Source organism: Apaloderma vittatum, unplaced genomic scaffold (genome assembly GCF_000703405.1).
Source record: "Apaloderma vittatum isolate BGI_N311 unplaced genomic scaffold, ASM70340v1 scaffold1624, whole genome shotgun sequence".
Taxonomy (NCBI): domain Eukaryota; kingdom Metazoa; phylum Chordata; class Aves; order Trogoniformes; family Trogonidae; genus Apaloderma; species Apaloderma vittatum.
Window position 1 is genome coordinate 61 of NW_009711921.1, and position 144,179 is coordinate 144,239.

At 38.9% G+C, this 144,179-nt stretch overlaps 1 protein-coding gene across 1 annotated transcript; it reads left to right on the top strand.

The window, feature by feature from the left end:
• Positions 1-358: 358 nt before the first annotated feature.
• On the top strand, positions 359-100,520 carry LOC104272707 (potassium voltage-gated channel subfamily C member 2-like). The gene is made up of 6 exons (XM_009867777.1): positions 359-431; positions 1,013-1,050; positions 3,333-3,554; positions 90,463-91,393; positions 93,789-93,956; positions 99,839-100,520. The coding sequence occupies exons 1-6, from the start codon at positions 359-361 to the stop codon at positions 99,946-99,948; spliced, it is 1,542 nt and encodes a 513-aa protein (XP_009866079.1). The 3' UTR covers positions 99,949-100,520.
• Positions 100,521-144,179: the final 43,659 nt, after the last annotated feature.

Genomic DNA, 144,179 nt, shown 5'->3' on the forward strand with positions numbered 1-144,179 from the left:
TGGTGGGCCTGATGTCGATCCTGGTGGGGCGGTGGCGCACGTCCCCTCAGTGTCTGCAGGCGTTGGCAGGCAGAGAGGGGGTCACGCTGTGACAGCCTGCCCCCTGTGGGAGCGCATGGGGGGGAGCCGTGCCCCAAAGAAGCCTGCGAGGGAGCCACACTCGCACCCCTGGCCTGGGTGGGGGCATGGAGGGGCGCTCGCTGAGGGACCCTTTTGTGTGAGTGTGGGCAGGAACAGCTCCAAGGTGCCCTCGTCCTACCTGTACACTGGCATGGAGGTGTGTTTGGGGCCCACCGGCAGTCACCATCACTCCCCCAGCTGCTGGAGGTCTTGGGTTTGGGGTAAAGTGGTGACAGCAATGAGGAAGAGCGATGTGAGCCCTTTCCCAGCTTTGCTCTGTCTGTGCTGGGTGATGATCCGAGTTCGACAAAGTAAGTGTGACAGGGGGGCACCCTGGCTCTTCCTCCATTGATTTCTCAGGGTGACCCTCGCTAGCTCTGTGACTGAGGGTATGGGTACAAGGCAGTAAACGATCACACTAGATTTCCATTCTTTAGGTGGGTATTTTAGATTTTGATGCTGAATACTTTCTACTTTGTTGATTTGGATTTTAGTTCTGTCTATTAGTTGCTGTTGTCAGTGGCCATGAAGCTTCCCTTTCTCACCCAGGGCTTTGGAGCAAAGAAATGGTTGTAATTCCGTTGAGAGAAATATACAGCACTGCCTCAAATTTAAAAATAAGAAAAGTAGCCACAGCAAAACCTCACTGCAATACGAGAGAAAGAATTTGCAATTGGAAACATTTGATTATAAACCAGTAGTAAGTGTTTTGCAGCATATATACCAGGATTCCCATGAAGTATTCAGAGCTAAGCCTCATCCTGCAGAAAGTGCAGTTACGGTGGATGTCATCTCCCCATCTTTACCACTGATTTCACTGGCAGTCTCATAGATGTGACCACAAGTGTGTGGTTAAGTGATGTCCTGATTTTTCACCTATGGCCTGATGCAGTTTCTGTGAAAGTTAGCAACTCCTACGAGCTTAGTGAGGTAAGTTAAACAGACAGTGGAAGTCCTCGTAGTTATTGCTGTCACTTGCTGAGTGACAGTGTTGTTTATGTTTTTGAAGGTTGCCCACCAATACATTTTCCCTTGACAGCTGGCTCCAGGTGATGCTTGAAATATGTTTTTTAATAAAGGATCAGTTCTGAAGAAAAACTACCGGAAGTGTCTATCTTTGCTCATCAATGACATACCCACGCTGCTCTCATCATAGCTGTCTGAATCCTGAAGGAAATTTGGCTGTCAGTTACCTGACAAAACAGTAGTGCGCGCGGTGATCGTGCTGCAGGTTGTCTTTCACCAAGTGCTTTCTGGAAAGTTGCTGACAGCATCGAATCTGCAGCTTTTACGATAAGGAGTCTTTCCACTCAACTTTGCTGGAGGACTGAGGAGTACGGAGTAAATGTTAAATGGAAGGTACCTAGAGAAATAGGAGGGTAGACATGCTGATTGCAGTTGTGCTCTGGAGTTGCAGCTGTCAGCTGGGTTTTCAGTCCATTTCCGTCCACTCTTGGACACAACCTGTAGGTACTTGCTTTCTAAATTTTCCATCTGTACTAGACCATCTTGAACCATCAGTGGCTTGGGTAAAGATATTCTGAGTCTGCAAAATGAATGCTGTAGTTAACACAATGATAGAAAATTGTGACACAGTGGTATTCATCTCTTAGAAGGTTAGGTGTTTAAAAATTTTTAAACATTATATTCTGATTTCAACCCCAAGCAGCTGGAGTAAAGCAGTGTCAGAGCCATAACAACAGTGTCTAAATCAGTGTTTTCATATTCTTTAAGTCTCCTGTTCTGTATCTTGATCTTTCAGGTAGGGAGACAACTTTGAAAATTGCTGTCGTGTTTTAAAACTTTAAGCAAATTTGCATTTTAGGACTAGCATACGCTTAGTAAGCACAGTTGAACACATTAATTTAGGATTATGGCAACCGTACTTTGCAACTGAGACTTTACTGTCAATTCAACATTTTCCCACACCTGAGACGAAGACATTATTTTCTGATTATTGTGGCAAATACATTTTTGTTTTGTGTCAGCTGAAATGATGACTAACTCTAAAAACATTTGAGTGAAATCCAGGTCTTACTGAAATCAAGACAAAACTGTGAACATCAGTCTTAGCCTCAGAATGCTAGCTACTGACTCATACATCATTTAGGTTATGGTGAGGGTGCCTAGTGGTAAACTTTCTTAATAACTGTGGTAATTATTTTTTTTACCATTACTGCCTGATTTAACTTCAGCAATGTCTTTTCTGGGAAGTATAATGATGTTAAAAATGGGTTATTTTCTATTAATGAAATGGTACTTAATATTTGTCATTTTCTTTATCCTAAACTGTGATCTCTAAAAATAGAAATTTATAGAAATTCAAATATAAGTTGCCATGGTAACCTATTGGGGGATAGTGCACGCACAAGATTATTCTAGCAAGACCATCCAGTGATGTTATATAAATAGTGGAAGTAGTTTGTTGACAAGAAGGTTTATTTTATTTGAGATTCTAAAAAAAAATAATCTCAACTTTTAGTGAATCCAGTTTGATATTCAGATAGCGACACCTACTAAACATGGCTTTTGCAAATGTAGAATATAATCCATATACATACAATTGCTTTGAAGCCTGCAACACTTTTCATTGTTTCTCAGGTCCAAGAGTTACATCTGAATATTACTTCATTTTTTGTTTTATCATTTTGGATTTCATAGACTGGGAAATGGAATTGAAGGGTACAGCCGTACTCTCTTTTCATTCCAGGCTTAACAGAGCAATCATTCACAAAATGCAGTTTGACAGAATGCTCTTACATAGATATGGGAAGCTACTGATTTAAGATGCTGTCATAGGAGGAGAAGCATTGGGCAACTAAATCTCTCCGTGTGTTGGTTTAAGCATCTCTTAAACAGGCACTTACCTGATTCTTATCTGAATCAAAAGTGTGTGTTATGAGTTTTGCTAGTTAATACCTGTAAATGATTTTGGTATCCTTCGATGGCTCATAAGGACAAAGTGCTCGCTATACATTACTAAAGTGCAAAGACAAGTCTAAGTTGTTTGTAAGAAAGTAGAAGAGGTGTTATTAGGCACCGAGTTTAAGAGAGCATCTCTAGATGCCCAACAAGACCTAGAATGTCAGTGCTAGTCTTGTATACCGTATTTCACAGTAATTAAGCTTTTAAGGCCTTTTACTTTTGAATAATAGTCGAAACACAATGCTGTTTAAAGAAGTAATTAGTATTTGTCATTGATTTTTCCTAAGGATTATGGATTACTCATGTACTTAGTGCAGGAAATCAAAAACAGCCCCGGGATTCACAAAGTTCATAGCCACATATCCTTCACTTTCCGAGAAGATGTAAATCTGTTCATGGGAAGGGGGACGGCGCCTGTGAAGTTGGGTACCTCAGCAGCGCGGGAGTCAGTGTGGCCCCAGGGCGCTCGAGCAGGTGCTGCTTGCGACACCCGATTCCAGAAACTGAAGGCAAGTCACACAACCTCCTTGCAGACGACCTTTATCTACAGGAAGAATCATAATTACCCAGTTTACAAGGGAAGGATGAAAACCAATTAGCAAATATTTGTAAAGTTTGCTGTAAGTGTGTTTTCTCTGAAATGCAAATAAAACCGGTGAAAGCCTTGCAGTCTAGGCATCAAGATGCTTACACTTTGCAAGTGTTCTTAAAAATCTTATGCTGCTTCTTTGTGACACGAGGAGCTGGATTTGAACAGCGCGCAGTACTGTTGGATAGAAACAAGAAGCTCATGTTTACCGCTTTACGTGAAGTTACATTGTCAGAGGCTCCTTTCAGTGTCCCATAACATCTGCACCAGCTTTGAACATTTGGTGGGGTTCGTTGTAGAAAAAATCTGGTGAAATGAGTGGGATGAGAGATGGAGAAAATAGGATTTTACAGTTCCCCTCAGAAGGCAAAGACTACAGAAATCATTCTGGAGGGCACTCTTATCGAAGACAACTTAGGTCTTTGCTTTGTGGCTTGCTTGCATTTTCTCCAAGTACCTTGTTGCCTGTCATGTACTATGGTTATATGTTTAGGTCTTTGGCTGTTTGTAATACAAAGCAGTTTTTAATTTTGGTGGAAGCAATGCTGCTGGGATAGTCTGAGATATCATGAATGGAGTGGGGAAGATACAATAATCTCAGTATATTTGTAGTTTAGTATTGAATAGCAAAGATAATTTTCTTTCTTAAAAAATAGAAAGGCCCTTAAATTTATAAGCTGAAATCTTTACTCTCTTTTATTCAAAATGAAAAGCAAGTACACTTTACATTTTATGATTTAATAATTTTTGAGTTCTGCAGACATGTTCTAACTGAAGATGATACAAAGAAAATAATGAAGACTACTAAAGAAACTGCAAAGGGGGTATTCCTTTTGCCATGTTGGTAATCAAAGAGCTGAATTTATTTTTAAGTGGAAAAAGAATCCATTAGGTTAAATTGGAGAAAACCAGTCATTTAGCCCATGGGAGCTGTGTTTTTAAAGAAGCAGCAAGATTTGTTCCTAATGACAAAAATCATAGTGCAGCGCTGTTACAAACATTCACACACTCTGCAGCATCATGTATACATGGGGTGACTAAATCACATTGTAAGTATTTTTTTATTGATTTACTTCTGGCGTGCTGGCTTTTAAAAGTCTTAATTGGAAACGGTACCTTGATACATGACGTATTCAACATAAACTAGTTTGATCTACCTTAAATATGGATGGTCTCTGATGGTACTGACATATCGGTGAGGTAAAATCAGCAAGATTTCTGCCTCACGAACTTCTGCCTTTTCCTCTACAGCTGTTCTGCCTGATGCTGCTAGTGTTTCCATGGAAACAAGCCAGCTCTTGGCTTCCCCTTTCCATTGAAAACAGCCTTCTTGCTGTCACTTATTCATCTGGGAAAAGCATTTTGTCATGGCTCTGACACAAATGCCACAGAGATGATCAGCCCTATCATTTCAGAAGTAGGTGCCGTTATGTATGTGCACATGCACGCAGCCAGATACGTCTTCCAATGACTTTAAAATAATTTGGTTAATGGACTTAGGCTGAATTCACTTGGGTGTAACTGGAAGTGGAAATTAACTTAACGTACAGAGTCCAAGATAAAAATAATGGCATGAGAAGTGTTTTTCGTTGAGAAATCTAGCACACCACATTCCCTTCTTTTGTGTAGTTAATATGCGGTGTGCCATCTGTCACGTTTGTTTACACTGGTAAAATTCCCAGGTGGTTTACCTGGGGGATGAGGACTTATTTCAAACTGATGAAGATGGCTGTGGAAGGAGTAGCTCACAACTGGTGAATATTCCCTAGATCTCACTGCTGCTGTCAGATGAGGTGTCACGTTATCATGCCTTCATCACTTCATGCAGTCAGGATATGAGGGAAGTGACCTAAGAAACCCAATATCTTTAAGGTCGATGTATTCTCTAAAGTGTCCGATACTTTATCCAAGGTCAATGTATCAGTGGACACGCTGTGAAGAAGTCATCATTTTTGTTTGCTTTGGTGAATTTGCATTGAGTAGTAGTCAAAAAAGTTCCGAATTTGGACTAATCACAAAGCCTTGGTTAGCTTCCTGCGGTATAGGAACTTGAAGATATTTTAAGGAAAGTTTGTGTAGACCTTGCCCATCCTTTTCTCTCTCAGTGAACACTGGCAGAAAGTGACTGCTCTCTTCCTCTGAAGTTACCTTGCAATTGGGGTAGAAGGATCAGAGGAGAAGAAAGGCATCCTTGTATAAATGTTTAATATTTTAATAATCTCTTAGGAAGTGCTGTCCAATAGTTTTAAGATGGAAGAAACAAGTTCTTTTCATTATCAAGTGCTCTTTCAGCTCTGTTCATTTCTCCAGAGATGACTCCTGCTTGTCCTGTGCTTCAGACTCTTGACTCATCTTGGGGAAACACAGTTTCCTTCAACCACAGCTGGAAAGAAAGGGTTTATGCTCTATATTTAGCACCCGGTGGGGATAATATGTTCCCTTTTAATTCACTTTACTAAACAGTTCTCTAGACCTCACTTCCGGCAATGTGATTTACATAAGCTTATTGGTTCAGTGCAGTTTTTTTGTTTTGTTTGTTTGTTTGTTTGTTTTATTTTGTTTTGATGTTTTCTTTTACTGTGAGTAAAGTAGTTAGGCTACTAAATTAGAGATATGGTAATATTTGGAATATCGAACTATCGTTCTGCTTAGTATATTTCTTGCAGCGATACAGTTCCTTTACACATGCTCATTCTTTGACACACACACACACACACACACACACACACACTCCCTTTCCGGTACAAATTAGTAATTGCAGAGGAATAAAAATTTGTTTTTAAAGCAATGCTAAGCAAGGCTATTGAAGAATTTCATGTGGTGTGCAAATAGGGGAGCAACGTCCACTCTTACTTATGTGTTATTTCCAAAGAGGATGTCTGCTGGTCAAAGGCTGAAACATGAGGATATTTCACACAGCAGAAATAATTTTATGTGGTGAACACAATGTACGGTTGTGGAAATGCGTATGAACATACTAACACAAAGCATTGGCAATATTTATCAACATGCTAAAAGAGATTCAAGCTGTGGCCATGACTTGGTACATTTTCTTCCCTATCCTGACATATATACATGTATCTTGATATAACTGAATCGTAATTTTGTCAGAGTTGTAGAAATAGCTGTAGAGAACAAACATGAAATGACACCTTTCTTTTTTTTTTTGTTCTACAAATGTGTTTAACATCTTTGTTGGTACTTTATGATGACTCAAGCACTTTTGAAGGAAAAACTCCACTTCCATCTGTTAATCAGTAGTGTTAAAAATAGAATGCCATCTAATCACATGAAACACAATTTCTTGTGATTTGTGATTTGCTTTACAGAATTTTTGACTGAAGTGATGACTTGAAGTTAAAAACCAAATTATCCAATTATGTACTATAACCATGTGTTGTTTCTTCCCCCTGCCTTTAAGTTGAAAATTCTGAGGTGTTGATGTGGTTTTGGTCTTTTTGCCAATAGATTAATTATTCCAGGGGTGTATTAATTCAGTCCTTTCTAATAACAGACAGCCTTTTGTAGTTTCTTGGTGTTTCTAGATGAACCTTAGATACTGGGTCTTTGATATGCTCCTGCAAAATGCTGTAAACAGAACAGTCTGTCACCCCAGTGCTGAATAATGTGGTAAAATTCATTAATATGCATTAAATATACCACACAATATCATCTAGTTTTAGTCTGGAAGAAGTATAGTTTCTTAAGTGTTTACATTTGCATTAGTGTGCAGCGTACAAAATTGCATTTTTTTACTGTGCCTAGTCTTTGCAAGAAAGGAAGCTTGAAGTTTGCGGGTTTGGTTTTGTGGGTTTGGTTTTGTTAACTTGTAGTATACTAACTTTATAGCTGTAATCTTATTTTTAACTGTTTAATCTTTATAGTGAGAGAAATATCTATTCTTTAGGCATATCTTCCACCACACAGAAATGCTTGCTTTGATAAAAGCTGCTCCAGTACTATGGGTCTGTCTGATAGTACGTGGAGTTTACAGAGCAACAGAAATCAACCACCGACAATTAATGGTTGAGAAAATTCTTTTTCAGTGAATTGCATCGAAGCCGATGAAGTTCAGGAGAGTGAGAAAGAGAACTGCAGAATGGTGCTGTGGATGGTGGCGAGCACATTTTTAATAGAATCATAGAATCATCGAATCATCGAATCGTAGAATCGTAGAATCATAGAATCATAGAATCGCAGAATGTTGAGATTTGGAAGGGACCTCGAAAGATCACCTAGTCCAGCCCCCCTGCAGGATCCCCTAGGGCAGCCACACAGGAGTGTGCCCAGGCGGGTTTTGAAAGTCTCCAGAGAAGGAGACTCCACAACCTCTCTGGGCAGCCTGTGCCAGTGCTCTGTTGCCCTCACAGTAAAGAAATTTTTCCTCATGTTGAGGTGGAACTTCCTATGTTCTAACTCAAACCCATTATTCCTTGTTCTATTACTGGGCACCACTGAGAAGAGATCGTCTCCTTCCTCTTGACACCCACTCCTCAGATATTTATATACATTAAAAAGGTCCCCTCTCAGCCGTCTCCTTGCAAGGCTAAACAGCCCCAGTTCTCTCAGTCTCTCTTCATAGGACAGATGTTCAGGATGTTGTGAGGATGAGGAGCACAGGCCGAGCTCCCGACGGTTTTGCAAGGGGGCTGCGTCGGCGCCTGCTGCAGCACCAAGAGAGAGGCCTCAGCCATCCCTGATGGCATCCTGCTGGCTGGTGCTCTTAAGTAGAGGGAAGAATAATGTCTTCTAATCCTATTTCTGTTGGCCTACTTAATTTCTCAGATCATAAATGTTCACAAAATGTATTAGGCTTTTATATGCTGTCTGCTATGAGATTGAGGATAATCAAGTATGTAGTAATTAGTATTTCATATAAAGCCTGTACAAAACCAGATATGTTTTTTTTTAAAAGTAGTGATAAAAATTATCACAGGACAATATAAAGGATGCTTTTAAAGTTTAAAAATGGGTGAGTACAAACTTTCTTTTGTTCTTAGACAATATCAAAGGAGGTGTCCTCGTTAGTCCTTATTTTTACATGGGTTTTCAAAAATTCTCTCTAGTTTTCAAGCGAGCTGTATTATCTTCTTTGGTGGCACATGGTAATCCTTTACCCATATGAATAGCAATTATTTTTAATAATTGGTTTCAGGAGTATCTTAATTTTCAAAGGATAGTGATTGTTAGGAGCTGAAAAAGTTAACTTTGATTTTTTTATGTCATCCCAAGTGTTATGCAGTTTTTTTCGGACACGATTTTTTCAGTATTCTAAATTTAGTCCAGAAATGGTTTGGAGAAGAACCTTATTTGTCTTCCTAGTTTCTGATCGTATTTGGGAAAGGAATTTATTGCATTTTCAATTCTAGGTTTGATACCTACTTTCAGTTTTCCATTTAAATTTTAAAATATAATTGATGTGCAAGCACATCTGGATTTCATCCTGCATTGATCCGGGAAATTATTTAAACAAATTATAAAAAACTCAGTAGGAGCTGAGTTTTGTCTCTCTACAGCCTTCTGAGGAGGTGGAGAGGGAGGTGCCGATCTCTTCTCCCTGGCATCCTGTGACAGGACGTGTGGGAATGGCTCAAAGCTGCGTCAGAGGAGGTTTAGACTGGAAATTAGGAAGCATTGCTTTACTGAGAGGGTGGTCAGATGCTTCCCAGAGGGGTGGTCAATGCCCCAAGCCTGTCAGAGTTTAAAAGGCATTTGGACAATGCTCTTAATAACATGCTTTATCTTTTGGTCAGCTCTGAATTGGCCAGGCCGTTGGTAGGTCCCTGCCCACTGAAATTCCCCTTTTCCTTTTCCTTTTCCTTTTCCTTTTCCTTTTCCTTTGCCTTTGCCTTTGCCTTTGCCTTTGCCTTTGCCTTTGCCTTTGCCTTCGCCTTTGCCTGGTATTCCAACCTTCTTTTCCCTTACAATGCAAAAGAAGGTCCTTTTACTCAATTAAAATGTTTCATATTTTCATAGCTTAAAAAATAAAGTGCATATAGTAAATGGTGTGTAAAAAATGATATCGACAGCTGGTTTTGGATAGAAATCAACCAGGGCAGGGTCTCCGTGCAGGTATTGAACATCAGCTCTGCTGTATAGCTTACTGTCTGTTCATGGTCTGCTAGTACTTTATGTTAAGCAAATTGATTTAAACACCTTAGGCATCTTCATCCTTTGGCCAGTAAATTTTATTACTGGCTATATTTAAGGCTATTTTAATACAGTTTCAAATTTGAAGATTTACAGCAGGCTGGAGTTATTTTCCTGCTTGCCTAGGTGATACACCTGTGCAGCTTGTAGAAAGAAATAGTCATGTTTGTCATTTGTCTCCAAAACAGGCATGTGAAGCTGATGTTGCGGTGACCCGTGAATGGTCAACAACATTGCTTTGATGCATTGCAGCTACAGGGTCTCCTTGGTTAGTCATTGTGTGGTTTAAATTTGTGCTTGGATAGCAGAACTAATGAGCTGGGGGAATTAAAAAGGAGAAAATATTTGATAAAAGGCAAAAATTACATCTAGGTGAAAAATGAGCCCTTATGGACTGAAGTAAAGAATGTATTGTCATTATTTTGGTTTATCACAGTCTAGCCAGCCAAACCTTAAAATTGGCAAAGGCATTTTGTTTTGCGTGTGCGGGGTTTTTTGAGTGATGTTCATTGCTTTAAGGATGGAAGATGCTGTTTTTCTTTAAAATACAGGTTTTTCTATTTATACTGCTTGTTGCAGTTGCCACTTCCTTAATCTTGAAGTGAGAAGGGAGCTTTGATCATGCCAAAATGACTTCCCTAATGACTAGATTTATGGCATTTTAGAAACAGCCACTGTAGGTGGGTACAGTCTTGCAGCTGTTCTCCACCTCAGTCCAGGAGTGGTGACAGCTGGAAGTGTTTCCCAAAGCGGTCCCTAGAGGCTCCTGGAGTTGGTTCTTAAGTTAGCTGTTTCCTCACTCTTCAGCCCCACTGCACTACATTTAGTGTCTTGCACTGTCACCAAGGCAATGACTGGCTATGTAATACTTCTGAATCAGTGCCTTTTTCAACATTTTTTTTGTAATAAAATTAACTGTTCTGCTACAGTTTGGAGTGCAATGATGGCTAGAGATACCTCCCCACTCTTAATACTACCTTTGGCAGCTGTGTTAGCAGCTTTTTTCTGAAAGCGTGATGGCCTGCATCACTTATGGACACGAAAACCCAGCAATGTGTCAATGATTTTGTATTCCCAACAATTTAAGGAAATTTCAGTTGGTATTTGGTAGCAGAAATGTACCCATTAGCCTCTAGAGAAGTGCAGACGTAGTTCATGTTGGGTTTGTATTTCTTTAGAGCAACCTACCTTGCACTGCAGTCCTGACAGATTCATGAGACGAAGGCAATCCTCTTTGAAATAATGCCTGCTTTTGTTCAGACATCAACAGCTAACTCTAAAATAGCATGCGGAAAATTATTAAACTCCTCTCTTGTGCTGCTCCTGTTTGTGTACTCCTTGAAAATACAGATCAGGAGGGCTGTATTAGTAATTGTAATGAACGAACTTTGCGAATCCTGTTTGTTTACTGGGAGTGCGATTTTAAAACCGTGAGGTAATTGTTACAGTCTGCTAATCATACTGTGAGTAGAATGCTGCTTCCAGAAACCAAAGCCTTGTCTCTTGGTTGGAAAGTGTGGGCAATAGTGGAGGCTACAGGAAAATGTGTGACCTAAATTTTTCATTGCAGTTCTACTGCTCAGACAAGTACAGTGTGACAACTGTATGCACTGCAGAAACAGGGGTGAAGTGTGAGTCTGAGACAAGAGAGGAGAGCATTTGTGGCCCCAGTGCTTTCAAACTTCAGGTGGAGTTTTTATCCACAAATATAAATCTATATGCAAATATTTTTTGCGTTTGTGTGTATATGTGTATGCTTGTATATGTACACACAGACATACATTTCTAAACACATGTGTATATTGGTGTTTCTAACCTGTAATTATGATATTCAGGAAATTTTTCTCCCCTATTTGTCCTTGAAGATTTTAATGAAGAAGGCTGCATCCCAGATCGCATGACTTAATTCAGTGTTTACGCTTTTACTTGTTTAATTCATCCGTTAAAGAATTTTCTCTACCCTAGGTTTCCTGTAGCAATCTTAGACATTGAATCTTATAAAAATAATTTATTCAGATGGTACAGCGGAAAAAAATCTAGCTTGAGCTTGATGATTCTGGAGAGGGACCCCGAAAAAAGAAATCACTGGTCTTCCTATTAATGCTATGCAATGGATTCTCTCTGAGCTACCACAACACATCTCCCAGCTGTAAGGTCAAGTAGAGTTTTATGGACTGTCTAAATATGTTGGTTTATTGGGACGTAATAGATCTGTCTTACTGGATATATATATTTTTAACTATATTGGCTTATGAGATTGTGTTAATCATGTTTGAAGGTTTGTATCTCTCTGTTTAACTGGGCCCCTTATTTTCACAATCCTGTAAGGATTTAATTGTTTTTAAAAATCTCTAGAGTTCTTAGGTGAGGAATTGATAAGTCTTTTACTTTGAAAAAATAACCAACAAAACAACAAAAAAAACCAAAATAAAGTGAAGTTGCTTTTTTTCACTTGGAATTCCTGACAACTTAGGATGTATATTTTCAAGGAAGTACTTAGATTTACATTTGCTGCTTCAGGAAGCCCAACTCTGTTGAAGTAACTGGAGCTCAGGAACGGGTTAAAACAGCAGAGGCTGAAGGACTGTTGTGACTGGGAGGGGGTTTGGCTAATGTAAGGACTCCTTCCACACTTAAGAGCTCTGCCTTTTGTGTGACAAATACTGAATCAAGCTGGAATTTGTTTTACAGCGTTTTGTGCGATCACTGCTGCACTATGACATGCATTATGTCATTTAAAAATACTTAATTATTCCAAAGCAAACAAATATTTTATGGTGTTCATTTTATGGGAAGCACCTGTAAAATGTAATCAAGGAGACTATTCATTCTACAACTTTATTTCAGATATCCTAGTAGAAGTAATTACATTGCTTTTATATATATGTATTTTTATAGAAGTAATTATTTAACTATATTACTTCTACAGAATTACACAGAATGGCTCAAAAATATATACAATTCAAGATCTTCTGGTAAATTATCCAATATTGCTCTAGACCCCTACTGATTTTTATATGATAAAAACTATACGTTCTTCTCATTATTTTATAAGACATTCTTATATCATTTTGTGAGACATTTTAAGAAAATAATGTCTCTCAGGGATACAGATTTTCCTTCTTCAGCTTTTGGTAAGGATATATATTAAACACAATCAGATTTGGCAGTAATTTTCAACAGGTTATGTTGATAACACACACCATGATTTTTCACCTTTAAAGCGCTGCGACCTGTTTTATTCATTTCTCTGAATTTTTTCATTTAGTGTTTTTAGAAGGAAGAGAGGATTGGTTCAAGTCAAGTTCATACATCTCTGCTTCTTGTGAGGAATGCTGAATAAAGAGAAGCATAAATCCATGAAGCCAACCTTTAAGATGTAAAAAAGTTGTAGTACAGTGAAAGCTGTGAATAGTGTAGGGATTCAGACTAGTAGGGACACAAAGGGTGAAGAGGACTCAGTGGCTGAAGTGCTCGCAGGGATTTCTGTCTTTCCTAGGCTGTAGCGTGATCTGTGATTCACCACACCGCTGTGGTTCACCCTGTCTGCAAATTGGGAAGCTACAAATGTTCATTTACCTTAGAAAATAATAATAAAAAAATAACTTGAAAATATTACGCAGTGTTCAAATAACGCAGTAAAAAAGAACTATACTTTAGTTGGTGGATGTCAAATATAGTTCTAAGGAGAGCTTACATACTTTATGAAGGAGGTTGAGGGTTGTTTGCTGGGTTTCTGTGCCTGGAGACTTAAGAATACATAATTGTCCCATGATCTTTTTTATTTATCTGTCTATCTAATCTATCTGTCTATCTAATCTATCTATCTGTCTATCTATCTATCATTCAGTGAATCTATGGTGGGAGTAAACTGGGACTGTGTAGTCATTTGGATATATGCAGTAATTAGTTTAAGAGGAAATCCTAATAATAAATTGGTAATTTTGTTTGCAGAACAGAGTTGGAAGTGTGCATTCAGAAAAGGAGCCATATATCCCACACCTGAACGATATGGAAATAAAACCCACCTTTGAATTCAGAAAGGAAACATTGTCCATTTTGTGAACTGACTGAGACAAGGTCTACATGGGAGAAGGCTCTTCAGGCACGTTAGTAAAAATTGCTTTGTAGGATGTGAACACGAGGAGACTGAATTAAGGTGGGATTTGGCATAGATGGTTTGTCAGGGTTTTTCCCCCAAAACTTATGTTAACATTTCAGAAATTAAAGGTCTCCAGAATTTAATACACTCCAAACCAATGTAATTCTCCATCTTTCTCACAGATTGCTGAATGTTTGCAAAGACATTTGGCATTCAGCCTGTGCAGTTAAATTCTGGCACAACAGAATAGAGAGTCTTAAAATGAGAAATATTGGCCAATCTTTACAGCTGGCTCTGCTACCAATTAAATCTGCAGCGTATTAGAAAGATTGTTAAATATTTTCAGTGATCGCATGTTGATTCTTGGTTGTGTTTTGTAGCAGATTTTGAAATGTAGATTGATGGTGATCCTTAGCCACCAGATATGACGGGAATGGTTGAGCTTCCAGGGCATGCATTTTATCCAACTTGGGGGGGAAAAAGAAAAAAAAAGGAAAAAAGATCCCAAAGGAATGTCCATACTTATGCAAAGGAATGCAAAACTTATGGTAGCACTTAATTTCAGGAGCATTTGCATTGGTTAGTGAAAGCTGGTTGCTATTCTTCGCTGCTTTTAAGATGTTAATTAGTTGTGCTCATCTATATAGAGGATCAGTATTGGCTAAGCACACGGCAGTGTTGTAATTGAGTTACTATAAATTTTGGTAAGAGATGTTTTCATGGGAATAGTTAATACCTGCTCCTTTATTCTGGAGTAATACCACTATATGTGCCCTGCTTCTCATGTACAAGAACTCTCCGTATGGAGATGTATGAATTCTTCCTCTGTAGGTTAATGCATTTTCATAAGATGTTTAGCAGTTTATTGTGAAACAAGGGAAAACATTTTGCTAACTTCATCAGAAACCTGAATTGTTCAGTAAGGTGGAAGCCATGGAGAGCAAGAGCATTGCTGTCAAAATTGTTAAAGTGTTTTGAAGATTTGCCTGAGGCACCAATGATGTTAGTTTGATTTTTCCCTCTTTCCCCCCAAACACCCCTCCCCAGTTCAGCAATACATTACTTTTACACATCAGGGAAGCCATACTGAATTATTACAGGATACTAATATTAATACTTTGACTGCTCTGTTTCTATGCTGGAAAAAACCCCAACATACTACCTAGCTACATCTGGCCAAGATTTGAGGATGTGATTGAAGCATGTGACAATGTTATCTGAATTAATTCCAAAAGATGATGGTTGACAAGTGTTAAGAGTGCTGTGATCGTGGACAGGAAAGTAATTTCTTCATTCAGTTAATTGCTTTGGAACAAGATACAGGATAAACAGTTGAGCCCACTTTCCTTTTCTACCTGAAATGATCATTGCCCATAGAAAGCTGTGTTTTAGGCATTTCTGCTGAGGCTTTTGAGGCTTGAAAAGTTCTTCTGTGATGTGTTGTTAATAGCTCAATAAGGCAGGGCTGGATTTTGGCATGATTCCTTACATGGAGTAACTTCCGAAACAGTGTACAAGATATTGCTTAGAACTGAATGCACATCCACAAGCAATAAACCAACTGTAAAGTATTTAGCCAAAGAAAATTTGTAGAATTGTAGCTTTCTGAGTCGACCACATATGCTTTTGTTCTGCACATGCACCATGCTGATGTTGTGCGAGGTTTTGAATTTGGCAAAGCTGGTTCTGAGCCAGGAGTGTAGGACAGATCATATTTCACCTTGACCACGTAACTTTAAACACCAAATCTTCCAGTGCAGGAGTTGAATATGGAAAAAATAGTTCCTTGTATTCCTAGTGGTAATTGCAAATTGTTGGCATGGGTGACTAGTTTTGCCCTGAAAACACCACGAGCTGGTCACCATAACGAGCTGCAGTGCTCTTTGAAGTGATTCTAGCACTAGATGTTACGAAGGTCATTCTTCACTGCTGTGATATTTATTAGAGTGAAAACCCTAATATCTTAAAATATTTTCAAAACTTATCAAGCTAAACACGTTGATTTTTAAGATTGGAGTTCATTGAACTGTTCTTTCGAATAAAGGGTATTTGTGTTTAAAAGGACAGTGATTAGTCTGGCAATCTCTAAATCAGGAGAGGATTTCCTGGAATATGCAGGGAATCCTGGACAAACAGCATTGTCAAATTGATAAGCTAAGTGTGCTAGAGGATTTGAGTGCTCCTATAAATAGGAAACAATTCTGAAAAAAATACAGTAAGACCTTGAGGAAAAAGGATATTAAAGGAAAAATCTAATCAGGAGATGCTGAAGAAAAATAAAACATTCAAAATGGCAATTAAATAAAAAGAAAGACTAGGGAGGCCTGTGGGGCTGGTGGTTTTTTTTGTTTGTTTTTTTGAAGACTATAAAGTAAGTAAGGCTTGGGAAATTAGGGGCTGGTGTTGCCCTGAAATGTGGGTTGTATTGGTTATAGTTGCTTCTGGATTTGTCTTATTCAGCTGTCTAGGGAAGAAAAAATACATGTTAACAGTTTTGTAGGGTGAAAATATATGCATTTATCATAGCCCTTGGGAATTCTTCAGCTGGTTAGAATAAAGTATTGACAGGTGGAAGGGAAAGAATGACAGAGCTACACAGTCTTCTTACACATAATTATACACTTGCTATTGAAAAAAAACATATAAAATTGTTCAGTTTGCCATGAATCTCTGAAGCTGTATCTGAATGGCAAAAATTCAGTGTACCTCTGTAAGCTTCAGCATGTGATTCTATACATGCATTTACTTTTTATTTTCCCAGAGAGTCAATAGTATACAATCCTGACACCGTGCTTGTGCATAATATCTCTATCAAAAGCAGTGCTTGTTACAGTAAATGCCTGGAAATATTTGACATATTACTGAGGTGTAACTGTGTTAGACAAAATACTTAGAATTAAGTATGTACCCGTATGCATCAATATTATGAGTGTTCTAATAAGGTAATTTTCAAGAAAACTGAGCACTATTTTTTTTTCCAGTTCTTAGGAAAGTGAAAAATAGGTCATGTTAAAGAGAAAAGACTAGTAAAGATAAATATTTAATATTTGAAATTCAGGAAAACCACTAAGTAGCATAGAGAATTTTTTTTTCCTTTTATTTCTAGCTCATTGGTCTTTTACAAAATAACCTTGAATAAAATTATCCTAAGGGAGGCTCTGCTATCCATTCTGACCTGACATACTCAAATCAAGTTTCTTTTTCCATCTCAAAACCTTCATTAAGACTGTGGTTGGAAGAACACGAACTGCAACAGTAAGAAAGTATCCTAATAAAACTTTGAGGAACCTCAAATACCAGGTGATTCTTCTACTTTTTTAAACAAAGAGCATTTTAAAGTAATTGGAGGCTAAGGAAAATATCTGAGTTGTAGTCCATTGTGGGGTACTCTCCTGCAAAAGTTAGATTTATGTGATACCAGCTGCTAGTGGTTGCAGTTCTTTTGGGAGAGAACCACAGAATATAGTGACAAGAATGGCTAGCATCTTGCTTTGCAGAGGAAATGTGAAGACAGCTGGAAATGATGGAGTGAAACTTTTAAAAGATGATGTAAATTTTTTCAAAATTTCCCAATGCAGAGCTTCCCTGTCCTTTAGTAAAGGAAAGTATGAACGAACTAAAAGCTTAATAAACATGCTTTCTAAGCCCTTATTCCTCCTTTGATCTTACCTTGTGCTTTTCTTTGTTTGAAAGTCTATACAAAATTGTTTGATAGACCTCTCTTTTTAAAAGTTTTCTTTGTAGAATGAAGAAGACTGATTTTTCTCTCAGCTCTTGTTTAGAATAGAGGAATGGGATGGTCTCTGCAGTCCTAGGCTTGAGCTGATTCCTGATTTTTAGTGTCGTAAAAGCTACTCAAAGCTTTGTAGTAGAGCCCTTTTTATTAGTTGTTTTTTTTTCTTTTGGGGGCTAAATTTATATTATAGCAATTAAAATGTTTTTGCATATGTAGTGTTTCTGGTTTATAATGTATTTTATGCTCACAGCAATGAAGAATATGTGATTTGCTTCATCATTCACTTAATGTACCTCTCTGTGATTCTAATACTGGTTAAAGAAGTTATGCCTGCAAGTAATCTAGAATTGGAAATCCTTTGCCTATCTGTAGGAATCTTACATTATTTTCAAGGGGAATTTCACAGTCAACCATTCATGCTATGAATTAATACCATAAAAAGTGGAATCCTTGTCCTTGACTGTGTCTTCAATTTTCTGTCTTTAAAGATAGCACTGGTAATGCTATTAGCAAATGTTACTTTGATATGAAGAATGAGAGACAAAAATGAGCAGAAGAACAAGTGACTTGAAACCACATAAAATGCTATGTTGCTTGACCTCTAGGATACATTTTTATTACTGGATTTAGGAGACTTATTTTGTATCCATAAATTCAAGATGAAGCCTCAGAAAGGCTGAGGAAGAGCAGTAGAATTTGAAAATGAAGCTTGGAGATTTGTGATACTCTTTTCCTGAATTATAAATGATGGAAATTAAAGTGTCCGACAGTCTTTATAAACTGACTTGTCTGTGTTCATAATCACACCACTTTATGAAGTTTGCAGTTATTTTGGAACAAATGGGAAGAAGTGGAACAACCAAACATGAAAATCGTTATGTGTGAATGATGATTTTATGACACCTTTTATGAGGTTCGTTTTGGAATGTCTGATTGAAAATTGTGTGGAAAGGAAAACTATGCCTGGATAAGCACTGGCGGAGACAGTTCTGCACTAAATTTAGATTTTTTGTACCTTTTTATTCAAATACATGAATCATCAGCATCCTTATTTCATAAATTTATTAATTTGATGGCAAACTAATTTTCTTTTGACTATTTCCTATTTTGCTAAATTCACTTGTCTTTCCTGTTTATTTTTTTCCGCTCTATATTTTCTTATCACTTGATGACTTTCTAAATTTAAGTAGTGCATTGTTCCTCTGTAGAAAATTTGATCAGTAAGGCTCCATTCCATAAGTGTGTTTCTTTACATCTGTAGAGCTAGTGGTACATCTCATAACCTTACATATCTGATCCTGCAAAACAGAATACGTGAGCCGAGTCCACATCCTTTTTTCCCTCCTTTTAGTGGGTAATGTAAAAAAAAATAAATCTCTATAAACTCACAGCTCAGCAACAAAATAAACAATATTCCTCTATTTTTCAAACGTGGTTAGACTTACAAACTTAAATTGCAAGGACAACTACCTCTACTTCTTTATACTATTTGCAGATCCATTATATGTCTAGTACAGAATCCTTTATACAATTTCTGCTTGAACAATTCTCAGATCTTGTGGTATATAATTTTTCAGCTGAGCAACCAGGAGGTACAATACAGAGCACCTAAAATTAGGAATCTGAAAGTTCCTCATCTTCTTGATAGAGATATTGGCTTAGATGATTAAAAATAGTAAAGAGAAGATGCATGTGTTTGGATGGAGTAAACTCCCCTTTTGAGTGTTTTAAATGTAATTGTGCTGCATGTGCGACTGGAAGAGGTATTTGTGCTATTTCATTGTGATATATTTGTTTTCACATAAGCTGTACTACTGAGAAATAAGCCATGTGAAAAGTGGGAAAAGAGTAATTTGTACTTGTGGCCTAAATAAAGAATTGACAGTGATTTAACTGAATTGTTTGCTAAAGCTGATTTACCTAAATCAGTGTAAAAGCTTATATGACCATAGTTCAATCAGGTTAAGAGTGCCCAGTACTCATTTAGCTTAGTTTGGTTTCCAAATTCATTTCCCCACACTTAACAGAATGCACCAGAGGCTAACGCTAATGTAAATAAGTCACTCTGCAAACCAGTTTAGCTAAATTGGTGCAATTTCTGTGTGATATCTGTATAGGCCACTTGTGGTATTAAGGTATTCAGGCTCTCCTGAGGTATTCTAGGAAACTACTGTTGTACTTCTAGAGCTATGAGTTGCTCCTCAATAACTGATATATTTGAAATATCCTTGCTTTCAGTATATAATACTTTCTTGAAATGAAAGTATCTGAGTGAAATCAGATTGAACCGAGATTCAGCTACACAGATACTTGCTTCCAAGCCACTCACTGCCTGTATTTAGTGCTTTTCTGCTCCTGCTCCTTGCCCTTGGTCTCTTCCAGCTGTAAATTCCATGTAAGCACAGCCTGTTTCCCTATGTGCCCATGTTAAATTTGTGCACATTTTGGATTGTACAGCAAGAGCTCTGGTATCGATTAGGGGCTTCCCTAGTTGGTAGTGAAAGAGATAGTAATGAGTTACCAGTGCAATTTGCTGTTATGTTTGTGACCTCATAAAAATCAAATGTAGTTTTAGAGAGCTTGGATGTTCTTTTAGGAAGTCCATAAAATCATCTTAATTCCGTTCTACTGTTTTGTTAACCTTAATGAGGAAAAACTGCTGCCAGCTGCCAGCATTACCTTATTGCAATCTATAACATCATGTAACCATCAAGTGATGTTTATTTCATTCTTCACATTTGTGGTGAATTCCCTACTTGCTTGCCATGGCCCTCCAACACACAACAGAACTACCCCATGCTCTTGGGAGACACTGTGGCTGCATGAATCTTGTTGAGGCAGACGTCTAAATCCATTCCTTCAAGACTGGTGATTTCTGTTCCCTGTAGCTTCTGCTCTTCCATACTGGGGAGCACAGACTGAGATGAGTGCCTCACACAGAATCACAGAATCATAGAATGGCGTAGGCTGGAAGGGACCTTAGAGATCATCTAATCCAACCTCCCTGTCATAGGCAGGGACGCTTCTCAACTAGATCAGGCTACTCAAGGCTCCATCCAACTTGACCTTGAACACCTCCAGGGAGGGGGCAGCCTCAACATCTCTGGGTAATTTATTCCAGTCTTGTCACCCTCGTACGGAAGGATGTGTTCAGAATCAGCAGAGAGATTCTTGCAGCAAATAGCAGGCTTGTGTTTTTGCCGTGGGTCTCCTGCAGGAGGATCAGAGGGTGAGATCTGTTTTTCCTCTGCCGTTTGAGGAGGTGGGAGCCGCATGGAGAGATGCCTGGATGGACCTGTAGAGGTCTGTGCAGGTGCAGCCTTGTTTTTATCTTTCAGACATTTTTTGGTGTCAGAATAAAACATACACCAGAGCACCCCCGACGTTAAAAGCTGTTTCTCTACATGAAAAAAGATACAGCAATCACAATCAAAACAGAGGCCAGCATTTTAAAAGGTGTGTAAATAGTCTCTCTTCAAAGGGAGAGTAAAGTCAGGGCTCAGCAGGAAGCCTCAGATTAGGCTGGAGTAGGCGGTGCTGAAGTGATGTTGAAGTGGAAAGCACCAGGTGCCTATGCAGAATCACAGTAACTCTGTTTCTTTTTAGTTTATGAAGATGGAAGGATTCCATAACTGTAAATTCTGTTTTAATTTTTGATGTAGGAAGAATCTATTGTGACTGAATTTTGCTCGTTCTCCTCTTCATGAAATATCTCCTTTCTGCTGCTATGCACCCCAGTTCATTATGAATGCAGCCCTCTGTCTTGGGTGTGGTAGGAGGTTATGCAGTTGCAGCTTTTATATACTTTACTCAGTCTGTGTCAGGGGAACAGAAACCCCAAACCTTCTCAAGATCTTTTTGTCGTCGCAGATAATGGACCCATGCTTTCTTGTATGGCAAATACTTTCATACATGATATATAGACTTTAAATGCAGAAATTACAGTAAAAGATATCTATTAAAATTGTACAGTTAGCACCCTGAATTAGGGAATACTAAAATTCAGCATTTACCAGTAACATCATCCTTATGTGTATATTTAAGATGCAAGATTGTGGTGCTGGGTGATACTGTTCACCTAGTCAATGAGGATTGCTTCTATCTCCACAGGTTGTTCACCAAACTCCATGGCATGACATAGACGTGCTGATAGGTAGCTGTTAGTTTGTCATGTCCTTATAGTTCCTTGAAAACTTTGTAATGAATTCAGTATCTAGAGATCAGGCAATCTCGTGCAGTCAAAAGCAAGGATCCCTGTGTGGGCTGTGAATTGCTTTCATTCACCACTACTGCGTTTTCTTTTCTGCTAAGGTTTCCCTTTCTTTGGATTATACCTATTATACCTCTTTCGGAAGTGAAAATATTCTTGTAACTTTGAAAGTCATTGAGAAGGGTGTTATTTTTATAAGGTGTGTTTGAAATAAACAGATGCAGAGATTAAATGAAGGATAACATGCTGATGCTGTCAAGACCACCTTGGCTTCCTCACTGCATGCTAAACTACCTTCCTGATGCTGCCGTGGGCATCACTGTGACTTGTGAGCATCCAGGATGACTTTTTGTTCAGGATGACTAATGTATGCACTGGTTTGATTGCACAGTTCACTGCTGCCTAGTGTAGGCTGGAGATCAAACAGAGACTTTCTGTCAAAGACCAATGACTGCCCTCCAAATATTGCCATGATAAACGAAGCAGTATGGAAAAACTGCTTGTGAAGGACAGCTGCCCATTGCTCCCTGGTTTTTCCAGAAGCCAGCTTCATTTGCTCAACTGCAGTAATGGTTTTTCCCATTTCAGAGGAAGCTGCCTTGTCGTGCACTAGAGATTGATTGTTTGACTAAATGTCATTGGAAATGTCATAAATAGGAAAAAAACTCTTGCTTTAAATTTCAAAGCAGCAGGTCTTGCCGTTGGGACTCTAACCCGCTCATGCAATGTGTGGCTGCTCAGGATCACTTTGAGGTATTTTGTTCCAATTTTTCTCATTTCTACCAAATGAGAAAAATTGTGAGAACCAGAAGTTTTGCTGCTTTACTGGCTGGCGGATACTTATGTGGTGTGTTACCTCATACTGATGGATTTCTTTAAGTTTGATCCTAAATCTAGTAGGATTTATTATATTTTCAAATGTTTGTAACCACTGTAGGATCTGACTTCGCAGAGAAATGAGTCTTTCATGATTTTGATCTCTGAGGACATACGAACTTTCAAGGTTTGGCTGTTGCAGAGCTTAGGTTTGTTTCTGCATCCAAAGTAACGTTTGCTTTAGTCTGGAGCCAGGCAAAGTAAACAATAATGTGAAGAGGCATAAACTTTCTCATTTCCCTCAGTGGGTGCTGAAACCAGGTTCTGACCATATGAGTGCCAACGTTTTTAACCCTTTAACTGTTGAATATATTTTTTTTTTTTGGTTATTTATGTAATCTTTTAAAAAAATGTGGAGCCGTTAAGCAGTTATATGCCTTTTGTGTTTTGGTTTGTAAGATTTTGTCATATTTCTTTAAAACACGGTCTTACTCTTAATTAATAAATATTTCCACATGACTCCCTTTCAACAACACCTGACACACAAAAAAAGTAAAATAAAAATGACCTGTTCATATTAGCCTGGGCCCTAAACACATTGCAATGTTCCTCCCTCCTGAGTTTCTCTGAACCTCTGGCCCTTAAGCTTTACCAGTGCACTTCTGAGGTAGCGGCAGTCATCCAGGAGCAGGGATGACAGGTGATGCTGCTTTTCTCTTGGCAGGAACTAGTATGAAAGAGAATTGTCAAGTCAGGCAACGTAGACTGCATCTATTTCGTGTTCATATTTAAATCACTGTGTAACAATAGTAATAATAAAGAGAACAGTAGTCCACCAGGAAGAGTTGGTTGAGAAGCTGGAATATTTCTGCTCTATAACCTCTATTTGCAGTCATGAATTTTGGCTTCACAGTTTCTAGTCATTAAGCAAACTTTAGGTTTTTTATTTACAAGTAGACTCTGAAAGGTGGTCAACGAGATTCCAGATCCTGTTGTTTTGGTCGCATCAAATCCACAGTCATCATTTACGATTTCTGCCATACAGATCAAGATTTTAAAGCGTCTTGTAAAGCTGGAGCATAGGAGGTTACACAAAAACATTAGGAAAACCTTTTTCACTGTGAGGGTGACAGAGCACTGGAACAGGCTGCCCAGGGAGATTGTGGAGTCTCCTTCTCTGGAGATATTCAAAACCCGCCTGGACGCTTTCCCGTGTGACCTACTGTAGGTGATTCTGCTCTGGCAGGGGGGCTGGACTAGATGATCTTTTGAGGTCCCTTCCAACCCCTGACATTCTGTCATTCTGTGATAAGAGGTCAGCCAATTTGTACCTCTGTATCCACACTCCATATGAAAGACTTATACTAGTTTATAAATAATCCAGTCAGGTATATAAATAAATGTAGGGAGAACAGAAACATTTATAGTGTGTGCTTGTGCCCAGAATACTTCATCTTTATTGATAGACCTCTTTTTCTCAAGGAAAATTGTAGCAAGATTTTTATCTGAAATGAGATTTGAAATTCAATTTTGAAAAACTTCAAAATAATGACAATAAACTTCTGGAGTTTTGTTATGCTCTATGATGCTTTCCATTTTGTGCTTATGCAGAGAAGTGCCTATTTAATGTGCTTACATGGTTTTCTGAGTCAGGCCTGTAATATATTCCTGTAGTGTGTGTGGTGTGTGTTTCATACATGGAAGTCCGTCCAAATGCATGAAAAGCAGCTGAAATGCTGGGCAATATTTATTACTTGGTTAGTATTAAATTTGTCCAAACTGCAGCTAGAGGAGATAGAAACTATTCATAAATTTTCTTATTGTTGTTGTTAGATAATTTAGATACGAGGAAGGAGAAATAATGGAAAGGGGCAACATTTTTAAGGTGCTTAATTCTTCTATTAGCTGTTAATTCTGAAACGTCATTTTCAGTAGAAATCTTGTTAAAAATAAAAAATAGGATAAGATAGGTTTTACTATTTAAATGTTGAGAAAAAGAATCCCCAGAAAAAAAAATAATGGAAAGATGTCTGTTATGGACTGTTGTATTAACATTTGGTATTTCACTGTCTTCCTCAAACTGAGAAGTCCATTATTTTTATTGCTCAAGTGACTTGTCCCTGGTTAGACACTTAAGGCTTTTTGGGGAAGCGAAAAGAAAACAGCCAGAATTTAGAGTGCTCTGGAGGAGTCTTACAATAGCCGCACTAAAGGGCGAAACACCCTGGATGTCAAAGACTCAAAGCAAAACTGATGGACTGCTCAGGTCCAAGAAGACAGTGTCATGTGCTCAGGCTGCCTGAAACATGTATTGGTACAGCCCAGCCGTGACAGCAGTAGTCTGGAGAAGGTTCATTAATTTCAGAATTATAGTTGTCCTCAGAGAAGGAAGAATGGAAGTCATGGCTCAGCGTTTCAGCGGAAGCAAGAGAAGTGCAAGGAGTTAAAAAAGAAACAAAAAACCTGGTATGCTTGGTGATCTTGATGTGTTTGTTAAACCTCAGGCTCAAGTAGAGGCAAACTAGAAAAATGTAGTGGATGAGATTTCTTATATAAACATGAATATCTTCTGTTAAAAGCCTATGTAGATAGACATGGTGAGTCTTTCTGAACATTTGCTGGCTTTTTAACAGAGTTCATTATGCAGAATTTCTGCATATCTTTTCTGCTCATTTTAAAGTTTGGACATTAGACTCAATTGATTCATAAGAAGGTGACAAGGGTAATAGGCTGTTATTAATGTGCATAACTTACTAAGGTGAGCTTTGTTCTACTGAAATAAGTGAATTATAACAGAAATGGCCCAATTACCAGCAGAAATGGAAAGAATTTCTTTTAGACAAGTATAAATAAATATTGCCAATTTAGATTACTTTTAAATTTTATTGAAAAAAAAAGCAAGTGGATAAGAATGATAGAAGTTTCAGTGAGAGAAATCACAGTAGTTAACTAATCCATAACAGCACCTGTTCTGATCTAATGGAGTATGACTGCATGCAGACAATAGAAGGACTTTTCTCTTAAAGGAAGAAAGAAGTATCATCCTTATGTGCAGCACTGGAAAAAAACAAAAAAGAATTTAAAAGGCATCTCTGTGAGAGAAATCAGTTACTTTTGCTCTGTGATTTGGAATGCCTACTAAAAAATTTCTTCTTACGTGTTCCTGTAATTTGTGCTATGATGCATCTTCTCTACACTGCAAGTAAGGTGTACTTCTAAATGCTATTGTCCAGGTGTCACTGAGCTGTTATACATGTAGGCTTGTCCCTGGCCCTGTGAATGTCAGCTGTCCTGTGGATGCCGAGAGATCTAGTGCCAGCAGTGTGAGATTCTGCTGAGAGACCCACCTGGCTGGTGAGATGACAACTTGCAGACCTGTATGAGTCTTTCCCCTCCTCTAGAGAACATTGTAGACCTTCTTGTGAGTATAGAGGGCCTTTCCCATACATAGGAGAATTGGAAACTACATGCTCTCTCTCTGCGTGCAACGCCAAGTCTTTTGCACAGCGCTCAGTTTTGACTTGGTTCTGTTGATAAAGCTAATCAATCCCAATCCCATGTGCGAGGCTTAAATGACCATTTCCCTTTGAAATCTCAAATAAGGAAAAATACTTTTTTCAGTTAAATGGTAATTGCTAGTTTCAAACTAGTCAGAAATTTAGACCAGAGCTGTTTTTTGCAAAAGTAGTTTCTAGTTGCAGGAAAATAATTTTTTGAGGAGGAAAAGAGTGTGTGCAGCTTGCTGGCAGCCTTATACAAGAGGAGTGTGCTGCTGCTGTGCATGTTCCCTGCAAATGTATGAGAAGCCCTTTTGCATAATTATGACATAAAGGGTGTGTTGTGTGAAGGGAGAGCCACCAAAAAGATCGTTAATTATGTTATAGTTTTGTTGTAGTATTAGCATAAATTATTTTGCAGTCCTTATGCATGCTATGCTCAGTGCTGTTTCCTGGTCACTGTAGTATGAGTTGAAATAAGAATTTATTCAGTTCAGGAGTTTGTTTGATGTGATAATGAAGATCGACAGAGTTTGAGATGAAGACCTTTTGTATGGGAATGTCAGCAGACATATATGCCCATAGCACAGGCTGGTTTTCCTATTAATGGTTTTATTCACAAACTGTCAAGGTTAACTGTCTCCAGCAGATGTTTTACCAGGAGAGCTAAGGTCCTGATGCCACTGGAAGGTTTTCATCTGAGAGATTTAGCAGTGTGTTTCTCTGGAACTCACAATGTTACAGAACAATTTTCTTTCAGAGCAACGCTGCTAGAGAAAGAAATGCTAAAATGATGAAAATATGTATATTGAATATTTGGGCGTAAAAAGTTCTTTAAATGATCAAAGCAGCAAATAATTCCATCAAAAAAGAGGAGAAAAAACCTCTGAAAATACCAAACCCACCATGGTAATTATGTCACTGGATATGCTGATTTCTCAAATCAGCCCAGAGTCTGAGCAGTGCCAAGATTATTTTGGCAGCTATGCAGAAATGGGCACCATGGCTTCAGTTTTATCATTCAGCTCGTGATCTTCTGCCTAGGGCTTTGAAATATGATCTTTATGTCCTCTTCACTGATTTCTCTGCCTTAAAAATTAATAATTGCTCAGGTAAATCTGGACACTGAATCCATTTGAAGGTACAGTAGTGAGGGAGGTGAGGAGTGACCCACAAAAGAACCTTTTGAACTTACTTTCCTGGAATGTGCATCATGGGAGGCAAAATGAACCTCATTATTGTATTCTGTGTTAAGGAGATGTATTTCTTCTATGGAGGAATATCTCCCTTCTGTCTGTCCCAGGAGTACCAAGGAGTTCCAGACAGGTTTGTTAGGAGTCTGGATCTGCTTTACAGCATTTCTAATGTGGTGATGAACTAGCTCTCTTTTTTGAAGAATCTAATTTTGCATCAGTGAATAACTGCTGTGGGTGCTTTTAGACAATATTTTTTTTATTTTTTGTTTCCTGTAGCAAACATGGTGTTTTGCTCTATATGTAATTTCAGCATGTGTCCAAGGTAGCCATACTTTTGGTTGTGATCTACTGGCATTACAACTATTTAAAGCATACCAAGCAGTCTAATGGGCAAGTGGGAGAAGCACTAGAGAGATCTTCCAATCCCAGGGAAACCAGGGTGATCATAACGGGAAATGGTTATTTGAAGAAGTCTGCCAAGGTAAAGGCATTTGTAGCTTATCTAACTCTTTCTAATAGAAAACAAAACTTCAAAGCATTTTTTTTTGGAATGCCCATCTCTCCTACTTAAAACTCTACTTGTTGTAAAACAATGGAAAATAGAATAAACTTTTAATTTTTCTTAACATCTGTTTTATTTGGGACAGATAGAATAAGGTGAAGAAAACAAAATAAGATGCAAAAATACTTTTTTTAAAAAAAATTCACTCTATGTTTATCTCTATTTGTCTCGCTATAAATAAAATGTTTGTATGAATAACTGTTTTCTTACCCAGACTTTCAGTGACTTCAAAACAACTAATAATGCAAATAGAATTTGGCAAATGACTACCCCAACTCAGCAATAACATTTGTTAAATCTGTCTTCCTTTTCTTTTTTGCTATAATATAAGCTAGTAATCTGAATATATTTTCTCTTCAATGGAGAGTGATAACTACTATAATTATTAATGTAATGCCAGTCACTTAAACATGTGGTATGAATAATATGAATAGTATGAATAATAGTCTTTCTTTTGAAACAATTTTCACTCCTACAGTAATAACTTCATTACTTACTTCATGTCATGTTATTATTAAATAGAGTATACCTAAATGCTCTTCAGAAAAGATATTGCTGACACTTTGAAATTAGTTTTAGGTCTAATTAAACTTCTACCATAACAGATCAGGCATTTGGGGATTTCCAAATTACTAATTTTTTTAAATAGCAGATGAAGTGCCAGAAAGATATAGAAGTGCAGGTTGCTGTGGCGTGCTGTATTTGATCATTCACACATAGCCTTTTGTCCTTGTGGGAGATGTTAAATGCAGAGTGCCCAAGTATCTCAGGACACAACTGAAAATTAAAACTGCAACATTTGGATGTGTTGCTAGTCAGATGGGATGCTGCAGAGCTCAGATGATGTGCTGAAGCTGAGGGGTGTATTGGAATGGATAAAAGAGTAGCAGAAACAGTTTTCATAAATTTGTGATATTAATCGCTGCCTTCAAGCCCAGAGCCTGTTAAGTTTCTATTAGCAGGCAAGTAGTATGATTCTGTGATTCTATTTCTGTGATTCTGTGATTAGGTCCAAACACAGTAGTGGGTGCCTTCTGTTATGTAGAGGTGAATGGTATGGTCTTCCTGATGTACGCTTTAAAATAAGACTTAGGCCTATGAAATGTGCAAAAAAATACCTCCTTTAGTGAAATTGCAGAGGGGAGGCACATTATAATTTGCATGTTTAAATTGCTTGTGTTCTGACTGCAGCATGACTTACAGTTGCATTTTTTAGCTCTGGATCACATGTATACACTTGGAACAAATCTGCTTTTCTTCAGCACTAAAATATTTGAGAAGGAAACATTTAGGGAGTGAAACTGGGGATCTAGATGAATCTACAGCTCTGGAAGCAGTATCAACTGATTGTCTTTATCTACATGCAATCAATAAAACTGCTATGACACGAGACTTCCTTTTTCCAAAAGAAGAATTAAATGATATTCTGGCTTTTTGCTGAAGTTATCCATGGCTTAGAGTTGTGGTTTTCAAAGGAGAATAACTATCTGCCAGATTGTATTGCATGCCAATAATGTTTCAACTCATTAAACTGCTTTGTGATTCCTGGTTGACAGATGTCAATAATCATATATATCACCCATCTTGTAAATTATTGTAAACTGATTTTAATGAATACTGGTTTATCTCAGTGGAACAACTCTCATTTATACCACAACAGAAGTTCTTTTTTTTTTTTTTCTTTTCTGAATGCATCAGAAAGCTATTATTACTGTTTCTTGATTTATTTTTATCTTTTTTTTTTCTTCTCAGTACCACTCTCCTTTGTTAAGTAGGAAAAAAGTCTCAGTCTTCTATAGGAGGATTTCACGGCTTTACTTTTAATAATTTTCACATCCTTAGTTTTCTGCTTGTGGATCAGACATTGAAAACTATTTTCTTCTTTTGACTATTCAGTTGAAAATTGGCTTGGAAGAATACTTTGATTTTGTGAGAGAAGAAAAAATTATTAGTTTATATTCCACAAAAAAAAAGGGGCATAAAACACAGTTGCTTAAGACTTTGGCATGAGGTACTGCTGGGCATATCTGGAAAGCTATAGAAATTAATTTTATGTGGGACAGAAGCCAAAATCTAGTCCTGTTTATGGGACCGTGAACAATTCTAGGTTTAGTGTCAAGTTCCTGTTAAATGTCACAGTCACAAGTGATGGAAGCAGACCTGATTAGAATTTCATGCTTCCTTCTTATCTTGATAGTTCCTTGTATAATTTGATGATACGGTAAGTCTTTTCCCATGGTATTATTTTTTTTTGTCCTAACTTGTAGTTAGAAGTCAAAGCCACATTTCTTTTAATTTCCCTCATGTAACACATTCCCATTTACAGCTCTGGCCCAGTCAAGAACATGAAGGTGCTTCTAAGTCAGAGTCAAGCCAAAAGGCTTGTTTATTTGCTTCATTATTTAGGCTATAAGAGGAGCTGAGGTGATGACATACGTAGATAATAAATACTAGGTCATCAATGATCCCAGGAAATTCTATTAAAATCACAGAGTGGTTGAGGTAGGAAAGGACTTCTGGAGATCACAGAATCACAGAATTGCCTAGATTGGAAAAGACCTTTAAGATCATCAAGTCCAGTCATTTACCTGACACTGACAAGTCCTTGACTAAGCCATATCCCTAAGCACTATGTCTACACAACTCTTAAATACCTTGAGGGCACCAGACTCCAATACTGCCCTGGGCAACCCGTTCCACTGCCTAATAACCCGTTCGGTAAAGAAATTCTTCCTAATATCCCATCTAAACTTCCCTTGGTGCAACTTGAGGCCATTTCCTCTTGTCCTGTCTCTTGTTACTTGGTTGAAGAGACTGATCTCCACCTCTGTACAACCTCCTTTAAAGTAGTTGAAGAGAGCAATAAGGTTTCCCCTCACTCTCCTTTTCTCCAGGCTAAACCACCCCTGTTTCCTCAGGCACTCCTCAGAAGACATGCTCTAGACCCTTCACCAGCTTCACTGCCCTGTAGTCTAGTCCAACACCCTCCTCAAGCAGGACTGCCTAGAGCTGGTGGCTCAGAACCGTGTCCAGTGGTGGTCTGAGTACCTGCAAGGATGAAGACTCCACAACCTGTACCAGTGCTTGTCCATCCTTGCTGTAAAATGCATTTTTCCTGCATTTAAACAGCATTACCTGTATTTGGATTTGTGCCAGTACCTCTTGTCCTGTCTCTGAGAAGAGCCTGTCTTCTTCTTGCATTCTTGCTGGTCCATGGCTGAGCTGGGTCAGTGCTAAACTTGGGTTGAATCATCATGATGTACCTGCATCAAATTGTTCTCGTAGAGAGGCTTAAAGCATTAGGATACAGCTCTTCTACATTTTTCTAAGACCATATGGGAAGACGGTATTCTTAGTATTTCATTTGATGTAGTTTATTAGTGTTGCATTTTTATGAGTTTTCAGTATTTCAAATTACTATTGCTTATTTGATTAAAAAAGGAAACAAATATTGACTATACTAGAAGAAAAGTAAATTTGTGTTTTGGGGGAAACAGCACCTTCTTATTGCACTTAAGCTCTTCTGGTGTCTTTTAGGAGGTCTTTAACTCAACAAATGAAACTAATACACATTTATGAAACAATGTACTTCTACAGTGTCATTTCTGTTGGCAGAAAAAAAATGATAGCACAAAATGGGCCCTTTATAACAAAGGTCTAAATAATTGCATTGTCATTTACAGATTAATTTACTGTTAAAAATGTACAAGACAAGCAGTTGGTTTTATTTTTCAGCCAGTGGGAGAGAAAGGTATTTTGCTTTTGAGCAGGGAAGAAATACAGCACAGAAAAGAATAAGTCCAGATGTTTACTTCACAACATGGGGAAGACTCTTATTAAGCTTGCCTGCCATGCCAAAGGGTGAGACCATTTTTCTCTGTTAAAACTTATGTAGCCTTCGTGGCTTCAGAACTGGCTACTCGCTGAGCAATGCATGGGAAATCTTCTGTTGCGCAGCAGCAAATGTTTCTGTAAATCCCCACGAACTATGAGCATGGCACACTAGTGTTAGAAACCCAGGCTGGATTACTAACAAGTGTTTGTGTTTGTACTTACTTCACTGCTGAGACATTTCCCTGCAATGTAGAAAATTGTAGCTATCTGAAGTGGGCTGGACTCAGAGTCTGAAAGTGGTTGTTGCCGAAGCTCATGTCGCTTGACGTCTTATGTTTGGCATCTTCTGTGACCTTCAGAAAATCATAATGGCTGGTCAGATTTTTTTGGTGTGGCTCGGTCCCCATGTGTTGCCTGGTCTAGTCGAGACCATGACAGGGAGGTTGGACTAGATGATCTCTAAGGTCCCTTCCAGCCTAGGCCATTCTATGATTCTATGATTATTAACTCTACCACTACTCCGCACCATTGCTCCTAAACTAATAAAACGGGCTGAAAGCTCATTTAGCTATCACAGGGTGACTTGTGGCCTCAAATGATTCAGGATATGTCAGCACTTCCATTGTAAGTCATGGTTTTCAGAATGTAACTGTGCTAAATATGTTCTTTCTGCTCTGAAATGTGATTGACGAGGAATGTTAGCAGCAAATTTAATTTTAATTAATTTGTTTTAACAAGAAGCTCTTCAGAGTGAGAGAGATTGGCTTTGGCTTGAGTTCAAAGCCTGCATGCTTCCCATGAATTGCTGTGTAGCCTGGCCCCAGCTTTCCCAGCATCATCTCTCCTCTGGAAGGCTTTTCGTTATAGTGAAAGGATAAAAAGCTGCTATAAGGGTTTTTCTGCTCTGCATGCTTAAGTTAAGAGCAGCAGCCTTAGTTTTGTCCATACTAAATATCAAATTTGAACCCAGTTTTGTGGAAAATTAACAGTTTTGTCATTAAGACATTTAAAGACAAGGTTTTCTGAATTGACCAGGTCATGTTCTTCACTATAAGAAAAATACTTGTTCACAAAATGGCTCTTCTATCACTCCAGCAGCATTATGAATAAAATTCATGTACTTTTTTCAGAAAAGTAGAAATCGTGGCTTGATTATTACTTCAAGAGGAAAATGGAGAATTAGGTAGAAGATTAGTTTCCAGTATCATGGTCTGATCATTTTAAGCCTGCAGATTTCTGCATGAGCCTTTGTAGAAATAATTTTTTGCTGCCCTAATGGAACATACCTGCCTTGAGGAGGTTACTTCTTGGGAAGAACATGTAGACTCAAGCTTTCAAAGAGTTAAGGTAACAGGAGTTTATCTTCTTCAGTTGTTGTCCTGCAAGAAGTCTGCAGACTTTGCCTGTGGAGGATAATTGCAGTTCTTCTGAGAAGTAAAAATCCCCTCTCTTCAGCAGCTGCAGAATATATGATTAGGTGTCATGGAGCATTGCCTTGGATTATAACTAGTCTGATGGCTGAGCCCGAAAATCTGGTCCTTTAAACTGCCTGCTGTTTGATTTTGCCTCTCTGTCAGAATTTGGGATTACAGCAAATGGCCTCAAAGAGCAGAGATATGAGAAGCAGATTGAAAGCTGCCCTTAAACTTCAAGATGTACTCACCCATGTTCAGTCAGGACTGCATATGCATGTGCGTACGTGCTGAGGGGAGAATGAAAATTTTCTGTTCACAAATAAATGTAAACAAAACTAGGCATTCCATGAGTATCTGCTCATCTGGAGTAGTCGGGGATCTTTCATGAAGAGGACAGCCATGGGTGGGAGTGCTTAAGGGAGTAATACTCAGGAGGCGTGAGTGCGAGGAGAAACTGTATATTCTTTTCTTCCTTTGTTTGAGCACTATTTTTATGCATTTCAGATTTTTCATGGACCCTAATGGTAAAATCAATGTAGATGTGGGCTAGCTGAGGCTTTGCTGGAACTAAGAGAACTCATGCTATCCAACAACAAAGATGAAAAACTCATTTAGAGCTTGGAAATTAAGGGAATTGAGTGACAAGGAGATGCAGTTGGCATTGACAGTGTTCATTTGTACCCTTTTTGTATAAATCACACAGTTTACTGAGATTATCCTGAGCTTCCATTGTATATCTTGTCTTCTTAGGGATTTTTCTTTTTTTTGTTGTTTATTCTTTTTGAAGCATATGAGAGTCGCTGCAAGTAGGTAGGTAGGTAGGAGAAACTGGTGGGATCTGCTGATGCTGTGAGAAGAACTGGTGTGTCATCAAACTCTGGGTGGTTTGTCGTGTTCACATGCTCAGACTTGTCACCAATTTTAAAACTAAAGGGAGGATTCTCATGCAGGTTTGGAGTGGGATGGTTGGTTATCATTTTAATTCCATTGCAAAATGTGCTACTTTCTTGGAGCTTTAGGTCTCTTCTATGACAGAAATATAATTTTTTTTTTTTAGTTTGGGAAGGGGTTTGTTTTGTTTTAAATAGAATGTTGTAAAATGCTTATTATCAGCAACATGGGGTCACTTCCTTAAAAGATAAACTAAAATCTCCTGTTGACTTGCTTTCAATAGTAATACTTGCCTCCTTGGTCTGCGAGGGCTTAAGCTTGATGATGGTGGGTAACGTGTTCTGTTCCTGTAAGTGGGGGCTGAGCAAGTGAATCTGGCATTTCTAGCTTCTGGGTCTTTGATTTTTATGACCTAGTTAGGAATTTTAGCGAACTTCCTTTTATGAGTGCGGTATGTAATACAGAATATTGTTTTATGCAGCTTATTTTCTGAAAGATACCAAATAGAAGAATAGAAAAATTCTTTTCAGTTATAAAAAAAGCAATTCTCACAGGTGAGAAGTATCTACAAAGATGATACAAAAGGTACTTTTTCTATGAGTGTGGAATATTTGTATTTTGACTTGTGTATTTCACCTTTTTATATCAGTGTATTTATCAAGCAGTATTAACTTAGAAAGATGAAGCATTTATCTTACATCTTACAGTTAAAGAAAACAAAATATAAAAGCAATAGGCATCACTTGTTCCATTCGTTATATTCCAGTCCTTCATGAAAAAAGTGCTTCATGAAGAAAATGTTTCAAAAAATGTTTTTAGTCCCAAGGTGGATCTCTCCCTCAGAAAAGGTAAATCTCCATAAATTAAATTGATTTAATATTCAGTCCTTTTTGAACATTTGTCAATTTACTTTGTGCTGAGGTAGTGCACAAATATCTCACCTTTTCAGTCAATAGGCCTTTAACCAAACATATTAACAGATTTCTGTGTTTAATGAGAAATTTTGAACTTCTGTTATGAAGAGTTGACCAATGATTGCTCTTTCAGGTACATTAGCAAAGGAATTGTTTACCCAAATGTCATTTATCAATTGTTTGTAAGCAATGTTTTTTATCACATAACACATTTTCTCTTCTCAAAAGACATGAAAAACTGCTTCAAAATTTTCTGAATGGAGCATTGGTCCAGCTTGTGTTTGGAAATAAAGCTGCTGCCTTTAGAAAGTTTGGAACATTCCCTAATTAATTACTATACTGTCTAACTTCTAACTATAAACTCCTGGACACTAAGTACTTTCACACTGTCAGAGGTGCAGGAGGCAGCATCACAGTAACTCTTGGGCTGGAAAAAAAAAAAGTGCTGTGATCTGACCTGACTTTGTGTGGGTTGTACACACAAATGTCGCGGGAAGGGTCTTGAGGCTAGTTCTTCCCTGGAGCGCAGTGTGGAGGTGGACAGGATGATCAGTGTATTGGAAATACGTATTGTGGTCTTTAGGGTATGGATAGATATAGAGTGTAAAGTGGGAAGCACAGCTTTCTCCTGTATTTCTTTTACAACTGAAAGTCTTATCAGAAGTAAGATGAAGGTGTTTAATTCTCTAAGTTTTGCAAACTAAAGTGTTGCTAAACTTTTCAGCTTATGTTTCCTCCCTTGATTTTTATTTTTTACTTCCCAGTGTTTATTCTCTTTTAAAGAGATGTTTTCTTTACTTGCATTTTGCTCTGCTGTCTGACACGAATTCTGCCTTTTTTTAGCACTGTTTCTGCCTGAATTGGAAAAAAAGAGAAAATTCTCCAACCTTCTTTGCCTGTTTTCCATGTGATATAATGCCCTTTGTGAGAGGCATTGGCAAGGAACTGAAGTGCAGGAAACTGTGAAATACATGAAAATCCTAAAAGCATCATATAAAAAATTGAATGTCTAAATGTATAAAGCTCACACAGCATATCATCCTACTACATATTTAACAGTTTTTCCTGAGCGGTAGGAAGCTAATGTTGGAAAGTTCATGAATATTTTATTCCGTGAGATGAAAAGTAACTGTGTAGCAAACATACAAGACCTACATTTTTGATTTTGTTTATTCCTTTTTTTGTTTTTTTGTTTTCATGTGGGTGAATCAGCCTTTCATCTCCCACAAGCCTTCTAAAATTATTCCCATCGACTTAGTAGTACTCATTTCTGAGGGCACACCTCATCAGCTGGAGGTTCCCTAAGTGAAGAATTGAGCTAAGCAACAGATTGTGACTGTTTCTTTAGTCTTGGGGCAGTTTATGAAGAGTAAAAAAAGAAAAAAAAAGGGAATTCTAAAATGACAATGCTGAATGTCAAAATTAAAATTTAATTTGAACCCTTTCTGCTGCTGGTAACTGTAATGTTCTGTAACCTTCTGAACAGAAGACAGAAGCAGAAACCTGGGATGTTGGCAAGTGGGCTTTTTGACAGAGCAACTAGCTAAAGCCAGACATCCTATCCTGTTGTAGTTTTGCTGAAGAAGGAAGAGAAATATGATATACAGGTAGAAATAATGCCTTTTCTAAGATAAGAGGCATATATGGAAGAAATAGGGAAGGTTTTGACTGCATAAGCCCTTTGTTCAGATGAGAAACAGAAAAAACAGAGATAGTACAGGCTGAGGACAGACCCTGTGAATTTAATTATGTAGAGCACCTAGACAACTCAGAGCAAAGGATGCTTTCTACCTGTGGTGCAGAGTGCACTGTTGTGATGGATCATATTGTGAGGAGGCGAGCCTTAGGCTGGTAAAAATTGCTGACATATGAATTTTCCTTCAAGTCTACAGGTATGTTAAGGAGAATGCATGATCATTTCTGTCTGGGCAATTACTTTGTTGCCATGCTGGAATTTCTTTACTGCTTGTTGACAGGCATCTGTTCAAATTGTTATAATGCAGTTTGAAAATATTGTTTTATGGCTTTTTTTTTTTGACCCTGAGGACTCTTGTGAGCTTCTGTTGCCTTCTGCCCCCCTCATTTGTTGGATTTTTTTAAGCTTTTTCTTCCTCCCTCCCTCCGTTCCTTAATCTGCTTAGTTTACATCTCATTTTTCTGTGTTAATCAGAGAGTTCTCTTTTCCATGGCAAGATGTCAGGAAAGTTAACTGAACATGCCAGTGCAACTTCCCCAGATGTCATATCACATGTGTGGTATCTAGAACAGAAGTAAAGAAATGATCTGTATGCATTGTCACTGGAGACGGCAGAAAGGAAAGCCTTCAGCAGCTGCCAACATTTATTTAGTGCAGATGCTGAAACCAGGCAATCATTCTGCAGCTGCAGTTCTGAGGTGGCCAGGAGATCTTCTGTAAAGGGACAGCAACTGAATAACTGTCTTTTTTCAAAATTGGAAATGCTAGTAATGGGTGAAAAATTCCAAAATGGTTTCTTGGAGCAGAACAGAGATGGAGTAGGACAGCCAAGGGCACCTGAGCAATTAGTGACTGATGGAAGGCGGGGGCAGAAAGTAATGGAAAAGAGACAGTTTACACCAGCTGAAGATTTGTCATAAGCCTGTGGTTATTTCTGTCAATTCTGAAATGTATAATAGTATTCTAAGTGTGTTATCCCTGTAAATCAGAAGAAGATGTAAGGAAAAACACCCAGAAAACACGTACAATATCCATAGCTCCTTATCTGAACCTGTGGATTTAAAACACTGTTTACTTAAGAACACTGTATACTTAAGAAAAGTTCAGGATAGTTTGTGACTTCTATGTAATAAAATGTGTATGTCTACATATACAGCAGTCAGAGAAGAGAAGTCTTTGTCACAGCCTGTTGAAGAGATAATATATTGTTGAACTATATTGAGATCAGGAAACACATTGAGCCTGTTGCCTTTCTTCCAGTTCACGTGGTCTAAAAATAGATTGTACAAATTCATCTGGGCTTACCTCCCTTGAAGGGACTTCTATTTCACAGGTCTATCAAAAAAGATAAGCACTGCACTTAAGAAAGATTTAAAGTTCCTACATATTCCCATTTGCACACTTCCGTTGTTTGGTTGGTTGGTTGGGTTTTTTTTGTGTCCATACCTTTCTTGCAAGCATGATCATGGGGATTAAGTGTTGTGGCATAGTATTACAAGATGTGCTGGAGGTCCCTGAGTCCTTCAGTTTTTCAAGTCCTGATTGCTTTTCTTTTTTGCACTTAAGCTTGAAACTATTGCCAATCTTTCAAGCCTGTAGGCTTTTCTCTCAGCATATGTTTACACCAATAGAGTACGACTATTACTTCATTACATTCATGCCCCCTAATCAACAGTGACTCTAAAGGTAAACCAGATGGAATTTGTTTGCTTATGAATTATACAAAATTGTAGTTTATTAAGCTCCTGCATTTTAATGGACAAATGAGCTAATGGCTCATGTGGGTGGGCTGGGTACTACACAGTGTGTGGCTGCGTAGATGGACTACAATTACTTCAATTCGCTAACTGTGCTTTCAAGTACACCTGTTCTCCATTGTGGTTTTCAGCTGGAAAATCTGCCATCTGGAATCAGATCAGGTTTTGAACAACAAAAAAAAATGAATGGCTATAAATTTAGGTCAAAACACTTTTCTCGGCTAAAAGAATGCACTTTTTCATGGAACTTGATAACAGAAAAAACTATTTGTTGAGAAATATACAGATAATTAGAAAGTAAAGAGTTTCATATTGCATTCTAATAGATGATGAAAGCTGATAATGAGAGAAATATGTGAAGCGTATTGGCACTACTTTAAATCTTGCAGATTGCATTTAATCAGAATTTGATTTGGCTTGAAATGGCTGTTTGTTGAAATTCCATTTTTTATGTTCTGAGAGACAGAATATAAATCTCCAATGACTTTTTTGATTTAAAGGAAATGAACTGGAAAAGATAAGAAGCAGCAGATGACAAGTACATTGTTTTGAGATTGCCTAACTTTATTTACGTTATTCATAGATGGAAGGGGTTTTTTTATAGCTGGACAAAGCTTGATGGAAGATTCTGTAAAAAATCAAGAAAGATTGAAAGGTTTTGAAAGCCACTGCACCAACCCAGTTTCATAAAACTAGCTCAAAAGCACAAGAACCTATATTGCACAGTATGTGGTAGTCTAGAAAAAGGCAATAATTAAGGTGGGAGAATTAATCTTTTACATTGCTTGGAGTTTTCTTGTAAGCATGAAGAGTTTGTGGCCATGTAGGCAACTTACTAGAAAGAATCATAGAATTGTAGAATCATAGAATGGCTTGAGTTGTAAGGGACCTTAAAGCTCATCTAGTCCTAACCCCTGTGCCCAGGGCAGGGTCACTTCCCACTAGGCAAGGTTGCTCAAAGTCTCATCCAGCCTGGCCTTGAACACTTCCAGAGATGAGGCATCCACAGCTTCTCTGGGCAACCTGTTCCAGTGCCTCACCGCTCTCATAGTAAAGAACTTCTTAATGTCTAATCTAAATCTACCCTGCTCTAGTTTTAAACCATTGCCCCTTGTCCTCTCACCCCATGCCCTTGTAAACTGTCCCTACTCAGCTTTCCTGTAGGCCCCCTTCAGGTACCGGAAGGCTGCTATGAGGTCTCTCCAGAGCCTTCTCTTCTCCAGGCTGAACAGATCCAGCTACCTCAGCCTGTCCTCATAGGAGACGTTGTCCAGCCCTTTGATCATTTTTGCGGCCCTCCTTTGGACCTGTTCCAACAGAACCATGTCCTTCTGAACACATTACTCTGGGTAGTGTCTCACCAGAACAGAGTAGAGGGGCAGAATCACCTCCTTTGACCTGCTGGCCCTGCTTCCTTAGATGCAGCCCAGGGCACGGCTGGCTTTTTGGGGTGCCAGCACACACTGCCTGCTCATGTTAAGCGCTTCAACTAATATGTAAAGAGAGATGGGAATAGTACATACTAGCAAGTTAATATTGATCAGTTTTGCAGTTCCTCTTCTATTTTGTGTGGAAGAATCTAAAACTGAAATGATGAGCCAAAGTGTGCCTTTATATACACTAGTGACAGTGCGTTGACCTCGGTGTGCAGAGCTGTAGCAAACACTGAAATGTGGCTTTTAAGAGAGAGCCTGAATGACAAACAGTTCCCTCCTCTGCTAAGGGCAAATGCAGATCCCCTTTCCTGCAGATATCAAAGACGACATTGCAGCTACCTGTGTCTTATCACCAGGATGGAGGTTATTATGACCAAATGATACTAGCCACCAGGAAGAATTATTTATCCATTTATCATCCAGACTGCTTCAGAAAGGTATTTAGCACTAAGATGAAATGCTTTTCTTTGAAATGAAATAAGGATGCCTGCACATTATTTTTTTCCTATGGGACTGGTAAGCTATCGGAGAGGACAAGTAAGCAGCCTCTTGGGGAAAAAAAACTCTGGTAGCTTCCAAAATAGTCAAGGATATCTCTAACACTGCAGTCACTACTTTGTGGTGATTACTGTTTCATTTTGCTATTTTTATGCCAGGTAGAATGATTTTAGGTGTTGATTTTGGTGGTTTGAAAACATATTTCTTTTCCCCCCTTTCAAAAGAGGAGTGTTTGACCGCCGATACTGCGTGATGCATAAATGATGAGCACTGATGACAGCTGCTTACTCACATTTGTCATCATTATGTAAACCACTGTCTGTCAGAAGTGGACTGAATAAAAGGAGCTCTGCTGAGTATCAACCTCAAGGCTAGACTGAGCTATGGTGGGGCTGGAAAGATTGTCTGGATGTAGACTCAACTTCTTTCTTTTGTCTTTTTTGCAGTGATTGGCTTTCAGATAGAATAGATATGGTACCATGCTCCCAAATAAATAAATGAAGAACTAAGCTAATGATGCAATGTTTTTCAAACATTGCCACTGACCACTGTGGCTTTTCTGTCACTTTCACTGCAAACGACAGTGCTGTATTTCGGGGAAAAGTTGGACTGCCTGATTATTTCTTTTCCAACAACAGAGATCTAAAATCCTGTAACCAACAGACTTGGAAATAACTGATGAAAGACTACTATGGCTGGAATAGAAGGAAAAGAGTAATAACTAATCTGAAGCAGGACATCAGAACTGTTTCTTGCTTTACAGCATAGCATAATTTAGAAACATTTTTCTGAAGATACAGTATATTTGTCCAGTTAGTAAGACATAGTGTTTGAGAAAATTCTTGTCAAATATATAAAAAAATCCCAATGATAGGTACAAATTTCTGTACAACCTCTTAGCTGTTCAATACTTTTTTGCAAGTTTATCTTCTTATTTTTATGTTACAGCTAAGTTAGCACTAGTCTGAACCCAGCAAAGTAATATTCCACATTGACCAGTATACATTAATACTGTAGTGATCTCCAGCTGAGACAGCTCCTACGCCAGGCCTGTTCATAGGCTTTACATTGCTATAATGTTCAAAATTTTCAGTCAGAATTACTGATAGACTGTGAGTCTTGATTAAAGAAATAATCTTGTAACTTCCATTTCTTTTTAATTTTCCTTAAGTCCTGTAAATCAGAGAGTCATCACAGAATGATGACGCCTGCCTCAATTATGTAGTGCCATGCATGAACAGGGCAGGAGACAAGTGATGGTGAAGTTTTGAGTACTCTGGATGTTTGCCTCTCTGTGTTGGCAGTGATGCAATGTGATACATCCTGCTCTTGATCATAGGCCATTTAAAATATGATTAGTACATTTAGTCAAAACTTAAATATAAATAGAAAATAACCGTCCATATAAAAATATTTGTTGTGTGTGATTTTTCCCCTGGAGTAATAAATTAGATAGTAAGAGGTTTCATGCAGTTTTGTGATGTTTATTAGCTGCTGTGGCACACTGTACTTTAGAAAAAAATTAACTCTGTTCAATTTTATGAGGCAATAGAAGAACCTTTATTTGAACAATTTATGGCCAGGTGTCCCAGATGACAGGTGCAGGAAGCAGAAATTTTAATTTTTAATGTGTCTTTAGCCCTACTTCATCAAATACTCAACAGATTGGAATGAGAAATATTTTTCATTGCAGTGTAGGCTTGATCTCAGTTATCTGAGGCTGCAGATTTTTCATTAAGGAGTTTGTAAGTACAAGAACAGCAGTGTGGGCTCTGTAGAGTTGTCCCTCTGGAGGAGAACTGAATGAGTGTTTTGTTATGGTGCCCACGATCAGGTAGTTCCCAGTACAAACACACAGCACTTCAGTCTGTACACTGTGGTCAGTTCTGTCCCACACACCACAAAACAGCTATAGTTCCCCCCACCCCGCTTGGACTCCTCCTTAACTTTCACTCCATTTTTAACAGCGACATAAAGTCTTCCCTGTTGACTCCTATTTATGTTTTGCTGCCAGGCCCTTCTTCTCATTCTCCTTAATCCACCTAGAAAATCTAATTTTTCTATATTTTGCCTTTGCTTTGAGGCAGAAGGCTAGAAGTCAGCTATGTTTTCTTTTACTATACTTTCTACAAACTTCTTTTACCTCTTTCCAAACTCAGGAAGCCAGCTTCAAGTGCAAAGGCTGCCTGTATTTTTGTCTGTCGGTGACTTGACACTGACATTAACTGATCTACACCATCATAGTGGGTGCAATGCATTTTTAAGTTTTCTGTGGCTATTGTGTTTATATTGTAATGCCTGTACTTTGTAGTCTTTTTGGATGTGTTCCTTTGAGACTTAAGTTCAAGCTCAAATTCTGTCCTGTGTTTGCTTATTTAGTTTGTTTCAAGGGATGTACTTCTCTTATCTTGAGATGAGAAAAGAGCCAAACTCCTGGTGGTTTTCCCTGGTTGGCACTGTGTTTGTCTGCTTCATGGAGAACCTTCAGCCAAAACATAAGCATGACGATTCAGACCTTTTAAGATCTTCATAAAGTGTCCAGAGTATTTCTAGCCTGCTCAAACCCTTTTTCCTTTTTTCCTTTTAAGATAAAAAGGTGGAAGAAACACTGAGAGAGATGTGTGAACCATTTGTGGTCTGCTAATGTAGTTAGCTGTCCTTGTGTGTCAAATATGCAGCTGATTTTTGTCCCATTTATAATTGGGAAAAACATATTTCCTGTACTTTTCCAGTATTTAAAATCAGCCAATAGTGTTTGTTCTGTTCCAAGACTTACACTGGAACAGCTTCTTCTTTTATGTTGAGTTTGTTTTCTTCTTATTCTTTTCCCGCTTGATTTTCACCTGTGTACTGATTGATAGGGTTCGTTAAATCTTTTGTAACATGCCACATTTGGTCTGATTCTAAGAAATTCTTAATCGTGCATTTGCTGCTGAGATAAAATAAGCAAGGGGAAAAATGGAAAACCGCTTTGTGGAAATGAACCTTATTACAGCTTTGAGGAAATGACACTGTAATTAGTGCTGAGGCAGATATTTTATTCAAATCCCTTCTCTTCAGCTGTGCATAGCATATTGAAAATAATGTTGTGGTAATTTATTATATTTAAACTCTTTAATGGACAGTGTGTGGAGAGAATTTGTACTTACTTAAGAAAGAGAAAATAGGGTATTTCTGCTTCATATATTCAGATTTCTATGGACTTTCGCACAAAGTAACTTGGAAACTGTCTTTAAGCTTCAATTTTGTGTCAAATTCTATATTTACTATTTCCATGGATGTTCCTGTATAGTGGAATTCAGAAAATTGAAGTTTGGATTCTGACATTAGTACGTATGATGTTCTCTAATGGTTAATAGTTTTCTTTTGCAAGTGGAAAGGGAGCAAAAAAAGAACATAAGTAAATATGAGCATACTTGCTCTCCTTTCCCTCCATCTCAGCCATGATATGTATTACTGACCTGGAAAAGTCAAGAGATCGGACATTTTTATTTAGTTTGCCAGCATGGGAATACTTGGAAGTAAGAGTTGCTGTCATCTTTCTTTCCTTTGCAATTCAGTTCCAAGAAGACAATTATGTGTCAGTTTTCATTCTCACAGCTTCTGCATCCCTCTCTTAAAACCAGCAATACATATTTTTCAATTAGGAAAAAAAAAAGTGGAATAGACAGACAAAATCTAGGAGATTTGAAGACTGACCCAGACATGTTCCATAATTACCTCATTACCTTGCTCTGGTTGACAATACCTCGATTTTTTCAGTCTTTTCTTGTTGCAGCCTTTTTTAAGGACTTCTTTTCATTCACCACCAAAGATGATAGGTACTCTGAACACAGAGAATCAGTTAAGTTTCTCTGACCACAGGGAGAATCAAAGAAAACCATAGCTGTAACCTGCAGTTATATTGCCTGTTGTTTTTCATTACAAATCCCTTTTTTTTCAGTTGCTTCTATTTTTATCAAAATCACTGCATATCAGTATGTACTAAACTTATTTACAGTGCACAGAAGGGGAAGTTTATCAAGCAGATCCCTTTCCCTAGCAAAGTAGAACTGTATTGTAAAAGGTTTGCTTAAACGAAGAGGAAGTTATATGCATGAAATACAACAAATTTCATGTATACACACAAAAGTTACACAATATTTGTAAAGATGCAAATATAAACCTTTGAAGAATCTATTTTTTTTGTAAGAAGTGTGAATTTTGTGATGGTATGTAAGAAGTTGTTATATTTAGACAGGAAAAGTAATGAATATTATTTTCAATGTCCTTTGTTGGTGTAGGATCAGGGTTCCAGCTATGGAAAGCATATAACTAGTGATGTGAAACCCTCTTTAAAGTGGCTTGTAAAAGCTGCCTAAGCAGATAAGTGATATCTCCTATTAAGTCTGAAATCCTTTGATACAAGCCACGTAACCAAAATTCTTTCAGGTGAGAAGGGTGACTTTCTGCCTTGTCTCCTGAATCCATACAAAGAGTTCAACCATGATTGTTCAGCTGTGAAAATTCATGGTATAATATCAAGTAGTGTAGGTACAATAGGGAAACAACCTTTTCTTCCTATGACAAACTTTTATTTTTTCTAATGTATTTTTGTTAACAGCAGGAAAAACAGTGAAACAAACCTTAAAATACTACACAACTAAAGATAACAACTATGAGGAACACGTTCCTAACAAATCTACACTCTGCTTCAGCTTTAATTCCCTCTTGCAAGAAATATTTTCACAGATGTTTTTCAAGGAGAGCTTCCCCAGTATGGGTGGTGAGCTGGAGACAAAGGCTGATCACATACCTAAGTGGCAACTCTTAACAAGCTCAGATTAGTGAGTGGGTGAGCTCTAGTCATCATCTCGATCTGTAAAATGAAATTTGTTGGAGCTCAACAGGTTGCTCTAAAAAAGGCTATGCAGAGCAGCAGATAACTTCTTTTCAATTTTCAGTGTTGGAGATGCACTGAGATTTCTCAGATCATTCAGAGATAACTATTAATAGCACTGTGCGCACAGAAGGTCTATGGTGCTTCAAAGGGATGCGCGAAGCCTAGAGGGATGCTCAGGCTTACTGCTGTGTGTGATTGCAGAAGAAAGTTATGAGGCTTGCACACTTCAAAAGTCAGGGCATGCGAAAGTTCAGGCAGACCACGCAAATTCACCTCCCCCCTTCTGCTTTTTCATTACAGAGCATATAATTGCTCACTCAGTTTCATTTCTTCAGGGCATTTCCTTTAGCTGTTAAGAGATGTAATGATGTAAGTATGAATGAAGTTCTTAAATCCTATTTATTAGTATTGAGCTTTTTAGCCAAATAAAAGTGCAAGCTTTTTGTTTTATTGCTGCTGCTTTACTTTTACAATCCGTGCCCTTTTTGACCATGACCTTCTCTACTAAAGATCTGTCTTGTCTATCAAAGCAAGCCTCTGTTCTGAAATACCTATGTGGATCATAACTTACTGTGTTTTGGTCTACGGGGTAGAATTTTTACACACTGCTGTAGCTGATGGGAAAATTACACATGAATAGTACCCTGTCTGCCTGTATTTAAATATAATCTATTAAAAAATTTATTTCTATACAGAAAAGAAATGTATTTCTTTGAAAACATAGGGCTGAGTTTTAGGGATGGAGTCTTATCTTCACGTGTCATGGTCCTCCAGTGCAACAAAATGACTCTGGCATGATGCAGACACTTGTGGGATTAAACTCAGCATAGCTGAAGCCCTCTCTGGAGTGTATGAGGTGAGGTGAAAATATACTGATCAGGACTGTTACAGGTTTAAGTTCATGACTATCAGCTTTCTCATTGTGTTACGGAGGCTGAGGTACATGTAGCAGTTAGAGCAGCTGTGTTCTGCAATGGCTGATGTAATATGCCCTTTAATTGGTATAGGGTTCTAGCAAGGCTGCAGTGAAGCCTTTGCCTTGATAGTATTGTTGTTGTTCTTCTTAATAGATAATAACCTGGTTTCTGTGTTTTCAGAGAGAACAACCAGCCTTATTTAGTATAAGCACTAATCTTTGCCTTTGGTTTCAGTGGTGCCAGTCCACATGTAAAAGCCTTCTGGATTTGAAGACTGAGGTGTCTTTTCTCTAACCAGATAAAATTAATCCATTATTAAATGTGACCTCACAAAGAGGGAATGTGCTGCACTTCCTATATTAATATAGAGTCAAGCTTCAAATAAGTGCTTTTGGATATTTACACTTCTTGCAGAGTACTTTATATAAAGGGAAAGGCAATGAAATGATAAAAAATATTAGTGTAAAGAATTTTTATGATAAGGTGAAATAGTTTAAACAAATTTAGTGAAATGAATAGATTTTAGACACAAGTGGCAGGTGAAATTTCATAGATTTGACATATGCTAATTGTCTCCAAAACTAGCTATTGCTGACTAACCAGTTAGTAAAGACATCTAGTAGTGTCAAATCCGCAAATATGAGCTATATTAAAATACTTCAATTTATGTTCATTACGTATTCTTTTCCTCTGCACATTGAGTCAATTTACCTCCAATGTCTTTATCACTGAACTATCAGGTTTTGATGACACTACTGCACTGTCAGGCTCATTTTTTTTTCATCAGATAGTTGTGTTGGTTTTTTTCCTGTCTCCCAAACCAGAGAAATACTAAAGCAAGTGATGAACTGGAATATTAACAGTGAATAAGGCAGAGCATTTTGAAAATGATGGAATTTTATTTTGTGAAAATATTTTAGAGGAGAAAGGAAAAGGCTCATAATTAAAGCAAAGAAATAAGAGTTAGGCATGGTTTTTATTTCTAACTATGGCAGAAGCTTTAGGAAATCATGTAACTTTTTTGCATGTCTTTTTTTTCATGTCTGTAAAATGACATGATAAAGGTATACAGGAAAGCTAAGCTCATTCAGGGCTGCAAAGTGCTTAGAGACGTGGATGTGTAAGATGGAAACAACTGCAACTTATTTCAATATGAGAATTTACCTTATTAAAATTAACTTGATTACTATGCTAATTAATTTTTAAATCTAGGGCATAAAGCACACTATTGAGTAGCTCATGTGCATCAGAGTAATAACTTATGAAAGAGGGAGAAGAGCTAGAAATTAATCTCTTTTTCATGTCATACAACAGAGATTACTTTGATAATCTTTGTTTAGTTTATTCCAACTCTCAAATTATTTTGAATTTCTGTTAGGAATATGCAACAACAATAATTCTCAGGCATTGTCTAAAGAAAAGATCATACATTTTCAAATAAAGCAAAATCTGGAAACCCTGATTACTCAAATTCAAAAAGATTATCAGAAAACTTGCACAGGATTTTGATGGATAGTCTGTCCTGTCCCTTCCTGGCCATCCTTCTTATTTGATACATTGAATGCTTTTGGAGTTCTCCAGAGGTCCTGATGTTTGGGGATCTGAAGTTCTTTAGAGGTACTTTGGTTGAGATGGTTGAAACAAAGTGTTTGGCTTTGAAATTCGAATTATTTTCACATTACAGTGTGAGATGGAAAGTAAATATTCTTCAAAAGAACTGTCTTCAACCAAATATTTTTTCTACTGAAAAACAACTTTGTTTTAAAATACCCATCCCATTAAGACTGAACTTACTATTGTTTTTTATTTACTCTGGATTGGAACATCTATTGTACCATGGTGAAATATTTAAGAGCCGGTCTGTGCAAGCGAAGAAAACATCTAAAAATAAGTGAATAATGAATTAATGAGATGCATGTTACTAGCTAAAGTGTCTCTAAGGGTTTATTGCCTTAGTGAAAGGAAACCGAAATGCTGTGTATATTTTCCTGGTGGAAAATCAGCCAGTAGGAAGATACTGTCTTTGCCATGAGTAACCTTGGCGGGAACATATAGAAAGGAGAAAAATCTGAAGCCAAATCAGTTCTTAATCTAGGAAAACCCCCTGAAAGTATCAGGATTAACCTTTTCTGAATTAAATGATAAGCTTTTATTGAGTTAGGCAAGTACTATATATTTTAAAATTGTATCCCTGATACATAGTTTATTATAGTTACTAATTTTGCTATGCTAAGAAATACAGATACGTAAAGCAGGTGAAAGGAGGGGGCAATTTGAGATCCAGAAGGAAACCCTTCTAATATTTCTTTTCAAGTCTGCAAAAACCTGAGGCACTTGATTGCAAAGTAATATATAACAGGAAGGAATGAGCAATGTTTCAAAGTGCAGGCTTTCTGAATACAAAATACCTGTGTAGATTTCAAGAAGATGAAGTAACCAAATGGGTTCCACCTTTTGATAACGTGCCTTTATAGGAAAAAGGAAGCCTCCTTCATCACTGACAGTAACTTTTGATGAGTTTTAGGTCATATGATTCACACCCCTTACGATGTATAGAATAGGAAAGAATCTGTACAGTGAACTGGCCCAGCCTCGTGGTGATAAGCAAGGTGAATTGTGCCAATCTTTTTGTCTTTATATGTAAAAAGAAGATGTGATTTTGAATGTCAGATCTAGAGTTTTGAGCTAGTATTCTCAGTCCTTCACAAGTTTACCGTGTCTCAACATTGTCAACTCTTAAAAGAAAAAATTTTAAAGTATATCTGAAGTTTTTCCCTAGCCATTTGTTTTATTAACATCTTACATGTTTTGCTTCTTGGTTCTTAGTTTTTACATTGCGACTTCAAAAGCTATTTCAGTGTACTAGCCAGATAGAGCAATTGCTTAATAAATGCAAAAAGTTGTCTTATCAGAGCTAAGTTGCTTGCTGCAACTAAGAAAGAATCAAATATTCACATTGTAATAGGCTAACGATGGTGGTTTATGGCGCAGTAGCTCTTTGTCTCTTTTCCTTCAATGCTTAAAACTGTAGATGTTTACATGAAAAATAGTTGGACTAAATTATTAACTATCTTCTTCAGTCTTCAGAGCTAACTATGCAAATGAGGGAAATGTCTTAAAAACTTATACTCGAAGAATTTTAATTACCTAAACGCCTTGCTTTAAAAATGTCTTTTTCTGTGCTGTTTAGTAGTGACTTGAAATTTGGAAAAGAATCAGAAGAACTACTATTCGCACATAAAGGCCTTTGTCTTCACATAAAGGCCTTTGTCTGACTAGAACAGTTTCTATTAGCTAGTAATATGTAGTTTCTTATACCAAATTTATTTTGAAAACGGTGGCTTAGGAAGAAAATTATGCAAATTAAAATACTTTGTATGTCATTAAAAACGGTAGTTCTGAAGTGTAGGTGAAACCACACAGAGTTTTTATTGTGCTGCATAAACTAAAGAAGTATCCAGTCAGAAAGATTTGAAAAACCGTATGCACTCCTAGTATGCATATGCATGGAATGTTACCTGAATGACAATCTAAACTGATAGGAAGTTGCCTATAGCCATATTTTTTGATATATCTCAGAAAAAAATCATAAGAAATCCATCAGGGGAAGATTTTAAGCCTTCTCATAAAGTTTTTTTTTTCTTTTCTTCCCCGCCAATTAAAGACAAAAAGTAAGAGAGGCCGATATTTGGGTGACAGCTATTGGAAATAGAATACAAGGATTTTTTATGAATGGGAGTGGGATTATTCTTAGCAATTTATGTCAGACTTACAAAACATCTTAACATCTTTTGCCTAGTCATCCAGAACTATAATAACAGGATCACACTGAGCTTGAAAGACAACTGGACTTTCAATTATCTGTCTTCCTTTTTGTTCCTAATAGATTGAACATGACCCTAGCTCAATATACAGGGTAATTGCCTGTACTGGAGACCCAAAGATTTCATTGTGTTTCCATTATCTTCATGGGGAAACTTCATTTGTCTGGCTTGTTAAAGTTCCATCAACTTGGCTTCTAGCAAGAGTTACCAGCTCTCCTGGGTTCTCCAGGGTGGAGATTCACCTTAGAAAATAAAACTGAAATACATACTGAATTGTTTACAGGGCCTCTGAAGCCCATGAAACCTTTCAGAAAAAACTTCCCTGAGAAAGTCTTCCGATTTAATAGGGTCCCAACAGAGTCCCATACATGACCTGGTTTAGTTGTGCTTAACCACTAAGACAAAAATGAACAAGCTTAGTAAAACAATGTTTAGTCAGGTAGATCAAAGTCTGAAGAACCTTACTGATTGTAATCACGCTTCCCAGAAAACAAAGTAAGCTGACTTTTGTCCTTAAGACTTTCTGATAGTTTGTGTTCTACCCTGATTGCAACTTCCAGGAGTTCTCCCTGAAGCTCTACACTTGTTTATTTGGCGGAGGCAGGTATGTTCATTGGAATATTGCATGTATAAAACTCTTGTAAATCTCTTCATGATAGCGGTAGAGTGTTCCGATGATGATGATTCACATACACACAGGTTAGAAACATAATTAAGAAAAGCTGAAATTTCTCTTGTAGATTTTTAACTCCTTATTTCTCTTTTACATGGCTTGTGGTTAGAGACTATAGAAAATTGCTTTCTAGAGTGTTACAAGTTGTGTAACATTCTGTGTGTAGGTCACTGATGGATGTTACTCTTTGTCCTTGGCCTGTTAAGTGCTGATCCCAGTTAGCAATATGTGAGTGACAGCGTGGTACAGATTTTGAATAACTAAGTACACCATTCTTTTTGCCTAGCCTAATCCATTTAAGTATTGTCTCTGCTTGCTGCAGGGGGGTTGAACTAGATGAAAGTTTCTTCCAACACATTCAATGATTCTGTGTTTATTTGTCTGCATTTAGCTAGTGTCTGCACTCTTACTGCATCAGTGAAAAGAGTTACCATAGAATAAGATAGATCACTCTCCTGAGATACCCATCTTTCTCTGAAGACTGTAGAAAAGTAATTATACTCTTTGTTCCTCATCCAGTGTGTTGCTTTCCTGAAGACATATCTGGTTAAGAGTGATATTTAGCAGAAGTATTTGTATTTTTCCCAACTCCTTGAATTTTTTTCCTGTATTATGCGCAACCAGTCCATACTCAAACAGCCGAGGGGATATGTTAGCCCTACCTGGATTTATACTGTGAAAAATATAAACTTAGTGTATCTGCTTTCCTCCTTTGGTCCTGATTTGTGCTTGATTGTTGTGATACTTTGGGCACTTCAGACCCAAATCCATCCTGCCCCCAGTGTAGCCATACATGCACATCTGTCCAGGCTAGAAGGTCTGCTACATGCATGATTCAGCTGGAAGAACTCAGTGTATTTTCCACGAGTTATAGAACCTGCTCTTTCAAAATGAAGCCTATCTGCAGCAAGCAGGCTTTTTTCATTGCTCCTCAACTGCCTGTTGTTCGCATCACTTATCTGCTAGATCTTCAGCTATCTGCTAGTCATTCCAGCCTCTGCTAACCCCTTCTTCAGGCACTTGACTTTGTCTTTGTTTAACACTGTTTATTTGCTGTCTCTTCTCCTCTTGTAACTTCATGGTTCACATCATGTATAGCATTACAAACATGTTACAGATCATGGGTAGTCCACAGTGCTACTGCACTTCTGGGTATTGCAAAAAACAAATCCCCAAATCCTTGATTTTCTTTTTGTTCATTTTTAGTGCCTTTTCCTGTATCAAGAGCCTTTCAGCAGGTTTACTGTTTCTTTTTCTTGATGAGGACAAGAAACTCTTTAAAAAAAGATATGAATGTTAGGATTCTGGAGAAACTGAAATTACTGCTGCAGAGGAAAAATGAGTTTTACATGCTGGGAGTATGATAATTTCAGCTATGGGCAAGACAAATCTTCCTGGTGAGCTGGGTGGGTGCCCCAAGCTATGTCAAGGTTGAACAATTTCTCTGCCTGAAGAGATCCTAGATCTGCCAGATCCTCCCAGGGCTCCCAGCTTTGCATCCTCCCAGCTTTCATTCTTGGGGAAACATTCTGGAGGAGGGAAGAGGAAACTGTTGTGTATCTGAGTCTTGATGACAGCACAGTTTTAGGACAAGCAAAACCAAATTCCTGGACCCATGACCGATAAATACTCCCAACTCAGCCACAGCTCTAATGTGCAGGAGCCTTTTTATCAGATGGAGAATTCTTCTTCTTTATTGCACCATTAAACCCACAGGTCCAACTATATTTTTTACTAGATTTTCTTTTCTTCTGAAAGAAGTTTTAGGATTTACTTTTAAGAAACTTTTCTGAAGGCTGATATTTAACCAAACTGAAGTCCACTGAGAAAAGGGATAACTGAGTGCTCTCTTGAAGTCCCTTAAGCAAATGTTAATTGTCTGCACTTGATAAGGACAGTAAGTGCTGGAGGGGAGATGCTGCCTGCAACCCATGTGGCAACAAACCTAAGATTGACTAGAACACAAGGGAGGTAACCCTTGGCTAAAGTTAGGCTCAAAGTGAGACGTTGCCTGTGAAAATCTGACCTTAAAGCAAAAACACATGATGGTTGGGGATTTCTGCTAGCTAGAAAATCTTTCTAATAAGAAAATAAGGACTGGCAGGATAGTGCTACTTTTAGCAGGAATTCTGCTCCAAGGCTCATGCTTGAGATATACATGGAAGTTGTGACTTTCACTCTCTTCCGTAGATTTTATTTTATTGTAAATATTATGTGTGAATAACCATTTCAGTGTTTCTGAGGCTGTCTGCCATGCCAAATATTTAGTTCACCATCAGATAAGCCTATAGAATGTGTAAATTCCAAGATACGGATTTCTCACATCTAAATATCTAAACGTTGATACTGAATTGAGAAGACCTGTAAAAATATAAGAATGAAGTCTTCATAATTTGCATTTCAACTGCTTTTGTTCCTAGGAAGACCTGTGTCCTTCTCTACAGGCTCATCCGGTCTCGGGTCTTTTGAAAAGTAATTGGTGTTTCAGAGTGGAGTTCTAGTGCAAACCCAGGTACCAGTCAGACAGCCCGAACAGACGTAGGATTTGATGCAGCAGAAATATGTAAAATCAATTTGGGAAAATAGTTGAATGACAGTTTTACTCAGAGTCTGTGAAAATGCCTGCTTTGCCTGTGATGTTCTTCCTGATGGGTAGGAGACATTATCAACATGAAGTTTCCATGGGTCCAGCTAGTCATTAGCCAAGGAGAAAAACCATTAGGCAAATACACAGAGTCTGAGTAATCCAAGTTGAGTTTAGTGACAGTGTTTCTACTCACTAGGCAAAATTACTCCTTGGCAAAAAACTGCAGGAGTTAGCAGATAATTTCCTCCCCTCACCCCAGTCTAAAACAGGAATAAGGCAGGAGCTTGAACAATTTCATTTGTTAACAAGTATTTTCGGTTTCTTTTTTGAAACAGACATGCAGTGTATCCAACGCAAAACTAGATTACGTTTCTATTTACTTCCCCTCTTCAGGGTGACACAAGAAAAAAATAACTGACCTTCAGTCATTTATTTGGAGTTTAATAAATCAATGTGTAAACCCTTCCATGCTTACCTACTGATTTTGAGCATTTCATCCTGAATCATGATGCACAATGTTGCATATGTTCCTGTCTGCATTGGGCACACTAAAGGAATAAAGTTAAAAGTTTCAATAGATTAATTCTTAAAATATCTATTGATTTTTTTCTTTAAAGTCACATGAAGCAGAGCAGCTTCCTGATGAAAGCTAGTTACCTAGAAGAAGAAGTTGAACTTGGAGAAGTTCAGGGACAGCACTGATGTTTGTGGCATGGGTCTAAATGGCAAGTAGAACTCACAAAAAATTTACAAAAAGTAAAAGGAAAAAAGTTGTAACCTTAGAGTAAAGGTTGCACATGAGCATCTCTTAACAACACAGTCCATAAAGGTAAGGAAGCTAATGTCAATATCAGGATCCAAAGTGCCTATCACTGAGATGTCATGGCTGTGTAAAGTAGTTCCAAGGGCAGGTTAAAAGGCAAAATAGTGCCTGTCTTTATTACTTTGTGGCAGGAGAATTGTGGAATTACTCTCCTTGTTGCTCTCATCTGGTCCCGTCTGGAACACTGCAAGGCCCCAGAAGGTCCATCTGCTGGAAGATGAAAGGAAATGCTAATATGAGTGGTTTTTTGGAGGTTTTTATCCATATAATGCTCAGTTCCTTCTAGTAGGCATGTTGCTTGGTGGTTGCTCATATTTGTTCTGCATTTTCCTTTGAGGAGGTGTAGAAGAACCTCTGCAGCTGATGAAGTTAAACAACCCTGGACCTAGATCGTGCTTTTTCCTTTCCAGAGTTTCTGTGGGAGTGAGTTTATCTGAGAGGTTTTCCCCTGGAGCCTCTTCAGTTTGTTCCCTCATGTCTGCTTCTTTTTGCACTTGACTTTATATATCTTTCATGTACAGAAGAGGAAGTCTCTAGCAAAATTCCAATTTCTCCTGGCTTTTCTCTATACAACTGCATATGTCAAACAGTTTATGTGTTCCAGGATCATTATCTCATGCCCACGTGGGCTGCAATGGTTGAAGAAAATCTTTACTTTGGGCTGAGATGCTGCACCTCTTTAGATTGCTTATTTTTCTCCATTGTCTTTAAAGGGAACCTAGTTTTAGGTGTCTGTGGTACATTAATGTCTGCATAATGCTGTGTATGCTAGTTGTCTTCTTTTTGGATTCCATATAAAATAGCCCAGTGATCCAGAGAAATTGGGAAATCAGCCATAAGAATAAAGGAGAGAATAGTTTTTCCAGATTTGCTATTCTAGTATCATTTGATTGGTGAGGTCTAAGGATGAAAAGGGAGCACTAGTTGGCAGGACCTGTTGATTAAATGCTATGGTAGAGCACTATGCAAAGTCTTGCTTTACCTGACTACAGAGAAAGCTGGCTTTTATGTAACTGGGAGGAAGGCAAGTGTATAAAGAGCTTTGAGGAATCTGTTTTCAGAATGAGTATGGGGAACTCAAATTCTCCTTTTTGTGTGTGTTAGCTGACTGAAACTTGAAGGAACATTGTCCTTATCAATGAGTGAACGATTGTGTGTGTATTTATATATAAATTCTATATGACGCACATATTTATATTTAGAACACCTAAATTTTAATGTATATACTTTCATCTGTGTTTTTAATGTATGTATATATTTTAGAGAATCAGCTACCATGTAACTGTTTTATTTTCACAAAATCCATGCAGTCTACTTCCATTCTGCATGAGTAATAAATATTATGTACCTTTTAAGCACACAGCTACGGGGCTTAACAGATTAATTGCTGTAATGTCAAATGACTCCACTGTCCCTGAAGATCATGGTCTGTAAAAATTGCAGCTAATTAAGGCTCATTGGCTAACCAAATTGATGCAAGTATAAATAACTATACACAAAGCTATAGTCTTATAATGAATTAATTAAATAGCACTTTCACTAAGCTTATTCAGAAATTGCTTCCATGCTTTCATCAAAGAGATAGCTATATTCTTCATCTAAAATTTTGAAGCAATTAAGCCATTACTGATTTCGTGGATTCAAATTATGTTAGAAATTCTCTGAGGCTGGGACTTGTCGTTTCAGTGTTTGTGAAGTTCTGTTGTCATTGCAATTGAATGTTTTGGTACTACCACAACTGAGTTAATAACAGTAGATAGGAATCTTTTATTTTCATGTATTTAGGATGTGCATCAAATAATTTGTGGAGAGTTCTACTGTCTTCCTTCTGAATATGACAAATGTTATCAGCGCTTTCTTAAAAATTGGCCGTTTCCTCTTTTTAGTTCCACATGTAGTTTGCTAGCATAGCATGTTAATTTGCATCTTCCTGTGTAACAGAAGGGGTTGTAAAACTGTAAGATTCATATATTTACTTATTTCTGAAGAAATGTCACTTTCATATAGACTTATTTTTCTTCCTTAGGTGAAATATTTCATACTTATCAAAGAAATTAAAAACCCTTTTAAATGCAAGGACAGTGTATATTAAAAAACAAGCACACAAAAATGAGTTAAAGCCTAGAAATCATTTAGGTAATGATTTTGGTTTACATGTCTTTGTATTTGAATGAGTCCTGGTAGCTATGAAGAGGAAGAACTTGATGTTTAGGCAGTTGAATTGTAGGTTCTGAAGTCTTCTGTACTGAACTGGTGGCAATTCATGCCTGTTTAGAGGAACTGATAACTGCAGTATTTATGAGTATGTACAAGGCCTTATTGTCTGCTTAGCAGCAGTCAAATAACAAAATGAAAAGATGTCTCTCCAAAGTTGCTTAAAAAGAGCTCAAGAAGAGGGGGAAGTGACTTATTAAGCATAAGTAATGCTGCACAAATTACCTATGTTTTCAGCATAGATTCAAATCTGCATGGTAAGGTGATGCAATTCTTGTTCTGAATAAAGCAAACCTGTTCCTGATTGCATCCCGTCTGTGATACATTCCTAGTGCTAGGGCTTGCCATAATCTCTGTGGCATGTGCATGTTTCAGAGAACTGCAGGCATCTGGGTTTTTTTCAGGCATCCGGTTTTTTTTCAGGCATCCAGGTAACCTTTTGAGGTCATTTGGGGATGTGGAGAGGGGAGGCAAAAACTGCCTCCAGACATTGTTGTGGGGCTGCAGAGGATCAGGAACCTTGCAGAAATTAATTGCTGCTCGCCTCAGCAGCTCATACGTTTCTAAGGGGCTCAGTGAAGGTTTTCTAAGCCTCCTTCACCTCAGCCTCTGCAGTCCAGGAGGCAAGGTGACATCTGGGGATTGAGTCTCCTGACACAAACCCCAGTCATTCTCTCCAGCTGGGTGACTTTTCCTAGTTGCTGATGCAGGCCTGTGATTAAAAGGCATTAGCTCAGAACGTATAGTTCTAGAGGTTTGTCTAATGCAATTTGTAAAATGCATAATCATCCCTGTCTCACTTATCTAATCTGGGCAGAAAATAACTCAGGTTATGAAATTTGCAAGAGTCTTGTGGCCACAACGTTTTGAAAATAAAAATGCTTGATGATTGTTTATGCTTTTGTTCTCCTTTATGCAAATTGGCTGATGATAAATGAATGCAGTATTTTTTTCAGTAGGCAAACTGAAAATGTGTAAGATGTGAAAACCTATACCCTGCATAAGCCTAGCTCATCAGTAAACTTGACTGAATGTTCATATCTTTGGTCTCTTTTCTGCAGTTTAGCATGAGGAATGGCAGTATTTTTTACTGCTGAAATAAATCTGTCACAACCTAATCATATTGTGTCAAACATACTGTTAAAGTAGTGTTAGCAGTACTTTGGATGTGGGCGCTTATATAGAAATTCCCACCTCTACCTTTCAGTGCATTTTACATCCGAGGAGCTCTCTGTCTCTGCACTGCCTCTCTGAATAATCCCATGACAGTGTCTTCCTCTCTTTGCTGGGTTTCTTCTGCCTTTAGGTTTTCTGGTACATCCCACCTTCTGCCTTGCTGAAAGAGCCTTTAAATCCCTGTTCTGGGAATCAGGAAACTTCAGCTCCCACATGGCTGAGCTGTGCTACGTGCTGAGGCGTATACTTTGTGCACTCACTGTGTGGGACTTGCAGTGTAGCTTCTCGTGTGTCCACCTGTCTCACTTTGTAGAGAAGGTCTATTGTCCCTTTGCCTTGGCTCTGACACATCCATAAGAGGTGCAGCTTCTTTCACCAGATTTGCTGTTGCCTGTTGACCAAGGACTCCTTTGATGACAATTTTGATGCTGTCAAGGAAACGATGGCAATAGTGTGGTTGTATTTCTGGCACAATGTAGGCAGATCATCTACGGGAATACCAAATGCATGCTGTTTAAAAATGCTGTGTTTTATCAAGTATTGAACATTCCCATTCATTTAAATTATTTGATGAGGTCAAAATGTGATCAATGTTATGTCACTTTATGAGTCTGTGTATAATTTCTGTCCTCATTTCTCTCGACAGTAACAAGAAAATCTGAAAAGAAAGCTGTTTAATGCATTTGTCATCTATAACATTCAATGCTACTGATAGATGTGTTTCATGCAGACCCACTTCCTCTTATTGCAGACTGTTCTGTTTCACCATAATGGTCTTGCTTCATAAGGTTCTTGTGAATTTTTCCAAAACCTTGCCAGGACACTGATCCTCAAAAATCACCTAGAAATCCTGTAAGAACTTGTACTTTCTCAAAATGACAGTAAGTGTATAAATAGCACTAGAAACAGGATCATGTCATTAAGGGCTTTGGTGGCAGGTAGAGCAGAGGAAAGTGAAGGGGAGGAGGGACTGATTGTTCAAGTCCAGCAGTAATGGGAACAGCTAGTATCCTTTTTGGAAGAACTGCCTTTGCCTTTGGAGGAAATCTGGTGCCTTAAGTGTTAATACTTCTGAAGATTTGAAAACATATTATCCGCTCACCTGTCAGTCATACTCAGTTTGCTCCTGCGTTCATAATGCAAATAGTAGTGCTAAATCTTTGACAAAGTTCTGACTAACCACTCTCTTCCAGAAGCAATTCTTACAGGGAAAGCCAGATGATACCACTAGTCTTGAATGTTGTCTGTTTTTCAGTTCCTTATCCGGTAGATCCTGATTCCTTCAAACTTTCCAAAGAAGCTGTAGTGGAGGATATGGGAAACAAAGAAGTAAAGAAAAGAGAAGAAAGTAATCTTGCAGGGAAAAGACAATAACTCTGTGCCTACTATCTATGGTTACATTACTTATGCATCTGACTGGTTTGAAATAAAATCAGATTGCAAAAGTTGGACAGTATTGAGAGAGTTTATGTGAGATATCATCTACAGGAAGAGAAAAGAAAAGCCATCAGTCAGGTTCTGAAGTAGCAATGTGTTTTTCAAATCAAAATACTGATATTTTCAGTAGAATCTAAACAGTTTTATCTGCTTATGTGTGTGAATATAAGTGAGACGCAAAGTATTTTTAAACAGCTTCCTCCAATTTTTCAACCAGTGAGAAAGACTCTATATTTCTTTTAAAGGACTATTTAAGTTATTTTCAAATGACAAGAGATAAGGTAAGGGACAGAAGCTATAGCTATTTTTCCACTGAGGTTTTGGTGATTCCATTGAAAAAATCAGGCGGCGACATGTGCAAAGAGAGCCCTTTATACAAATAAATCATTCTTGACATATCCCTTGGGCAGTTAGCTTTCTTATGCTATGCAGTGCACTGGGACGTACTGTTATTATTTCCCATGTGATTATATGTGTGCATATGCTGTCACTTTCCATTGCTGGGATAAGCTGTTTGAGCTGGATTGCTTCTTAAATATTCCCGCTTTATTCATCAATGAAAAGTTGTTTTGATGCAAATTAAAGCCTTACTGAATTAGATTAGCATGGAAAAATCTGTTTTTCTTCTGTTCCGTCTCCAGCTGTACAGCTGAGGGGAATCAAAAACCTCTGAGGTGATACCTTAGATGCTGGAAGTGATGTGGAGCTTTAGAGGTCCATTTCCCATTAGAAGACCTCCAGATTGGATGTGTTCAGTGTTGGTAGCAGGCGCTGGAACCCAAAGGAGATGTGTGTGTCCATTATCTCCCCACATGTAGACCTAAGGAAAGATGCCTTTCATGAAGCAGTGGGAAAGAATATTATCTTTTGTAAATCACTATGTGATGCCCCGTGTGGTTGTCAGAAAGATTTTGTTTATGACTTTCTGTCCTTCCATCTTGTCTGCTTATAGCCTGCTGAAGCTTTCACTATACTAAATCAGAACTAAGACCTCTGTGACTTCTGATCACAATCATATCTGGTTTGTCCTGGAGAGAAGAAGAGCCTGGTTACACTTATTTGTTCATGAACTCCCTTCTATCATATTCCTTTTGAGAATTATTCTTTCTCACTGGCTGTGGGTTCTTGTTGTAGGAACTAACATGGTGTTTAGCATCCCTGTCAGTACCGGGAATGTAGCATGCTCAATACTTAGCACAAGGAGTACTAATAATTCTGTGGCAGATTGGTTATTCTAGTAAATATTGCTGAAATATGACTGTTGAGTTTTTCTGGTATTTCAGGATGTATGTTGCTGGGGAAAGCCATAGGGATTGTACCGGTTGGCTACAGTGAGAGAGAGGCAGATTCCCAATGCAGCAACTCCTGTTTGCACTGAGGTTGCTGTGTTTATTTGCCACCCCTAACCACTAAGGGAGAACAGAGGAGATTCCATTACCCAAAATGAGGCATTTCATTAACCAGTCACAGCCCAGGTTTTATCAGACAAAGCCACATGTGTGATATTGGCCTGTGGTAGCCCTGCTTTGTCACCAACTCATCACTTCCCCTCCTGCGTTGCTTCCTTTGCCACAAAGCTCTGTGCAGCTGTGCTGTGAATTGAATTTGGAAACGGATGGCTTAAAAAATGTGTGAGCTGGGAAAATAAGACAGAACGACAGTGATAAAACCACAGTCTAATTCAGAGGATAGTCTTCTGAGGAACCTTGTGTAGTAGATGGAGAGAAAGAGGGATTTCTTGATAGTGCTCCTTTCTCTACAGAGGGATCTGGCTGAAAGTTGACTGGTGTGAACGTGCCTTATAAAACAACATTTCAGGAGAACCTTAGCTCTGAAATGCCCCTCTTTGTGAATTTAAATATGGATTTTGTTTTAACAAGCCTTCCTCATAGAATATGTAGGGTTATGTATTTTGTGCAATTTTTTTTCTTGCAGTTACTCATTTTACATTCAGTGGTGCCTTCTCTCTTTGTGCTTTATGAGAGGAGACAGTGTGACTTAAAGCTATTTTGTGTTTCTCCTTCAGCAGCTCCCCATACCTGAGACTTCTGAGATTTTCCTCTTCCCTTAGCACCTATAATGGCTTTTTCTATCCACAGTTCTATAGCCTCCGCGCTATGGCTGTAGCTTCTTCAGGGCCTGCTTGCTGATCCAGAGTCTGGGCAGAAGTGGAGTGAGAAGCCACAGCCTAAGGGGTTGCCTTCAAAATGTACCTAGTGCTTGGCTGGTGTGCCTCAATCAAGTTTACTTCAGAGGATGTTTGACTGTTACTAGCTGTGCAGCTAGCGTTGGTTATCATGCTGTCAGATGTGCACCCTGGACCTGTCCCATTCAGTCCTCAGAAGGTTGTTTCAGCCTTCTGTTATTGAAGTGTTTAAAAATAAACCGTGGCTTTGAGCTTCTGCCCAAGGTGAGGGGATAGTGAATACACTCTTCTCTGCCAGAAGCACAGCAGAGAGCCCATGGATTCAGTTCTTCCCATGTTGTCACAAGGAGGTGAAGAAAACTGTGAGATTTCCTCCCTCTTTTTTTCCCCATAATCAATTATCAGACTTTCTGACGTGCTATGATATCAGGTTCTAGGAGGAAAGACTGCTTTTGACTGTATGTGTTGCAGAGCCCAGGTATGATCTCCCTAGCAAGTGAAATTATGGGTCTGTCTTAATCAGTGTCCTTCAGAAACTTCAAGCCAGACAAGAGCATTCCTTCTATCTTTGCTTTCTCTTCTTTTAACCATGGGATCTGTTCTAATACAGTAGAGGCAGAGAAAGAAAATTGTTTCATCGAGAAAAGGAAACTCTTTTAGGATTACAGATATTATTATAACATAACATATATGACAAGTTTTCTTTGAAGTGTGAAAAATATGCATGTACACATGTCTACATACAGATGCTAGTTTGAAATTATCTAGTATATGGTGGTATACATACTGCCACTTCAAATACATGCTATGGAATTTTCTCAGAGAGAGGGTATGAAGAAAGCATAGAGACATACTGTTTAACCCTTGTGGTTTTTCTGTGTATCAATGCATCAACAAAGAGTTTAAAAGAAATTATTCAGCTTTAAATATAATTCTGCCAAAGCCTTCTAAACAGAAAGGTGGTTTTATTTTATGTCTAGCCCCAAGCACCTCTCTTAAGGGACCATTGCATCAATGTAGGTTTTGTATAACTCATTATTTCATAGTTTATTATTTCATAATGAGTATCATAGTGAATCAACTGAAGTATGAAATTATGAAAAGCAGCCATTTCAATACCAAAAAGAAAATGCACAATCAAAGCAAGTATTTAAACTTTTTTCTTTATTCTTTGTTTACATGGCAAATGGAGCAATAGATAAGTGATATATCCATAAAAGAGTCAAGTAGGACTGAAATCGTGTAAACACCATCTGTTGTCATTTGAAGCTCTCTCTAAATGATGTTTTGCATGTAACCTCCATAGTCAATGGCAGAAAAGTTTCCCAGCTTCCTTTTAATTTTTTCTTTCATTTATGTTATCCATTTAACTTCTTCAGTTTCAGTCCCTTAATGAAGTGTATGTTCCCAGAATGGTGACCCGCCTACCTTTGTGGTCTCTCCTGTGAGGTTAGTGTCTTGATGTCGTGCCCATGTCACATCCATGTTGTGAAACACCATGGAGTATAAACCTTACTGCTGAATTATCTTATTCAAGTGTAGCAGTGGGACAGATGCTAGCATGTCATGAGCATTGATGTAGGCATTTTATGGGCTGAAGTGTTCCCCATATCCTGTTTCCTTATTTTACTCATGGACAGCTTGTACTGTTAGTTAGATCCTTCTGCTCCAAGACACCACCCCTTTTGCTCCAGTTTTTCTTGTTCCTGGCTTCTTTGACCTTCTTTTACTCTTTGCAGCTCCACGAGCTACCAGCCATCCCTGTTTCATTAAGAAGACCTGCAAGGAGATCACAGTTCTGGAGAGAACTGTCAAAAATAGCGATGTGCTGAATGTCAGGAAAACAGTTACTTTGTCTCTCTTTCCTCCTGTTCCCCCGCCCATGTTTTGAGGAGATGCCTCAAGGTGAGGAAAAAAAGCCTGCCTGACAACAAATAAATTTGCCCTTTTGACTCGCAGAGGTGAAAAGGACTGAGAAGGTTCAGGGAGGGCTTTCGCTTGATCATCTTCTAAGCTTTGAACAGTGAAGTATAGAGATTCCTCAGCCCTCTGGTTGAGTGGTGGCAGACGAAACAAGGCAAGGGATGCTGTTGTTGCATTAAACGATGAGTATAAGAGGTTTAATGTATTCCTTCCCTGCTGGTTTCGATGATCAGTCGGAAATACCACCTTCAACCCTACAAACCCTGAGCAAAGCGAGACGAGGATAAGAAAGGGTGTTGCAAATGTAGCAGCTCTTCATGGGAAAATTGAGCTGAACATTTCTCTTCTTCTTAGTTCATTTAGCATGCTCAAAAAGGCCTTTTGGTGTATAGTTTCTCAAAGGGCAAGAACATGTCTTGCATATTTTCTCTTCTGTGGAAAAGAAGGCACCTGGCCTTGTAATGTCTGTTGATTGCTCTAAGTATTTGTAAGCAGGTGGAAACAATTTATACAACGGTGGTAAAGAAAAAACTCCCTAGAAAGAGAAGGAGATTTTACAGAATGATGATAAATGTATGGGAATTTTACTTTACAGTTAAAATGAAAATTTACTTTACAGCTAAAATGAAAATTAATGCCACTAAACTTAAGAAATTTTTGATATCTGAAAGCAAATTTAAGAGTCAAACCAAATAACTTGCACCACTGCGCTACAAAAATATGCACCTCAAATGAAGTCACTTCTAGGTCTCTATGGCAAGCAGCTTTACAATGGAAAAACACTTAACAGAAGCATTCTTGGTGTTATCTTCTCACTGATTTTTTCAGATAGTACTTCTAAGCACATTTTAGCACCATTAAGGATACAGATAATTAATCCTAATTTGGCATCTGAAAAGCAAGAAATGAAAGACATAGCATTTCAACTCACATGTAAACCTGCCTATCAAGGCTCAGGCTGTTTTTTAACTTTATTACATGACATTCAGGGATGAAGGACAGGAGAGTAAAGCAACTAAATACTTTGAGAATTCTGAGAACTCCTGAGTCGTTAGTTCATAAATCAGACATCTTTTTCCCTTGGGAGGCTCACTGACTGAATTAAATCAGAAAATATGCTGCTTTCTTTCATGATGTACTCTTACTTTTGAAACAGTAGGAAAAAGAATTCATCAGGTAGTGAATTTTGCTTTTTATTTTCCTCTTACAAAGCAAGCAGTATTTATAGTATTTTAATTTTGCTTTGCTATGTCTTACATTGATAACAGCATAGGAAGATGCAGTCTGTGTATGTGTAGACTGAAGATGCTTTTTAATTATATGAAAAACATTTAAATATTAGAGAATGAAGTTAACTAGTGTCTTTAAAGGATGGCAAAAACATATGATTTTAACTTGAATTTCATTACTGAAACGCTTGTAAATCCTAATTGCCAATAATTTCCTTAGCTTTGAAGATTTAAAGAGCTATCTACAATGCAATGTTTTTTTCTTTTGAACTCTCATCATTATTATTTTCTTCCATTTGTTTCAGAACAAAAAAGAGGATATAGAGTCTAAAGGTGCATGTGCCAGGCAACAAGCTGAAGTTCTCTCATATACTGTAAAGCTAGATGTATAAATAGGTGTAGTTATCAGCAATTCTGAAGGTCAGCAATTTTGAAAATTAATTTTTCACTCCATGAAGACAATATTTCACCTAATGCCTACACCCAATGGTTCTAAATCTGCTCATGTTAGTTTATACCAGTCTGCTATTTCTTACAAAGGAAGGGTTCCCTGAGCAACACTATAATCATCCATCTGTTGTTGGTATATTAGAGGTGACACTTTTTCATTCATCTGTTTATTTTTGCCCATGTTAGAGCCATATGAAGACCAACTTAACTGAAACAAGAAATGCAAAATACATCACAGTAAAATATATCTAACTTAGGAAAATGTAGCAATGGTAACACAACTAGGAAATAGGAGGTTAGTTGTGAATATAATTATTAATTCATCAAATATTATGAAGAATATTAATGTGCTGCCTTAGCCTTTGTGTACTACAGTTATATGTATGTATTTTATGAAACTGATTCAGAAAAACCAGACTGTGGGTTTTTTATAGGACTGGAATATGGTGGTTTCTGTTTTATTCTGAATGAGTTTTTCTGCGATAACCTGCGTAGTTTGTTTTTAAATACAGAAATTGTAACATCAGCTACGTTAACACTGTGTATTTTCAAAGCATTGATGTGATGGAGAAAGCATGAAGAAGCTCCTTGAACAAGAGACTAGTTTTAGCATTTTTGTCCTCATAAAAGTAATTTTACGGTCTGTCCTTCCTTTTCTTATCATTGAATTCAATGGCATTTCACCTGGGCAGGCACAGGGGGATATTAATCTTGGTTAGTAGTTCAGTAGTCAATTGTCGAAGTGGGAAGTAACTGGGTTAAACTGTGTTTGAGTGAAACAAAAGATGCAATGACAGTGTTAGTCAGAGAGAGATGTACTTCTGAAAAGTGACATAAGTGACTAATGAGGATACTACAGCTTCCTGTGGAGCAGCAGCATGGGAATGGAGGGAAACTATTGCTCTGACCTCCTGTAAGTAGGCTAATTTGATCACATTAAGTGTCAACTCCTTAATTATTAAACCATGCAAAGATGAAGAGGTGTGCTGTGACGATTTGCTAGCGTTTATAAAAAATGTGCTGTGGCCCCAGGAGAAAGTCTGCTGTGTTGCAGTCACTCTCGGCAGCGTGTTGTCCCTCTGAAGATCCCAGTTTCAGCCCTCAGGTCTTCTGACAGGCTTCATGCGCGAGTGTGCGCATTAAGGCGCCTTCTGAGTTTCTGATGAAGGGATTGTTCCCTGAAAAGCCAGTTGTGTTGCTGAGTCTCTGGGGAGACCTTCAAAAGTCACGTTCTCTGAATCCTGATGTCTAGCTAGAAAGAGCAGCAAGCAAATCCAGAATTGCCTTAATAAAATCAAATTGTGCTAGTGTAACAGGGAATGTCTAAGGTAGGGAATGTCACTGGTCCCTGGGGTTATAAGCACTCTACAAATCATACTGTATCAAAGATGTTTTTCTCTTAACTTTTCTTTGCCCCATTTCCCTAGATCAAAATATTTCTTAATTTGCATTTAAAGTAAGAGGATTTGCTTTGTTGCTCTAGTATAGTTCATTTGTAGGGTTTATATTAATAGACTGTTTTTCTACCCCAGGTTTTATCTCCATTTTAAATGGGAGTAAGTGGCCAGTCATTCATCCAAATAGAGTATATCTGAAGGTCATATTAAGATGGCTCATTTGTTTCATGACCTTATAAAATTGAAATGTTATTATTTTGTTAAAAATTTCTTCTGATCTAGCTTTAACAATACATTGGGGAAAAAAATATTAAACCCTGTCCTTATATTACAATTCTTTTAATGCCTGACTGAGCAGAATTCTTTCTTTTGACATAATTTTACAGCTACAAATGGCCTGACATGCAACAAGCAGAAACTGTTCTGTGCTTCAGGGTCTGAGACAAACATTTTGATTTGAAATTAAAAGATTCTAATGGACATTCAAGGACATCTAAAGAATATGTTGCAGTCTAGCTGTAATAAAATGTTTCAGGGTGGAAATGATCTCCTCACTTTGATTTTCCTTCTTTTTTTTTTTAAGTGAAATTTAAGAATGCTGTAAACATTCAAAAATTTTGAATTTTCTCTCCAATGCAAAATATTACGTTCAACATTTCAGACTTCCATCACGTGATGTGAATTTTACACCTGTACTTCCCCCTTTCCTCAAAATTAAAGTAACTAAAGCATGGCAGATCTAACCAGAATTGCTTTCCCTATTAAATACACTGTCTTAAGAAATCTGCTCTTTTTGTATGAGGTATATAGAAGTTGTTTCAATAGTATTAGCATTCTGAGTGCATTCAGTTGGAAGATGGGAGGCATCTGCTCAAATGTTGGTGTCCACACAGAAGTTCAGTCATGCTGGTCTCCTTTCACAGTCAGCAGAGGCAAATACCCACTTTCATGTCCTGTGCTTCAGTTCCGAAGGAGACATCTTTACAGGTCAGATGAGTGATAGCTTAAAGTTGCCTGTCTCTCTCTGTTGACTATAAAAAGAGGCTAGGAGGTGGGAGTTCTGTGAGAACAATGGGAGAGAATGTCTCTTTTCTGGAGCCCCAGTTTGTTTAAAAGGAATAGAGCCTTTCATATTCCCCAGATGAGGCTGTTCTGGGTAAGGAGGATACGCACTTCTCCTGATGCCTAGAAAGTTATAAAGACACAATAAGGAGTCAGCTTGTAATTTTTGGCACCTCCGAGCACTGATGACCGATGAGGGGGCTCTTTTAGATCATAGTTTTGGGACTATAAGTCACATGTGTTGTCTTAAGATCTCTTGTCCTCACGAACCTAAGAACCCCAAAAAAGTGCAGTTTATTAGCTAAGAAAAAGTAGAAAACATATAGGTCCCAATTCAGAAAAATGAACAAGTACTAGATTTTCAACACAAGCTTATTTCCCACGACCTTTGGTAAGATTTGTTAGTCCTACAATAACAGGAACTTACATAATGTAAGAAAACCTCCTTTAATAAGACCTCACCTCTTGGAGATAACTTCCAGACTGTTCAAGGAGTTAATAACACTTCCCATTCAAAGATGATGTGTGCATCACATTTTAGATACAGTAATTGTTATAACAGCTATATGGCACTGTATATTTTTTAAGCATTTCAAAGCACATTTTTATAGTATTATATGTAGCTTTGGCTGCCCTATCTCAGCACTTAAGAAACAGACATCAAAGAGTTTTAAATCCTGCCAGTCCTACCAGTTCTGTTTCCTCCTTTCTACATAATTAAGTTAATCTTTCAAGGCAAGTTGACACATGTAGTCAATTGGTTGCAGGGATTTTTAGGATCCTATTTCATATTCTTCTAACGGGCTAGTAAGTATAGTGAAATCTAACTTGGGAAATTTTCTACTTGCACTGACAGCTCCTTATTATTAAATTCAAACTGTATATATGATGATTGATTGATTTCTGATTAATTCCTCATCTTCTGGAATGCTTCAGACAATTTATCTAGGCAGTTTCTTTTGCAGTCAAATATTAAGTACAAATAATCCACTGTGCTACTTGCAATTATTTGCAATAATAGTAATTTGATCAGTAATATTTTCAGGATTCCAGACAGTGGCAACATAAACTGCAATAAAAAGCTATTGTAGTTCAGTTTGTTATAATTTTTCTCATATTTAGCTCCTTTCATGCATTACTATTTGAGCTGTAAAATTTATAGACAGCTTGAGTAACAAACAGCTACCTGATATGGAACGTGCAGCCTACTTTTAGTGACTGCAGGCATCTTAACTGATGTGCTATTATGCTAAAGAAGTGGTACATAAACAGTTTACTGCTGAAGGAAGAATCTTTAATTGGCAGTTTGGCCAAGGCCAAATAGATATTAAGGAGAAGGTCATGTGCAGAAAATTGGTTCACTGTCAAATGGCATGATCATCTGCAGAATGAAATCAGGGACTTTGCATGACTGACTGCCAAAAGGGAGAACGCAGTCGGGGCTACAAGATAAAAGATTCAGTATCATCACAGTCAGATGATGGTGGGTCACGTGCTGCTCCTGACACACCACCTTGAAGCTGGACTAACCTCTGAAATTCCTGAACCAGCCTGGGTTTGCGTTCCCCCTGTTTTTCACTGTCACAGAGCTGTTTCTGCTCAGTGCTTGTTGGAGGGAGCATAGCTATCTGTGTTTATCGCCACTTGTTCCTGTGTCCCCGTAGGAGAAGCATCTAAGGGAGATAAGCCGGGGGAGGTGGGAGGGACCGTGACTAGGCCTGTTTGCTGACCCTTGGCTGGCGGAACCACCATGAGCAATCCTTTCCAGCTGGCACCAGGGGAACACCCACGATGAAGGACAGATGTAGGATGTTACATTCAGCGTAGTTAGTCCAGGCTCGCAGTAATGCAAGTGGCCTGTTGTTGACAATGGCATGGCTGTTGTTGCTATGAGAAACCAACCACATATTGGCAAGAGGGAAAGACTGCAGATTAAATATTTATGCTGTGTTTATTTACCTTTTCATTAGGAAAGCAAACAAATTAATTGCCTATGGCATGGTGAGGTTAAAGATAAGATGATGTATTTTTTTATTGCTCCTAAAAAGTAGTCTCTCTTTAGATGTACTCTTAAAACATCCTTAATAGAATTAGGATGCTGTGGAAGTTGCAGAAGAGCTGGTAACAATGGCATATTTTCAGTTATACGTGTTTGCCGGTGGGGGATCCTTTCTTCAGAATAGCATCTCTTTCTTTCTGTCCTTTGCTGCTGAGTGTACCAGAGCAATTCTCAAAGCTGTTTCACTGATGGAAGGAAACTTGTTTCATTTCATGTTTTCCTGCCATAGCAATTGTGATAAGCTCCTTCCTCACAAATTTTCAGTATTAACTCACCGCCTGTGTATTTGCCTGTGCAATGGTACAAGCCTCTGATTTGATGTGTGTAAAGACAGAGGTCTGAGTCTAACTACGTGTCACATCCTAGTCTTTCTGTGGGGGGTGGTAGATATTTATGGAAAACTTGTTTATGACTGTGGACGAGTAACTGCCGTAACATGTGTGAATGGCTACTCTGTTAAATGGGTACTGATGATGATCAGAGGAAATGTTCTACCCATGCCCCATTTTTCCCCAACCAGGCTGTATACCTGAGGAATCGGGGTGCCCCTCTCAGGGGAAACACTATAAATAACTTACTGACTGAAGGTCAGCTCTAAGAAAATTAATTACAGTTATTTGTTGCTACGCTGATGGGCTAAGAACAGCTCATTTAAAGATGTGCTGCAGCTCCCACTTGTAGACATATTCTGTCAGGCAAACTGAATTCTATTTTTCTGTTTCACTCCAATATCTAGCATTGCTTTTGAAGGTCTTGATGCGTTCTTTTTTCTTCCTTTTACAGTGGTTATGGGTAAATCTCTGGTGCAGTAGTGAAAACATGCAATAGGTTATTTTATTTTCCTTGAGTTTCCTCCTTATTTATGTGGCCTGAAAATGTAAAAAATATAAGAGCTGCACAGAATATACGTACACGCAAGAACACTTACATATCCAGGACAGGAAGAACTTAAGAAAACTTAAACCGGTGTCTCACAGTGTTTCTATCTATGATTTAGACCAAGTGTTCAAATTACATGTGTTGGAGAAACAGGAAATTCTGAAGAAGTGCTCCTTCAGCACTGCATGGTGGCAGCAGGCCACTGAACTAAATCAAACAGCCATATTTGCAGGTAATTTATTTAAAAAAAATTAATAGGATGTTGAATTGAAAAAATGTTTTATTTCTCTGTATCAAGCATGTGAGCCTTCCTTTCCCTTCTAACCTGGGAATTCCTCCTGTCTCCGCCGTGAGCTAGTTAGCACACATCCGGTAAACAACTCTCAAATCTAGCCTGAGGTTTAGAGTAAATTCAGGCTGAAGATCAAAATGAAGTTTCTAATCAGATGAATGCCATTAATTCAAAACTTTTCTGCTGTCATTTAATTGACTTGGGTTGCATCTGAGATAAGAATGTTACCAGAGGATGAATAAGGGCATGTTTACTTTTTTTTTTTGTACTCAGCTACATTATTTGTTGTAATTTTTAGTACTATTATTAGAAATTAGGATTCCCTTCATGAAACTAAAATCTGGAAATAGCAATAGCTGTTTACAGTCTACTGTAAGTCATTCCAGCTGGTAATCTTAAAAATGGCGGTGCCATAATCTTAGAAGTACCCTAGGAGGAGCTAGGTAAGTTTAATTTTTACTGGCCTTATGTGTTGCACCAACCTGTCCACACTTGCCTGGTATACAGTGACAACTGAGTATTTTCAATTTGGCTAGTTTGTTACATGAAGAGTTTTCCAGTGTTTTGATGCATGTATATAGTCCAAATTTAGTTTAATAAACACTTTTGTCATGCCCATAGCTTTATGGAGAAATCTGGCAGGCACCTGCGAGAACTGGATCTTTCTCACATACACTGTCACCCTTTTGAACATCATTTCAAGCTTACTTCTAAGGTAAGCGTGTAAGAAAACATTAATTAATGATTCATAGACCAGCATCTGGCTGCATGTCTGTGTATCTTACAAGCCTGCATTACATACATTTGTTGGGCACTTCTAAATTAAATGACCCTTTCCAGATTTGTTTTGAATAAAAGAAGTATCATAAGGTCCCTGCCACAAGCCAAATCTTGGATCTTCTAACAGTGAAATTCAGAGTATGTTTTGCTGCTTCTCTATAAATTTAGTGCACCTAGTAGCTGCAGAACAGTACAAGAACAGTCTGTGCACATTGAGTGAGCTTAAACACAGGCAGTGGGGACAGATTTAGCATCACATTACCAAAATCAATGTGTTTATTCCTGGGTCAGCAAGATTCTTAAGCACCTGCCTCTGTCGTCACATTGTCTTCAAAAGAATTGCACAGTCACCGTCTTAGATGGTCTGACATTGCCTGGCTAGGTTACTTTTTTGGTCTTCCTGTCTCGTTTTCCCTCTTCTATGACATTGGACTTGTTTCTGGTCTTGATTCTAACAGCGTGAGACCCCATTGCATCAGTGCAGCTGCATTCGTAATCAGGTCTTGTATGGTGATGATCAGCCACTGAAGGAGTACAAGTCTGAATCAGCTTATATTTTTGGAAGAGTGTCATGTATACCAGCTAGCGTTGCAGGCAGCCTGGATCTGAATGAAATGAGGGAAAGATGTCTTTGCCTGCACAGGCTGTTGCAGTTTTATCACATAGACAGGCACACATGTACCACATTAAGTCTTACCTAATGGCCTACTGCCTCCCTAGTGCGCCTTACAAACACACATTCAGCTGATCAATGTTCTTCTTTTGCTCTCACATGTAGTTTGTCTTATTGCCTTCTATGATCTTTCAGGGGCCTAAATTTTCAAATGGGCTGCTTCTGATCTCCATGTGCATCTGTCAATATACATAAATCTTACATGACCATATCTTGCATGAGCCAATTTTAAGCATTGTTATTTCTGCAGCCCAAAAACCCCTAATGTTTTAATGTCTGGCTCTATTTACACAGAATTTTAGTTCATTTTGCTTTCGTAAGGGAAGTTTTCCACCTATCCTATATACTTTCCTTGGAAAGTGCAAGAACCTCATGTGCCACACAAGTCATGGCAATACACATATGGTCTTTCTAGCCTCTTGCAATGTGCATATTTAAATAACACAGAACCACAGGAAAAAAAAAAGATATAGTAATATCTTCATTTAGTATCATTATCAGATAAGTAAAATAAAATAAGGAAAGTAATTTAACTCAACCAGTACACGTAGTGACTTTCTGTTTTCCTGTTCTGGTTGTCCAATGTGGTCATGGATTTATGACAGTGAGTAATACCAGCAGTCAGTCCTTCTAGGGTGGGCACAGGTCTGTCTACAAAAACATTCCCAGATTTTTTCATCTTCGGTTTCTGATATCAACATCTGGATCATTATCCAGTGGTAGATAAAGAAGGATTTAGTAATGGACATTCAAGTACTTTTTCTGGTCACAGCCAACATCATTTTTCCTACTGTTAATGAATATGAAGCTCTGAAACTTAGATTTTTACACAGTTGCTCATCACTTCATGTCTGAAGCATTATAGCATTTGATAGCATGCTAGTACTGGAAAAGTTTAATAAAATCCCTAGAAGTGACATGGGGAATAAATCTTTCTATGTGTTTTAAACATATACTCATCTCCATCTCAGCTGGCCTGACACTTAATTCAGTTGGGGACATAACTGTTCATAACCCTTTTTTTTAATGAAAGTATTCTCAAAACTTGTTTCACTCTTCTAATTACCTGTACCTGAAGGATTATCTGCTTCCCACTCATTTACATTATGAATAACTTACTTACAATGAACTTATGAACAAGAAAGGCCCCAGAATAAGGAGATTTGTGTAATGGCAACTAGTCAACAACCCTTTTTAATCTTGGTAGTGATTTAACCACATATAACATAGAGAATTTTCTGAATCCCAGAAGATTTTTAGAGACTTTCAGAGACTGGGCTAAAAAGAAAGTTGTAACTGGCAGTGTGGGTAACTGTAAGAGCTGCATTAGGATATTATATAATCAAAGAAACAGTAGATGAAACATTAATCAAGTGAAAAAAATTTCCAGAAAGCTATGACAGTAAGGCATGAGCTCTGGAAACACTAACACCAAGTTTGCTGTAAATCCCATACAGAAATGAAGATGAAAGCTCAGGAGTGTCAGATGAAACAGCATGTACAAACTGAGATTTCTACTGTTTTTATTTTCTATGAAGCTAAAGAGCTTTGCCAGATTCCCACACTCATATGTTTCCTTCAGGGAGCCTGGGCAAACCGCCCTCATCAGGCCAGTCCTGTGTTCTGCTTATCTCTCCCTCTATCAAGTTCGCACTGCAGGACGTGCTCAGCATTTCACAGGACTGAGCCCAAAAAGCTCCATATATTTGGCTCTGGTTGAGTTCCAGCCACTCTCTTATTTTTTTTTTTTTTAAATAGAAATAATATTGGTGCCAGCTGTGCAAAATGGAAGGAAAAAAAAGCACCCAAACCCCCCAAACTACCCTTGCTTTGTCTCGTTCTGTGTCTGATTTCTTCTGGAGAGAAGCTCTTGTATTCAGTGAGTGCATGCCCAGGCTGTTTGTCTGAAGGCCAGTTTTTGTTCCGAGTTGGCAGTGTAGTATTTTTGTGAGCTTCCCCTCCCGCTATCACTGCAGCTGCACCTGGCAAGAGGAAGCAGCCCACAATCGAAAAAGCTCATCAGAACAGTAATGTCTGCTTCTCTCTTGACAGGTTAATTAATTACATGCCATTATATTTTGTGTGTGGTTTTGGATGGTTTTGATAATTTTCTTCCGAGTGCGGTTCCCAGTAGGGTTTGAAAAGGCTGGTGCATTGTCTGCCTGTCTGTCGCTTCAGATGGTGCTTGATGCAGAAGGAAGAGATGGAGAGGAAAAGAAAGTGAGAGAGAGTATGTTGGGGTGTTACCGTTAGAAGTGGGATAAAATCATGGTTATGGCTGGCTGGAAAATAATTTTTTTTCATGAAATTTTTTTGGGTTGAAGTCTGTTGTGTAGCCCTTTGGATGGCAAGGAAAGGTGGACTCCACATCAGTCTGAGACTGTAGTTTGGGGCGTACATTGAATCCTTAGGGACTTTAACACCATCTTCTGCCTCCCTTGTGAGCATCCTGACCCCCAGCTACTGGCTGTTTGGGTGGAAAATCTCTTTTGTGGGAGGGAGACAGGAGAGAGCAGCAATTAAATTCTCTCCTGGAGAGACTGGAATTCCCAATGAAAAATTCACAAACAGTTTTTCTGTGAAAAAACTGCAGCTTTTCATCTCTTGGATTTGATTATTTTAGAAATTAAAGTAGCAGCATGCAAATGATGTGCTAAAACTAAGGGAGTTGACCAGACATTATGATTTTTCAAACTGGAACATTTCCAGAGGTTGTATAACACCTCTTTATGTCCTCCCACCCAGAAATATATTGAGACTTATGGGAGGAAGAAGTTTGACAGTTTTCAATGTTCTTGGATCCACTGCCACAGAAAGTTTTAAACGACAAAAGTGCCATATCATGTATTAAGACTATCTTGGATAAACATTATTACATGGAGTCGTAGAATCAAAGATTTGTTTAGGTTGGAAAAGAACTTTTAGATCATTATGTCCAACCGTAAACCTAACACTGCCAAGTCCACCACCAAACCATGTCCCTAGGCACCACATCTACACATCCAGCAATGTCCACAGTCAGCATAAAGGAAGATATTATTAGAAATGTGTTGTTCATTTGCCAGTTGAGAGGGCATCTGTTGTGTGGCCTGAGACATGGGCTTTGTGTCCTCACAAGAGTTGGTCAATGAAGGACTCCACATGCCATGCACTGCATGCCATCCCTCCAAGTGCTCTCAGTAATGTACAAGCCTGCTGGAATTGCTGACGGCTGTTAACGGGCGCTGCTTTTGTGTACCCATCTGTGGTACCAGTGCAGAAAAAGTGCACTGGCATTGAGGGCTCAGCTTCACATGAATGAAGCAGGTGCACATGGCCATATTTGAACCAAGGGGAAAAAAACCCCAAAAACCAAAGCACAAAGGACTTACTCAAAACACCCTAACTTGTAACTAGATGCCATTTGCTGTAGAGGAATTTTTCATTTCATCTAACAATGGCAGAGAAATAAGGGGTCTGAAGGTCTGGGAAGCAACCAAAGGCCTTGCAACATGTAGGAGACGGGTTCTGTCTGAACTGCAATGGTTTTCATCTCTGTTGGGCACGATGAAGCTAAAAATAGTCCTTTGTTCGGCACTGGGACACCTGGAGTAGCGTTGTGGCCTGGGAGCTGGCTGGCCTTGCTGTGGTGAGATGGAATCGAAATCAGGATCCGGAAGCACTAAAGGCACCCGGGATCCAAAATCTCAGCCCATGCGGTACAGATGGTATCAAGGATCATTCTATAATACTCAAGCTGCGTGGATGAAAAATATTCTATACAAGTGATCCTGCTCTGGCAGTGGGGCTGGACTAGATTATCTTTTGAGGTCCCTTCCAACACCTGATATTCTGTGATTCTTTGATTCTGTAATTTAGCAAGTAACATCTCTTTTCATTGTTTTCCTCTAGAGAAGAGAGGGACTGGATTTGCAGACAGTTGTCACTACTGCTGCTGTGAAATGACAGTAGTTTCTTGCAGTGATGAAAATCCCCTTTTAAGCAACATTCTTCCATGTGCTGAGTGAGCTTGCTGCTCTCCACCTCGGTACCTCGTGAGAGTCCTGTGCCATGCTCGTCTAACACCCATCACTCCCTGTCTCCCTCGAGGGACCAAACTTGTAATTGCCCCAAGAGCTTGTTACCCCTCTGGTGATGGAAGTTGGCTTCTGTTTCCTCCAGTCTTCCAGGTTTGTCATGGGCAGTCTCTTAATGTTTCTCTGCTCTTGCTTGCTAAAATAATCCTTCGCACTGCAAGTGATAACTTTGTATTAGACTGTTTTTGTAAGCATCATCTCTCCTAGTAGCATCAGTCCAAAAACCATCCCCTCCCCAAAAAAATGCCAAACCCCTATTTGAAGCAACCCCTATTGAATAAAGGTTGATGTTTTGAAAGTAGCTCCTATTTGAACAAAGGCTGATGTTTTTATGCAGTTATTATAATTCTGAGCATCCTAAGGGACAGAGATTCTTAACAGTTAAGAATAACTTTTAAGTAACAATACTTTTGTTAGGAATTAGGAGACTAAAGAACACAGTCTCCACTAGCACCTTGCTGATTTTTTGATTTTGTTTTCACTTTCCCCAAGAGTTATCAGGGCAAGTATCATTAGGCACGAGGGAAATGGTCTTTCATTCAAATCCTGAAGAAACAAACCATCTGGAAAATTCATGATGAAATGGTCTATCTTCATAGTCCACATTTTGAAGTGCAGAATGGTAAGAGAAGAGTGACTCAGTGAACTGATGAAAAAGAGCTGAAGAAACAAGGTGAAAAAAAAGCCTGAGCCTGCCACTAGACTTCTCTGCTTGTACGCTGTTAAATAAAGTTGTTTTTCTTGGCACACATCATTTTGTCAAGATGTTGTATGAATGTCAGTGATGTGTAAACAAAGACAATTTATCACCCTTCAAATCAAGACTGCAAAGCCCTAAATAAAAAACACAGAGTTCCCCAAAGCCTAGTTTGCTGCTTCATAAACACCACCAGTGACCAACCTCTGCTGGCATGTCACATGCATATTTCAGCAGCGACAACACTTGTAATTCCATGTACAAGTAACCTTCTCCTTATTTAAGGGAAATATGCAGATGGACATAACTGGTCTTGAAAGGAACGTGCCAGCAGAAAATATCCCATGCAGACCTTAAACTGGAAATGGAAACAGCGAAATGTGCCTCCGTGCAGCATTGCGTGCCAGTCTTTTTGCAGGTTACATTCACAGACAGTCTCTAGTGAGCTTAGTCTGCCCGGTAGTGGCAGCAGCAGCAATTCATTCTCCCAGACTTAGGCTCTGGGCATAATCAGCAGCAAGATCTCGAATCATGTCATAGACTTCCTTCACTTTGTGATTTCCTTACTCTGGTTTTTGCCACAGAAACTCTCTCTAGAGAATCGTGTTCCCTCAATGTAGAGTTTCCACTATGTGGTACAAACATTGCTTTTCACTGCTATGAGGGTTGTTGTAAAGATACCTGAGTTATTTTCCTTCATATAGCCCCAAAATCCCAGTTGCGCGGAGGAGGAACTGCCCCTGCCAATTCAGTTTCATGTTGAGTCTGATGCATAAAATGATATTCGTGGTTGCTTTACTGCAGATGAGTTTTAGCCATCCAGGACATCCAAAAGTTAGTTTATATTTCTTCCCATGCCCCTATATACAGAGAATTCAATCAAAAAATTCCTGAAATGGCTCCACTGTGTATATTCATCTATCGATTTTTCGTAAGTAAGCTATTAATGTGCATTTAAAAAATAGAATCACAAGGAAAAGGAGAAAGATATTTATTTTCTAACGAACTGTTATACCTCTGAAAAAGACAAGAGTTGTCATATAAAGCAAAAGTGCAGCAGTCAGGCGGTACCTTTCCCAGGGAGGTTGGGAAGCCTAATTCTGAAGCCTGATGGATTAGGAAGAGTGCTCTTGTCCATCTCAGCACCTGGTTCTGAAGAAATATGTGCTACGGTGGTTTGATAGGTTTGACAAAGGAATTAATTCCTCAATTCTCCTGGGGTCACAAGGCAAGTCCAGTATGATTCCCCTCTGCTGCTAGCAAGCTCCCTCTCATCAGTAACAAGCTCTCAGATAAAGAAAACTTCAGCAGTGTGATGGTCTATGCACAACATCACTGGTATTTGTCATTGTGCTAATTAGTCCAGCCCTGAGTATAAGGATTAGTGTCAGTCCCTAGGGCAAACTGGTGATAAAGCTCTAAGAGAATGTTTAAGCTAAATAATGTTGGCGACGCAGATGCTATTAAATAATAGGAATATATTTGAAATAGTGCTGTATGCAGCTTCAGTGCTAATACTTGAAATGGTGATAGCTTAGAACATAATCTATATGTTAAATAAATGTGTAAATTGGATTTGGAAATATTCGTGGGGACAGAGGGCTGGAGGAGCCTCTTGGGTCTTTGAGTCCAATTCTCTGTTATCACAAGCTCAGTGTCATATAATTCCTCTTGCAAACTTGTGTAATCTTTTTCAAATACTTAAACATGCTTCTCCCAGGATCTGGAGGATGGACTTGAACCTATCTTTCATCTCAGTTCAAGTGTCTGCTGTGAAGAGGGCAGGAATTAAATCTGAACGTCACAGTTGTCTGAGTATCCTAATAACTGTTGTACTGGTGGATTTTCTTTTTCTTACATGCTGTTTCTCTGCTCAATTGAACTGTCACTTCTGCATCTGTGGAGACAGGGGTAAATGGAATTTTAATGCATTAAAAACTGCAAGTAAGCTATGTATAGTTTTTTACCTATTTTTAGGAAAATCTTCAGCAAGTTTCCAGGTAACTGGTTAACCAAAGCGGTATTTTTTTTGTTTTGTACCATGGAACCAAAAGATAGATCTGAAAAAACAATGAGTATGTATGATCTGGAGTGATGTGCTCAGTTCTTGAGAGTCCGAATAAGCCTAGCTGACTACTGTTGCAATGAATAATTCACTATCACTAAATTTAGCTTTGATCCATGTGATTGTGTTGTGAGCTTGAAGCATACTCACATACATCACGCACAGGAGCTTTAACAGCCTTACGCTTCCCCCTCTCATAAAACCGCCCTTCTGACCTCAAACTCTGCTCCAAGTGCATCACTTTTTCAGGTGTACCACTGTGTTAGGGTGCACGGTTCATCAATTTAGGTATCTCAGATATATATTGTTTTTAATTTTAAAAGGCTTTTTAGAGGCTCCTGTGAGATCATGGAGGAATTCCAAGGACACTGTCTCATCTGGCCTAGGAAAAGGTTAAAGCTGAGATACTGTTCTTATTTTATAGGATATCTAGTGATTTGACTATAGGAAAGAGCGAGTCTTCCTCTGAAGAGGAACTGGTTTAATTTTATTAGACGGTAGATTTGTTTAATTAAGGTCAGCATTTATCCTATGCTCCCTTCCACTTTCCTGGCATGTAGCTGACACAGGGGAGGAAGGTTTCAGCCTCAAGTGAGGCCAGATTTGGAGGAAGAAATAATATCTTTCATTAGACCAGTAATTCAGTTGGAAAAAGCAGATGAGTTTGGAGGCACATGTTCTCTTCTGATATAAAAGTCACAGAAACCACACAGGGAGAGTATGCTGGCATAAAAATTCTGATGAGATTGTGAGTAGAAGCAGAAAAGATACCTGAGGGTGGCTGGACCAGGAGACCATGGGCTGGTATCACTGCTGGAGCAGGATCAGTGTGCGTTTGGAGATGGGAAACAGGAAGCTAGTTGTGATTTATGTCAGAGAAGAGGAGCTTGAAGAATCTCCAGAAATGTCGAGGGAGGTAGAAATACGGACATTGAGACTGAGGAAAACAGGGTTGGCTGAGCAATCAGCCTGTGACAGAGAGTGAGGATGTGAAGTGAAAACTGAGGCTGTAGGAGGAACCTGGAAGAGTTGAGGTGCGTTAGCTCTGGGTAGACAGCCGCGTATGAAAATAAGGAGTGATTGGAGCTAAAACACGTGGACATACATATAAGGTAGGAAGAAGTTGCTCAGAAGAAGAGAGGAGTAAAGCCTCATATCCAACTGCAAACCTGAGGAGTAGAGCTGGGGTTGAGAAACGGAGTGAATGACAGGGAAGAGTCAATACCAAGGCGGGGGCACACTGGAGTTCGAAATGCAGAAAGAAGAAGGCTGTGGACACATGGTGGGGAAAAAAAATGGTATTCCCTAGAAGATTTTCATATCAGAGCCAGGTTGAGAGTCTCAGCACTGTGTGCTCCACTGTGAGTCAGTTAAACTACTCCTGTTGTTGGCTACCCTGCTAATGCAAATGGCAGGGGAGTTTTGTCTACTGGAGTGCAACAGTGACAGTTCCCATAATAAGCTATAGGATGAAGTTTCTGGGTTCATCATTTGCTTTTATTAGATCTAGATTACTCCACAAAAGCTGCTGCATTGTAAACTCATCATTAAGACTAAAGTACCAAGCAACTAAGATTTAGCCAATGCCATAGTCTAGGTAGCCTGTTCATTGTGGTTTGCTTTCCTGTAACTAATTTGCAATCATGAAACAAGGGTACCAATTAATATCAACTGTATCGTATTACTGTGATATAGGCATGAAGAACTGAACCAATGCTGCTTAATTAGTGTAAGGAAGAAGGAGCTTCTGACCAAAAGAGATCTGGTAATCATCTGGTTGAAGGCTCTGCATGCACTTCAGAGTATCTTGGAAATGGCTCCATCTCTTCAGTTTTTAAGGAATAGTTTGGTAATTTCTGATCTGGTACTTGCAGTAGAATTCTTATTATGTTGTACAGGAAGGATACAGGCCTGGAAAACTTGTAAATAATTCCAGTATGTTTTGATTAGATTTGGGATAGCAAAAAAAAGGTTATATAGTTTGATTATAAGGCTTTTCTGGTGAAAGCTACAATGGACTCTATTACAAATCTTAATGGATGTTAGGCCTCAAAATCTTAACGTTTTCTAAATTAGTCCAAGTGTAATTTTAAATTAGGCCATCAGACTTGTTTTGAGTGAGAGAAAAAGTAGACATAAATGAGCCAAAGTGCTTAAGTGAGACAAAGATGATAGGGCTGAAAATGTTTCTGTAATTTTAATGGACATGAGATTTATATACTAGGCAAACTACATTATAATAGATTTTTCATGAATTTATCTTAAGAATTTCTTTCTTTTCTCCATTTGTCTGAATGGGTGTGAATGTCTGTTAATCATAAATAGTATTATATACTGAAGATTTTTTTTCCCATTTTGACCTCTTGAGCCAAACGAAACCTTTTCCTGATAAATCAAGTGCAAAAAGAAAGATACTGCCTGTGCAGTATTTCAAGTTGCCATGCCCAGAGCCTAATCTCCACTGTAATGATGGGAACAGCGGGCAGTCTAGCGAAGCAAAACAAAGCATACAGAGAGGCTAATTCAACTCAGCGTGTAAATTTGGTATTGGCTGAAATGGGTCCTTCAAAATCTTCTTTCTTCAGCTCTTTGGAGAATTTTAGCTTCTTTTTGGAACATTTTTTTTTAGTAATAAGAAGCCTCAGAATGATCGACACCAGACCCAGAAAATGGACTGATAATTCCTCTTTTTCTCACCTTTGCCTTGACTCCAGGAAGAAGGTCCATTGCATTTTTGCAGCTGCTAGAAATGTTTCGTCTGTTTGATTCATAGCAATGCTTAATGAATGAGTGCCAGTGGTTTGCTTATCAGGCTGTGTAACCATGCAGACCTTTTCATTAAGGCAAGGTCAGAGTGAGCCTTGGCCTTTAAAAAAAAATGGTTGCTAGAATATAAATGCCAAGTCTAGATTAAAAAATCAGCACATCTGGCTGTAAAGCCTAAAACATTGCTGCAATAGTCACAGCTCAGAAAAATCACAAATGAAACAAGCTTGATAAATTCAAGTGAGTGGGAATAGGAAGCTTCTGGAGGCAGCATAATTGCTTTTCAAGGAGTTCTGCTGAGTCTTCAGGAGGAAAAAGCAGGCAGTGAGATATGTTTTGTGTCAGTATGATATGTTTGACTTAGTCGCTCAATAGAACAACAGTCAGATGATTTTGATTTGCCTGGTGGGAAATGGCACTCTTCGTTTAGGAAATCAGTGATTTTCTTGGACGTGAGGTGACCAGGGATGGAATAGAAGGAAACATCCTGGACAGCAGATCAGTCCTGTCCCAGGGAGCCCCACTGTGTGGACTGTGGCCGCACCACTCAAATGTATTGTCACATCTTCTTCCCAATTGCTCATCAGAGACAGTTTCCTGTGATGAGCAGCAGAACATGCGTCTGTATCAGGCTAGGTTTGCAAATCAGTTTTGAATCCTTTGGAAAGGTATATGTCACTTAAATGCAGTTAAAATACAGCATAATTTGTACCTCTGATTTTCCTTATGATCTGCTTCAAAATGCAGATGTGCCTAAGATTTGTTGAGTCGGATCTGTATGTGGGTCAAACTGATGTCAGACTGCTGGTTTACCTGACAGCTGAGTTAGAGTAACTTAATTGTGGAGCTGGATTTCTGAATACGAAAAGAGGCATTCATAACCTTTTTATTTGTGCTCCAGCTGATAATGAAAGACAACTGCTTTGTAAAACTACAACAAATGGGAAAAGAATGAACAAGCAAGGGACCATTTGTGTTCCCACTAATGCATACAGATGGTAGCCACTCTGAGCTGTAAATACTCCTGCACTATAAATCTATGCACAGCGTATTACTTACAGTATCTTCTTAGTATATCAACAAAGGAGTATCAATATACAGGGTTTTTTTCATTCAGATATGTCTAAACTGAATGCCAAATAGTGTTAGAAGGAGAGATTACAAATGAGGAAGGACTGTACCGGGGATTTGAAAAGAGTAGACTTATCTTTCACAGGATGAAAACAAAAATATTGGGAAGAACTCTATCAACTGTGGCTTGATGGTAGTTGAGAAGTTATAATGGTCAGACTTTCCCGATTAGGATGTTAAGGTCAGGCTGTTAAATCTTTATGCAGACATTTAAAAAACAGTTTAATGCTCCCATTTCACCTTATCCCCCAGGAGAATGTTACAGATATTTAGAGACATTAAATTGATCTTAGTGCCTGCTACTTCATGTATAATTTTTTTTTGTTGTTTTTCCCTTGAGGGTTTATTTAAAATACTACGTGTGTATCCATTCCTTAATTTTTGGAAAGTGATAATGTGAGAGATTATGATTTATGAGTCATGAAGCAAACTGATAGTATATTTGCTATGAGTTTATGTTTTAAATGCCAGTAGTTTGGTTAGTAGCTACTGATGGTACTGGTTTCTTACTCAGTATATCCAGATGCAGTGCACTGAAAATGCATAAAAACATATGTGACTTCCTTTTTTTTTTTTTTTTCTGTTAAATGATATTTTCCAAGGGGAGCTTGTAGCTGAGGGAGAGTAGCAACTCTGAGAAATAGAGTCATGAAGAGACTAATGATCTGTTTGGTGAGATACTTGGTTTTGTGTAAAATGAATGTAAATATTTACATTTCACCCCACAGAACGTTAAACCGTACAGAGAGGTAAGGCCATTACAGGAGCTCATTCTGAAATTACATTATGATTATAGCAGTCTCCTGATGGCCAGATGAAGTTAAACAGAGGGGAAAAAATCCATCATGTTAAAAATGAGGAATGAGGACGATCTGTCACATCTAAACCCAGAGACAATTCTCTTTAAAGCTGGAAGTGATATCTAATTCTGTGATTTCATTCCAACATTAGTTGCTCCTCATTAGAGTGAAACATGCCATGTACTTTACAAATACAATTTCTTTTTCTGCTTAAGTAACATCCATAGTTGACTCATATTTTCACTGAACACTCAAATCCCTCAAATTTACTGGAATTTTTATGGGATTTATTTTTTTAAGGCTTTAGTTTTCTATGACTAAGCAGCTATAAAACTAGATTAAAAAAACGGCATTGCAAGTTAGCTGTGACAGATTGGAAACAATGCGTGACACTGGCTTTGTTCCCTGTTTGACTGGATCTCACTCTACAGAGCTAGAGGGATTCCACAACATAATTGGGGGTTTGAATTCCTGGAAGAGTAAAAAAAGGCTTTTGGGGAATATTATGGGCAAATATATAGAGGATTTACAAGAACAAAGACTTTTATTTACTGAAGCTTGAGAGAAAATAAAGTCAACATCATTATAATGTTTATGATGGGAGTATATAATTTTGGAATAACCACTTATAACTCTTTTGCTCTAAGATATCGTGTTAGTAAGTCTTAGAATACATATGAAGAAAAATTATGAAGTACAATTTTGTAATGAATATATCTCACTAAATTTTTGTAGTCAATAAGATTGGATGAGTTTAATGCATAGATTAGCTTACTCCTTGTGGTCAGAGGGTTAGTCAGATAAAGAAACTGAATCAGAATTTTCCAAATAATTTGTATTTATTGTAATTTGTAATTTGTAATACTTCAAATAATTTGTCATTTGTAATAATTTCTGAACTGTGAAAAGAATAGGCTTAAACTAATAGATGTGAACAGATGTCACTGGAAATAATGTTTAAGTCTCCAAAGTATCGAAATTTATTTTTGATATTTCAGAATGAGAATGATATTTAAAAAAAAAATCTGCTTTCCTTTTGAGTATTTTGTTGTCCAACAGGAAAGTTATTCTGTTTTGAGGGTTCTATTTGGCACGAAGGAAAGGAGAGTACTCATGACTGGAAACTCCCCCACTCTTCTTTTGGTCAAAGAAAGTGAAGTCATTCAGTAAACTCTATCTTTTGTAGTGAAAGTAGGATTTTGGTTTCAGTAGTGAGCAAGCTATCAAAGCTGGATGCTTTAAGAAATAAAAATTGTCTCTTTATAATTGTATTTTTAATCTACTAAATGTGGTGGGGAGGATTTTTTTTTTTTTTAGTAATTGTTTTAAATTCTGGCAACATGCGTGTATCAAGTCTCACAATGTGCCTGTGGAGGTATTTATTTAAAGCAATATTGTTATCTTTTTATTTAAATGCAATTCTGTACCTGCATTAGAGAATATTAAATGTTATATTTCCAAGGGCTTATTAAATATTAATTAGTTTTCTTTTTCTGTAGTCAAGGGCAATCCTTCAAAGCCCTGGAATGAAACTCAGATGAACTAAGAGACCGTAAAAGCTGCTATTGAATGTGCATATTGGAAAATATACATTACATAGTGAGGGGAGTTGAATGAGGAGGTGTTGATATCCAACTCCAGAGCAAGTTGAATCCAGACAGGGTACAAACTCTTTCTGGGAAAAGGGTATTGTGAGAGTTTTTGTTCGAAACTTAACTATGAAAAAAGTAAGGGTGACTGTGACTACTAACAATTAACTGTTTGTTAACCTCTTCACTGACCACGACCTGTCCGTCTTGGAATACTGGATAATGTATAGAAATAGCCCATTTTAAGGGTGTGGAGCGGGAAGACGAAGCATATCTTGAACAGAGTAGTATGAATCTGATTTTATGAATATGAATGACACACCTGAGTGTGAGGATCAATTTCTACCTCTGTTGCTGTTTTATTTGTCCTGTGTCTGAGCTGATAAACCTTAGAATGACTGAAGTCAGGCCCTGGCTCCATCACAGCACAACGACAAGTTGTGCAAGCCATCTCATCTCTGGGTTTGCGTTGGAAAGGAAACTTGGGCAAGCAGGTTAAATGTGAGCCACAACATCCTCTGACCAGGTACCTTTTCCTACTGTGAAACCTAGATATGGCCTATGAGATTGTTGTCAGGTCATTTGCAGCCGCGATTTTTAAAGTGACCATAATTTCTTCGAGCTACTTTAGGAGCTATGTGCAAGGTAAAACATGACATTGGAAGCACAGAAGTTCTGATGATCCACAGACTGCTCAATTTTCAGTCCTAGAATGGGTTGTCCTTTTTTAAATTACTTTAAATTGTGAGCAGCTCTGTTCACCATGGGACACTGAGTTCAAAATAGGAATTATAAAGTTTTCTACTTCCAACAAATTATCTGCAGGCATCTGACACGCACTTTAGATTTATGTGCTTCATTAAGAATCAAGTTGTAGAGGATTAATCCACTTACCACAAACATTGGTAGGATTCAGCAATAGGGCTTGGCTGGTGATCCCATCAACTAGAGAAGCTGGGAGCTGGAGCCTGTACCAATGTTATTTGAAATGTGATGCTGACACACATGAACAAAACTGGGTGCACATTGCCTTCAAAATGTGAGCAGAGGGACTCTGCAGTCTATTGAGAGCTTTAACTACTTGATAAGGAATGTTCTGCATGCTGTGTATTATATACTGAACATTTTTTAAACATTTAACTGCTCTTTTGCAAAAATGGACTAAAAGTTTTATTAATCCAATTTTTCAAGCTATTCTCTCGCTTAGAAAAGTGTTGTCCCTCCAGAAAAACAAATAAACAAAAAAAATCCTAACTGAAGAAGGATAGTTTTATCTCATCCATTGAATCAAAAGAACTTCTAAAAAATGAGAAAAGAATTCTGGTTGTTTGGATCTTATTTGAAAACTTTTCTTCAATGTTTTTTTCCAAAGACTTTCAAGCCATGTGCTTGGGGTACAATCTTTGGTTTCAAAAAGGAGGTCAGTGAAGCTGTTTTACTATCTACCAAGTCTGAATTTGTCTTGCAGCTTGTCAAAACCTGTTTTCAGAACTTCTCACAGGGAAAGATTGCTAATGTTTCAAACAAAAAATTGTCTCTTGCTGTGACCTTTTTGAAATGACAAACTCCTTTTAGATTTGTGTGCTTCATAAAAAACAACCCACAAACAAACAAAAAACCCAACCCACAAAACCAAAAAAGTTGTGTCTGGAACTCCAGGTTCTGTGGATGTTAGCAGGATTGAGGAGTAGAACTGGAATCTGTACTGACTTTGAAGTATAGTGCTTGCCCAAATGCACAAAAACGGATGTGTTTTTAAAGGTTCATTACCTGCAAAATGAGAGAAGGTGGAATTAGGATGAAACAGAGGAACAGCATAAAGTGAGGATAGTACATAACTTAATTTCATTTTTATCATTACAACTGTTTGTGAAAAACAGGCTAGAGTCTTTTCAACACGTTGCCTAGTATTATGTAATATAATACTAAGGAAATACCTTTGTTAATGTTAAATAAATCCCTAAGCATTTTTCTTTGACTGGTAAAGTGTTCCTTCTTGCATTGGCCATTGCATTTTCTTCTTGCATGTTCTCTGAACACTATTATAGTAACACCGTAGGTCTTCTTGTATGTGAGGTTTCACCATACTAGGTGCTATATGAACATCCTGATTTTCACCATACTAGGTGCTATATGAACATCCTGATTTAAGGAATTTACAGTTTAAAACAAAATGCAACAAGAGATAGAAGGAGTGAGTGTCTTTGCTCAAAATCATTGATGTATATTGTATTGTATGCATGGCAAAATTGTACATCTCATTGTTTTACATTGCTATGAATGGAAATTGTGGGATTATCAAGAAGTCTGTCACCAGATTAGTGTTTTTTTCTTGCCTGTGTTTATTCTAACCTCTGAAAGATGACTGCCTTTAGGGTAACAGAGTAGAATACTCAGCAGATTCTGGAAATGGCTGAATGTCTTTTTCCTTTAAGGATAATATAGTGCAATTGAATGTAGGTACACAGTTAAAATTTCCAATCTGCTTTGCCAAGTGATGAGTGCCAAGTGGACTGTGGCCTTTTATGGTGTCAGTGTTGAGCAAAACAGTATATAAATAGCTTGTCAGGCAGTTCTACCTGTAGCTAATCCCTTGGTATTTGGCATTTTTTTAGAAAGGATCTGAACCAGAATGAACGCTTTCTGAAATAAATCCCAGAAATAGGTGCTAATTACTTACATACTATTACATTAACGCACTGTTGAATACACAGTTAATCTTTATTATATCTGAGTTGTTGAAAAATTTTAGTTTTGCTAGGTTTAATGTAATTTTCTGTTATTTTCAGCTAAAAAAACCCTGTTCACAGCTGTCTGAAATCATCGGTGTTAAAGACATTGCCCAATATTTTATCTATTTAAAATTTCCACTCAGATTGTGGACTGCAGTGCTGGCTTAACTTTGATGATCTTCAGCCTCTGCAGATTTGTTTGCTTTTTCCCTCCTTCACTGTGTAGAAAGATGCTGGAGGATGCTGGAGGAGCCTCCCAAGGATCGTTCTTAGCCTACCGGTGATTTAAATTCTGATAAATTCTCTATTCATTTTATGGAGAGATTTGGAAAATATCTAATGAGATTAGTTGACACAGGTTATATAAATCTGATTGTATTTGCTGACTCTAGTTGTCTCACACAAGACTGAGGCTTTCTGTGTATGTTGGTGTTGAGGCCAGGAATAGATGAGCTATGAACGTGTTGCAATTTATAGTAAGGCAAAGACAGAAAAGCCTGCTCAGTAAACGTCAGCCAGGTGACGTAAACTTGTTTGCTTAGCTCTTGACTTCTAAGTTCAGACTGGAGCATAAGTGTTCAGTTCAGTCCCTGAGTCAGTCTTTTCTGAAAGATAACAGATTCAGAGTGTTTGTAACTTGAGGGGCTTGGTGTAATAACTTTTTTTTTATTGATTGAGAAAGGAAGGCCATAAACAAGCTGCAAATCTCTGATACAGGTAGATACATGGGTGTTTTTGGTAGATAGCTGTATCCTGTGTGTTTCAATAAAATAAATTTCCCAGACCTGTGTTGCAAATTTAAACTTGTTTCTCAGAGTAAAAGCAATTGTCTCTATCATTTGCAGAGGCATTTTGTTGTCTAACTAATTTTCTCTTATACAAAAATGCAACCATTCAATGTTGTACCAGCCCAAATGAACTCCTGTAACATATAATCCTAAATCTCAGTGCTAATACTAAATTCAGTGGTTGATACTGGACAAAAAATCAGTTTTGCTGCAATATTGCAGCCTGGATTAAAGTGTCAGAACAGAAGCATTCTTATTGCTGCTGTTTTGTCTCCCTTGTAACTAGATTTTTTTCAGTGAGATTCAAGATTTTGGTGGGGATTTTGGGGTGACAAGCATCCTGCTGCCGCATTTTCTCTTTGTCGTATTACTGGAACCTGGACTGTAAGATACCTTTTCCAGTATAGTAGAGACCATAGTATTTTCTTCTACTTGCTGGGCTTCTTTAAGGCACTCAGTTTCAGACTGGAAATTAATGGATTAGAAGGTGTATGCCCTGAATGATTTGTAAGTAGTATTAAGGGAAACATAAAATACACTAAGTTTATTTACTAAAATAAGTAATATTAAAAAGAGATAATCTGCCTCAAGCTCTGAAATGTCTATCATATATTTTTGTTTTACTAGCTAGTAACAGTTTAAAATTATAAGAATCTGAAGCCAAAAGAGTTAGTAATTTGCTACGATTTTAAAAGAAATGTTTTTCTTTCTTGATATTACACAGCGGTGAAATTTCAAGCTGCTAGGTGTGTGGGAAGGCAAATAGGCACTAGATATTTTCAAAAACCTGTTTAGGTGTCTTTTTTGTCTCTTTGGGACCCTAACACCTTTGAAAATCTTCAAGTCTCCAGAGAGTTCTTTCCACGGTAATACTGTCTATAAAATGTCTATTAAGATGAAAATCCAGAATATCAAACCCATTGATAATATGTTAGAAATCCTAGCTCAGGGAGGAATTTAAACACATCATCTATTAATTTACCACACCATTACTATTGGAGTGCTAACAGGGTGGTAAGGTATCACCACTCGGAAGAAGTTAATTATTGTAGCAAAGGAACAACTGCCCTCAAAACACATTTTCATTTGACGCATGTTACCTCGTGTAAGAAAGTTTATTTCTCCCTCTAGCTGTTGGACTCTGTAAATTTTTATGAGGTCCTGTCTTAGACATTCTCATTTCTTCAATGTTTGACTGTGGTGACTGAGCTGAAGATCAGGCAGTAAATGTTTTTGAAATCCCTAATAATCCTCTGTGAAGGCTCTCTCCAAGTTATTTAACTGTATTTTATCTGTTCATGTGCTTCTACTAGAAGTGAATTTGTATGTCTCTTATTTGTTCAGATTGTCCTGGATTTGTGACTTTGATAGCAGGGTTGTGGATCCTAACACACTGGCAAAGCTCTGCCACTGCAGCGAGAGATGTTCTGCTAGGTGTATTTCTAGTCTCATTTGAGAGCATGAGAGATGGATGAATGCAAACATAACAGGCTGTGCAACCAACTCTACCTGTAACACAGAAAGAATTTTCTATCAGTAAATATCCCTTGTTTATGAATCATTGGAAATTCGAAGGAATCCCGGTGTTTGAATCTGTTCCTAGGACCCTCTGAGGTGCCCTTCAGGCCAGCTGTGAATGCCTGAACCATAATCTCAAAACCATCATCATAAGCCCTGTTTTCCACTATGTGAGCGGTGGACAGCCTTAAATCTGGCTGTGGTTGGTGTGTATGGGAGTTGTTTGTAAGGTACTTTGACAACTGAATGGAATTCAGGTGGTTCAGCACAGAGCAAGGAAGTTGATGCCCCTTTCTGAATGAGTTGCAGCCTGTCATGGTGTCTATCACCAAGACTTTTCCTGCTCCCATACTCCTGGCCTAGGTGTGAGAGCTGTCTGCTTCTTCCTTTGGCCTACGTGCAGGATTTTATGCATGCAAATTTGTGAATCATTTGAGGATGAATCAGCAAAAGATTTATAATGATCAGTGGCATTAGTATTAATGTGAAGAGCTGTGTGGTTCTGATGCCTCTTTTCCCTCTTTCTGTTTCAGTTCATCGCCTTTGCCTCTTTATTCTTCATCCTAGTTTCGATCACAACTTTTTGCCTGGAAACGCATGAGGCTTTCAATACTATTATAAACAAAACTGAACAGGTCGTCAATGGGACAGAAACTGTGCTACAGTATGAAATTGAGACAGATCCTGCCCTGACATATGTGGAAGGAGTCTGTGTGGTATGGTTTACATTTGAATTTTTAGTACGTGTTGTTTTTTCCCCCAACAAACTTGAATTCGTCAAAAACCTCTTGAATATCATTGACTTTGTGGCCATCCTGCCCTTTTACCTAGAAGTGGGCCTGAGCGGGCTCTCCTCCAAAGCTGCTAAGGACGTGCTTGGTTTCCTCAGGGTGGTCAGGTTTGTGAGGATCCTGCGAATCTTCAAGCTCACTCGGCACTTTGTGGGCCTCAGGGTGCTGGGCCACACTCTGCGAGCCAGCACCAATGAATTTTTGCTGCTGATAATATTCCTGGCACTCGGCGTTTTGATATTTGCCACTATGATCTACTACGCAGAGCGGGTGGGAGCTCAGCCTAATGACCCGTCAGCGAGTGAGCACACACAGTTCAAAAATATCCCTATCGGCTTCTGGTGGGCTGTAGTCACCATGACCACCCTGGGGTATGGTGATATGTATCCACGGACTTGGTCAGGCATGCTGGTGGGAGCCCTCTGTGCACTGGCTGGAGTACTCACTATAGCCATGCCCGTGCCTGTGATAGTTAATAATTTTGGGATGTACTACTCCCTGGCCATGGCAAAGCAGAAACTACCAAGGAAGCGGAAGAAGCACATCCCTCCTGCTCCTCAAGCCAGCTCACCCACCTTCTGCAAGACAGACTTGAACATGGCCTGCAATAGCACACAGGGTGACATCTGCCTGGGCAAGGATAACCAGCTGATGGAGCACAACAGAGCATCAGGTAGGACCCCACTGGAAATGCATGTCCTCTGAAAACACTTTATAGACCAGTATGTTTGGTAGGGGTCAGAAAGCAGCCAGTCTTTCTGCCAGGAGAAGACGTAGCTCCCACCCTTCTCCCCTCCAGTGTTTGCGTGTGTCAGTCTCATAGAGGACAAAACAGGTATAGCGATGTTCCCAAACCTCTATGTAGCTGGTCTATACAGTTTTGCTTGCTCTGTTGAGAATGCTTTCCTGCTGATGATATCAACCTTTTCTTTTGCCTGTTGTTTGTTGCGTCGTATGGATGTTTCTTGTTTTTTCTGCATGACTGTGACGATTTGCGCAGCCACCGTGTCCCACCCTGTTGGACTCCATGGTGTTTTGCCTCAGTGTCTGTCTCTTGTGTCAGCTTTGCCTGTGCCACATCGTGGCCTGTTAAGCAAGATCCTACAAAGAAGCAGTCATTTAAAAGGAGCAGGTGCTTTACATCAAAAGCCCAGCACTCAAAGGAAATGAGAAGAAATTCTCTCTCTAACTTCCTTTCCATTTGGCATTCTGCTTCCCTGGCTAGAAGAACCTCCTTCGTCTGTGTTAAATGAGGCATTGCATGATATTTACTATTAATTGAATGATAATAGCATAGCTGATGTACAGTTTGTCAAGAAAAATGAAAATGACAACCCCTAGCAACATCATCATTATTAGTGTTGATTTTTATGATTTACATTATTTGTTAGATTTCCAAATGATGGATAGGGAGTATTTTGTGCTAATCACTGTGAAAATGCATATCAAATGACAACCTCTGCCCCTCCAACCACTGCCCCATATTCCATATCTCTTCAAATTAAAGAGTAAATTTTATCCTTCAGTATAATTAAAACTTTTTTCCTAGCAGCAAGGATATTTACTTTTTTTCTGGAATGTGTTTATCCTTAAGACAAGAACAATCCGATTACAAAGCTCACATACCAGTCATTAGACTCCTCTTGGAAAGCTTCTAAACAATAATAAGAGCAAACCCACCCATGACTGGTGTCATTCAGTAACTGAAATTTATTTTTAAAAAAAGAAGAGTCTGGAAAACCATTCTTTGAATAATATCTGTCTTTGGTCTGTTAATCTGTTACTGAATAGCATTTATGTTCAAAGAAGCTCGGTTTCAGTCTCCAAGTGAACACAGCTTTTTGAACATCCTAAATATATTTAAGAGGATGGAAACCCTTGAAAGGACTCACAGTGAGGGAAGAATATAGATAGTTTTACAGTGCTTTGACTGATACCTACTTTCAGACAACATCTTTAAAGTGTTAATGATAACAGCTTTTTCATGCCATCAGATCCTACTAAAGGTACTCTGGAATGGAGGAGGCTCAGTGAGATCAGAGAAAAGAGACACTTTTCTGTGTCTGCAGCTTTATTTACAAGGTGTTATAATCCTTGAAGTTAGAGAGAAAGTAGATATGCAAAAAAGAGCTGTTTTAAAGTGTTAACTTTCTCTTCAGAGGTGCCACCGTTCACATTGTGCCCTGCAGCTTTATTTCTGGTAAAGAATGCTGTTAGAGTCAGTAGGACTTCTGCACAAAATTTCAAGGCTGGATATAGCCTTGAATATAGCATTACCAGTTCAGAAAAACACATGGTCAGGTTCAAAGGCAAACGTAAAGTTGAAGTCAATAATATACCATTACCTGTTATGTGCTGTACTGAGCTGAGATTTTTTTTTCTTGAAGTGTGGCCTGAATCTGAAATAGTAGATAATTTTAAAAGAGTCCTTTGGAAGTGCCAACTCAGGAGAGGTAAGAGTTTTGCTGTTTGCCAAAATAAACTACAGAGACCAAAGACAGCATTTAATGTTGGATACTTACGATGACAAGCAGTGCAAGTGTGATAAGTATAGAAATGAAAGCTAAGTGTGTTATTAAACAGGTTTTAGTGCCAAATGTTGAAAATTTAACCGTTCTGGGGGAGGGGTTGTCTTTAAAATATGCTAACCAACGTATTTTAAGCAAAAATGACTAGCATGACCTCTTGTTTAGCAAAAAGGACAGCCAAAATATTAAATATTTGTTTGAAATAACCAGAGCTGACTGTACTCCAAAAAGTTACAGTCCATAATAGGCAAATAACTGGGCCTTAATTTGATTCATATTTCGTGTAAGTTTAGTATAATTTTCTATGAGATTTAAAAGATTAACAGGAAAGTCAAAAGATCATTTGTTCTTGAATAAAACATATACTTCTTGCCACTTTGTACTGATTAATGGTGAATTGCAGTCTTGTTTTCTGCTAATGATTTACCTTATAATGATTTTTTTGAGTGATGGGAATATCCGGCATTCAGCATAAGCTCTTTGTGATGTCTCATTTCCTCATTCATTATTGTCTGTAAATGGGCATGGTGCTTTAACCAGTGTTATCAGGTGAAGACAGTGCAGGAAGTGAGCAGCCACTCTCACCTGGTGAAAGGCTCCCTCCCATCAGACGCTCTAGTACAAGAGACAAAAACAGAAGAGGGGGAACATGTTTCCTACTGACAACAGGTGATTACACGTGTGCTACTGATGGAGGGATCAGGAAAGGTATGGACTTCTTTCATTAGATCATAAAAGGTTACTCAGCAATGTGCTTGTGAAAAGCAATCTTAGAGTAAAAATGATGTGCACAATGCTCTAAGAGGAAAGACTGTACTCACAATGTATCTTTTTTTCTTTATTCCTAGTCATTCTTTTCCTGCTTTCCTTTTAGAAACACTCATCTCCTTTAGTCTTCACAAAATGTGCTTGATGTTGGACCCTTCATTTCACTTGTGTCTTCATTTGTCTGTTATCTTTAATGGAAAAGCTTGCAATTCAGTCCTTGCTCATTCAACCACTCATCACTCACTACCATTTGTCATTCTAAAAGATAAATTAATTATTTAACAACTTTTGTCTGCACTTAATAACACAGTAAAAATTACAGCTGAATAAATTGCATTTAAAAGGTCGAAATGCCAGAAGTAAGCAATGTTTTTGTTCTGAACACTACAAAGCATATCTTACAAGATGCTATTTAGATTTTTTTCAAAGAAAAGTTTGGGTTTAGAATGCCGCAAAATGTTTCCTCTTTGTATAAGTAGTAAACCACAGATGCTAAAAGGTGACTACCCCAACCAGAATTCAACTACAGCCAACAAGTTTCATATTGCAAGGTGCTAAAATGCCTTTCCAGTTATTCAGCCTCTTCAGATCTGATTACCCACTGTTCAGTAGGATTGAGCTCCCTAGGTAGAATTTGTAAAACCTTCTGTCATAGAATAGTAGAATCATAGAATCAATGTTGGAAAAGACCTCTAAGATCATCACCCAGTTCTGTCCTTACACAGCTCACCCATGTGACTGAAGGTGTGGCTACCCCATCAGCGGCATACCTAACCTCAGGGCATAGCCCCAAAATCAGCAATGCCAGTACTAGTCTTGCCATTTTCTTAGATAAGAGTCACTTTGGTTTGGTTTCTTGCCAAATTGTGTCATTCTAACAGGTTTCACGTTCCTGAATGCTGAGGTGCAGCTGTTCACCTCAGAGTATAACTGCGATAGCCATGTGGCACTTCCCCCCTCTCCGTTTTTTTTAGAAAAACATCTGCTTTGTGTACAGCAAACACAGCTGTCCCAGCCAGCCATAGACCCTAAAGGAATTATCCTAGGTTATTCTGCAAATGCTCTTTTTACATTTCAAAAGCATGACCCCAGTAGGTTCAACCTGTGAAAGCAGGTGTGCAACCAGAGTTCGATGTCCATCATATTTGTAAAGAATATGATTGTCTCTATGCTCCTACATTTTACATATTTTTCTATATAATATTTAGATTAAATTGCAGACTTGTGTAGATTTAAGACACTGTCCACTGAGCATATATTTCACACTGTCTTCTCAACAACTAGGATTATTTAAAATATCTCTGATGGTAAGACTCCAGTCTTTGAGGAGGTCAGGAGCACCTCACTAAGACAGATTGCTGTGGCATCTTGCAAGATAATAAGGTTCTTGACTTCTTTAAGGAATGTTAGTGTAAACATTTGGGTGCTGTTCACTTGTCAGTAACCAAAATTAGAACAGAAATAATAACTTTCCCATCAGCTGCTAAAGACATATTCATATAACAATAAAACTGGGACCACATGAACATTTTCATTTCAAAACCTAGATTCAAGAGAAAATTGTTTCGTAGTTTTTCCTAGAAAGCTGGGGCTTGAGTTCAGAACTGACAGTTCCTCAATGAGAAATGTGCTCTTTGACTAGATTTGGTGATAATCTTAGCCCAGGCTGAAATGTTTTAGCCACTGGTTTTCAAGTTTATTTTATAAGAGAGTAGGGAAGATAACTCAGGAGCAGAAAGTATCTTCAAGTAGCAACCAAATGATTTTGAATACTTGAATTTAATTTACATATCAAGTCTACTAGTTTGAGGGTTTTTCCCCACCTTTTTTTTGTTGTTGTTTTGGTACATCCTTCTTGTTTGGTTGGTTCTTTGGTTGGTTCTTGGTATGGTCAATGATCATTCTGAGGTTTTTGCATTAACACCTTATATTGATTCAGAGTTGATCCAAAACCCACTGAAATACCTGGAAAGTACCAATTTTGGATCATGCCTCTGTCTTTATTCATCTTGTGTACCTGGATTTCATTTTTTAGAAGTTCCTGTTTGCTTTATCAACTTTACCATCTTCCTCTGTCAATTCTTTCCTTTTATCATTAGAAAAGCAGCAGGAAAAAATATTTTTAAAAATACTTTTGTAGTTTCTGTGTTAAAAAGCTACCTGATTATTTTGATTTTTTTTTTCTGGTAAGCTTTATATTTACAGGGAGGTTAAATATATACACTAGCATTGTGCTTCCACTCAATTCCCCTTTCAAATGTGATTCTTTGTAATATGTGTAAATGCTGATAGAAACTCAGAAACTGGAGGCAGTTTTTGAAATGTATCAGAAGTCTGTGTAACATCACAATCTAGCATGCCCTTGCAATCTGGAGATAACATTACATGACATTTTACCAGACATGAAGTTGTACATTTGCTTTAAGTGTAGTTTGTAAGTATGCAGTTCTCAGTGGGTAAGAAATATGTTAATTGTCTTTTGGGGGAACCTAAGATATGAATTTTCCTGAAGATGCTAACAACTGTCTGTCTGTTACCTGGAGATGAGGAATTTGAGCCAATAAATATTTCAATGAGAAAAAAAAAAAGGTCTGATAACATCCTATGTAATATTTAGCTATATCATCACTGACATTTTACAGTTTTTGTGGGAAAAGTCTCAGGGTTCCTCTTTAAGAAATATATACCTGAATGTCTTAACCTGACAAATTCTTAGATGGATACTTTTCTTGAAGGAAATAAGTTGTGCCATTGAAATCAGTGGGACTTCTCATGCTTTCAGTGAAGTATGTCTCCATGAGCTTGAGGAGCGAAGTCCTGTCCTGCATCATCTTCATTGTATTTCCTGGCTGATCTCTCTCTCTCCAGACCGATGGGCTAAGCCTTTCCTTTATAAACAGGCCTAACAGGTGCAATTAAAAATAATTCGATTATGAAGATAGTGATGCAGTGAATAGCAATGTTTTTCCATCATTTTACAGCATAGCCGCTACAAGATGAAAACAATCTGGATGTACCAAAAAGTAGCGTACATGAACAGAAATGTCTACAAGTGCAATGTTGTCTCCAGATTGTGAAGCATTATGTGGGTGCCTCATTTAATGATTAATTATTTACTACTTGCTTGTGTGGATTAATAATGTTTATTTCATTTGAGTCAACTGGAGAAGGAGCACAAATATGGTATTTTAAATTTGCCAATTAGGAGGCATTTGCAAATATATCAGACTCTGCTATCTTATTATACTTTAACATTAGACACAAAGTCTTAGGGTTAATAGTTCTGAAGATAGAGCTTCTTTCCCATATTATCATTCAATCCCCTGCAGAAGTGATTTACACGTACTGTATGCAATTTATCTGGGTTTTATTTATTTTTAAAAATAAATCATCCTTTCTTAGGAATTGAATTCAGCAGAGATTATATAATTCTGACAGTTTTTATAGCCTGTCTTAATGGGTTTTTGATTATGCTTAGGCAGATAGCTCAAGCAGTAACCCTGGTGGGATCCTTTATCTTGCACTCTGCGCAGCCCTGCTGAGGATGACAGAGCAGCACTGAGTGCAAGACGAGGTGTGGAAGAGCAGGTCAGACCTCTTGTGTGGTGTCTGTTTACCTTTCTGGGGAAGAACAGCTGCATTAATTTGTAAATAACTTTATTTATTAGTCTATTTTGGTAGTAATGTGTCTCAGCATTGAGTTCTTTTGCAGGCAGATTTCCTCTGAGTCCCAGATAGCTTCTTGGATTACATTACATTGTATTGTTTGTCTTTGTCTTTTTTTTGGCTGAATTCAACTGATGTCCGTGCATTTTCTCGTACAAGGCTATGAAAAATCTCGAAGCTTAAACAACATAGCTGGCTTGACAGGCAATGCTCTGCGACTGTCTCCAGTAACATCACCCTACAGCTCACCTTGTCCTCTAAGGCGCTCTCGGTCTCCCATCCCTTCCATCTTGTAAACCAGATGGCATCAATCGGCTACATAGTATTAATTCAAATACTGTTTACCACGTATTGGAAATAAGTATAGCAGTAACTATAGGGTCCACAAATGTGGTATAACTCCTGCATGATATAACTGTTGGTAGTAAGAAATGCCACTTGGGTAGCTGAAGATTTTTATCTTGGCATTTAAAGATAACCTAAGGTAGCGCTTCTCCTTTTCTCTACTATATTGTCCTATGTTCCTGTGGCAATAAAAGGACAGTTAGTGGATGCCGTTGGCCAGTATATTCAATAATTAAGCATATTTTCAGGGAGATTCACTTAAAATAATGTGCTTCCAACTAATTATCAGTCACTCCATTGAACCTCCATTTCTTGTGACTCTAATCCATTCTGAAGATGTCTGGAATCGTGTCTTGGTTGCACACAATGTGACTTGGGTCTTCTCATTTGCATGGACCATCCTGTCTTCATCACCTGACAAGCAGTGTTGCCGATCGCGGAGACCACAGAGGGCTCTGGATGTATGTTCTCGCATTGTACCATCCTGCTGATATGAAAGCACTGATAAACTGGTCTGCATGTGGGATTGTTTTTCTTTGTTTAACCTTCTCCTTTATTTTTTTAACGATCTACTTGTTTATAAATGGCTTTATTTTGTGATTAACTTACTTCGGTATTGGATTGCTGTATCAGAGTTCTGAATGTCTCCGGTTGTTTGCACACAGATAACTGCAAAGAGGTTGTCATTACTGGTTACACGCAAGCAGAAGCCAGATCTCTTTCTTAATGGCTTGGGGAAGGCACAAAACATGCAAGAAAGGTAAACGCCATCCAGACTTGCAATTTTAAGCTAGCAAGTGCTGCTTGGTACTGTAGTCATTTCTCTACTCCAGGGTTCTTCAACATTTTCAGAGGCTGAGTACCAAGTAAAATTGAGAAGGTTATTTGGGGGCTTTTTTTTGTACCACTGTAAGAGGGTAGTAGTTCTCAAGTCGGGTTTTTGACCAGCCTTAAACCTCTGGCTCATGAGCTTAAATATTTTCTTCAGTCAATGTTTTTTGAGGTGCTTTGTCCTATATGTTGTTTGTCTGTCTGTTTCGCAACCTGTCTTCTGTATTCTCCATCTGTCTCCATAAAGCACAGAGATACTGTTAAAATGCCCCTCTCTTTTAAGGCTAACTAAGGACATTTTTCTCCTTTTCCCTTTTTTTTTTTTTCATATGGACTATATTTGTGTGTATAGATGCAAATATATATATTTTTCCAGTGCAAGTTAGTATTGTCTAGACTAACTCGTGAGCACTCTGAAGATTTTTCGAGTGGGATTTAGTAGCGGCTTTACAGTACTGACCAGTTGCCTATTGCATCAATCTTCCTCCTAGCAACCAGCATTCCTTACAGTTTTGAAACTGTATCTCCTCTAGTGGCTTTTTCATTCAATATTAACCTCTGTTTATGCAACAGGACAAATGCAATGGCAGATTTGATATTCTGGGCTGGGGAGGAAAAATTACACTAAACCATAGAGTTCTAGAACTATGTGGGGAAGACCATAACAACCCAGATCTTAAGAGATCCTTGAGATTGTTGAATAATCCCTGATTGCCATGTTCTATTTTTTGTTAGGAAAAGAAATACAACTTACTGTTGACCATGTAACATGTTCTTCTGTATATAGCCTAGCCCAATAGCATGACCTGCATGTCAGAATTCTTGTACAATAATGTATTTATCAAAGTATACATTTCTGATATTTAGAGATGTACATTGATTTAGTTTTGGTAAAATATTGTCAATAGAGAGATAATTGCAAACAGCTTTTAGCAAAGGAATTAATATAATATCTGGTGCTGCTGTTATATTAACTACAGTGTTGTACAGAATTTATCATGGATTTTTGACTGCTGAAAAAGGGACAATGGAATTTAGCCATACCAAGGACTGTACGGGAAAGAGACTGCTGCTGCTGAATGGGCCCTGATAAACATCTCACGCCTTGAGGAGGTTACTGAGACTTTACGTGTGAAGTAGAGCTTGTTAAAGAAGATTAAGGACTGCTCATAATTACTGCTGCCAGAGAAAGGGGTAACTAGTCGCTGTTGATGAATCAACTGTAAATAAAATGTGTGTGCATGGAATATAAGTTTTTATCTATATCAAGGAAAGCTGAATTCAAGTCATCATTGCTAAAGCTCCATGCAAAGACCCACGCCCCTGTGTGTATTCTTACTGGTTCCTGCAGTAACTTGTGCTGTGCATCATACAAAGACACACACTTAATAATGATAGTGATGTAAGCTGCATCTGTCTTGCCTCCTGTCATAATAATGGTATATTTTGCAAAGGTCACAAATATGATCAGAGTAGGTTTGCATAATTCCTTGCTTTCTCAGTTTGCCATGACCTATATTTGTATGAATTCTAGTGTACATGCCAAGTCTTAAGTTACTTTTCACTTTGATAACAGATATGTGACTGCAGACAAACATCACTAAATTTGTTCACAGCACACAGTCTTCTTCCATTGTTACCTCAAACTATAAGTATTATGAGAAATAAAATTCTGGCAGCAAGAATATTTTGGTTTTTTTTTCTTTTAATTCAAAGTGTTGCAACCCAACATCAATAAGTATAAAAGACGTATTGAAATTATATCCTACAAATGTATATTTTACATAAAAGAGATATTCTTTGATCAGTTATTTTCTGTGATTTTTGTGGTAAATGAATCTAGTCTATTCTATGTTTATAAGGCATTGTAGTGCTACGATGTGATAATTATGCTCTCTCCATCCTATTCAGTAGGAAATTCTCCAGAATCTGTTTTGTCACCCTGGTGTCCCAATTGTAGGGACCTGTCCCAGTTGTGAAACTCTGTATCGTGGAACTTCTGTGAACATGTCAAGGTGCATGCACAATCCTGGTGGAAGCCAGTGGAAATGTAATACCTGAACTGGAGAATAAAAGGCAAAAGACCTGGGGAGGAACTTTGAACATATTTTCTGAAGTGGCTCCCCCCCCCATCGGTCCCCTGCCTGCCACTGGCCATCCCAATTCTCAGATGAGTTTCCGGGGGTAAATGAGGAGTTAATTTAAAAATGAGCTGAGCTGAGCATGAGCTGCCTTCTACAACAATTTAAAAATCTTCCTTCTTGCTAATGACCCCATGCCTCATGGGGAAGTTGTGATTGGGCTAGATATTGTCAGACTCAAGGCAGTTTTATTTCATCTTGGTGTGAAGCCAACCTAAAAAGGAGGTGATAAATGGTTGCTTAAAACTCGTAATCCAATAGTGCATTTGGGGCAACTAGTGAAATCTCTGAATACACAAGCAGAGTGTGTGAGAGGACTGAGGGAGCTAGTACAGCTGTACGCATGATATGAGGCTGATACCTCAGTATTTTTGAGAAAACACTGGAATGGAAGAAAGATTCCAGAAATTAGGATCAAGAGATTTTCAAGTTTTGGAAAATGTGTTATAATGATGTACCATGAAAGCTTGGTGTGCTGAGTTTACCCAAAGGTTAAAAGTTGTCTGCACGGTGACCTGTGAGTGGTACCCACATGAGGAAGAGGTGTAGTGGTTAGCCAGGACAAGACTCACAGCCACCCTCAGGCACACAGGTCTCGTGTCAGCCCCCAGGCACCCAGAGGGAGGTGTCTGGCTTTCCTCAGTGGTACATGGGGATGGTGATGAGCCCTGGGTGGGACACAAACATAAGCAGTGCACTGTGTTGAGTAAGACTGTAGAAAACATTGATGGCCAGATGGTATCTGATGTATTCTACTGTCTCTGGAGCTTAAGCCTGGATGCACCTTCGCTGGCACAGGACCTTTAGTCCAGGATATTCTGACTGCAACTACTGACTTTTCCTCTAGAGAACCAAGCCCATGTTTTAATGCTTTCTTTTAATACACACCTGGAGGACTAGCAGATGGTAAGTCTTAACTATTCATGTGTCATGGGGCTACAACTCAAATCTGACTGTTGTAAGAGGAAGAGTTGGCTCAACCACCAGCCCTCAAAGACTAGCCCCCTCCTGTTCTTCCCCTGCTTCTGGGCCCAAGAAGGGGTGAAAGTGCATTTTCATGGGAGGTTTAACTTTCTTGGACTGAGGAAGGCTTTGAACCAAGACTTCACTCTTCAGGGCAATGCAGTTCTTACATCTCAGATACTATATAAAGGATGGGCAGCACATTTACATTCACCTCCTCTTTTGGCCATCCTTTAAAAATAAGTAGATACAACGAACTCTTGTAAAGGGGATTCTCACAGTGCAATCTGCTTATGCAGAGCAGATCTATCCGAGCTCCCAGAGACCTTCAGCCCTGCAGAAGCAAATTGGCACCTTGAGGAAGGAGTTAAGGGTCAAGCAGTGTGTGAGTGTGGGTATCCTAGGGATCAAATACTCACCAAGGGGCAGTTGTGGGCATTTCTGGGCCTGCTTTCAGAGTGAAAAAATCCATTTAATCCTTGTGTAAGTGAGACCTGAGGGTTAGAGATAGAGTTAAACAAGCAATGAGTTTAGAAGCAATCCATCCATTATGACAATTTACCAAAGGCTATTGCATGTTCTCTTAAAGTCAAAATGTCATAAATAAGCACCTTTTTGAAAGATAAACTAGTGCAGCACTAGAGCATATTGTGGAGGTGATCAGATTATGGGACCTTTGGGCTTCGAACCCTGTTACTGTTTGTATGAGGCCTCATTCAGCACTGAGGAAATGTTGCTGCTCCAGCAAATTTTGGGACACTGTATTATAAATGTTATAGGTGTGTACTATAAACATATTCCAGAATTCCTGAGAATCATACAGCTAATGTTAATTAATTTAATGTTGTGTGCCAGGGGGCTTTTTTGTGTGTGAAATAATTATTGATCTCAAAAGTTCTTTTTCAAAAGTTCTGTATTTAATTAGAACTCTTAGGAGGAAATTTAAGGAAGCCTCTGTTCCAATGGTTTACTGAAAACTGGAAGGGCAAGAGACCAATCTGACACGAGCAAATTTACAAGTGTGTTTAATGTGAAGATATGAATTTTAAAAGTTGTGAATGAATTAACTGTATGAAAGAGGAGGGCATTTTATCATCAGAATAAATCATGCAGAAGTCAGATAAAGGAAATTGGAATGGAAAACTGCTACTAGAAAGAGAAAATTAATATATTAATATGCTATATTGTAAGCAGTGGCTTGAACAATTCCATAATAGAGCCTCTGAATAATAACTGAGAAGAAATTATGAAAAAAAGCCCCAAGGGTTTCTATCAGGTTAAAATTGTCAGAAATATTAATATTTTTATAACATATCATTTTCCCCTTGGAAATACTTATTATTTATTCAATTTCTAAAAAGACAAGTTATTTAAAAAAATGATGTGTTTTAAAGTTGAGAGTTGACTCATGAGCGAACGCTGAGATGTTAGTGTTGGGTGTTGGGTACCTAGCTGGTGTGCTGTTACCAGCATTTACCTCCTACTTAACTGGATATCCCTGCGACATGTTGAAGTTGCAGAGGTGTCTGATTCCAACGGGAATCTGTCACATGCTGGCTCTGCTGGGATGTGCTCCAGCAGAGCTCCCAGTTCCATGGCACAGCCTGCAGAGCCACCTCGAGCCCTGGACTACGTGCGGCTTCTCTGCTTTCTGGCAAAATACACGTGCTTCCCTCGCCCTCAGCAACCTCCTCCCCAAAACCCAGCCTTCTGTCGCTGGCGTTTTTTTCTCATGAGCATGTTGATGAACAGCTGACAGATCTCAGATTCGTGCTTTCACAGCTTCGTGTTCACAGATGGCAATATTCTAGGATATTTTTAAAAAAAAGAAATTGGAGGTGGACACATTTTTGAAAATTTGGCACCAAAATGTTACATATTTCATTTAACATCTCCTGTATTATTTGCAGGTGGAAGACTGGAGATCAGTTTAAAACCAGGGCAACAGCTAGGCTATACTGAAACTTTCAGGATGTGTTCATTTCACATTCTGCATCTGGTTAGAGCATCCCTGCATTTTACTATCATATGAAGCTCTCAGTTTTCTCCCCAAATGGGATTTGGAGATAAGCTGCTAGGGCAAGTCAGAGAGTACTATTTTAAGCTAATTTTTTTTTCTGTAGAATGGTCATGGCTCCTATAAGGACCGTAAACATGTATTGTAATATGAAGGAAAAGAAATTGCTTGGGAAATACTGAGGCTGTGATAGATGGCTGTAATCCATCTTTGTCTTGCAGAATGGTACAGGCACCCTTTCTTTAAACAACAGAAAGCAAACGGTTTTATGGCGGTGTCCTCAGAGCAGCAATAGACCTGCATAAGATAATGAACTACCAAAAGAAGAAAGTGGAAGTTGTTTCCCTTGACCTTAAGACAGCTTATTTGCAAAAGCAACAAGATCAGACTTGTTTAGGAAGCTTGGCCTTTGCAGTGAAACAATGCAAACTCCATCAGTCTGAAGAAGAGTAAACCGTAGCCACGTTATCCTATTAGGCTGATGCTAAAAATAGAATGGATTTTCAGTTTCTAACAGGGATTTCCGTGCTTTGTGACTAAACGCAGCACCAGAGTTTTATTCATGCCCATGGATTATGTTGATACAATGCAGTGTTTAGCATTCTGAAAGTCAAAATGATGCCATTGTTTAGTACTAGTCTTTGCATTTTGCTAACATGAAAAATCAGGTTTCTTCTGAACTGAAACATGGGAAAGGGGTGGTGAAGGGAGCACTGAAGGAAATGGTTTTCTTGAACTCTTATGGAATCTGCTGCATGTAACTGTGACACAGGAATTAAAATGCACAGCTTTCCCTATGTCAGTGTCTTGACATTGACTGCAATTTTTCCAGTTTTGAAATTCCTTTTCTTAGTTTTGGTTGTAAATTGTGGCAACAAAAATTTATTTAGTTATTACTGTTTATAACCTCTGCTTAACCCTTGATGAGTTTGCTTTAAATCTGTGAATAATGGAGAAATGATAGAGCTAAACAACACCAGGATTAAGCTCAGAGAAGAACTTTTACACAAACTTAATAGATCCATCTGTAATTATTTAAGAGTTTCCTCAGTACAGGACATCATCTGAAGAAGTTCCCAGCATGAAATGGCTTCACTGAAATGAATGGTAGAACTGTCCTTGGCACGATTAGGTTTTGGAAAGCAACTGGTTTATGCCATGGACATTGACAAGACATTTATCACCAATATCTTAATATTCTATTCAAAATATTTCAGCTGAAATTATACTAATACTAATAATATCAATACCGTTACTAAAAATAATAATAACGTGACTTATCATGATGGCCACCAATTCTGATTTTAGTACAAGTAGCTGAAAGCATAGGCAGCTGCATGCTGAGTTCCCCTTCTCACCATCTTCCAGTGGCTGAACATCCCGTGCAAGTGCCAAGGGCTTCACGCTGCAGCTGGTAGGTTTGTCCTCCCCTCATCCTGATGCAGGGATGAGGAGAAGAAGGCGATTTTCACCTCTGTACTCAATTCACCTACAGGGTGAGTCCTGTGCACTCTTGGTGCCTGCTCCGAGTGAGCTGCTTGGGTTTCTCCAGAGCTGAAGAACATGTATCAAGAATGTCCAGATAATGGTATTACCCATATCTTAGATACCTCTTTCAGTATAGGTCAAACTGATGTCTGCAAGTGCCTGTTGACAGAAGTCTCCTGATCTGTCTCCCTCCTGGCATGGGGTGGAGGCTTAGCACACAGGCAACATGCCTCTGCTCTACCGTCTGCCCCTCCTGGTGCTTTGCCCCCCTCACAGATGTGTTGTGCCAAGGCTACTTTGTGGACATTTTCTCTCTATGGCCCCAGAAGTAGTTTCTCTTTCAGCACTTGCGTTCTTCTCAGAAGAGAAAGGGGATGTGCCATCAGAGCCTGCCTGGGAGGTGGCTTATGCCCAGGTGTGTACGGGACTGACATGTCCCCACACTGACTCCTGAGCTTTCTTCACTTTTGTTTTTTGGTTGTTGCAGGTAGTACGTCTCTGAAACCATTTTATCATGTGAGCTATGGGAGTACTTCAAAAACATATCTTGGAAGAGCATTTGGCCATCTGAGAAACTCTGAGCAGAATTCGTGTTACTTATTTGCTTTTTTGTCCTCCTGCAGTCTCCTGAACTCTCTATGCAGAGTATTCCCTTGTTTTCTTTGCACTTGCCTTCACCGCTTTCTGCCTTCTGCAGATCTCTGCCTTCTGCAGATCTTCAACTCTGCTCGCCTGATATTCAGGACCTACCCGCATGCCTCCTTTGCCTGTCTTCTCATTACAGTGCAGCTGTAACCTCCATGAGGGCTGCTGGAAAGGGAAGAGGTAAGTGAATCTGGATCTTATTCACAAGGTTAGAAGCATGCAAGACTGAATCTCTGTGTGAAGCTGACTCAAACTTGTTGGAGATGTCGTCTTATGCAGTTGGGTCCAGCCCAGCTTAAAATGAATTTGCAATTCTCTGCAGCTCCTTTCGTATGGCCACCACATTCGGGAACATTAAATTCTGAAACAACAAAATGCTGTCTGAAGGCAGCACAGCTGTCAATGAAGAGCAGTTTGCAAGTGGAATATGGCCAGTGGCAGGGACACTGCAGAGGAAAATGCCAAAAAACAGATAGAGATGATTGCATAGAAACCAAATTCAGAAATTAGATTCTCCAACCACATATTCAGTGAACTACTGATTTACCAATCAATATAATAGTACTGAGCAGAATGACTGGAGTACCAAATAAATCATAATTTATCAAAAAATAATGTCAAATACTGACATAATTCTTTTTGCCTTTTTTTTAAAGCTTACTGTAATACCAAATTACCTTCAAGCCCAAAGATAAATAGAATGAAAATATGTAATTAGCTAAATTAATGTCAGAGAGTAAACATCCTCAAAGGTAGCTAAGAATTTAAGAAAAGTTTTTATATTCTAGTTTTAAACAAAAGCTGTTCCTTAAGTTTTATTGGCAGTCCTCAGTGCACTTCAAATAGGCCATAATTTCTAGACTTCCACTGTCCTTATTAAGACCAAAGCCTGTTTCACTTACCTGTATTTGACTCTTCAGGTAATAACTGGTAAGTTTTTGATTCGATCATTCCTGCATTGACTATGTCTATTTAAAAATACTAGACAAACAGTGTTACATGCTTCTCCAAGTTTTCAGGTGAGATGTTTTGTAATGATAGGCAGGGCAGGCAGACATATGCTTAGCAACAGAGATGTTCCAGATTAATTGTCTGTAGTTCATAGCACATCCTTGGGGTGATTTGTGGGGCTGTGAGGTTGTTGCGACGATGTTTAAAATAAAGGAAGGGGCTGGGACTGGAATCCTCTTACTCCCCATTAAAGGTTTCAGCATGCAAAGGTTGTGAGGTGCCAGCACTTGTCTGTGGCCAGGGCTGGGATTTCATTCCCTGCCTCCCTGAAAAGCCCAGCCCAGCCCACTGAGCAGTGTGGACATCCTCCGCAGGGCACAGCTCTGGTGCTATACCTGCAATGTCAACAGCATTACCAACACCATTTCAGGTCCTGGTGCTGACTGAGCAAGAGGGTCTGTAGCCCAAATCAGAGAGGGATTTGGACAGGTTGGATTGATGGGCTGAAGCCAATTGTATGAGATTCAACAGGGCCAAGTCTGGCTCCTGCACTTGGGTCACAACAGGATAGGGAGGAGTGGCTGGAAAGTGATGGAAAAGGACCTGAGGAGGTTGATGGACAGCCGGCTGAACATGAGCCAGCAGTGTGCCCAGGTGGTCAAGAAGGCCAATGGCATCCTGGCCTCTATCAGAAATTGTGTGGCTAGCAGGAGTAGTGCAGTGACTGTCCCCCTGTACTTCGCACCGGTGAGGCCGCACCTTGAATCCTGTGTTCAGTTTTGGGCCCCTCACTACAGGAAAGACTTTGAGGTGCTGGAGCATGTCCAGAGAAGGCCAATGAACCTGGTGAAGGGTCTAGAGAATAAGTTTTATGAGGAGTGGCTGAAGAAACTGAAGTTGTTCAGCCTGGACAAAAGGAGGCTGAGAGGAGACCTTATTGCTCTCTACAGCTCGGTAGTGAGGTGGGAGTTGGTCTTTTCTTCCAAGCAGTAGAAAAAGAGGAGATGGCCTCATGTTGTGCCAGGAAAGATTTAGATTAGATATTAGGAGAAATTTCTTCACCAAGAAGGTTGTCAAGCACTGGAACAGGCTGCCCAGGGAAGTAGTTGAGTCACCATTCCTGAAGGCATTTAAAAGACGTGGAGATGAGGTGCTTAGTGACATGGTTTGATGGTGGACTTGGCATTGCTAAGCTAATGGTTAGACTCGATGATCTTAAAGGTCTTTTACATCCTAAACAATTTTATGATTTTTTGATTTCACCCCTGCAAGCTGGCTGTCTTGTTTGGAACCCACCAATAGTGTGTGGGGTCCCTGTAACAGAATTGAAACCTTAATGCTGAACTGTGCAACCTCTGACAGAAGTTTTAGCTAGTCAGGTGGAACATGCTGTCTGCCCAAGAAGCAGTCTTATGTGACAACCACAGTGCTGCTGCAGCACTCATCTCTGTCCTCTTGTCCGGAGGATTTAATGAGGGTATTTTCTCCTGTGCAGTGGGTGGCTTCACTTGCAGAGCTGCTGGCAGGGAAGCAGAGCCTCACAGCAAGTGCTGAACATGTCACAGCCATCTGCCCCTTCCCCTTCGCCTCCACGGCTTCACAAAATAGCCTCATCATCACAAAAAAATGTTTGAATAATGCCACATCTCAGTGTTTTACAAGATCATGTGCCTAGTGTAAACTGAATTGTTCCGCATGGCACAAGGCAGTGGGAGGCAGGAGATCTTCTCCAAATCTTCCCCCAGAAGTACGCCTCTGGGAGCTTAGCTCTAAGTGTTTTATTTTCTTTTTCAGAGATAGAGGAGTTTGTCTTTTTGCCCATTGGGTAGGTGGGCGGGTTTGGAGGTTTTTGCGCATCCAGGTGGGCCTGACTTGGTGTGCTAGAGACAGCATATCCCCAGTCAGTCTCCATGGCCCAATCCTGCTGGTTCCTGTGTGCTGGGGCTCTGGGTGTGGGCAGCAAGTGAGTGAGCTGTGCTGCAGAAGGAGGTGGGCAGCTGCAGAGACTGCACATTAGTGAGGAGAGCCTGGAATGGGGTGGTCCAAGTGGGGTGAAACATCACTGCCCACTGCATGTTCCCACCAACTCACAGGCAGAGGCAGTGGGCCCTTTGCTACAAATCTGCACCTAGCTCCTCGCCAGTCCCTAAGCCTTTTTTAGTGCTTGATTGGGCTCCTACAGACCAGGGGAAAGCACAGAGTATCCCACAGGATAGGGGCACAGAGAAATATTTGCTTCTTGGGTGGCCTAGGTATGGGAAGATCCTCCTCTGGTGGGCATCCCTGCAGCCACCAGCTCCTCTCCTTCCTGCCCCATCTTGGTCCCTGTGCATCCCCAGCAGCTGCAAAATGATAAACTACTGCACATTTCTGGTCCTGATAAGGTTCTTCCTCCCCTGATGCTTTATATAATGCAGTGTTGCCATGAAGGTGACACCAAGTACGTTTGTCATCACAACTAGCCCAAAACCATGTGGTCAAGCATAAGGCAAGGTTTGTTAAATGGTTCCATGGGCTGGGTGGGAACTCTGCACCCCTAGAGATGCATTTTACACAAGGGATTGTATTGGGTTTGGCTGGGATAGAGTTAAATTTCTTCATAGCAGCTCGTATTGGGGAATGTTTTGAATTTGCAAACAAAATGGTGTTGATAATACACCCACATTTTAGCTGTTGCTAAGCAGTGTTTACACAGGGTCAAGGCCTTTTCCATTTCTCAGACTGCCCTGCCAGCAAGCAGGCTGGGGGTGCACAATAAATTGAGAGGGGACAGAGCTGGAACAGCTGCCCCCAGCTGACCAAAGAGATGCCCCAGACCACCATATGACACCGTATTCAGCAGCAAAAGCTTGCAGGGAGTGAGGAGCTTGCCAGGGCTGCTGTTGCTTGGTGACTGGCTGGTCATCAGTCAATTGGTAGTGAGAATTTTTTTTTCCACTACTTGCTTTTCTTGGTTTTGTTTTACTTTTTCATGGGTTGCGGTTTTGGGTTGTTTGTTTCATCACAGAATGGCCTAAGCTGGAAGATCATTTTAATTCAGCCTCCCTCCGCCAGGGATGCCACCTCTCGACTAGATCAGGCAACACAGGGGGACCGAACGGAAAGCAAACCTGTGACCTTAGCATTGTTAGCGCCACGCTCAACTGACTGAGCTAACCAGCCCCCTAGTTTGTTTGTTCTTCCCCTCTCCCCCCCCCCTTACTTATTAAACTGTCTTCATCTCAAGCTATGAGTTTTTCTGCTTTTACATATTCTCCCAGAACCTGCTTTTGGTTGTGTTTCAAGTGATAACAGAGCTTATTTGTTTCTTTGGTTGTTTTTGTCTCTAGTTAGTCAGGATTAAATATCCAATTTACCTTCTACATAGGAAATTCCTTTTTTTTTCTTTTTTTGCAACACTATTTTCTTTTCAAAACCAACTTGAGGCAGTTTCAAGGAGACATCAAAAGCATAACAGCTGATGTTGAAAAACCAGTGCCAGCTCAGACTTTCACAGCTGCATGTGGTCTTTAACCTCATCAGGATTACAAGGCCCCCACTGTTTCTGAATTAATTTTACATAACTTCAAATGGGTTACACTGGTAAAATAGTACAAGTGACCACCTCCTCCCTCAGAGGATTCAAACAAAAAAAATAAACAAGGGAGGAATGCTGTCCTTTCATTGCCATTGTGGGTGTCTGAGAACGGGTTTTTATGGACAACAGACTTATTGCCAAACGTGCAAGGAGAGATCCCACTAGCTCTCCCTTCTGCCAGTGATTGGCTTCATGTTTCTGTGTCAAAAGTCCTGGCTCCAAAGAGAAAGGTGGTTTCTGGCTATGCCAGGATTTTGAGCGTGTGTTCTCTTCTCCTACAAGCTTCTGCCCTGCAGCTGGTCCACACAAGCTCACTCAGATGAAAACATCAGGCTATTCTGTTTCTTGGTCAGGGAAAATGGAACAGCAGGGACCAATGGATAAAAAGAAAGGGGCTTGCATTTCAGACCCTGGGGTTCATTGAAATCAATGGTGTGTAGGCTCCTAAATGCTTCTGGATGTTGCAGATTGAATGGATCTGCTCCAGGTGTGGGAATCAGAGCTCTGTTAGTTCAACCTTGATCATCAAATTATTGCATTGTCTTAGCTTAAATGTTGAGTGGATTGGTCTCTGTTTCCTTCTTAAAAAACTCCCACAACAACAAAACAAACAAGAAACCAACAAACAGGGATAATATTACTCATCCACTTCTGAAATGTGCTTTGTGTACAAATTACTCTGCAAGGGGAAGCTGGGACTTGGGTAAATGGTGCTTACCTGAGGGTAAAAGAGGATTAGATGTAGTTGGAAAAAGCCGTTCCTTGTATACGCATCAGACACAACTGCTGTGAAGAAGCTGCTGTCCTCTGGCCACAGGTGACTTGGGAGGGTGGCTGGTAACCTCTCTGATGTTGCCACACACTGAGTTGCAGGTGAAGAGGCTGCGGTGGGGCTGTGAGCACTGAGGCACTGCCCGTGCTCGGGAGCTCCAGAGACCCCTAATTCCCCTGTCATGCTGTGCTAGCATGCAGTAAATAAAAACTCTGTCCCCTCAAAAAATTTTATCCTTCTCATCAAATAATGCAGCAAGTAGTTCTTGTGAGTGTGGCGAGCAACATGTATGAAAATGGATTTCACATTTCAAGGCTTAGCACTGAATTTTTAGAGCTATCCGGGTTAGCGTGTTGTGCCAGAGGTTTCCAGCACATCGTACACAACTGCTCAAAAAGCACAGGGAAGCCACAACCCTGCCTGGCAGCTGGCGCCACAGAATGAGACTGCGGAGTGCCCCAAGCCATTGAAGCCATGGCAGGACACGTCCTCCCCTTCTGCGGAAAGGTGCCTGTGGTTCAGGACATGCCTTCTCAACACACTGGCTCTTGGGCAACAGCCTCACAGACTCCATTTGCTTCCCATACTTCACACAGACTTTAATTCAGACAAATTCATTCTGCCTTTGGAAGGCTTCCTCTTTGGAAGCCAGCACTTTCTGTTTTCCTGGAGGAAAAGGAACAAGGATTAAGAAAAGTTATACTTGCAAAGCAGTGCTGTGTAGCTTTGAAACACTGTTTGATAAAATGATTCTTCCAAAAATTATGCTGACAAGGAAATCCCATTAAAAAAATCCCAAAACTTAAGCAACCAAAATTCATGTAATCTAATGGATGTCCATTAGTGCACTTCTCTAGTTTTCATCTCCTGAGGCTTTCATCAGAAATATTCCTATTTACTATTTATAAACAATCAATCTACAATAATAACAGAAGTAACCCTTTTCAATAATCATCCCAAATGACTTTACTATATTTTTATCACCTCAAGCTCACTGAGTTATTTTTTTTCTATTTAAATAAAAACTAGAGAGAAAATTCTAGTTTACTTTCTTTTCATACTTGACGCTATCAAAATGTGTATTTTTTGCTTGTGGAGTGAAGAGACCACTGTACACTAAAGCGATACAGATTTCCCAACACTAATTTTTAAGTGCCAGCATGTAGAGAAGCGATAACATAATGTATTACTGGACAATAATGAAAGAGGCTATGGCAGCAACTCTGTTGTGTGGGTGGTGTCCAGAGTTAAGGCTCTTAACCTTTTTGCTCTCCTCCCTTGTGTATCAAACACTTAGTGAAAGCCTCAGGAAAGTGGTATTAGCTTGACCTATATTTAACAAGTTATGATGGCAAAGCTGAAAGTAGTAAATTGCGTAAAAATTCTTCACCGAACTTCTATTTCAACAAAGTTATTTTCAGATGCCGTATGTATTAGCTCTTTCCATTGAGACTCTGTTCAGCTGTCATTAACATCGCTAAATATTTGCTGAATCTGCTTTAGCCTCTGAGTAAGCTGTTTCTGATGTAGTGTCCTTCACGCATGGGGTGGGACACTGGCACTTCTCTGAAGAGGAACAACACCGTGCCCTAAACATTGATCCTCTTTTAACCATGCAGAGGTTAGCACGCTCCTGTTTGTCACACTGGCTCTGCACAGGCTGCAGTTGAGCAGGCAATGAGTCTTGCAGAGAGATGCGCTCTTCTGCTGCAAATGTGTGACACAAATATTTTTGCCAAAAAAAACCCCCTAGTAGTCATCAAAACATTCAAACAGCCCTAACAGACATAAACACTGTTCAAACACTCTTAAATGACGTGAACACTGAATGTCCTGTATGCTCCTGTGTTCACATCATAGCAAATCTTTTTTAGGGAAGACATTTCTTCCTGCCATGCAGGATTCAGAGCACAATTTCAAACTAAGGATTTGAAATTTGCTGATGAAGGCAGTGTGAGCACTACGAGAGCATATGGTGTTTGCCCACCACACAGTGACAGGAGGGATGAAAAACGAGGGGGGCACTTGGCAAGGCAGAACAAAGAGCTCAAATCAGCCGTATGTGGGGCTGCTCCCCCAGTCAGGACATTATAGAGCAGTGTCAACAAACCTGCCTATGTATTCTGGGGAAAAAAAAGGAAGTGAAGAAGATGAGAAAAATTTGCTTTTCTTTTGACCTTGCCCAAACCTCAGTGCAGCTTGTTCTCAGAACTTTATAAGAAATATCTCATGCAAATTGACTACATCAGAAGTTCATTTACAGTCTGGAAATAAACCCCAACTTGGTAGCTCATATCCAGTGTAGAGAGCTGACACTGACCTACTGACTACAAAACTTGGAGACCAGTATAACATACAACAGATTGTGGTCCACCAAGACAGTGTCATTGCCCATGGTTCACTTCTATTGAATGCCTGTGGTAAACTTGCCTCTTTGGCCTCTAACTGCGGATGTGAGAAGATTCAGATTGCTGCCGTCATTCTCATGGTCAGAGCAAAGCTGAATTGCGGGAGGAACACCAAAGAAATAAAGAGGAGAGGTACAAGGACAATAACCCTTCTTCAGTTTATGTGTTTTTATGTCTTGCTCTGCCTTTCAGCATGGAGAGCTTATACAAACATAACTCTCTTGGCCACCAGAAGAGTGTAGATGATTTTGATAGAATCAGTCAGAATGAGGGGCTGCAAATGCTCCATATTGCTTTATACGCAGCTTTTGAGCTTCTACTCACGTTTCTCATACTCCTCACCAGCAGCAAGGTAAATTTAGAAATGTGACTCTTCCAGAAAACTCACATGAAAGTGCACTCCAGCTTGGAGATTGGCCTCAAGCATGTTTTTGTTCTTTTCCTCAAAGCAGCATCAAAATGGCAGCTACTTTCACATTTTCAAACCAGAGTGGCCCAGTGAAATATACTTTTAAAACTGCAAAGATATGAAGAGTACTAATGCAAGATAAAGTAAACCTCTATGACTTATAATAGAAGACTGGAGATGAAGATTAAGAAAAATAGAATTGTAGGAAGAAGGCATTAGTGAATGCTGTCATGTGCAAACATCAGAAGCCACGGGTTAATACACAGTGTACCAAGAGCAGACATCTTTGAAGTATGAACATATTTTTGTGCAGCGCAGGGAAAAAAACCCAAAACACAGCAAAGATGCAAGAGAAAAACAACACGCTGTGTCTCAAAGTTTTACTGTAACCCACTCCTCTGCCTCTGAAATGATTAATGTCCTAGAAATGTAACTGTGAAAGGAGATCTAGATTGCCTGTCCAGCTCTGAAAGGGAAAAACAGTAAAAGAGTAAATGAAAAGGTAATAATTCAGGACTAAAAATTCAGCTTGAAAGTTCAGCCTTTATTAGTGCTTTGGGGATGTAAACAGATACAGAAATTTGTTTCCTGGAATGGATCTGTGTGAAAAATGATACATATATATTTTTAATGTATTTAAAGCCTATGGATGAAATCTTAGGCGTACATTCTAGACCAAATTCTTACTCTCTTCTTGTAAGGTTGCTACTGTTCCAAAAATATTTATATTGATAACATTTGTGAATGCTATCTAACATAAGAAAACAGATCTGAATGTGGCTTACTTGAGTGCAGAGTCTGTGGGATCTGTGAGCAACTCATGTTTAATCTGTCTGAGATTATCTGTAATTGATTATAACAATCATATCCCTCAGTGGACTAAACTGTGAATTAAACTAATTTTTCTACTTTATGTGTATTCACAACTTTGTATTTTGCTTCAAAGGCCACTGCAGTAAATATTTGCTATCCTAGAACGCACTTGGTCTTGTTGTGATGATTGAAATAGTGCATTGAATTCACAAGAGAGTCTGCACAAAGATAGGTTTCACTCAAATTTGATTGAGGTGCCAGTACCATTCAATGACAGAAGTGTTTGTTTAAAGCAAATCCAAAACACTCTTACAGGTATGACTAATGAATGCATTAAAAAAAAGATGACTTGTAAAATATATGACAATATACATCCAGATCTAAAAAGATTCTACTAGTTTTCTAAAATATATCTAAAGAAGAAGTATTTTTTTTCACCAGGTTAAACAAACTAATACTTACTTTGCTCCAGGCACTAATTTTTTCCCTTTTTCTGTATCACCAACATGCGCTGTTTCACTTGACTTGTTTTGTATTTTGGCACATGTGACAAACCTTTAGACTTTCCATAATATCACAGTTCATCTGAGGTCAATCTAAAATGTTTCTGGTTTCCCTCTAAAATTTTTCAATCCCTAAATGACCCTCATACAGCCTTTTAAATGCATTTTGTTTCTATAAACATGTAGGATTGATGCACCATTCTGTTTCCAGAAAAAAAAAAAAAAAAGAAAAAAAATCCTCTACTGAGAGCTCTGCCTCTCGGTGAGGCAAGGGGCTGAGAACATGCCCCAGGTAGCATTTAAGTGGGGTGCTAATTGCTGTAATTTCCTTTTGCTGGGTCTCATCCTTAGCTGCACCTACTTTTTGTCTGAGCTCTGGAACACATTTCATCAGACAGAACAGGCAGAGTCTTGCACTGGTCCTTGCTTGCTGCGCTTGGAAATACAGGTGGCTGCAACCACCAACCCCTCCTGGGCTTCCCACTGACATCTGTCTGGAGGTGCAGGTGGCAGTCCTACCCTTTGGAAGTGCTTTGCTCATTTCCAGGTAACAGTGGTCTCCTAGAAAGTGCCTCAGCATTTTTAGTATCATCTGTAAAGGCCTCGTTATCTGCATGTTTAAGTATCTGGGAGGATGCTGATCTCCAGTTTTGCTCAGAGTGTTGTGAAATTTGCCCATTTCCCTGTGGGAAGCTTAGAATATATCTACAAAGCACATATTGGTGTTAAAGGGTCTACCTGGCACCCACAAGATCCAATAAAATCAGTCAACAGGGTTTGATTAGCCTGCTCAGGGGACAGGCATAATGGGCTTACGCTTCCTCCCGCACCTGATGCAGTGTTTGCAGGCTCTTCTGCTGTCATAAAACCTCAAGACTCCTCCTGTTTCTTGAGCTCTTGCTTGAATTTTTATCCCAAGTCCACCAAAAGCCTCTACCTAGTAATTGCTCTTACGCTGATGATATGGGCAAGAAAATCAACAACAAAAGACTCGGTTCTTTATTTAGAGCCTTTGGCATCCTTTCTCACCTGGGCAACACACAGCCTAGTGAAGGCATCAGAGATTTTGGGGGTGATTTTAACTTCTAAATTTTTCCACTAAGGATTTTGTTATTGTCTGTAGCATTCCTGACCCCATGTTGTTCATCAGTTACTCATAGCTAAGGCATCTGGAAGTTGTCTGATTCATCTTTTTTTTTTAAATTTTGGCATGTCCATCATTTAACTACCTCTGACTTGAGGCAAACTCCTTCTGCGATTTGAAGTGCAAGTCCTTCATGTTTATGCCAGAAATGCTTGGTCATGATTGCATGACCAATCAGATGAATGTCAGGGCTAATATGTAAAATCTTCATTCTGAGAAATGATCCTTTTTCAGCAGAGTAGTCAGGTACACTTGAATACATGCACTTATGCAAGACCCATTGATTTTAGATGCACTTAAAACACATCTTTAAGTGTCTTAGTGAATCACCATTATGATGCAAAATAATGCCCTCTGAGCAGATAAAGATCTTGCAAGGTACTTCTGTGAGATGTTGCTTAAAGATTGCTTCCTTCTGTAATTCTTCAACAAGGTGACTCAGCTTCTTCTGATCATTCACAAAAATCTGCTGGAAATGTTTAATCAGTTCAGGAAAATTCTGGCAGCTTCAAACTGATCCTCTCTTTCAAGGGCAGCTGTTACTTCTGCTTACTAATAATCAAGCAGCAGGAAAAAAAAAGAAAAGAAGCCAAGCGTAAATTAACCTGGAAATAGCAGCATTAAATATTTCATGGCTCTGGAGACTGCACGTCTTTGGGTTATTCATTAACATAATCATATGTCCTGTTTTGTCCAACAAGATTTTTACTTGGGAAATCACATGCCTTTCTTTGTCCATGGATAAAGGTAACGCCCTGCTCTGGGGTGGTGTTCCATAACCCTTCCTGGTGTCACCTTTAGCTCAGTATACCAAAGGACTCACGTACTCACCCAACTTGCACCCTCCACTGTTAGCACTTCCATCCAACAGAGCCTCCAAGACACCTTTGTGATGCCCAGCCACAAAGGGGTCTAATTTTTCAGCACTGGGAGTAAATCCTTGCAGCTGCCTGCACAGCTGCCTGCGGCATGCCAGCTGCTTTCCCTGTCTTGGGTGGATCGGCAGCTGGGAGGTTGCAGCCCTTCCCTGATTTTGCAACAATGGCTTCATGTGCTCAGATTTGAGGATGGAGGTACAGTTGTCAAATCTTGAGGATGATAAGATATCTCTGTTCATGTGGGTCAGCCATGCCCTTGAGCCTGCATCCCCCTCAGCCTTCCCTGAGCTTCCTTGTCCCCAAATTATGCCTTCCCTGAGCTTCCTTGTCCCCAAATTATGCTCTCTAAAACAGGGCCTTGCAACCTCCATACACTTTGATCTTAAACTCTTCATGTGGGTTTAGCATAGCAAAAAGCTGAGAAGGTAATATTTTAGCAACCACATTAATCAAATATTTAAGAACTACAATATAATTCCTTAGAATATCATAGCGCTATTTCACACAAATGGAGCATTGGTAAATTTTTAAAACAGACCACTCTGAACTACGAATTTAATAGGAACACCTGAGTGACAGCTGGCTTTCATGAACAGAAATTCAGCTCAGAGAAAAAAGTGATCAGCCGGCTGGCCTATTTTGGGGAACGGCAGGCTGTCTGGCACAAGGGATTCGCAGGCATGGAAGGCGTGTAACTCACACAGGCAGAAGGGAAACTCATAGGGTCTTGAGCTTGCTGCTGTGATCACTGATCCATCTCTTTCCTTATAAACCTCATTTTTACAGCAGCTGAAAGCTGCTACTGTACTTTGTCTACCTTGTACAGAGTGCCCTTCTGAATCATACCCTGCTTGTGGAATATCGACTCTTGAATTTACTCTTTTTCCAGCATTTATCAAATATCTGTTGACCAAGACCTGCTTTCCCGTATACCCTTACTCAGTCCACTGTGGTAAACACATTATCTTACTGAGAGCATTTTCTCTTTTTCTTCCCTCCTTTCTCAGTTTTACTCCCTATCTGTTAATGATGCTGAGGTGAGATGCTGGGTCAGGTTATGCAGACAAGGACTTGATCCTGGGAGGTGTCTGTTCTGCAGGCAGGGACAACCTGGCTGCCCTCGGCTGGGCTTGCATATGCAGAAAATTACACACTCTTCTTATTTGCAAGATCAGGCTCTTAGGGTGCAAACTTCTGTTCTCTTCTCTCTTTGATTTCTGGTGCTTGTGACACATTTTGTGGCACCCAAGGATATACTGTGGAGGTGGCGACAAGGGTCTTCTGAAGGGAAGATGTGTCTTGGTGCATAGGGAGCCTGCGAGTCAGAGTACCTGGATTGTTTTCCCAGGTTTGCTTCTGACTTGCTGGGAGATGTTAGGCTCTGTTCCCTAGATCTTATAGCTTCATTAATATTGTAATAGGCACTGTGGTCTTTATTAAAGTGAGTTTTATGAATGTATGTCAGAATGATGATTATTTGGCTCAGCTGCATTCTTCTGAAATGCTTACTCACATGAAAGGTTTTTTTTCCTTTTCAGAGGTTTAAAAGATAATTTGGCTAGATTGTTCCTTTCAAGTAAAGCAATCTCACATTTGCCATGGTTGGATGTGAAGTTGTTCAGTAGTTATCACTGCATTACTAGCTTGCCATTCATATTCTCAAAGAACTTCAAAAGGAATGCTTTGATGTACTTATGGACTTCTTCCAGCTGGTGTATAGTACATAGTGTCTCTGCTTTTGTAGCAAATCATAACTTGACTTGTGGGATTTTAAGTATTTTACTGACTGCCTGAAGAAGTATCCTGAGGGGTGCCTTTTGAACAGCATACAGGAGCTGGATAACAAGATGACAGTCATAAATGGAATATTTACATCAACAGCAAAATACCCTGTGCTACTGGAAAGAGCTAACCACTTCTGAAATCTACACTTCCCTATACCTCCTTAAATTTCTGCAAAGGGAAATGACAGTGTGTAGCATCAGAGTTGCTTCTGGCTTCATTTTCCCCTGTTTCTCAGCTTCCCATAGCACCTTGTGGAAATCCCAGTGCTCAGCATGTGGATCTGAGCTTAACAGTCCCAGTGGCTCTGCATGCCCAGTGCACAGTGGTTATATTCATCAGCTTGTAACAGGGTTATTAAAACTCCTCTCCGTGGGAGCAAACGGGTTGCGCTGGGAAGTGACCCAAAGAGTTTTAGAAACAGTTTTGCCTGCTGAGAAAGCTTTACTTTCCAGCCAAAACTGACTGATGCTGGCTGATCAGATGGAAGGCACTTGAGGACTGGTATTAGCCTGATGCAGTCTGGCAGTTGTTTTCCCATGAGGTGGTGTTCTGCTGTCTGAAAAAGGAATGCAGGCAAGGTGCTAACAATGCCCTGCATCTCTCCTGCGGTTGTATATGGAATGATCAGATTTGGTACACTGTGTCATTGTTGCAGGATCCCTGTGGATTTGACCCCAGTATCTCACGGCCATTGGATAACCTAAAGCTGAACATTGACATCTGAGCAGCATACAGTTGACTTGCTACTCCATCAGTCCTGCACTGTAGCCAGGCACAGGACACCACTGCTGCAGCTCAGTGCGCAGGTGAGATTAGGTCATAGCACTTGTAGCTAATTGTAGACTTTAATCTTTATTTTGAACCTAGGCCCAGAATATCTACAAAACATCCTGACATGCTGAGATCAAGACCAAAGCTGATAACTGCCAAGTGATGACTGTTGCTTTTTCTATCATAGTGGCGAGGCTTGTCTGTTGTGGGCATGGATCTTTCCTGATGGCTGAGCCATGACCATGAAAACAATTGTGCAGGAACTGAGGACCATCACTAACCTGGCCATCACATACTCTGATGATAAGAGTCATTGCTTCGACTGGTTGAAATATAAATATAAGAAAACCTGCATCAGACCAAGATAAATAAAAATCCTGTCAAACCTGAATGTTTCACATGGTCCAGACTTCTACCTCTGGGGCAAAGCTGAGAAATCAAATGCTGTGTCACTGTTTTTTAAGTCTGTTGCTTAATGCACTATGAGTGTGTTTCTCAGATGCTATGGTAATGAGCATGTTATAAGAGCTGACACAGAAAAGAATGAGTATGAAAAAATTCAGACATCATGTTGAATTTACGATTCAGATTGAAGTGCATTAATAATAAAATGAACACATGTATTATATATGGAGGTTCCTACTGAAACGTTTCTTGAGGGTAACCGAATTTTAGTGCCATAGCAGAATGATAATAGTTTCAGAGGAAATGTAGATTACTGTCATTTTTCTTCTAAATTGTGTTGAGCAAAAATTATGAACAATGACAGGGCTCACACAGTGTATATAACAGGAAACTCAATGTGGTGTTAAATTCTGCATTGCCTTCTCTGGTCACACAGTGATCACCTTTGTGGTGAAGGAAGAATAAAAAATGTGCTGCAGATTACAGGTCCAAATATCATTACCAGTATGTCCAATGATTTTAAAGGAAAAAAATCCCTCCCTCCTCCGTGAGAAGGCAGGGAGAGGTGGACCAGGGGTGTAGTCACAACAGCGTGTGCCCTGATCCCTTCTGACTCTTCACATCTCCCTCTGTCCAAAACCTTCTATACAATCACAGATGTGGTTTTAATGTGCCCTCTCTGTCCCCTGGAACTAGTAGAATTGGTAGCACGGACATCTGGTGCTCAAGAGGAAAAGGGGAGATTTGCTTATGCTGGAAGGAAAGCTCTGCTGGCTTCTTAGCTAACTCTGAAATCTCCTTCTGAGTACAGAATTCTTTGCTCCTCTCAGCTAAGAGCAAGTCAAATGGTCCCAGGGGCTCTGGGTAACAGAGTTGCATCTTGCAGAGATAAAAGTGCATGTTTCCCCCATGAAAGCTGTAGTAGAAGTCCTCTCTCCCCACGGAGAGACAAGAAGAGCTTTGCAGTGCCTTTTAGTACTGAGCTCAAAATTTGGTCCTTTTCTTTCCACACACAGACTTTTGCGTTGAGAGATTGTTTGGGGACCCCCAGGTATCTCGTTTCGCCTTTAACATCCATGTTGACTGGTGTGAATATTTCATGAAGGCAGGACATCCCTTTTGTGCTTCCTGCCTGGGCCATCTTGGTGGATTTGGGCCCTTAGAAATGACTGGGATGCCTATCCACAGTTCAATGCCTTTCTACATCCCTAAATTTAGGGCAGAGAAAAGCAAGAGCCAAGGGAAGGACAGTTCCCCCATCACTCAGAGAGTCCCTTGAGGTACCAAAAATGGGGAGCATCACCAGCATCAGCAGTGCATCCTCATTCAACTGTGGGTGTCCCTCCTTCAGCTGCTGCTGTTGCTACAATAAGAATTTTGCCCCCTTTTTCTTGGACAGTTCAGCCCTGACTCAGCGTTGCTGGCTATCTCCAGTCTGGGGCTTTCACTCTGGAGCTGAAAAGGCCACCAGGGAGGATGCTTTCCCAATTATAAGCATCAATTTTTGTTTTCAGAAATGCTTCCCATATGTAGGATCTTGATGCAGGAGGAGAGGCAGGATGATGACTCCTCTCCTTTTGGTGCTCTCTCCAGCTAGAGGTCTGACCTGCCAGTGCCCTCATTGTGTTGATTACATGGGGATTATGTGTCCAAACCCTTTCCCTTGAACCTGTGATGACTAACACACTTCTCGTGTATTTGCTTTTTTTTTTTAAAAAGAAAAAAACAACCAAGCAAACAACAACAAAACAAAAAGCTATGATGCTGATGTAATCTCAGGATTCAGAATCAAAGATAAAGGACTGAGCCTGACTCATGGATTCTCAGATGTGCTTAGGTGCATAAATTCTTAGGGGACCTGGAACATAGCACTTATGCCAATAAAACTCTTGGCTTTAATGGCTGTCTATTTCCAGGTCTTCTGCTGCTAACTGACAGTAAGGACAGCCAGGGAAGAAAACATTTCTTCCAAATCAAGGAAAGTAAATAACTTAGATGAAGACAAAACCAAATGCTGAATCTTTGTGGAATTTGTCAGGAGAAAACCACTTAACCTAGAGGTGGGAGAGATCATCATCACCAAAACCTTTTGGCTATGCCTCAGCCCTGGTTGTCAAACAACAGTGAAACAGTCCGAGTTCCTGTTTTCAGTTCTCTGCCATGGAGCTAAGCCTTCATGTCAGGATGGGTAAAAATGGTGAAGTGGGTCCCATTCTGCATTTCCTTCACTGTTTCGAACAAAGACTTAGGCACTGATGTAGGCAGCAGCATGCTGACCCAGGAACTGGTGTTGGAAAGGAGCCACGTAAACTTACTGAATGCAAAATAGAAAAAACCAGGCTCCTGCAGACACTACAGAACTTTCTATCTTTTCATTTGAAAAAGAAAAAGTGCAAGTTAAAAGCACTAGGCTTGGAAAGCAGACTTTTATAGCTCAGCAGAAGATGTAGACCTCTTGAACCAAGAGACTGGGAGAGAGAGAGTCTTTATGTGAGAAGAAAACGTGGAGTCTTTGTAAGGGAAGTCCTAGGAAGCTATCAGCACATCTTCTAATAGCTGCTAACAGGTCTTATTAACCTATGGAAAAAATATTTGCAAGGAGCTTGAAATTTCTTTCAAAATAATGCAGCTATATTTTACTATTAACTGGCAGAGCAAGAGATAAATTAAACAAAGTCCAAGTAGATGACTCAGTAAAGATAAAAGAGCCATGAAAGTTAGACAAGGCAGAAGAAACTGTGTTTTATGTGGCATTTGCATATGAGCAGGGTGCTGGGACTCTCGTGCCAGCTGATTGAGAGCTAGTCAGAGTTAGTGGAGCCTGGAAAGTGATTAAGTTCTCTGCAAAGGAAAACCAAGAGTATGATTCAGATGTCATTTACAATGCCTTTGAGGAACCTAGACATCTCCACGGGGCTGTCAGGTATGTCATAGGATCTACAGGGGTCCTCAGGTCTCCTGTAGTGGCTGCTGGAGGCAAGGCAGATGCCCACAGGCATCTCAGATGGCACCAGAATGCTAAATTGGAGCAGTGATACCCGTCTGAAAATGTGACTCCATGGACTGTTTTCTTCCCTGGCTGTATTGGAAGCTAAGGCACACAACTTAAATGTAGATACTTGCATTTATGTGCCCAGAGCTGAATCTTACCAGAGAAGCTTGACTAGGAAAGGGATGGGATTTGTCCTTACCCAAAAGACATAAAATATTTACAACATAAAATATGTGCCAGATCTTGCAGCGTTAATAAAAAAAGAATAAAAATGTCAGGCGCTGGAGGTGCCCTGTGCTGTCTGTGCATGCCGAAACCATGGGGCATCTAGGGTACAGGAAGACCAAGAAGCTGCAAGTCGTGAAGTTACTGCTTTTAATCAAGCTTCTGCCTTCTCAGCTAAAAGATATGACTCTCCTAGCCCCAGTCATCCTCAGTGCCAGCTAGTTAAGCTGTTTTATCAGGCCTGGCAATGGGCTGTGGGCAGAGTATGGACAGATACAGTGTCTCAGGTGAGAGGTATGGGTTTCTAGCCAAGGGATGGTAATTTGCAGCATTGCTTAACTCTGCTTTTCAGGTTTGGCTAACCAGATCTTGAATGCTCAGGAAGCCTGGGCCAGCAGTGGGCTTCTCAGTTACACAGCCCAGGTAACTTATGCTTAATTTTTTTTGTATCTGGAAAAATAGAGATATTGATCCTGGTCTGCTTTGTAAATTAGTTTAAGGTGTCACAAGGAAAAAATTATGTAAAATTCAGGGGGGGAAAAAAGAGCCCATATCAGTTAGTGCTAGGTCAAATTCAAGCTTACAAAAATCCTGAAAAAAATTGGTGAGCTACTGCCTTTTGAAAGCGCTGCCAGATTTCCTCAGCTTCCCTGTTTTCCAGATGTCAGCATGCGGACACCTCAGACAATAGTATAATTTCTGTAGTGATATGATTTAGGAAACTATAAACTAATGTTATTTGAATTTCTTCACAAGCAGAAGAATTTGGACTTAAAATTGAGCTTCCTAGTAGATCTATAGTTTCTAATTTCACCGCAAGACTATTGGGACCACTTAAAGGAGCAAAATCACAGAAAAAACTCTTTTTTTTTCATGTCTAGATGGGGAGCCCTCACTCATCTGGGTGTCATTAGGCAGAAGTCAGACTGTAATGATAAACAGTCCATGTTAAAATTTTATGTTATGAAGAACAAGTATAGAACATTATTTCATTGGCAAGTCACAACAAGCCAACAGGTTTCAAAAGAAAATTTATGGTATCGGTTGAAAACAAATTAGCTGAACTTTTCAAAGCTTGTATCTTTTGAGATGGAATCATAACTATAAAACAAAAAAGCCAAAACTAGACTTAGTAAAATGAATGACTTTAACTTCTGAAAAACTCAACAACTTTTATTTTATAGCTGTCAGCAGCTATTGGTTTCCAAGCACATATCATAGTGAGAGCTATCAGAGAGGTTGCAAAACCATATGAAGAGTCATAGCTGATTCCTGTACATTTTGGTTACACTATTTAGGGAATATGCAAATGTGTTGGACATATTAGCTTTTTAGAAGTTCGTTTTTCCATCAAGCTTATCTGTCCAGTGGAATTCTGGTTGGGAGAATTTGTTCTCCTGCACCAAACTCAAATCGTGTGCTTGGTTTTCTACCAGGTCCCCTTATCCACAACTGGCAGCTGTTTCAGCCTGAAGAGAAGCCAAGCCACAGCCCATCTGGGCTGTGGTTTGTACGATGGAGAGCCCAAGAGGTACAGGCAGGCAGATCCATAGTCTCTGTGATGGTCACTGCACTGGCCAACTGTCCTGGCCAGAGGGTTGTTCTGCAATTGGGGTCCACAGGGCTCCCTTTGTAGAACCTCCTTCCTATTGTAGAGAGGGCACAGATAAAGATCTTCACTTGTATTTCTGTACTTACGGCACTTTTTGCATGGCCTCTTGTGCATAGCATACTTTAATGCCAGTCTGTTATCCAGATGCTGACCTTTTTGCCAGCTTTGCTTAACACATTCATAAGCTGTAGCAATTTATCTGGGAGTGGAAATCCCAAGTTTTCAAGGGTGAGAAGAAGCATTTATGGGGGGTAAAGAGAAGGAGAAGAGGGAGCTGGAGGTGCTTCTTGTATAGCTTATACTTGCAACCTATTGAAAATACACTGGTTTTGAGAGTATACTAAGCCAAGTCTAAACTGAAGTAGCTAGAAAGTAAATCTCCCTCTTCATTACTCTTCAACCATACATCACGCTTATGAAGTCCAAGAAAAAATATCTATGACATCAAGGAATATGACAGATTGCTCCTGCAGTTTACCAAATTTCCAGTCATGCTGTGAAATGATGCCTCTGCATTTTAAACCTGTGTCAGACTTAGGCAGATTTCTTGTGGCTGAGTTATGGTTCTTGAGATGCGACAGCATTGCAGAACTGTTTTTCTATATGACAGAATACAAGAGAGTTTGCAATTCTCATTTTGAACTTTCTAACCCTAATTTTTATATTACTTTTCATCTCACTGTTAAGCTGATTGTTAGTCAAGCATTCCTTTTACCTGTTTCCTCATTCCCTTCGTAAGTTTTAGACTCAAAATAATAATAATAATACATAGATAATGATAGTGTTCACACAGCAACGAAATTCAACTAATTACAGCTATTTTTCAGTCCCTGTATTTTCAGCAGCATCTTAAATTACATTTCATTGCCATCTATTAGAGAATATGTTTCCCATTATTGAAGGACATAATTATATTCAATTTCAGCAAAATTTAACTGTGACTTTCCAAAGTAAAGGGCACCATAAATATCTTCCTTAAAAAAAAAAAAAAGCCAACCCCAAAGCAGGTCACCATTCAAAAACATTCAAAAACAAGCAAGTAGAACAATCTGAATTCATTAATTATTTAATACGAGAATGAGAAAGTAAGTGTAATGTCTAGGCCACTTATCAAGACTTTCCTTAGATGCAATGGAGAAAGGTACACATATGGGCAATTCATGCCGTCCCTAAAATAAGAGTCTAAGCTAAATAGGATGACCTGCTTTCAGATATCATCTTATTGACTTTAGAGAGCAGAAATGTGTACCGTAGGCCAAATGTCTGACTTTTAGATGATGACAGTTAGGTGTCCAACCTTATCAACCACCATTACAGTTAATTACTTTCATGGGAAACATTTCAAGACAGAGTCAGCTGCTGGTTTCTTACGACAGCGATGCTGAAGACAGGTAGATATTGGCAAAGAGTCTCTCATGCCCCCTATATGCAAGTGTTTGATCCTATCACGGTTGTCAATCTCTCTGTACTGATGAAGTCTTCAGATTTTTTTGTGTTTTGTTTTCAGCTTGTACAGAGAGTTTTCTGGAGCAAAATATCTCTTGTCCTGCTGCACTGCAAAATCAGTCTTACCAAGCTAACTGAAAATGACAATATAAATACCAAAGGGGTATTCAGTGTTTTCTAATAAACCTTTTTGAACCATGCCGCCAATGATTGTTTGGAACAGGAAGAAAAGGATGCCTTTGTGGTAGCAGAAGCAGCTTTGTTGTCCAAAACTGAAGTGTAGCCTGGAGCAGTGAAATTACTCAGCACAGGTTCAGATGCTAAAATTTCCACTTTTTCCTTTATCAACTTTCAGAGATGCAAACTTATTTACCACCGTTTACTTAGGATGGTACAGTACAGAGCATTAAATGGAATCTTATTAGCTGAAGGACCATATGTAACCACATTGTTGTCAGAAATGAGCTGCGTTCTGAATACTGTTCTCTATACCCTTAAGCAGGCTAATGATGAGCAAGTCAGTACCAGAATAAACAAACCTCATGCAAATTCTGGTACCCTGCTTTTATTTCTGTGCTGCTTTCATGCCTCTTTTTGGGCTTACGACTGCATCAACATAGCAAAGGGAAGAGGTGCTCTCTGACACCTCCACCCTGCAGCTGCTTGTTCCTGTCCCTCTGATGGCACTTATTGTGCCTGTAGCACAGTCTGTGGCTGTGTGAGCACTTGTCAATCATTTCCGTGCAAAGTCTGCTGGCCTGAGCTGTCCTCTGATGTGTCTGACTTTGCTAAAGAGTGGTCATATATCTTTTCTACTGCCTGCTGTCCTGCTGGAATAAAACACATGGCAGAGAGGAGTGATAACATCTTAAATCATTGTTGTGTCTTGCTATGTGAAGGCATGTCTAAACCCTGGGGTTAACTCAGCCAAATATTCAGAATTTGTTGATTAGAATCCCAACCATTTTAGTGTCTTAAAAATGAGGACTTAAAAAATAAATGCACTAATTTCTAATTGTGCCCTACCTATTTAAGCACTCATGAATTTTCCAGGTTTTCTTTGCAGTTAGGAAGCCTAGATGATAAAATAAAGATTGTGGTTATTCTCATGATTTCAGAAACAGGAGTTAGCAGAAAACACAAAAATATTAAGAGGAAATATTATGCTGCAACAAAGAAAGAAGGCTTCTACATTTACTTTTATGTTTAGTATAATAAATTGTAACTGATGACATGTCAGAGATTTTTATATCATGAGCTGAAATGCGTTTCCTTACGAAATAATTTTTAGTACGAAATCCTGAAATATTTTCTCACTTCTTTTATATGCCCGTTAGGAAATCTCAGCAGGGATGTATCTATTTTCCCTAAAGTTCCTTAGGTTCCAGGTTTATGTGCAAATATTTAGCTCTTGGTTGCCTGGTCTTCTACTAAAGATGTTTCTGAAATGCTTTGGTGAAATTTCTCTTTTCTTCAAAGAGATCTAAAATCTTGAGATTGTGGATGAACATATCTAGGTAAGACCTTTTTTCTCTTTTGACCAGTTTGTCTCATGTTGTGTATTTGTTCAAATTGCAAGAGTGTCATCACCCTAGGGTTCAGCCTCTACATTCTTTCTCTTTTCTGGAGTTGAAGTGTCCAACCAGAATGCTCTTCAGCAAGTTAGCTGTCTTCACTGCCATCATCAGAATGACTTCTAACAATACAAGCAGTTTCTGACATGCCTCATCCATTAGAAACAAGATGAGTTACAAACACAGCAGTAGTCTCTGGAGGAACAGCTCCAAAAGCCATCATTGAATCTTTTTTACTCTAGTATACATATTCATTAAGTGTTAAACCATGATATTTAAGTTACGGTTTTTCCCATGTTCATAATTGAAGCCTCCTTTTTTTATAAATACAAATTCTTTTCTTACTCCTCTAACTCAACTCCTTTAACTTCTGTAGTGGCAGTACCACCAAATGAGAGAAAATTTTCATTGGATTGTACAAGGGCATCCTGATAGTGTAGATCTTGAGAGCAATGTAAAAAATACAGACTTCATGCATACATTTTTTAAATGCAAGGCTAACCTATTTTTATTTTTTCTGAGTGACATATGGACTGCTAAAACTGAGAACCAATTAGTTTTTTTTTCCTCATTCTGAAGCACCTTGAATTCATATAATGCTTCAAGTTTATCATTATTCAAGCAGAGGAGTAGATGACATGTAATAGGCTAATAAGGATATTGGTTTATTATTAATATTAATATCATAAAATAAAATCTAAAGTGTTAATCTGCACCATTCATCCATTTGATGAAAACAATGAGTTAAAATGCCCTTCCTGATAGTGACTTAAAGCCAATATTATTAACATAAGGCTGATGTCTGGTGTTCATGTGCAGCAATTATGTTCAGTTAATTGCAGCTACTTTGAAAGGATTCTTCAATTTTAGTCTATATTTTTGATCATCATGTCATGCATCATCATTTTCTGTTACAGCACTGTACATTTTCTGCTATTTTCTTTTCACCTTTGGCTCATATGTATGACAATTTAGAAATGTGCTTTCCCCAGCGAGTGACAGAACTTGTGTTAACCAATGAATGGAAATTGACTGCAGGCTCCCCTTGAAGAGTGGCACAGATTAATACTGCTGCATTTTTTTTAGGAGTAAAACACTTCCTAGTGTTGAAGCAAAGGGCAGAAGCAGCCTTTATTTGATTAAAGTAAAGCCGCAGGCTGTAGGGCTTCTAAATGCAAACGCTTATTTTGGATCCTAGGCGATGAGTCTAATTGAGGAAGGAGCAGCTCAGTCAGATCACCCACTTTTTTTTCTCTTGAGCAAAGTATATTTTCTGGTCTCTTTCTGAAAAGTGAACCCTAGGCTGTACAAGAGTGGCATAGCCCTCATCTCAAAAAGTGGATCAGAATGAGCTCTTCTTACGGGTTCACAATTATCCACTACTGCAAGGGGGAAATAAAACCTAGAGAACCAGTAATGTCAGAAATACAATGCATCATATAGCATTTTCTAAATGATGACAATCTGTTGGGAAGACTTATCTATTGAGTAAACAAGCCATGGGGAGACAAAAAGAAAATATGAGACAGAAAAGGGACAAGAAAACAAAAAGAAAAGCTCAAAATTATATGCAACTGTGGAAAAGTTCCTGTGGGTTTTGATGAGAGTAGATGGATTTTCCCAGAGACACACACGGAGGACAGCAGTGCTGAAGATGAAAAGACAGTTGCTTCAAAGAAGCAAAAGAAAATCAAAGAAAATTAAAAAGACTAAAAAAATTAAGAGAAAAAAAGTTTACACAGTCAAAAAAAGCAAGACAGTATCAGGAAAAAATTGGCTTTCTAGTGAAATCTAGCGTTCATACGTAAGAGCATGTATTTTCAAAGCTAAAAGGAAAGCTTTCTCAGTATTACCAAACAAGTGATGTCCTTACGCTTGATGGCTCAAGAGTTCTCAATTTCAGATTTTCATTTTATGAGCAAAACTGAAAGGAAGACATCAAGAAAATGCCCTTTTAATTTGTCGATTTACACTACTGTTGGTTTTTTTTGTGAGATTTCTGTTCCTCCATAAAAGGAAATCAAAATTACCTGAAAAGTGTGTAGAATTCTTTACCAGTGTAGTATCAATAATAATAACGATCATTGTTCTTAATAATACTGATATTGAAGTGATTGACTGCAGTCTCTGTAGGACATCATTTGTAGAAACTAAAGAATAATAAAGATGATCAGTAGCAGATGTAACATTTCTGTACATTAGTTAATAAATAAATTGCTGCAGTGCAGCATAAGGACTGCATTGCTATATGCATGAGGAGATGTGTCAGACTTTTGATATTTTGTCATTGTGCTCTGTTCTTATACCGAATTCATTCTTCTGCGGAATTTAACGTTGCAGCTAATAAAACACGATTTTATGGTTTCCTCTATGGGCATCAAATGAGTTGCAGTAATTAAAACGTGACCTCTGTGGAAGAGTTTATATGGAGTGGATTTTAATGTTAGTTAGAATGTGGCCAAGTCAGAAAGAGTTTTAAATAAAATGTTAAAATTTATTTTATTTATTTAATGACTATTCTCTGCACCAAAATCTGTGCAGCTTGATAACCTACAGTGATTTTTTTCTTCATTCGCTTAATTAACTGAATAATTAGAATAGTTATCTAGATGACCAAATACTAGATATGTAGATAACTAGATAGTGGAATACTAACTAGATAGTTAGAATGTTATCAAACCTTCCCACCAATTCCCAGGGCCAGCTAGTTTCCTTCCAGGAGGCTACTGATTTCTACTACCTGCGATTATGGTTATACTTGCCAGAGAAAAACCCCACCAAAATATTAGTAGAGAATTGCCTGATTATTCAGTACAGCTGATGTGGTAGGAGAAAGCAGGAAGCAGACTTAAAATGTCATCTTACTGCTCAAGCACAGACATTGTTCAACAGCTTTTGAATCTTGGAATCTTTCAGGTCTCAGAACCTTTATGTTGGACAATGTTGACAGAATTTTGCCCCTGGTTTGAATTTTGAAATTGATTACATAAATTTTTGGAACTTTCCAAACCATACACTGAGAAGAAAGATAGACCCACAGGATGCATGGTCATTTAAATGAGCAGTAAAAATGAATGGGTATTTTCCAGATTTATTTTTTTTCTGATTTGTGTTTGTTTTGTCCTGTTCAAAGCAAGAATACTCTGCATAGGTAATGGGGGATATCTCTGTTCAGCCAGCCCACAAATGCATGTCTTGTCTGTTGCTGGGAAAGGGTCCATGATCTTACCTAGAGAACCTCCAGAGTGGTCTCTATGGCTCTTTTCACCAAAAGGTTTTAATGAAAGGGGAGCCTTCCGAATACCATACTGTCTATTCAGACACAGTAGGTGCTTTAATCAATGGAAAATAATACTTACTGTAACCATCAGTTCCTAACTATTTTAAAAAATATAAACATTTCTAAAAAGAACATTTCTCATGGCAAAATAAGTCAATTCAATGAGAACATTGGCATAGTTTTCACCGTTATTCAACAACCCGGCCAGTGGCAATACGGAATTGTATCAATAAATTAGATTGGACATGTATCTTTTGATAATTTGCAACATTGTCAGAAATATCTTTCCTTTCCAAAAAAAGAACCTTGCACAAAATTACATTGCCTCTTTACAGGTGGACCATATCATGCATTGCATTACTTCAGGTAGTAACAGCAAGATACAAACTCACTCTCTTTCTTTAACTATACCAGATATAAGTGCCCTAGAGTAAATGAGGAAAATCTTTACTTTTGACAGAATGGCATGGAATTACTTTGATTTATTGTAGAAATTCCATTTAATTGCTGTATCTGGGCTTTTTTCCTCTATAATGTTAGATATGTTGTCTTGAATGTAATTAATTCTAACTGAAATAAAGCACTTTGAAATGTTGTTAAATGAACTTGCCACCTAACCAAGCTTTTAAAACCAAATAAAGTAACCAATAAGTATAATAATACTTGACATGGAAGGAGGTTGTATTGCTCATTAAAATTCTACTGCCAGCAGTCTTTGGTTGGCTGGTTTTAAGTGGTTTTAAGTAGATAAAGTGAAATGCAAAAGAAAATGTGGTGTCTAGATGAAGCTCATGTTATTAAAAATGCTAGGTTTAGTACTTTTATTGAAAGGAAGGAGGCAATCAAGTACCGCTGAACTATTTGAAGCAGGTTTCTGATGCCAGTTTACAAACCCAAATGGGAATGCCTAGGGAGAGGTAGTCAGATTTGTGTATGTGATTTGTGTACATTTCTAAATGCTTATGAATCTATTTGACTTTCAATTTTCTTACTAAGATCCGATAAATAAAAAAAATTCCCTTGGCTGATGCATGAAATAATTATTTTCAATGCTAGAATAGTTAAAAATGTGGGAAGAAGACTGATATGAAAGATTTATGACTTTTTTTCTGCCTTCATCAAATGACTTAAATCCAGTCTGTAGCGTCAGTTTTCCTTAAAGATGGACAGGATTAATGAATGGAAGTACCAGCTGTGATGGATGCATTTGATTCCTTAACCAAACCAGCAGCAGTTTGATACAGGCTCCAAAGGAGGTCAAGGCCTGAGCAGTAGCTGGGTCAAGAGCTCCTCTAGAAAACCCGTAGAGGAGCAGGGTCACCTGTTGAGCACTTATCAATATGAGCTTGGATCACTGATCATGCAATTAACACAGGAATGGAGCGTGGCTTTTCCGTTTATGAAGGAACAAAGAAGGTTATAGGTTCAAGGGGTCTCATACACATCTTTCTCACTGTATGTGATTTGACTGTGAGCCAACACTGTAGTTCATAAATATGAATGAATCTTTGAACTCTCCCTGCTCTGCAGCGTGGCTGCATGGCAGTGATCTCCTTGATCTCCTCTGGAGCTGGGATACCTCTCAAGGTTGTTCCTCAAGGCAGAGAGACCTTTTACGAGTGATGGATAGTTGGATGAGCCTAATTTGAGTTCTCTCTGAGTTGAAACTGGGCAGCATACCAGGTGACTCTCCCCTTGATCATGGACACCTGTCAAGGTTTGAGATTATTTACTTGAGGCTAAGAGATCCTTCCTTACCCAAGGCGGAGAAACCCCTTATTTGCAAAAGATCCTTGGTAAGTGACTGACAGCATGCTGTATTAATACTGATTAAGCATTACTAATTCATGTAGTTACACAGTATTAATTATTACAGACTTTGCCTATGTAGTTCTTTAGAGAGAAACTGTTGAGCAACTCTGGGATTAAGTCTAGATCCAGCTGCATTTAGACCCCGCTCTGAGCAGTTTAGAAAGCAGAGGGGTACATTCTGAACCTATTGATTCAATGGGAGGATCTCCTGTGCACTTTTGCTTCTCCCATCTCTGTGTAAATCATTGTCTCAATTCTAACTCGATTTGCCTTTGTATATTTCTTCTACATCGTAAATGAGTGAACCTTGCCATAGTACTTTGTAAAGTTGCATTTTTACAACATCGTATCAAAACCAGTTTTGCTAATGTTTTCAGTGGCAATTTTATCTATCCAAATCACTCATTCACGACAAATTAGTGAGGTTGCCAGGATCCTAAATCAGGATTCATGACACTAGCACACATGGGAAATGTAAATGAAGTGAAGAGAATGAAAATTCAAATTTGCAAGGCAGGTTAATACTGCACTGCATGAATCTTCTACACTGTTGTTCCTTCTCCTGGAAATTAAAACTACCATCTAACAATAATTGTTCTGGAGAATTGCAGAGTGAAGCCACTTGGTTTCAGCCATATTTTTTAACTATGAATGAAGTGGTTTCTTCTCTCAGGAGTAACAAACTTCAGAACAGATCAAAAGTTGCTTTTGATGTGTCTATGCTTCTACAAGGAACCTGGAAAATTATATGTTTTTTTCTTTGAGACCTTGAGCTGAGGTAACAACATCAGAGAGCCAGTGTACCGGAGCCCAGACTGGCATGCTAAAACTGTTATGCCATAATGCAGCCTGAGGCCCCACTTGTCCTTTGTATTTCAAACCTACTCTATAATTTTTAATACTGTTGTCAAAATGATTGACTCCTTTAAATGGTGACACCTTCCTTCCTTAACTCTCTTCCTCCCTTTGTCTTTCAAAAAAATCTGGCTACTTTTCAGTCAGATAATTCTATCTATTTATTTACTTACTTACTTACTCACTCATCTATCTATCTATCTATCTATCTATCCATCTATCTATTTATTTTTTGTTTCCATAAAATATTAAGGGAAAAGGTACTTTTAATTCTCCCTAAAACTGCAGTGATGGTGTTATGAAGTAGACAAGGTTTGAGTGAAACTACATAGTTGACAATTGTTGGACAACTGTTTAAGTTTTTGTTTAAGTGTTGGGTTAAATTTTTGCAACAGAAGATGTTGTGTTCAAGGGGACAGAGGGGGCAGATACACTGTGTTGGAGTCTTGTGGAGTTCATGTGCAGAAGGTAAAACTTGAGACGTAATTACCAGTGCTGGATGGAAAACTACTTTTTTATAAAATTAAGGAATCAATGTTTTCAGTTGCTTTTATCTTATGTTTTCATAGCATCACAGAATTGTTGAGGTAGGAAGAGATCTCTGGAGGCCACCTTGTCCCACCCCCTGTTAAAGCAGGGCCACCTAGAGGTGGTTGCCCAGGATCATTCTCAGATGGTTTATGAGTATTTCCAAGGACTGAGACGATTTCTGGGCACCCTAAACCAATGGACGCCATTGAGAAGAGCCCAACTGTCTTCTTTATGCCCTTCCTTCAGGTATTTTATATACATTGGTAAGATCCCCCTGAGCCTTCTCTTTTCCAGGCTGAACAGTCCCAGCTCTCTCAACCTTCCCCCACAGCACAGGTGCTTCAGTCCCGTATTTGTCTTTGTGGCCCTTTGCTGGACTCTCTCCAATAGCTCCACGTGTCTTGTGTACTGAGGAGCCCAGAAGTGGATCCAGCACTCCAGGTTTGGCCTCACCAGTGCTGAGGGGATCATTCACTTCCCTCAGCCTGCTGGCAACACTCCTCCTATTGCAAGCCAGGATACTATTAACTGCCTTTGCAGGAAGGGCTTGTTGGTGACTCATGTTCAACTTGGCATCCAACATGACCCCCTGTTCCTTTTCTGCAAAGCCGCTTTTCATCTGAATGGAAAGAAGTAAATTTTTCAGAAATCTGAATAATTCCTTAACAAAAAGTCTTGGCTGGCTTCCTCCAGAGAGACATGCCAACAGCCTTGCTGTTGCCTGCTCTCAGTGAGTGTCCTCCTGGAAACAAAACTTTGCAGTTGTCTGTGACGGCAGGGCAGAGTGCCATAGAGAGCCTTTTCAGGTCTCTGTTCGATACATTTCCACCAAAATAACATCAATAACACAAACTTTCACTGCTGATTAATTACTGCAGCCCTTTTCTACTGAGTGAAGGTTTCTCCTGACCTCTTCTTTCGGCAGGAGCAGCCCTGACATCAGACTGAACACAGGTTTGCTTTTGCTTCTAGCTGACTGCTTTAACAATAAACTCCTTCTTAGTACAAACCTCTGTGCTCTTTTGCTTACCCACACACTTTCATTTTTTGTTATACCTCAGTTACACTCTGTGTAACTCATAGAAGTGAATGCTGTTTTCTTTAGATATTTTTGAAGAGGAAAGAAATATCAACCTCTTTTGAAGGCTTTTAGTACCACGGCCATATATTTTTAAACATTAGGTATAGTTAAGTCTTCCATCATCACAACAACCTGTTTGTATTAGTCATAAAAGGAGAGGAAATTAAGGCTTTTGTTGCAGTTTTTACTCAACTGACACTCAGAACTCAGAATGTGTTCCTGATGGTATCTCCTTCAGAGCATGGGATTTCTTTGTTATGGTTTCAGTGTCTAAAAAAGTGTGTGTTGTTGGTGCCTGGGAAACAGTACCAAGGCCCACATACTTAAATAAACTTAACTGCTTGACCTAGGCTCCCAAGATCTGTCTCTAAACTTTTACAAACCACCTTCAGTCCCTGTGCTTCAAAACTGTTTTTGAAGAGAGGTAAGCACTGCTGCCCACCCTGGTACCCCATTCTTGCCCAGTTCTGCTTCTACAATCACTTGGTGTTGAGCTGCAGTAACCAAGGTTTGCATATATCAAAGTAAGAACTTTATTCGGGAATGAGAAAGCCATTCAGTGAGAACAAAACACAACAAAAAAATGCAGAAATCTGAGGGATTTAATAGAGAACATGTTACATGCAGATTCAAAGGAAAAATACTGGATCTTATATCTCATCCTCTGAGAAGAGCTACAGTTTCTATCACCTTATTTTAGCAGTATTTTAGGAGAAGTCTGGAAAATAGCTTTTGGTTGCTTGGGTAAATTATTCAAACATGCAGAGAATTTGTAAGTCCTTTTGTTCAGACATCAAGCTCATGTACAAAATGCTCCCCCCCCAAAATATCTCTCTCTTGGAGGCAAAATTCACATGTGTCTTTCCTCGCCCCCAAACAAATGCTTTTGCATGAGTCATAGACTGTGGAACTATTAACCCTAATTGAAATGCACATCTAAAATGACACTTAACCTTGATTTTTTTAAGCAACACATGAGCCTGTGGGCGATACTGTCTTATTTGGATAGCACCTTGCAGCCTGAAGACTTTAAAAGTGTTTTATTTACATAATGTCTCATTTATTTTGTAAGAATTAAACTCTCCCCATCACGGCTATGATCTTCTTTGGCATAGAAAATATCCAGCAGCTGTTTATCAGCCTACAGAAATGCTGTATAATAAGAAATAAAAAGAGACTGTGCATCTCACTGAATCCATGGAGTGAATCAAGAAGGAACACCAATAGGAAAAAGAAAAAAAGAAAAAAAATCAGTCACTGGGCTTCCATCCGCCATTTGTAGAGTCCTGTGGGTCATTGGTAAACATAGAATCAGACAGGGAAAAAAGCAGTCACAGAGTTTCCATACGCGGTTTGCACAGCAGAACCAGTGCACTAAGGCTCAAGAACCACTCCGGGCAGAGCACTGGCACAGGCTGCCCAGAGAGGTTGTGAAGTCTCCTTCTCTGGAAACATTCAAAACCTGCCTGGACGCGTTCCTGTGTGACCTACCCTAGGTGATTCTGCTCTGGCAGGGGGGCTGGACTAGATGATATTTTTAAGTCCCTTCCAACCTCTAACATTCTGTGATTCTGTGGTTCTGTGATCACTGTGTGGAACAGTATTTTACATAACCTGAAAAAACCAGACACATAAGCCAAGATTTTGAGAAGTGACATATTCTTTGGCTGCTGAATAGAAGGTATTTTTAAAGATGGTGAGGCTTGTGGGTTTGGGGTTTTTTTGTTTTTGTTTTTTTTAATAGCGGATACCTATGAGAGAACACAAATTTCACCGCTTGGGGCAGCCAGTGACAACCATGGGAGAGTGCAGAGAATAAATTACAGGAGTTAAATTGCACAAATCTCTAGAAGTTACACACCTACTGAAGCGGTTTTCATTTTTTATTTTTTAAAATAGTCTGATCAATATTCTTGTTTGTGTTTGATTAGGGTAACAACAGAGGAGAAACATAAAAACTCTATTAGTTGGGGCTGCTAATTGGACAAAGCTTATTATAGTTTAAATGTGTTTAAATCCGCCAGTTTTATAGTGGGAGAGACATTTGCAGAACAATAGAGAAAATGCTGCTGGTGTTTTAAAGGTGGGAGAGTATTCAGGTATAGAGAAATGCAATACAATCTGAGTTGTGAAAATTACAGCTCTTGATAATTATAACAGAGAGAAGTTACAAAATATGGTATTAAACTGTATCGGGATAACAGGAGCTTTACTAAAAAAAAAACATTTTTCAAGATACAGTTTAAGTAAACACCTTGAAAGCTAATTCATGTGAACTTGCCTTGAAATACAGAAAACGGTGGAAGTTAACGGAGCAGTAGCTGGGATGACAGGCTTTGTGAATTTACCTCTTCAGAAAGAATGGAGGATTTGGAGACAAGCACATTGCCATTTATCATTATCAACTGTAATTGAAACTGGGGCAACTCAACACTTTGCTCTGAAACTGTGAAAGCTGTGTCATCAGGTATTGGGCTAACACGACACGGGGCCTTAATGTTCACTGACAAGAAAGCTTTGGAGTATTTAACGCTCTCCATCATCAAAACCCTAGGTTATTAAATATGACAATTGCCATAGATTTTACATCTTTTTAAGTAGGACAGCCAGGTCTTCCAGGTGCTCTTGTTGTCATCGATACACATCAGGAATTTTATTCAGGGATTGTGTGTCATTCCAGAATTAGTGAACCATATTCAACTGACTGTGAGGGAATGATAGAATATGTGAAGTCTAGGCTGCCAAATAAATTTAATTGTTACATAAAAAGAGTAGTGATTAAGGAAACACAGTGTTAAAATTTGTAAATTATTCATGTTTTCCAGGCTGAGGTTTTGAGTTTGGCACAAAACCTCAGTTTTGAAGGGAAAATGTGGCTGCTCTCACCTATATTTCTTGCCTGATGGCAGGGACTTGCAGGAAGGCAGGATGGCTTCAGTTTAGAGCCTGCAGACTACAGATTATTTAACTGGTTTTCCTTTTATATTTTTTTTTTCTGTTGAATACTTTTCTTCTCTGCCTATCAGAATCTTCTGTAAATAACAGCATTCAGGTACAGCTACAAAGACTGATATAGAAAGAGATCTGTGGATTAATTTCAATATACAGTCTTGAAGGTTAAGCACGACATATCTGAAGAAGTGTTGAGTCATATCAGTCACTATGATCTCCTCCACAGAGAAGGGAGAATGTTCCTACTTCAGGAGGGTGATGCCTTCCATTTAAAGATGAGGGTTTAAAGTTGGTAGGTTGAATAGCCCTTCAAGGTGCTGACTCCCCTCCACCAGCTGTAGAGGAGATCAGGTGACAAGATTCCATTACATGTCTGAGTTTCGATAGCTAAAAATAATTCCTCAGCTGAAATGAGACAGTTCCCACATTTGAAGGCCAGAACTGCTCTTCATATGTTCTCTCCTAGTGAGAAGAAGATCCTGGACAATCAACTGTGATAAGGGAGGGGACTCTTCTCAATCAATACTGGAAAAAGATGTGACCTCTGTGGTTTCTTCATCTCAAGAAACAGGAAGCTCCAAAGGATGTGTTGTACCATCCTGAAATACTTCAGAAAGATAGGGGTGGATTGCCCTCTGAAGATATCTTCATCATAGAGAAAAACATCTTCTTTAGAAAACCTTCTAAATGGTGAAAGTTTAGGGAGTTGTACCTTACCTATGTAACAGTTCATTTTGAAATGAGGCACTGTATTTTGTGTAGGTGTCAAAATGTTGGCACTAGAGGGCTGCCCTGTGCCAGACACAGCCGGTTTGAGCGGCTCCAATGGACCCGCTGGCAGGACATGGTTGAGCCCAGCAGCCAAGATGGTGGTGCCTCTGCGAAAACGCAGAAAGAGAAGGAGGGAATAAATATGGAGAAAATAAGCAGAGGGAATACCAAAGGTGAGAGGAAGAGGAGGTGCTCCAGGTACCAGAGTAGATACCCCTTATAGCCCATCGAGAATCAAAGAATCAGAGAGTTGTTTAGTTTGGAAAAGACCTTTAAGATCATCGAGTCCAACCGTTAACCTAGCAATGCCACCAAACCATGTCCTGAAGCATTACGTCTTTTAAATACCTCCAGGATTGGTAACTCAACCAGTTTCCTGGGCAGCCTCTTCCAGTGCATGACCAACCTTTGGATGAGCAAATTTTTCCTAATATCCAATCTAAACTTTCCCTTTCACAACTTGAGTTCATTTTCTCTTGTCCTATTTTTTTGCAATGGACCTCCACCTCACTACAACCTCCTTTCTTTTAGATGTAGAGAGCACTAAGGTCTCTCCTCAGCCTCCTTTTCTCCAGGCTAAGAAATCTGTACTAGAGCAGACGAAAAGTATGAGAAGGAAGGAGCAGCAGAGTAAAGCTGGTGTACTGACCAAAATGCCCCAGACTCATGCTGCTTACAGCAGGGAAGAGGAGGCTAGAGTGAACCTAAGTCTGAAAAAGGGGGAAGGAACATTTTTTTTTAGTGTTTGTCTTTTTTGTTTCCCATTAACTGAATTAGTAATTACCTTTCTACTTTTACTGAGAAAAAATTAAATTAATTTTCATAGAACAATAGAATGCTTTGGGATGGAAGTGACCTTTAAAGGTCATCTAGTCCAAACACCCTGCAGCGAACAAGGGCATCTTCAACTAGATTCCAGTACTCAGAGCCCCGTCCAACCAGACCTTGAATGTTTCCAAGGTTAGGCCTTCTACCATCTCTCTGGGCAATCTATTGCAACGTTTCACCACTGTCTTTGTAAAAAATGTCTTCCTTATATCTAGTCTAAATCTACCCTGGTTTAATTTAAACCATTACCCCTTGTCCTACTGCATGGGCCATGCTACAAAGATTGCTTCCAGTTTCTTATAAGTTCCCTTTAAATGCTGAAAAGCTGCTATAAAGTCTCTCCAAAGCCTTATCTTCTCGAGGCTGAACAACTCCAATTGGCTCTCTCAGCCTTTCTTCAAAGGAGAGGTCCTCCTCTGGACCTGCTCCAACAGGTCTATGCCTTCCCTCTGTTGTGCCTGTTTTGACAGTAGTTGGTAAGTGAACTCCTTGTCTTTATCTCAGCCAAGGAGCTTTCTTGCTCCCATTTTTCCTATTTTCTACTCCACCTCACTAAGGGGATGGAGTAAGGGAGTGCTTGGATAGGTATTTGGGTGTTAGTCAAGGCTAACTCATTATAGGCAGATTTACACTTTATTATTATAAATTAACTTCATGCACCTTTTCCAGAGAAAGAAGAGACCCTGAGTGTACACAGTTGGTTTAGAAAGTGCAGCAAAATTCCACCTGTGGTATCTTACATGGGAGATAGAGTTAGTGAGTTAATGACTTAATGACTTAATATTTCCTTTTCCTAGATAACTCAGCAGACAAGATTAGAGTAGTCTATCAGGTGGTGAAATGGTTTTAGCAATATCAAAATATTTCTAGATACCTCTGTGTGGAATATCTGCAAACCTATGCTAATGTATGTGCAAACCCAAGTGGCTGTCAGATTTGCATTGTAAGCTGAATAAATGAATTGGTCATATATATTCCATTCAAAATTCTGGTATTTGGAATGTTTTGCTTGCTCTGAAGTAGAAGAAGAGCAACAAACCTTCTAAAAATTGTATTAAATTAGCTAGATTTTTTAGTGTTGATTTGGGGAGGCAAAACATTTCATTTCCAATTTCACCTTCTCATGGAAGTATGATTATGTTAATCTTTATTTTAAACCAGCTTTTCAATATTTTTTTCTGAAAATGTTAAAACTATATCTATATTCTCTATTGCAGCATTTTTTTCTTAAATGAAGAACTGTCAGTACCACCACATACTAAAAGGATTTCATTGTCAGTGTGACTACTAGTTACCTAGGCAAAAAAATCTGACTAGAATATCTGACTGGCACACCATTTATCTCAGGCCATCCTTTTCTTTAACCCCTCTTTGCCGTCAATGATGGAGCAGGTTTCCTATTCAGAAATACATGCGGTAACCTTCTGGGATGGTGTTGCGGCAGTCACCTTCTCTGTAGTCACTATGGTTACATGGCAAAAACAGCGTTCATCCCTTGTGCTCATTATTCATCTGTCCCTGTTCCACCCACTTTCTACCAGGACTACCACCATGCCAGCAGTGCCAAACTGCTTGTGAGCTCCCTAAGCCTTTTCTCACTGGGAGTGAGCAAAATGCCTTGCTCTACCTTTACTTTAAGCATTAACCCTGGTACGTGGTTTTGCGAACAGCAAGGTCTTACAGGGTGTGTTCCCCAATAGCTAGGTAGCTAGCATGTTGGATGGCAGCTTCATAATGGAGTCTTGCAAATGGTATCTGAGAATGTAATTTCAAAGCCTGAGATTCATTAAGTTAGGTATAGTTGTAGCTGGATACTCCTGGGAGCAGAAAGCAGCTCTGCAGGCGTTAGTGTAAAGTAAAATAGACAAAACCACCCAAATAGGATATACAAGAATGCACAAGTCGGAGATCAATAACTTGCTTCAAAGGTAAATCCAAATGAAGTCAGGCTTCTTTTAAATCAGGCTTTTGGGTAGCTCTTTCATATTTCTACCGTGGCTTTTCATTCCTTGTTTTGGGCCAGTACCAACAGCTATTCTGAAGCACCTCAGCAAGCATATGGTGCGTGTGCTGTTTCCATCATTAACTACCCATGCGGCAGGGAACGGAGCGCCTGCTTGAAAACATTGCGGGAATGGGATTGCTGCTACTTGAAGTGCAGGAGCTTATGACTCAGACTGTGGATTTGCCTCCTTGCCAGCTAATATCTGGACGGAGACAGAAATTGAATATTATAAGGCTGAAGTATCATTTGGACATGTGTTACCCACTGATTCTCCTCAGGACTGGTTATATTTTTGCTTCTTAGAGATAACTATTCACAAGAACAAGCATTTATACCAGTCTCTCCCAACTGCGGTTTAAAGTGGTGCTGTCATTACAGAGATGACACATTGTGTACACCCTGCCAACTTGTTGACAAAAAGGGAGAAACACATAATTTAATACAGCTGTTTTACGGCAAAAAGTATCAACAACACTTCAGCCTTTTTATTTCAGTCCTGTCAGTCAAAAACATCCACTGCAACAGATTAAGTTAACATGCCCTGGAAGAATTCCTGGTTTTGATAGGCATTCAGACTGTGGGGTGACTTTTTTCTTCTCTTTTTTCTTCTCTGTTCCTTTGGCCTTTTCACACATCTATTTGTTCAGAAGACTACAGCCCTCCTTGTTGACTCCAATGATGAATTCAGAGAAAGTTTAAGGCACACGCCTAGAGCTTTGCAATCTTTGCATGTAAATGAGAGATTTCAGCTGCACAGCAGATCACTAAGTACTGTGGACTGCATGAAATCAGTTTTCATTTCAGTGTGAACATATTAGAAAGGTACAGTTGTTGAATTGTCTTTTAGAAATTTGTCCCTTCTCTTACAAGTAAGATCAGGCTTTGTTAAAGATGAGATCAGATTTATTGATGCTTCTTGGAGTATTGTTTGGCCCTACATATTTTTTTGACTAGTTTTTTGCACTTGCTCTGCATTGGCATTTCTGTGAGTTTGATATCAAACTCTCACTTTATAACTCCTCCCCCTTTTTTAGTGAAACTTGAAAAGATGCAATCTTCACAGCAAATTCTGACTCCCCTCTTGCATTTCCCTTCTCCCCTTGTTAAAAATCCTGATCTATTTGTAGTTACTTAATTCCCTAGACTTTGTAAAACCACTCATTTGAAACTGTGAATGAACCTGTCCTTGGATGGACATTGGACTTCTGTGTCCTGAATAGAAAACTCATGTGCAAAATGCACGTTGCCTGAATCAACAGCCATTCAGTGTTTTTACAAGACTTTTATTTTTTCTATATTGTTATTTTTTATTATTTTACCCATATAGTTTTAAAATAGGAGAAAAATTCTGTCTGGAGACCACCTAATGATGTTGTCATGTTGTGGGTTTCTAGCTAGTGAGATTTCTGTAGCATTAATTCCTGAATTAGTAATATCCTAGTGCAATATATCAAATCCTTGCTAGGCTACCTGTCAGCAGGTAAATAACATATTTATGAGATTTCTAATACAATCTCTTATTTATAATGATTTTCTAAAAGGGATTTGGAAAAGGGAGTCATCTAAATTTTGACCTTGCTTTCACTATTTGTAACTGTATAAAATCTGAGAGCTTCCTGGTGAACAGGAAGATTTATGATCTGTTCAGTGAGAATTCATAGGCTGAAATCTCTCTGCCAATAAATCT

Bases quoted from the DNA above. Each gene is read 5' to 3' on its own strand.
- LOC104272707 (XM_009867777.1), top strand. From the start codon at position 359: ATGAGGAAGAGCGATGTGAGCCCTTTCCCAGCTTTGCTCTGTCTGTGC. The intron at 1,051-3,332 runs GTAAGTTAAACA...ATTTTTCCTAAG, and splicing joins ACTCCTACGAGCTTAGTGAG to GATTATGGATTACTCATGTA. The intron at 3,555-90,462 runs GCAAGTCACACA...TTTCTGTTTCAG, and splicing joins CCCGATTCCAGAAACTGAAG to TTCATCGCCTTTGCCTCTTT.